Source organism: Equus asinus, chromosome 4 (genome assembly GCF_041296235.1).
Source record: "Equus asinus isolate D_3611 breed Donkey chromosome 4, EquAss-T2T_v2, whole genome shotgun sequence".
NCBI classification, from domain to species: domain Eukaryota; kingdom Metazoa; phylum Chordata; class Mammalia; order Perissodactyla; family Equidae; genus Equus; species Equus asinus.
The window spans coordinates 124,246,504-124,390,682 of record NC_091793.1 but is presented as its reverse complement, the minus strand read 5'-3'; the positions used below and the strand labels follow the sequence as shown (position 1 = coordinate 124,390,682).

At 35.3% G+C, this 144,179-nt stretch overlaps 1 protein-coding gene and 1 long non-coding RNA gene across 7 annotated transcripts; one reads left to right on the top strand and one right to left on the bottom strand.

Annotated features, from left to right (window-relative positions):
• Positions 1-45,637: 45,637 nt before the first annotated feature.
• LOC123285189 (uncharacterized) lies at positions 45,638-67,472 on the bottom strand. The gene is made up of 3 exons (XR_011502915.1): positions 67,344-67,472; positions 62,252-62,326; positions 45,638-47,460 (listed from the first exon to the last, which is right to left on the bottom strand). It is a non-coding gene; the product is annotated as an uncharacterized lncRNA (long non-coding RNA).
• On the top strand, positions 67,179-143,451 carry TFPI (tissue factor pathway inhibitor). Of its 6 annotated transcripts, XR_011502910.1 has the most exons (11): positions 67,302-67,535; positions 86,167-86,342; positions 98,757-98,879; positions 106,352-106,549; positions 116,457-116,501; positions 126,126-126,302; positions 126,970-127,065; positions 132,592-132,696; positions 139,121-139,145; positions 142,403-142,582; positions 143,297-143,451. XR_011502910.1 is itself a non-coding variant. In XM_044768591.2 (9 exons), the coding sequence occupies exons 3-9, from the start codon at positions 98,759-98,761 to the stop codon at positions 143,401-143,403; spliced, it is 924 nt and encodes a 307-aa protein (XP_044624526.1). In that variant the 5' UTR covers positions 67,259-67,535; positions 86,167-86,342; positions 98,757-98,758; the 3' UTR covers positions 143,404-143,451. The 6 variants fall into 6 exon arrangements, 4 of the variants coding, with proteins under 4 accessions (XP_014708396.1, XP_014708395.1, XP_044624526.1 ...); XR_001399923.3 differs by lacking the exon at positions 86,167-86,342 and having other exon boundaries at positions 67,282-67,535; XM_044768591.2 differs by lacking the exons at positions 132,592-132,696; positions 139,121-139,145 and having other exon boundaries at positions 67,259-67,535.
• Positions 143,452-144,179: the final 728 nt, after the last annotated feature.

The following is a 144,179-nucleotide window of genomic DNA, read 5'->3' as shown; positions in this document are numbered from 1 at the left end:
TGGAAAACAGAAAGTGTTTTGAAAAAAATGGATTAAATGGAACACATTAGAACAAAAGGGTCAGCGCTAATGTAGGATGAAAGAGAATTATATAACCTTTACTACTACATGAGAATGAAGAGAACTGGAAATAGGGTTTAATTATCTATGTCAAAAACTGAGAACAACAAAAATTAAATGCTATGAAATAGAAAGGAGGCAATAATAGAGATAAAAGCTGAAATTAAAGAAATGCCAAATAAACGTGCAACAGAGAAAATTAACAATACCAAAAGTTTGTTCTTTTGGTTGTGCTATGGCAAAACTGACACAAGATAAAATAGAAAATCTGAAACACATTTTTTTAAACACTTTTGCCCTGCCTCTCCTCCACTTGGTTGACCTTTTATCGGTTCCCAAGTATGTACAACTCAGAAGTGCAAGTTTGAGGAACTTAACATCTTTTGGGGCAACCCTTGACCAGTGTTGTATAAGAGCTAATGAAGGAATGTTTCTCATTTCCAGGACCAAGGCGGACAATTGTGAGGTGCATTCTTCACACCTACTTATTGGCTTCCAGGGCATCAAACCCCAGGTACTCACAGTAGTTAACAGTCTGTTTATGCAGATCTGCACTGACTTTCCTGCTTTGCTCTCTCAACTTCCTCAGTCCTATTTTACAGGATACCTTAGTAATTAAACTAGCTTCATCTAAGTCTTTGTCTCAGGATCTACCTTTTTATTTTCCTTTTTCAACACAAGGGAAGACAGTCCAATATGGCTTCAAATAATTTGGATCTGTAATTTAAAACCTCTCACAAAAAAACTCCAGGCCATATCGTTTCATAAGTGAATGCTACTAATCATATACAAATTCTCCCAGAGAATAGGAAAGGAAGGAAAACTTCCAAGATCATTATATAAAGCGAGCATAACCTTGACATCAAAACCTGACAAGGAGATTAAAAGAAAAATCAGGCCAATCTCTCTTACAAATATATATAAGAAAATTCTAAAGAAAAAATTAGCCAACTGAAGCCGGTAATACATAAAAGAGGACAATGGATCACAATTCTTTGAGATTATAGTTAGGCATTGGAAAACTCCATCAATATTATTCACCATACCAACAGAATGAAGGAGAAAAACCATATGGTGAACTCAATACATGCAAAAATAAGTATTTGAAAAGTCCAATATCTTTTTATGATAAAAATGCTTAGCATGCTATAAATTGAATGAAAATTCCATAATCTCATAAAGGTATCAAATTATGTAAGTCCAAAGATCCTAGAGCAAATACCATATGTTTGATGAAATGTTGAAAATTTCCTGGTAAATTTGGGAATAAGGCAAGAGTGCCTGCTCTCATCAAAACAGAATCATTAATAATAGGAAAAAATAAAATTATGTGCCAATGGATAGGATGCAAGGAGAACACAGCATCACTTTTGTAATAGTCATGCCAAGATGAATAACCTAATCTAATATGGGGATATATCAGACAAACATGAACAGAGGCATCTTCTACAAAGGAAGTGCCTTGTAATCTTCAAATGTTTAAAGGCCAAAGAAATCAAGGAAAGACTGAAGAATCAAGAGACCAAGAGAGATTAAAGAGACATGACAACCAAAATCAATTTGTGAGTCTGAACTGGAGTTTTTGCTGTCAGAGGAATTGCTGTGGCATTTGGTGAAACCCAAATTGGATGATTATCAGGTGATGGTAATGCAGCAATATTAATTTCTTCCTTCTGGTGGTTGTAATATGGTTATTTATGAGAATGTTCTTGTTTTGAGAAGAAAATATTCCAGATCAATAGGGTTTCAGCTCTGGAATTTAGTCTCAAAGGTTTTAGGAGGGAAAAAAGTCTTTGTATTGCATATGCAATGTTTCTGTAAGTTTGAGATCATTTTGTTAAAATCCTGGAATTCACAGGGGTAATCTACACTTTTAAGGTGATTTTACCTTTTTAATCATTTAAATAACTTATTGATTTAAATTTGGCTTCTTTAAAAGGAATCAGAGTTTATGTAGATGATCCTTTCCAGAGTTATAACTGTGTCAAATCAGTTTCAGAATCAGCTCTTTTTCAGGCATAAATGGGAGAATGAGCGTTTACTTTTTAATTGTACTTCTTACTCATTACTAACCATGAATATGTTTTTAAAAAATCTTTTTGGTCTTTTGCTTTATGTTCTAAAAATTCATCACACTTATTAAATATGCTTATAAATCTGTATTGGTGTAATAATATAACTTGATAGGATGCAAGAGAAAAACATAAGCAGTTCCTGAAAGACTATGCTATTTGTATCTAATAGACTCTGTCTCTGAAGATGTATGCTTAATTGTAGTGTCTGAGAGTTTTCAGGAGCTTCATTTGATATGATTTGACTTATAGTTTCATCAAGGGTGGATTTTATCTTACTTTTTTATTGCTAAAATTGAGGGATAGTGAGTGGACTGCACTGTCTATTACTAAAATACTTCGGTTTTTCTAAGACAAAGAGAGTGATATTTATCAGACTTTACAGTGTAGGGGAGGAAGACATTTCCTCTACCCTCTCTGGGTTCTTCTGGCCGCAGGATGAGTTAAATTCGCATGAGACAGAATAACAGGAGAAAATTAAACACAGCTTTATAACACGTATACATGGGAGAGGCTCAGGCAACCTGAGCAACTCACCAAAATGGCCGAAGCCACCACCTTAAATATAATCTTCAGCTAAAGACAAAGGAGGATGTTGGGGGTGGGAGGAGTCAGTTAGGGAGATTACCAGACAAGTACAGTAAACAAGATGCAGATTTAAGTCCTTGCCTTTGGCATTGATAAGAGTTTCTAGAGTTAAGGTCATCCCCTCTTCTTCCTGGTACAGAGAGGGACACACCTTTGCAGATGGAGATTTCCTTTACAATGTAAATGTCTCTTAACAAAGGGTAAGTAAATTCTACTTTTCAGAGTTGCTCTCCTGTCTGTAGTTTTTTTAAGTAACCAGCCCAAAATAATCCTCATGCCAAAGAGACATATCTTGGGATGGCCAATTCCAGTCCCCCATGGCAGACAGACCATTAATTCTTCACAAAACAGTCTACCATGAAATTTCCCCAAACAGTATTCTAGCTAAGTATTTATTTTATTATAAATAAGAATTTTGCCTGAGCAATAAAATTATGCATGTATTGTGTGAAATAGAAGCTAATTTTTCACTAGAGTTAAAATGCCATTAAAATTAAGAAACTTAGACAACTGAACTTTGAATGATCAGTAGAATCAGTATTGTCATGGTTATAATCACTTCCACAAAATATCATTTCTCCTTTTAATATGCACTTTGTGTGAGTGGCAAGACTTATGATTATCATGAAATTGTTTTGGTCATCTTAACAACCATTGAATAAATTTCTCATTTAAACGAGGAATGAATTACCATTAATCCATTAAGAGTGTGTTTATCAAATGCTTACTATTCTTCACACATGGTGCATGGAAGGTATTTAGGTTCAGATAAAGATGCTGGTAAGATATGAATGTCTTCTTATGATTCTAAAAAATTCTATCTTTCTCTCTCCCAAAAACCTGAAAATAAAAGTAATTTTAATTATTTTAACTTAAAATAATTTTAAATATCTACTGGGTCTGTTATCTACAGTTCTTCACCACTGTATAAGATATAAAAATAGGTGATATGTAGCGCTAGAGTCATAGAATATAATAAAATAGGGCAACCAACATAACATTAATACAATTTGCATGTGGTAATTTTCATAAGAGTGAAGCCCAAACCAGTTGGCATAACATTAGATAAGGGACTGATCATGAAGGAGATATAAGGCCTTGAAGAAATTTATGATCCAAAGGACTAGGGCAACTTACTTGCATTTTGCTTCTAAGTCTATGGGTGGATTGTTGATGCTACTCTCTTCTCAGTGCATTCCATGGACTTTCCTATCGTGTTTTATGTCCAAGAAATATTTTGAAAATATCTATCATGGAAAGTAAATTTTGTTTTGTCTAAAATTGAACAAACAGCTCCTTTTGAAATTTCATTTAAGGGGGGATTTTAAGTGCAAAGTAATACAGGTGTCCAACAGATATAACAAAACAAATCATGAAAGTGTTATAAGTGGTACATGGTGATGTCAAATGCTATGATGATAGCACAACAAGAATGAATGAAATGTGAGTATCAGAGGGATTAAGCTGATTAAGATTAAGATTTGATGGAAAAGTAACCAGGCAAAGAAGGAAGAGCATTTCACTGTGAGGGTGCATCACGGGCAAAGACCGCATGTCAGGCATAGATATGGAGTACATGATAAGAAAGAAGGCCATTGTGGCTGAAGTGAAGGTATGTGGCTGGAAGAAATATGAGATTGGACATTAAAGCAGGGATTGGATTTTGTGGGACCATGTAGGCCATATAAAGAATTTTGGTATTTGTCATAAGAGCAATGGGAATCATAAGCATTTTCAATGGAGAGGTGACATGTAGATTTGTAATTTGAGAAGATTGCCTCCTTTAAATCAAAGAATTAGTAGAAAGAAATTAGAATGAATGTAGTAAAAGGCATAATCATTGAAGTCACACAATTTTACCACTTTATGTTTTAGACACATAAAACAGTTTAAAATAGTTAAAAACAGTTTCTTCTGGTTAAATGCTTTCTCCCTGGTTTTCTTTCCCCTTCCTCTACTTCTCTCCAAAGCGTTTCTGGGTTCAAGCATTCACACTGCCCTTTGAGTCTCCACTGGTGTCTGTAGCAGAATGGTTTCTGACCTAGTATCTAGTGTCTGCTGAGGTGTAAAGGGTTCTCTTGTACTGTAAACCACTCATCCACCTCTGGCTAGACTGCTCTAAACGTTGTGGTTTATTATTCCAATTCCTGCATCCTTTAGTTCTACAGATGTTCTTAGCATCTCTGTGTCCATCCCTCAACAAACCTCCCATTCCACCATTGCTACCTAGGAAATGAGAATGCATCCAGATCTTCTAGAGAACATGTGTAACCCATAGGAGTCCATTTATGTCACCTCAAATTCTTCTCTGTAGCCACTGCCTCCACTCATTTGTACTATTATAGAATATGACACAAAGCCACATGGAGCCTTTTATGGATTTCATCCATGGAATTGGATCACTAATTCCAGTGTGCTCATGTTTGCTCTTACCCTTCTGGAAATTTCTACTGCATCTCTTAGAAATACCATTATATCCATCCACTGAAACTACAAATATGCACACATACCCTTGAGTTTTTTTCACATGGGGTCCATAGTAAGGACTTGGTGCTTGATCCTTTGCCCTTCACCTTCTGAGGATAGGAGTTCCCCCAAATCCCCTATCCCTGACCCCCACATCACGTGATATTCTGACTTCTCTTTATCTCTTGCTTATAGTGAAACAGATATTGAAGGGCACTAGTCCTGGCTCATAATTTGTTAATAAGAAGTTAATAAGTTTAGAGAAACCTTCTAACTTGACACTATAATATTGCTAGGGAGTCAAAAAACAAACTTTTTTTCATTGGTCATAAAAGCTGAGCGTTGACTGCTTTGGGTTTTGTGGGGAGGGTTGGGGGGTTTTTTGCTTTCTGCATTTTTACCACAAGAGTTTTAATCCTCCCTTCTCATTCTGTTTCCACCCAATACCATACTTATTTTGAAGCTAATTCAAGACATATATCCTTTTGTTTGGAAGTATTTCAACTTATATGTCTAAACTATAAGTACTATTTTGTAGTATAATCACAATACATTTATCACACCCAAAAAATGACAGTAATTCTTTAATAGCAGGTTGTTTTATAACTGTATGGTATGTTCCAATCTCCATCCTATAAAATCTATGTACTGCAATTGGTTGATGTGATTCTTATGTTTTGAGATTTGTAGATTTCTCCTTCTTTTTGTTTTTTCCATGTAATTCATTTAGTGGATTAACCAGGTCATTTGTACCATAGAGTTCCCCACATTCTCGATTTTGCTGATTGAAACCTTGTAATGTCACTTAACATGTTTCTCTAACTCCAGTACTTCCTATAAATTCACAGCTAGATCTAGAATCAGGTTGATATTCTGGCAAGAATATTCTGTTGGGCTGGCTCCTTGGCCAAGTGATTAAGTTCCTGCACTCCACTTCGGCCGCCCAGGGTTCACTGGTTCAGATCCTTGTCATGGACTTAGCACTACCCCTCATCAAGCCATGCTGAGGCAGTCTCCCACATAGAACAACTAGAAGAACCTACACCTCAGGTATACAACTATGTGCTGGGAGGCATTAGGGAGAGAAAAAAGAGGAAAATTGGCAACAGACGTTAGCTCAGGGCCAATCTCCTTAAAAAAATAAAAGAATACTTTTTATGTGATGTTCTGGAGGTACGTGATGACTTGTTGCTTCCCTTTTTTATTGGTATCTGTTGATGATTATTGCCTAGATCCATTACTTCACTAAGTTTGCAAAGTTGTGTTATTTTAATTTTATAATCACTTCTTTTATTAGCTGAAATATTTCTATAAAAAGATATTCTCTAATCAATTATTTATTTATCATAAAGTACAGTTCATGTAGGAAAAGTAATATAACAGTCAATTCTTTCAAAATAATGTGGCGGTTTCCTAGCATTTTTCTATAGGTGACCACTGAGGAGGTTTTTATTATTACAAAGTCCTGGATTAAAGTACATTATATGTGTCTCAGTCCGTTTCACTTGTTTTTCTTAAGATGCTCAAATTGTCCCAAATTTAGCCATAGGGAGCCTCTTCAAGTTAGCTCCTGGAGTCCTTTTAAAGAGTCAGTAATCTTTTATAATTTCCTCATTATTCCATCTGATATGAATAGCTCAGTTTGTACATTTCCTCTTGCAGACCTGGAATCAGCTATTTCTCCAGGGAGCTCTGTATCCTTTTAATGAGGAATGCGAGGTTGTTAGCACAATCTTGATACCAGGAATGCTCATTGTTATTGGGCTCGTCATTATTTTTAGTATTTTTTAGAAGACAGAACTAGAGAGTACACTGTAGTTTTAAGATAAGCATATTGATGCTTCCAATTCAATATCAGGATTATTCTTACTTAATTTCATTGATCTTACCTCTGTATCTCCTCATTTCAATATTAAAATCCTATTCTCAATGAGACCAACATATTCGTTTGCTTTATCCTGTGTAAAAAATACACTACACTCTCAGAATAATAAAACTAACAGTACCACCAACAATTTGCTACTAAAAACAGTATTTTTTTAGTATACCTATAACTTTCCTATAAGTCAACTTCTTTTCTAACAGTTACTCAATATAGTTTAGTAATTACCTGAATAAATTATTTGTTGGCTTATTTTAGTGGATTTCTACTAAAATTTTCCACAGTTCTAGGAATGTCTGTGAGATTTGAAATTGAACTAAGTACAATAAACACATCACCACTTAAAATAATGGAAAGTGCCAGAATTCTTTATTACTGGTGCTCGGCTTTAGAAAAGTTTTACTCCACCCCTAAAAGAATTTCAAATCTCTCTCCTTTCTACCCCCTTTATCTCTTCTCCTACCCAGCAGTTAGAGCATTTCTTTAGATCATAATCACCCTAGGAAACTAGGATGAAGAGGAAAATAAATATTATACCCATTTATTTAACCACCGTTCTTTCAAAAGAAAAGCCATTGCAATTTTTTTCTCAAACTGTACTTGAAATATATTATTGAATGCTACTTTTAGGAAAACAAGAATCTATACACATATAATATAGTTTATGAAGATATATACATTAAATAAGACCTATTTTCATCTCATTTATAATGAGGATTATAGTGTTTAAATCACATTAAAATGCACTTTGCTTCTTTTAAAATCCCTCAATCATTCCTTTTTCAGTAATATTCTTTTTGTGGTTAGACATATTGAAGGATACAATGTGTAATATTTATATGATAAAAGCTTCATTCTTTTTCTTAAATATGGATTTGGAAACATGGTCAAAGTTTAATGTTTATTTAAATATGGATTTGAATACATCACAATTAAAACTGTGATGTATCATGAGTATTTCCTCTTGAGGGCTTTGGAAATGCGTCCTTACCGAATGTGTTGTAAAATCCATAGTCAGCTGCAAGCTCCTCAGGACTGTATGGCTGAGAAAGAGGCGATTTGACTATGAGTCAGCTGCTCATGAATACAGAAAAATGCCTTGTCTCACAATTGTATTTCAAGAGCAATTCAATTATAGCCTTTTTCAAAGTAAAGAAAAGATGTTCTGAGCATGCCAGGTTATTTTCAATAGCTGCCTCTCAGCTTCATATTAATATAACTGATGGACACAGTTCCTCACACAAAACTGAATTTTTATAAATTGTACATTGTAAGGTTGTCTTTATTTATTACCATTTATATAAGCTGTTTTACCTAAAGTGACTTGTACTCATAAACACTGATTTAATATACTTCTGATTTTAGTGAATGCTCAAACCATTGCTATAAATGATACTAAAATTTTTATTTAAATTGTGAGGAATCTTTCATACAAGAAAATTAAGTAGCAAGATCAAGATGATAGATAGAAATTTGTGGCAGAGAGAATACCAGTGTCCATCTAATGATAGCTATATAGTTCATTTTATTTATACTAAGTTTATTTATACTAAATACAAATTTATACTACATTACAAAAAGTAGTTTTTACTGAGGAAAAATAATTGAATTTAGTAGTTAAAATGTGCATGGCTAAATGACAACCAAAGCGTTTATAAATTTTATTTTTCCTCTTTCAATGTTATTATCTCAGATCTTCCGATTTGATCTTCCACAACTCTTGACCTTATATTTACCTAGTATTGGTGTGTAATTCCATTTGAAACATGAGGCTTTTTGTTTTGTTTTGTTTATTTTTAATGCAGAAGTGTAATTTTCCAAGAATGATTTAGGATTAAGTTTATTTAAAATAATTAACATTTATAAACTGCGGCATGCCAGACAGAACTTAAAGCCAATCTACAATGTGTCCAATTCCCTCTGTCCTTGTTCAGGACCTCTCATCTCACATCAAGGTGTTTATTTAGGTGACAGAAGCTTATCAAGAAACTTAAGGAAGGTTCTGAGGGAGGAATCGCAAAACAAGTTATTACAGAACCTAGAGAATATCCACCAAAGTGGATGAAAAATTCTAGTCCTTGTCATATAGATTGTGACGGACTATAAGTGCTCATTGTTTACTTATAATCCTCAAGTCTTTTTCAGCAGCTGATGAGCAAGTCATGGAAGTTGAATCCTTTAACGATGGTTTGGTAGCTCCAGAATTTGCTAACAGGTAAAGTAAGGCGAGGACAAATTCTTTATTTTGTGAATCAACATGGATTTATTGGTCAGAACTTATTGAATACAGTCATAACCAATAAATATAATGTTGAATTATAGTTCATTGTATCTAATAACAATAAGAAGGAGGAGGAGGAGGAAAAGCAAGGGCAGGTGTTCCTCACCCAAACACTTTAGCGGAGGATATTGGAAAAAGAGGAATGCATTTATTGCCATTCAGGATGCTGCTTGTTTGTGAAGGGAGAGTGGCTCTGCCTGCAGCTTGCATGTGTTATCAGGAAGGGGCGAGTCTGGGCCACTCTCTCCCTGGAGGAATCAGATAGAAGGCCAATCCACAGTGCTCAGTTTATGACTTGAAAAGGAAAAAAATGCCTTCTCTTTTAGAAGATTCTTGGTGTTATTTGTGCAATAGCAATTCAAACTAATTAGTTTTTGCAATAGATATTAATATACATCGAATTTTTAGGAGAAATAAATTTGGCATTCAATTATAGCAGGATTCTACTATTTTAAAATGGAATTTCCTTCATTGCCATCTCTCATTTCAATCATTTTCATCTCTTATAATTTTAGTCTTACACTCACTCGTTTTCTCTCTTTCCATTTCTTCTTCTATTTCTTTAAATAATACTTCATGGGCTTTAGCTATGCAATAGTTTGAAATTCCAATCGGGAAGCCACAATTTATCTTTATATTCTTTGAAGTAATTTTTCAAGAAGAGTTAACAAAACTATAAAGATATTTGTCCTTAAAAGTGTTGTTTTACTAAGAATTTAGAATTTACTAAGAATTTAGAAACTAAAATAGGCTGAGGAATGTAGGAAAATAGGGAAATTTCAAAAAGATAATTTGGTTCTTAAGAATGACATGACATGAAGTTAAACCATTTTATAATCCTCATTCTCTGAATCAAGTCCCTTTGAAAACCTCAATAAGAGGCTTTAACATTTGATCTGAATCTCTAGATTTGACCAAAGAAAATATATTTTAAATTATGCAATTTTAAGAAGAATTTGATTGATTGCTTTGCTTTTTTAATCAAACTCCTAAAAGTTTTAACTAATAAATAGAGGGAAAATGATTTCAAAGGAAATCAACGATTTATGGATGAATTTTAAATCTGTTTTTAATTAATTGCTCAATACTCAATTTATTTCTGCTATTTTATTCTGTTTAAGAACGTTTGCAGTAATTTAAACATCTCTCCTTTGTACTGAATAAATTTACATTAATTTACTCTTAAAATTATTTTTAGATTTTCTTACTCTCTTATATGTTCATTGTGATCAATTTAAATTTAATAAATTTTGAGGATATGAAAACAATTTTAGGACCCCTTCACATGAAGTGATGATGCATATAAATTTGCATAGACATTTAAATTAAACATAAATCAGATGTTAGAATAAAGTTAAATTTAGCAGATTTGAACCAATTTTATGGCACTAAATATGTTCCCTATTGAATTCAGCAATAGGCCAAACAACTATTAGAGCTTTTTAATAAAGTTTTGTGAAATCTCTCTTTTTGTGGTGGCAATCTAAAGACAGAAACTTTTAGACCAACTTTTTAAATATATTCAGAATGAATTCACGAATAGGTGTTATCTTAGGAATCGTCAATACAGCTGGCTTTTCCAGTTTTAAGGTTATATGATCCAAAATTCCAAAGTGACATAGTTCTTGCATCAGAAATCTAGAGGTTCTGGTTTCTGATATTAATATAGATGCCTTAGCATAGGAAAGGTGATTAGTTCTAGGCATCTTTAAGAAGTTACGGGTTGCACAGTAGTGGACTTAAAAGAACGAAGTTTTTTGTTTAGATTTGTTTTTTCTATTCTAATTAATTTCATGAGGAAGATGATTTTTTTCTCCATAGGATGAACTCTAGTAAATTTCATCTAGTAAAAGTTAAGATCTCAAAATTAGATGAATCCATAGGTTTAGAAAAGGTAACATAATGGGGTCCAAGTGGGTAGGAATTGGCCTGAAGAGAGTACTATAACAGATACTAGATTTAGGCTCCATATAGATAGAGCATAACAGCAAAAGGAAACCATCATCAGACAACAGAGAGAAGATAGGCATAGCATCCCTCAAAATCGGGAAGCCTGATATATGCTCAGCCAGTCCTGGTCCTGTAGGGATGTTCATGCTAAGGAACCAGACTCAAAAGTAGAGCCCTAAAGGGATCTCACTGAGTCCGAGTTCAAATCATCAATCTCACTGCAATCAATAAACAATGCTCGCAAGCTAGTACAAACTCCCACAAATCTCCTCAGACCCATGGTCACAAAGCAATGCTATTAATCAGTATGTTTCGTACATTGACCAGAGTGTTATAGATGTGTATTTCTTATTTCAGTAGGAGAGCTAAGGCAAATTCCAGACCTGCTGAAATTAGTCCTCACAGCACAGCCAGTATGCCCATTGACGGTCAAGGCCTTCTTATGACAAGTGCTCGTTCTTAGTTTGTCAAAAGTCACTTGCGTCACAACATCATATAATCGGGTAGATAATCAAAAGCTACACACAGATGCCAAACATTTGTAATACCAAAAGGTTTGGGTCTGGTGTGGAATTAGCCAGCTAAACCACCCAATAATACCAGGATTGACTTTTTCATATTTTTGTACTAACTATAATTTTTCATCTCTCTGATGTACAATTTTCTGTACTTTATGGTATACATCTGCTGAGTGACTCAGAAAACAATCAATCTACCACTAATCAAGTCTAAGTCTTCTTCAGGCCAAATATCTTGCGTAAGGATAATATCCTGCGGGGGCTTTAATTCAACCTCCCAGTACACATTGCAAAGATTGCCCAAGTTCAGGTATTTGAAAAGACTCACCATACTCCACACAGCTTACTCATGTCAGCTTTTATTTAAAAGCAAAGGAAAGAGAAAAAGCATACAGGTAAGCATTAGGGTTCCAAGAAACATCCCATGAGCAAGCTCCCCAGGGGTCTTTATTCACACATGCTGACCTTGTCTGTCTCCAGCTTAAACACTAATATCTGTGCAAAGAACCCTAACTTAGGGAGACTTCAAAGCAGAAGTCCTAAGCTGGGCTTTTATGCCTCTCTGGCTACATAATCAGCCAGGCTGACATAACTGGTTAGGCTGGTTGCAAACCATCAGTAAAGAAACTGAGTTTGGGGGATTTCTAAGGAGAATTTAGAAATTTAAATAAATATCGTAAATCCTACTGCCCTTATTTTAGCCAAGAGTCAAAAACCAGATATTCAGGAGTCACCAGAATATAGTGTCTCCAGTCCACCTGTAACTGAAATTTATCTCACATATATATGATAATAAATACCCATTCTAACATATCACATTTACAATGCATATATGTATATAATACCAGCATTATAATAGGACAAACCAATAGGTAGAAGATAGGATATCAGAAATAGAGAATGCTTCTGATGGGTGTCAAGAACCCAGCTTACAGAGACAAAGATGCTAAACAGTGAAAAAAAAAATATTGCAAGAACTAAGTATAGTGGGAATAAAACCATACAAAAGCTTTGAATTATTAACCAGAAAATGATTAGAAATAATCAACAACTTCAGCAAAGTTTCAGGGCACAAAATCAACTTGCTAAAATCAGTTGGATTTCTATACCCTAACAATGAACTAGGAGAAAGAGAAGTCAAGAATACAATCCCTTTTAGAAGTGCAACAAAAAGAATAAAATATCTAGGAATAAGTTTAACCAAGGAGGTGAAGGACCTATGCATGGAAAACTATAAGACATTATTGAAAGAAATCGAAGACATAAAGAAATAGAAAGATATTCCATGCTCACGGATTGGAAGAGTAAATATAGTTAAGATGCCCATACTACCCAAAGCAATCTACAGATTCAATGCAATCCCAATCAGAATCCCAATGACATTCTTCACAGAAATAGAACAAAGAATCCTAAAATTCATCTGGGGCAACAAAAGACCCTGAATAGCCAACGCAATCCTGGGAAAAAAGAACAAAGCTGGAGGTATCACAATCCCTGACTTCAAAATATAGTACAAAGCTATAGTAATCAAAACAGCATGGTACTGGCACAAAAACAGACACACAGATCAATGGAACAGAACTGAAAGCTAAGAAATAAAACCACACATCTGTGGACAGCTAATCTTCGACAAAGGAGCTAAAAACATACGATGGAGAAAGGAAAGACTCTTGAATAAATGGCGTTGGGAAAACAGGACAGCCACACACACAAGAATGAAAGTAGACCATCACCTTACACCACGCACAAAAATTAACTCAAAATGGATCAAAGATTTGAATGGAAGACCTGAAACCATGAAACTCCTAGAAGAAAATATAGGCAGTACACTCTTTGACATTGGTCTTAGCAGCATCTTTTTGAATACCATGTCTACTCAGGCAAGAGAAACAAAAGAAAAAATTAACAAATGGGAATACGTCAGACTGAAAAGCTTCTGCCAAGCAAGGGAAACCATGAACAAAGTGAAAAGACAATCCGCCAACTGGGAGAAAATATTTGCAAATCATATATCTGACAAGGGGTTAATTTCTAAAATACATAAGGAACTCATACAATATAACAATCAAAAATCAAACAATCCAATCAAAAAAATGAGCAGACTATGAACAGACTTCTTTCCAAAGAAGATAAACAAATGGCCAATAGGCACAAGAAAAGATGTTCAACATCACTACTCATCAGGGAAATGCAAATCAAAACTACAATGAGGTATCACTTCATACCTGTCAGAATGGCTATAATCACCAAAAAAAAAAAAAAAACAACTGTTGGAGAGGATGTGGAGAAAAGGGAACCCTCATACACTGCTCGTGGGAATGCAAACTGGTGCAGCCACTATGGAAACAGTATGGAGATTTCTCAAAAAATTAAAATAGAAATACTATACGATGGATCCCACTACTGGGTATTTATCCAAAGAACTTGAAGTCAAAAATTCAAAGAGACTTATGCACCCCTATTTTCATTGCAGCATTATTCACAACAGCCAAGACGTGCAAGCAACCCAAATGCACATCACCTGATGAAAGGATGAAGAAGACGTGGTGTATATATATACAATGGAATACTACTCAGCCATAAAAAAGACAAAATCGTGCCATTTGCAGCAACATGGATGGACCTTGAAAGTATGATGTTAAGCAAAATAAGCCAGACAGAGCAAGACAAACACTGCATGATTTCACTCATACTTGGAAGGTAAACTAACACATGGCCAGAGAGAACAGGTTAGTGGTTACCAGAGGGGATGAGAGTTGGGGGATGGGCAAAAGGGGTGAACGGGCACACACATATGGTGACAGATAAAAATTAGACTATCGGTGATGAGCACAATGAAGTCTATACAGAAACTGATAATAATGCACACCTGAAATGTTACAAAGCATTATGACCTCAATAAAATAATTGAAAAAAAAAAAAACAGAAAAAACCCTTGCGGTATTAAATATGTGCTTTGAAGCAGAGAATAAGGACAAATTACTCAAATAGGAGCCAGGGAGGAGAAGAACCAAGTGCACAGTCTTGACATTGTTACTTATCTAAAGTTCCTTGAATTATTCCCACTCGCCTGTTTTTCCTAAGATCCAGGAGTGTGAACAATTTTATAGGTGGATGTTAACTGAACACAAGAGATTTCATGATAGCACAACAAGGTATAAAATAGTCAAGTATATTTGTGGTAGCCAATGATAATTCAACAGTTTGGAACCATCTGAAGTGTGGAAGTAGGAGGTCAGATGATCAGAGACAAAAATGCAGAGAGTTGATTGGTGACAGGAGCTTTATTCTCAGGCCAAGTGGGCTTGCTGATACGCCTCTTCCCAAATTAAACCCTGAAACTGTGGTCTCCCCTTGCAGGCCTAGAGCTTGTCCAGGATCATTTTTCACATACATGAGCAAAGAGTGTGTGCTTCTGAAAAACAGGGATTTCCTTTAAAAAAAGTCAGAAGGGTTTTGAAATTCCCAATCTCAAGCCAAGATCACTACTTATGAGGATTATTTATGGGGATGTGAAGAAATAGGATGAAAATTGTCATCATAGTCTTCAACATTTTCCACTTGGTGGCAGCAAGTTCCCTTTCTTATCTGAAAAATGAGGTTTACAGGATAAGCATTGCCTCCAACAGAGTCAATGGGACAGAACATAAAGGTGGTATTGCTGAATATATCTTTGCAGAGAAACACTTTTTTGAGAAATGTTTCAACATTAGATTTTTAAGTTAGATTAGATTTCTTGTGATTTCTTCATTATTGAAATATTTCCAAAGTTATGAAATATATTTTCTCATCTAGAAAGTACAATTTTATGTGATTTTCTGCATCATATTAAGTATTCCATATTAAAGTAAATTAACATAGTATATATAATATAAAATAAATTAAAATATTCTACATTTTAAATAATTGGATTTTAGTATGGTATTCTTCATATTCTGCTCCTTTAGTAAAAATCGATCCTAAAATTCGTCCCAACTGCATTGGTTTCATCTGATCGAGTCATAGCTTGCATATATGATGAATTAGTTTTCCTTTCCCATTCTTTCAACTCATAGATTATTAAAAATAGAATATACCTTAGAGATGGCTTATCCAGACTAGACCCATAATATTATATATGTGGGACCTCAAAATTGGGATGATTAAATGAATTACTTCCATTTTTTGTTGTTGTTTTTGTTCCTGTTGTTATTGTTTACAATAGTGAATTAGTTCCAAAATTAGCAATAAAACCTAAGTCTTCTGAATCACAGTCCATTGCACCCTGATGCTCCACAAATCAAAGTTAAGCAGCATTTAAAATTAACATATATTTCAATAAGTATGCTGTTGACTCATTTTAATTATTTTAGCTCTATGTATGTTTTCTATATTCTTTTTCATTTTGCACTATATGTTGCTACTTTATATATAATCTTTATTGCAATGACAGAACACTTTTTTTTTTTTCAGGAAGTTTAGCCCTGAGCTAACATCTGCCACCAATCCTCTTCTTTTTTGCTGCAGAAGACTGGCCCTGAGCTAACATCTGTGCTCATCTTCCTCTACTTTATATGTGGGACTCCTGCCACAGCATGGCTTGATGTGCGATGCATAGGTCCACACTCAGGATCTGAACTGGTGAACCCTGGGCTGCCGAAGTGGAACATGCAAACTCAACCATTGCACCACTGGGCGAGCCCCCAGAACACATTTTTTTTTTTTTTCAAAATCTGGACAAACTCTTTTTTAAAAATGTTGTATCTTTAGGGGCCAGCCCTGTGGCCAAGTAGTCAAGTTTGCACTTCGGTGAGCCAAGATTTCACTGGTTCAGATCCTCGGCATGGACCTAGCACTGCTCATCAAGCCATGCTGAGGCAGCGTCCCACATAGAGGGACCAGAAGGTCTTAAAACTAGAGTATGCAACTATGTACTGGAGAACTTTGGGGAGAAGAAGGAAAAAAAAAGAATAAAATTGGCAACAGATGTTATCTCAGGTGTCATTCTTTAAAAAAAAATTCATATCTTTTATGTTATAAAGATTTAGCTCATTATATCCCTTTAAGTAAACTAGCATTTGCTTCAGTGAAGTCATCTGTGCTTCCTTTGTATCTTATATTTATTAAAGGAAACCTTCGGTCTTTGAAACCCTGAAAGCTTTGTTTGACTTTCTATATTAAAATGTAACTGCAAATCTTCTTTATTCTTGAATATGAATTTCCTCAGGGTTAGAGTTTCCTCTGTCTTCTATAAAAAAGGAGATAAAAAATATAAGAACATGATTTATATTTAAAGGACAATATTGGTTTTTTCATGTAAATTTTTCGGATGATAATACCAGTGACACCCTATAAGAAAAAACAAACTACTGAATTTGTAGGTCTGTAAAACTCCAGTAAGAATATATCTTAATGAGTGATACTTAATAATGTTTTATACTAATGCATTTATTTGATACATTTTCATTTACTTTCATCTAGACAAGGTGCTGAAATTTCTTTTCTGCTTTCAATAAAGCCTCTTTTTGGAAAATATTGATTAAATATAAATATATTACACATTTAATACAAATTTATATTATAAATATAATATAAATGATAGATTTAAGCCAAAATTTTGTCTATGAATCATGCCACATTATCCATATACAGTATCCATCTATGAATTAGGGAGATCAAAATTTCCCCATCAAGAAGCAATTTGTAATAATCATTTGTGTGAACTGAATTCAGACATCAGATGTGAAAGTGAGATCAATGATCAACAAGCATCTTAATCTAGAATGATATGGTTATTAAGATTCTGAAGGACAACTGTGTAATTCACAATGTGTTAGTAAAGAACTATCTTCAGGAAAAGTAGAAATGAGAAACAAAGCCAGACTGTGATACAGTTAATGCAAATAATTACATCATTATATTTTATAAGAAGCATTTATCCAAATTATTTAAGGTATTGTAGTAACAAGAATAGGTAGCCTAGTTTAAAAATAGCATGTTTGAAAATAAAATGCACTGGCAAGAAGGAAAAAAATTAAGAAACAAATCTTGAAATGTCAATCTCTAAATATTTAAAACTTTGATATCACACGAACAATGGAATCATTATTTGAGATTTTCATTGTGAATTTTAGATAGATTGCTAGAATATTGAATTGATTTAGGTTTTTCTAGTAATAGTAGGGTAAGAAAGAGGCCATAAACATATACCCTGAGGCGAGGCAAAGCCTAACCTCGTCAAGTTAGTTATACACCTTTGGCCCATAATGCTGCTGCACTCAAGCTCCAGCTCCTTCCTGCAGCCACTCCTGCTGGATCTCTGGAAAAAGTGCAGAACCCTAAGTTTAAGACCTAAGGTCATTCCAAAGTGTTTGACTAACTGGTTTACTGGGCCCAGCACACCTCTACCAGCATCAGATAGAGTGCTCCTGATCCAAGAATGAATTAGGAGGGGCTGGCCCCGTAAAGTTAACATGTTCTGCTTTGGCCACCCGGGTTTGCTGGTTCAGATCCTGGGTGTGGACCTACCAACAGCTTGTCAAGCCATGCTGTGGCAGGCATCCCACATACATAGTAGAGGAAGATGGGTATGAATGTTAGCTCAGGGCCAGTCTTCCTCAGCAAAAAGAGGAGGATTGGTAGCAAATGCTAGCTCAGGGCTAATCTTCCTCAAAACAAAACAAAAAATAGAATGAATTAGGAGGAAAACATTGAACTAAGGATCTAGTCAGAGACTGTACAACAAGGATATGAGCAAAGGTTAAAAAAGAAATCTAAACAGCAAATACAAGAAGTAAAATGTATATATATGAATTTAGGAAAAGTATTACTTCAGAAATCAAAGTAAATTTCTCTTCCAGAATACTTGTGTCAGTGTTACAGTATTTTTAAAAATATAAGCTACTAAGATGACCCAAAATTTGGAAATAGTAAATGAACTGAGATGTCCATACAATAAAGTACAATATATAACCTTTAAAATTGATGATGGCAGAAGTGACCATAAGTGATGTTTAAAATCAGTTTAAAAATATAGTGTGTATAAAAAATTTATATAGTATATGCAAACATATCTATTGAAAGGTCAAACAAAGTGATAATAGGGATTCTCCCCCTTTGTACGGTGCATTTATGGGTTATTTTTTACATACTCTTCATAGACTGTCTACATTTTTTAACTTTATAATTAGTAATACATTATTCAGTAATCAAAAATAAAGATTTTAAAAGAAACTTTCCTGGAAATAGTGAAGCAAAAAAGTGTGAAAAGGTAGCCCGTGAAGGGAACGATAGTTTACTATTAAAGGATAACAAGGAGGAAAGCTCCTTGACTCACTTCTCCAAATAGGAAAGAAGAAAAGGGACATTGCATTACCAGCACGTTGAGAGAGCAGGAGTCAGAGAGAACAATCGTAAAACAATATAAAACAACTTTAGGTGTTTTTCTTAAGACTGCCCCTGAAAGCTCACTGCGTGAGACCATTTCCTCTGTCTCCAGGACAAAATGTGGGCAGGCCCCACAGCCGCGCACTTTTAGTTAACAAAACTCCCCGGCTCACTTTAGTCCTGGAAAAGTCTCACTCCATAATGTACCCAAACAGGTGTAATAATCGAAACTGTCAAATAAATCCCAAGTTCAAATTCAAATTCTTCCATATTCTGGCTCTCCTCCTCCCCTATCCAACAGCTCCAGGGTTGGAGAGATGTGGGAGAGAAGCTACAGATGAGGATGAGGTCTTCCTTGAGAGAAGTCCTCTCGTCTGCAGGTCTGATGTAAAGGAGATACGAGACCTGACTGAACACTTGTGACCCTCCTTTCAGCTTCTACTCCAAATAGACTCACCTAACTGGGGCATTCTCCTTCTCATTCTCTCTCCTTCTCTAATAGTCCTTGATAAAACCAGCCCTTTGACCAGGCTTTAGTGGGAGTCCTTTTCCAAACCAGCCCAGACTACTACTTTGCTGCCACAAAATGTCTTTGATTTTTCCTAAGCAAGGAAATACAAGTTCACTTGGCCCCAAACTTCCAAACTTCAGCAACACCTATCAAATTCTCCAAGTAGTCTTATTTAAGTTTTTATCATTATATTTGATTTAAGGGGGAAGCATGATTCCCTCACAGCAAATTTACAACTCTATCTTGAAATTCATTTCCACTCAGCTTTTATATCCTCAAGTAGTTAAGAAGCCAAGGGCTGCAAATACAGTTTTTGAAACCTCTTTTGCCAATCTGGAAAAGTGGAGAAGTGCATCACTTATTTTCCTTTTTTTGGCTGAATGAGGATTAGGGGATGGGATGATCTGGTCCCTTTGGCCTCAGTTGAAGTTCTCTCTTCCCAAAAACACACATCCTATGTATAGATCTGGTTTATGCTTCTACAGAACAGCTCGGCACCACCTACTTTAGGGCTTGTCATTGATCTGTTTCCCAGCCAGTGGCCTCATACAATAGTTCTCATAGTCCCCACAGTTAGAAAGCCTCAGTCTTATAACATATACCATTGTCTCAGCCTGTGCTAGCGAGGAGGAACAGGCTCCCATGGCCTCCATTAAAGCTGAGGGAGCCATGGAAACTCCAGTGCCAAGGAGACCAAACCAATGGAGGCTTTGTCTTTCCCCGGATGCTGTCAAGAGGAGATAGTCAACACATTCAGAAGTATGGAAAACTTAACATCATATAGGATGGACTTTATCTAATGAGAGAATGGAAATAGGACTGTTCAATGAGCAGTGGTTTTAAACTGCCTCTCTCAAGGTATTCTTCATGACTGAGCCAACATCAGGGTTTTCTTGGGAGTTAGAAATGCTTGTATATATTTTCTTTTCTTCCTTTTCTGCTTCGTTTCCTTTCTCCCTATATTTTCTTCATTGAATGACATTCACCAATAAAACATTAGCCCGAAAGTTGGCCTCAGGCTCTGTTTTCTAGGGAGCCTAAGCGAATGTACCCTGAGAGAAAGGTAATTTACTGAAAAGAATTTAGGAAATTGTTGGGAAAGTAACATGGATTACAGATGGTCAATAAATTACAAATGTCAGTGACATCATGTAACAGCTATTAACATGCCGAGGAACACACCTCACTTCTCTTTGGACCAGTTGTCTATTTCAAATCTAAACTTTTATGATTCCTCACTTTATAAGTAGACCTATTACATTCAAGATGCTGTAAATCCACTCATTCAACCTATGAAAATTCCAAGAGGTCACGCTTCTGACTTTGAGAAAGGAAGATATTAAGCAGCAATAAAATTAATAGCTTTTTGCACAAAGATAGGTTTGCAGCAAGAATCATCCACAATGACTTCCATTTATTTTGACCCCATATCACCAGAGCACTGAGCCAATAACAGCTCAATGTCAAAACGATGAGCTGACCCGGAGGAAGCAAAGCACTAACACTGGCATCCAAATTGTTATGTATTGAAACATCATCTCAGCTTGCACCTGGCACATTGGCTCTACTTGCTGACACTGAGACTGGAAACTGCCACATGGCATTATCTATCAAAGTCTAGAAGGATAAAGGTTCAGTATAGAATGTAATGCAATCAGGATCCGCCTGTAATTATACGGACAGTTCTCTGAATTAGCATTGACACTGAAATGACAGACCCTGTATTCATTCAATAACCACATTCTAAGAACTTTACTGTAAATACTAAAATGATTTCTCTGCATTAAAAACATCAATTCAGTGAACTTAAAATTTTGAAGCAACTTCTAACTACTAATTATACCTCAATGTAAGAATTAAAAAATCTTAATTACAAGTATGTCATAAACACAATAATAATACTCCAAATGTAAGTAGTATTATTTTCACCAAATATCAAAATAATTGGTATAGTATTAATAGGAACAGGTAACATTCGTATAGTGCTCCGCTGTCTCAGGAACTATTCTGAGGGCTTTATGCATTAAATTTTCTTTATTCCCATGTGATAACCAGCCTCCAAGATGGTTGTCAGTGATACCCACATCCCTGGTATTCACACGTTTGTGAAATGCCCTCCCACCTTGTACTAGGTTTGTTCTGTGTGACCAATAGCATGCAGAGGAAGTGATGGTATATTGTTTACACAATTAGATTATTAAAATCTAAGGCTTCCATTCTGGGCTCTCTCTCTCTTTCTCTCCTTCCCTCTCCGCCCCCTCCCCTCCATTACTCACTCTGGGGTAAGCAAGTTGCAGTGTTGTGAGCATCCCTATGGAAAGCTTGTCTATAAGGAAAAGAATTAAAGCCTCCAGTAAATAGCCAGAGAGTCTGGGACCCACTAACAATTGTGTGACTTCTATTGGAAATGGGTCCTCTATCCCTGGTTGAGCCATGAGATGACTGTAGCCACAGGTGACAACTGACTATAACTTTGTGAGTGACCCAGAGCCAGAGGAAGAAGCTAAGCTACTCCTGGATCTCTAATCCTCAGTATTGTGTGAAATAATATATGTTTTTGTATTTAAGCTGCTTAATTTTAGAGTAATTTGTTAGACAACAGTAGTAACTAGTAGATCCACAACAACTCTGAAAGGTAAACACTATTATATCTTCAACATTGCTTGTTGAAAGGAGTTTTCTTTTCCCATTAAATTTTCTTAGCACCTTCATTGTATATCCATTGATAATATATGTATGTGTCTATATCTAGAGTCTCTCTTGTCCCATTGACCTACTGTTGCCAGCACCTAGCACTCTTAATTACTGTGGCTTTTAGTAAGTCTTAAATGTAGTAGAGCAAATTCTCCAATTTTGTTCTTTTTCAAAGCTGTTTTGATTATTCCAGGTCCTTAGCTTTTCCATAAAATTTTATAGTTAGCTTATAAATTTCTACACACAAGCCTGCTGGAATTTTGATTGGAATTGCATTGAATCTACACATCAGTCTGGGGGAGAACTGACATCTTCACAATACTGAACATGAACTTGGTGTATCTCTCCATTTACTTAGGCCTTTTTTATTTCTCTAGGCATTATTTTGTTGTTTTCAGTATAGAAGCCTTGCACATCTTTTGTTAGACTTATTCTTGGTAACTTTTGGTTTTAGAACATATCCCTCACTATGGTACTCGCTCTCACTCTTCATTACTGCTATTATGTACTATGTCTTCCCCGTCTCCCTCTATTTCATTTTATTCACTATCATTTAGAAGTAACATTTTTTAGAGAAATTTATAGTGTTTGTAGTCATCAATTATCCTAATGAAACATAAAGCTCTTCATATTCTAATAAGTACAACTAGAGAGCCATAGAACTAAACGGTACCACATAGTCTCTTAAAACTCACCTCTCAATTTCATTTATCCTTAGGCTGTTATAAGCATATTTTTACTGTTTGTAATACATCTAAGATATACTATATACTCAGTAATTCTATTTAAAAAGTATTTAATCTAATATTTAATAATTATTTACTTATCACTTACAAAATTTAAAAATTGAAATTCTTTGTAGATCTGCATATTGGTGTTGACATTAATTTGGAGTTACATAACTCATTAATTTGTAGTAAGATATTAAAGAATCCATTCTTTTACTAGGTGAATGCTAAAGGACACAAAAGAAATTAGAGTCAAAGCTAGAATGAGGAAGTGGCAAAATGGCCAATAGTTACAAACCAATAGCCAGCACATGGATCAGTGGTGGTTAATCGAGAGTAGCGCAGAGCATGCTACAAAGTCAGAAGGATTCCTGCACCAGCAACCAGCATACAAGCAAATGAGACAGCTTCAAATAAAAAGGCTCAGTGATCAAAATCAATGTTTCTCTTTGGTATGTGGCAACCCTAATAATGTACCTTCTAAAGAACATGTGAAAAGAGTTTACATTTGTGACCTACTCCCCTTTATGCTTTTCGTCATCATGTTTATACTCAAAATCTCCCAAGAACCTCTTTCAAAATACATATGAATATGCTCAACCCACAGTGAAAATAGATCTTGTAAATCTCAGGCGTATTTAACAAAGACCCCAAAATGCCAGACACTAGCTAAAGAATATTACATTTGTTATCTCATTTTATTTAACTCTGAGAAATAGCTGTTATTCACCTCACTTTCCAAAAGAGAGAAAATGATACTCAGAAAAGTAATTAATAAGGGAACCCATCTAGTTATTGTACTTATAACACTATGCTCTACTATGCTCTTTAGTCGCTAGTGGATTATGTAAAGTCAACTAATGATCTCCATCGCTGTCATTTCCCAATTGTAAAAACAGTGCCATTGGAAGAGCTTGCAACGAGAATGGCAAAATTCCTACAGGAAGCAGACTGTCAGACCTGAATGGCAGAAGTGTCACCGGAAATAGGCCGCCATACCTGTTCCAACGTATTTGCATTTTGTTCAACTCTGCCCTCCTGGCACCATGGGTTTGTGACTCCAGCATACCTAAGCACAGAGGTGTGAGTGTCCACTCTCGCCCCTCCCTTCCTTCATGATTTTGTGGCAACTTTGTGAAAGTCTATTTTCTCTTAAAACAGGGGGAACTATGATTTACTTATATTCTAAACGCTCAAGTTTGCTCCAGGAAGAGATGCAAAAATATCACAGGTGTACCCTCAGGTTTCAGTGTCTGAAATAGATCGCCAGCAATATGCAAAAAGTGTTTATTGTTAACAAAGAGATGATCTTAATTACTTTTACTCTGATTTAAAAAGAAGTCCATTTCTGCCCATCTTAGCTACTCAGCTTAACTTTTAATTTCACACTTTATTGCCTTTATTTTTGCTGTTCTCCTTACTGGGACTGTTCAGTCATCTTTGCTATGCTTGGTTAACAGCTGTTTACTTTGGCAAGGCAGTCTTTGCTTCAAGCAGCTATCTTTCCTGATTTAGCCAAAATAGTCTACTTCACTTAATATTCCAGCAAAGAGCAAGAAGAGGAACTAGAAAGAAAAGAATCCATAATCAAAAATTAATATAATTAGTGACTATGATCTTGAACACATGAGAACAATTTAAGCCTCTTCAAACACTTTTAATGGCAAAGAACATTCTTCATTAGATGATGGAATATATCAATATCTGAGAGAATGCTAGTCATTGATTAAGCAATAATCAAAAAATATCTACACTAAAAACAGAAAAAAGAAAAACTGTGGGTAGCTGATTATTTCTTCAACTTGTTAAAGTCTTGCTTTTGATTAATTTTCCATGTGTTTTGTTACCACTACCAAATCATAAATCTCTTGTAGGGGTTCCCAAATTACAAATGTTACAGTATAGAAATTTCAATTTGTCTCAGCAATTTTAGAAAAATGTGGCATTCCCAGAGGTTGTCACCATAGAAATACACTACTCAATATTGTGTGCTTTCAACTGAACTGCAAAACCAAGAAATTCACTGTTTAGAGAAGAAAGACTTGCTCCTTCAAATGATGCATTTTTCTTCTTATTCTAATTCAGACGCTCCAAGTTGTGAGGCCATATTTCCTAGCACCCGAGAACCTGCCCCTACAATACAAAATCAGGGCTTGCTTTGGTCATTTTGGAGATTTTCTGCAGAGAATAATTTCACTCACTGTCTCTCTTGAATTTGCCCAGAAGTTCAGGGAAAAAGTGAATTAAAGGGAAACAAAATAACTTATCTTCTTCAAATGGTGTTTCTAAGAAAATTAGAAAGTTCTAGAGGTTGGAGAAGTAATAAGAAAATATTGCTATGGAAAAGTATCTCTAAAGTTATGGAAATTTTCTGTCTTTTTCATTTGTGAAGAGTGACAATAACAATGACAATAACAACAACAAACATTTCTTAAGAGCTCAGTGTGTGCCACAGTATGTACTAGGTACTATGTAAGATGCTGAGAGAAAAGTAGAGTTTCTGGACTCAATGACATCACAGCCATGTAAATCCCTAAAATACTCTCATCAAGTGATCTCAGATAGAAACATTCACAGAGCACTAAATAGTTTCTCAATTTACCTACTTAGTTTTAAGAGCTCACTTACTCCCCAGAGGAAATTTGTGGTTGGCTATTCCCAAAATATCTGCTAAAACTTTGAAAACTAAGAATTGTTTCCATTGCAATTTAAAAATAACTACTGAATACACATACAAACAATTTTTTAAATTCTACTTTTATGTGTTTAGTAAAGAAGAATAAATGGCCTAAATTAGGAGTACTTGACAAGGAAGAAGAAAAATGGAAGTAATAATCATTCAATATTAACACGAAGGCTACTCTTGACTCTCATTCTTACAAATATTCCATTGGCTTATCTTATTACTCCCCTAGCAGTCATTATTCTTAACGATGTGACACTGCATTTGTGTTTACAATTCAAAACCAGGAGATAATTCACCAACTCTGATAAATTGCATGAGGAAGCTACTGGGATCTTCCTGGTAAAAGAGTTATTACCCTTAAATTAAGTATTACGGATGTTATGTGTGAATAAATGCTGCTGAAACCTTTCAGCTTCTGACTGCTGTCCCTCATAATATTTAGAAATTACAGTTCTCACTTTGGTATAACAATAACTCATAAAATATAGCGAGTTCTTTTTTTTTAACCCTATTTTTGAGATATTGATAGCTTGCTAGCTAGCAAGATATAAACATACCAAGTTTTCTTTTAAACAGCTTGCCATTAGAGAAATAAGTTGGTTTTCTATATAATTGTGTGAATAGCCTGTGCTTTATTTAATCTCTTTTGCAACCCTGGAGGTGTCTATACTATTAAAGAATTAAAATCTGAATCATATAACATTGTAGGGACCATTTGGCCAGAATTTACTGACTAACAAAAAGTAAATCTCTAACACAATCTTATATCTTCATCCTCTCAGCTCATATCAGTGATTTCCAGAAAACAACTTAATCTCTTCTCTTTCATAATGATCCATTCAGGCTATATTTATCCTCTCAGAGGAGTTACAAGACTTTCTGTTTTTCTTTTTAGACCATTTATTTACTGAAAAGGCTCAACACTGGCACAATACCCATAAAAGAAGAATTCCTTAAGGAGCTGTGACAAATAGAGCTGTGACGTTCATCCACATACCTAAGTGCTGTCTTATATGTGGGACACCAGAGCAACTGGAGATACTAGGAACATAAATAATATGTATGAAAAGATGTCAAATAATTTCAGTGTAGTATTTATTAATGCTCACAGAATAGAACCTTATCCAAGGAATTGCTAAAAAATAAAACAATATTTTCAAATTGTAAACACCTGTTCTTTTTTGTTGTAATATATTTGAAGAAATGTCGATACAATATTGATATTAATATAGATATTGATATTAATATGCATATTCATACAGAGAGATATAGGATTTCCTTAGAAAATTCACATTTTCATATCATTTATTATCATGTTTAAAAACATACTTACAAGGATAATCTGTAAATTTGATGCATTAATTTATTATACAAACCAAAATTAATTCTATGCCCAACAGATATGTGGTTCACATATTCATACATTATAGAGGTAAGGCAAAAATAAGGTGAACAAATATAAGTTACAGCTTATTTTTAGATAAATTTAAAAATAAAACTATTAATGCTCTGTGGTTTTGCACTCGATTTTCATCCTGTCTGTTGTGTCTCATAGCTCCACTATCATTTCTAAAATGCCATTTACTCAGAGCAGAAAGTAATCTCTAGAGTCCCAGGACATGTTTGAGGTCACACATGAAAGAGATTTTCTTCTTCCCCTCAAAAGCCATCGTTAGGAGATTACCACTTGCACTTGCCTGTTAGGTCCGTTCCATCAGGCATATTGGCCATTGGTGCGGCAACAAAAAGAAGTTTGTCCATCAGTCACTTCAGAGCATTCTCCAGGTCATTAAAAGCCAGTGAGCATGGGGTAGAGGAACAATCTAGTTGCTGAACATGAAAATTAAAAAAAAAAAAAGATTTGCTCTAATCTACATACTTTGCTGACAATTATTGCATAAATTCATATTTCTGGAAGGTAGATAAAGGGAGTGGGATGAAAGGTGCTAATATCGCCCCAGAAGTCAACACTGTATGCTACAAAGTATAATTCCTTTATTAACAGAAATTCTATCTAAATCTTTTACACAAGCTGCTGCAAGATAACCCAGGAGTGGTTGTGGAAGGCCACACAGCTGGATGCTGCTTGCCCATGTGCTGAAGCAAACCGCCTTTAATCAAGGGCATTTGGATCTTTCTTTAGAAGCCTTGCAGTGATTTAAAGAATTGGACCACAGCAATTACCAAGCTCAAACACATCACACGGTTTCCTTAAAGATCCTTTCACTGCTCATTAACGTCAGCCAGGCAGGACATAGGAATTTTCTATGATTACTTGGAGGAATTTTCTCTTTTATTCTACATCCTTCCAGTGGATTATGCTATTTGTCTGAGATTATTGTACAGTTTTGATGCTGTATACTATATTAAAACAATATGGGGATCTAATGGAACTCAGATATCCATAAACATGGCACTATTTAAATGAACTATGTGACATCATAGAAGATAGCCTTCACTTCAGTATAAGATGGCTTTTACTTTCTGATTGGAACTTATTCTAGGGTCTTAGTTTTATAATTTTTGACTAAGGGAAAACCAAGACATTTTTCATTCATCCAAGACAGATCATTATTTTTTTTAAACTTTTGCACTTTTTTTTGGGGGGGGGGGGTGAGGAAGATTGGCCCGGAACTAAGATTTGTTGCCGATCACCCTGGTTTTTTCCTCCCCAAAGCCTCAGTACATAGTTGTACATCCTAGTTGTAAGTCATTCTAGTTCTTCTATGTGGGATGCCACAGCATGGCTTGGAGTGTGGTGCATAGGTCCGTGCCCAAGATCCAGACTGGTGAACCCCAGTCCACTAAAGTGGAGTGTGAGAACTTAACCACTCAACCATGGGGCCGACCCCTTATTAATTTTTTTAAGCAACAATATTTTAACAGAAATACTTGTCATATGAGTCTCACTTTCCACTACCTTTCATACTACAGATAATTTATGATTACAGAGTATCTTTTATAGTTACTATTACTCAAGCAGATTGAAAGCTTTATAAAGGCTTGCTTTCTGATGGTCAAATGTCCCATCAGTGCTGAATTTGCAAATCTGATCTCTATGGCAAAGCTGTTCACTAGAAGCTAAAGGCTATAGTTTAGACTCAACTGGACAGAGTCCTTGCCACGAGCAAGTTTTCACTGCCTTACTAGATTTTAACGTGGACTCTAGAGGAGGGCAGGACACCTTGACTGGCGGTTCCTCTAAGACTATCGAAAGTGAGAATGATGTAACACTTGGAAAGGAAATCAGGGTTGCCAAAGAAGGGAGAAATGAATGCTGATCAGGCAAAATAGCGAAAGATGGTGGACATTTCATAACTAAAGTAAATCAGTGCTTCTGTCTGAGATGGTTATACTTTTAAGTTCTCCATAAACAAGAAGAGCCATTGCCGGAGTCCAGCTCCAGCCGTTAGGGTTTCCTGAGGGATGAACGGCGTCGGAGAAGAAAGAAGTTACAGTGAGACTGGAAGTGAGGTTTCCAAGTCTGATTTATTCGAAGCATTCAAGCCCTTATATAGGGTCCAGGTCACGCGTCTATGATTTCATGGAATTGTCTCAGTACATAATTTTGGCAAACAAAATGGGTATATAAGCATATCTTGTTACAATATTAGCACAGTATGTCTGTGAGAAGCAAGCAACCTTTATTAAACATAGATGTTGACCTTTTTTATGTCTACTAGTCATCTAGATGTTTAAGAATGATTGCAAAACGGGGTGTAACATCTAGATTTAGTTTCCCATGGGTCGAATGGCCCTAAGCCTTTATCTTTATTCCTGTAATAACGAAAGCAGAAGTATTGTAAAGTATAAGGGGATTGAAAGCCACACAGGCACAGTGCTTGGGGTTTCTCTTTTACCATTAACTATTTTATAGGGTTCCCAATCCTCATCATAATCCCAATTCCTCTGTGTCAATATATTATGATATTTTTCTGCAACTTTATCAGGGTTATGGGTTGTTTTAGGAGAGCGTACCTTTTGCATATCTTTGCTTCTGGGTGGGTGCCACTATTCACCTCCTGTCCTAACAGGCCCAGGATAATATCTACCTCCTACAAGGACCTGAGGGGGGAATGTTCTCTTTTGAGGCTGATTATTAGAAGGCTTCCTCCTTAAGGGCTGTCAAAATTTCCTTACCGCCTTTCCAGGAGGGGATAAGAACGTTTTTTCCCTTCAGGCTGTTGTTCCCTGAACCCTCCCTAGAAGGCCAGGTTACATCAGCTTCTTTCCCCTGCTTGGAGAGATTTTCCCCAAGATATCCCCATGTACAGAAGAAGAACAGCAAGAGCAATATTGCTAAGATTAGTAGCATGAGTAGGATCAGGAGCGGCCGACCGCCATCTTCTGAGGGTCCGCCGTGCGTTCCCTCATCTCTCTCTCGGACCGTTGTCCTTGGGTAGAGGCTTAGCTGACTGGTGGGCGGCTCCCGGCAAGCCATTATGGATTAGTGTTTTAATGATATAGACTCTAGAGTCAGACAGACCTGCATTCACATCCTAGCTTTACTTCTTCAAGCTGTAGAACTTTGAGCCTATTTCGTAATTTATCTCTGCTTTCTTGCAGTCCATCATTAATTTCATAGGGGTTATCATGAAGATTAAAACATATAGAATTCCAGGAGGCCAGCCTGGTGGCATAGTGGTTAAGTTAGCACACATCACTTCAGCGTCCTGGGGTTCGCAGGTTCAGATCCCAGGCACAGACATAACACCACTGGTCCAGCTACACTGTGGAGGCATCTCACATAAAATAGAGGAAGATTGGTGTAAATGTTAGCTCAGAGGCAATCTTCCTCAAGCAAAAAAAAAAAAGGAAGATTGGCAACAGATGTTAGCTTAGGGCCAATATTCCTCAAAAAAAAATTTATATATATAGAATTCCAAAAGTAGTCAGCATAGACTAGTTACTATGTAGCACTTATAGAGTGCTTGGCATCAAGTAAGCACTCAGTAAATGCTAGCTATAATGACAGTGAAAGTAACCATTACTATTTTTATTAACGAACAGAATATATACTGCTACATCAGAAGGAGATTTTGCAAATGAGAATTAACTAGAGTAGAAATTTTCTTTGGTTAAATAACTTAAGTATCATAAATTGCACATGCAAAAATTGTACAATGAGGGTGGATGATGACTTTGTCTTTATAGAATAACAATAATAATAACTGCCAATATTATTATTAAAGCTACCTTTAATTGAACACCTTCTTTGATCCAGACACAATACATAATGCCATCTAATCCTGAAAGATAATAGTAACCATGGAAAACAATAATAACATAACACTGACCAAGGAAGTGGGCAGGACTCAGATTTTCTAGGGCCTAAAGGTTTTAATTTGAGAGACCAAAAATAGTATAAAATTATGAATAGAAAATAAGTACAAGATCTTGGAAGGATTCTTTATTAGCCTGGTTAGCCTGCCTCTGGAAGGAGGTACTTTTATTATCACCATTTTACAGATAAGAAGGCTGAGCCACAGAGTGTTGAAGTAATGGGACCAAAATCACACAGCGGGTGAGTGTTAGAGCCAGGCATCAGACCTGATATTGTGTTTTCATCTTGCAGGTGAGGAATCTCAGTCTCAATGAATTTAAGTAACTTGCCAGAGGTCCCAGAATTATTGAGTGGTAGAGGCAAGATTAAAACCCAGATCTGTCAAACTCTAAAGTCCATACTGTCTGTGCTAAGCTTTTGATGCCAACTTGTGAAGAATTCTAGCACAGGATATTGAATATTTTTTTCAGATTTTCATTGCTTTTGATCAGAGAATCAAAAGAATGAGAGTTAGCCTGGACCCTGAAGGAAGTAAGGCTAATTTCAAAGATGAGATTGCTGTCTCATCTGAGGGCACGTAAGCAGAGGTTATTTTGATGTGTTTTAAATCACGTATCTTTATATCTCTTATTTGCAACACAGTTTTATATCCCCCAGTCATCTATTGTGTCGTAGAGCATTTGAGATTTCTAAACTCAAAGTTTCATATTAATTTTCATCCCAAGACTTTCTGAGTTTTAAATTAAAAACCCACCATAATATAAATAAATTATTAGAGATATAGACAAGCTTTGTTCTAACTTTAGCATTCAAGAAATTGCTCATTTTATTTGATGTTTCATTATTATAATCCTCCATAGAACATCCTTTCCGCTTTCATATTATTGCATATGTAAATTAAGTAGAATTGATAGCTCTCCCCTTAAGAATATAAATGAAAAAGTAAATTCATGCTGAATACATCTTAATATACTATACTAAGATCAGAATAAAGGGGGTAGGAAATGTGAATATTTCCACTAAACTTATTTCCGACGGTGCGTATAGGCATTTGAAAATTTTATATAACTTGACAGGCGAGAGGAAGCTGTGATAGGAGTGTGGTGTTCATTTATATTCTTGTACCATTGGTGTGTACATCAGATAAACAGGAGATTTTAGAATCTGTCGATTATCCAACAATTCAATTGATATGAAACAGCCATAAAACTTGAGATTCTTTAAAGGTCTAGTAACCTTTAAATCATTCTGTCTCTCTCTTTCTCTCATATCACTCAACACAGGTATACACTATATTTACAAGTACAATGTTAATCAGCAACATCCTTGAATTATTTTTCCCAGGAAGGCACTTTTTCGACAGAGGAAATGTAGCACTGAGCTCATGCCTATGGAATTCACTGGTCTGACCTTATGCCATGTTGGAGATGTGATTAGATGATGGGACAATATAAAGATCTTAAATCAGGGGCCGGCCCGGTGGCGCAGAGGTTAAGTTCGCATGTTCCGCTTCTCGGTGGCCCGGGGTTCGCCATTTCGGATCCCCGGTTCGGATCCCCGGTTCGGATCCCGGGTGCTGACATGGCACTGTTTGGCACGCCATGCTGTGGTAGGCGTCCCACATATAAAGTAGAGGAAGATCGGCACGATGTTAGCTCAGGGCCAGGCTTCCTCAGCAAAAAGAGGAGGACTGGCAGTAGTTAGCTCAGGGCTAATCTTCCTCAAAAAAAAAAAAAAGATCTGAAATCATTATATGTTACAGATCAGTAGTTCTAATATTTGAGTCAGGTGTTGGTCTGTGATTTTTTTTAAACATTTCACAGCAAAATAAGAAAACGAATGACACTATAAAGAATTTTTCATTAAGCTAGCTTTATCCCTCTTAAAAAATCACCTTTTATTCTGAGATTATGTTTTTCCTTTACAGATGTTAAAACATTCTTTCTTTCATGTGGCTAAAGTGAATGGAAGGGTTATTTTTTTAGTTGTCTTTACTTGAAAAATTGAAAGTTAGTATTCTCTTTAAAGCACCTAATTTTTAAATAAAATATTAATTGACCATAATATTCTAAAAACACAAAAACCAATATCATATAGAAATTAATATGACATATTTTTTGATTAAAGGAGTACATATTTATCTTAAAATCCTTGTGAAATAACTCTTCTCCAAAAAACTAACTGCTTTCTCTTTCCTGTCTCTTCATATGGATAGACACCTATGTGGATATAGATTTGCCTTGCTGAACTACACTGCCTCTGCAAGCACCACCATTTGTGAACGTACAGAATGCCTTGTTCACTATTATGATAGGCTGTACAAAATCACTTCAGGCCAGGGGCACGTTTTGCAACAAAGGAAGTGTAGCAATGAGCTCATGCCCATAAAATTTACTGGGCTTGCTGTATGTCACATCTCCTAGAAGTAACGTGTTTTTTAGGGAGTGGCAAGCTGAAGACTCAATTAAAGTGATTCTTGAGAGTTTAAACCCTGTCCTGCCAGCATATATCCTGAAGGTTGCTAAATATACCATAAACAAGGGGCCAATATATGTTGACAAATTATCCATTGGTAGTATGCACAGATCTCTGATTCCAAGGCAATGGCCCTCTCACTCTTCAGTAAGCTACTGGAATTTATATCTTCTTTCAATAGGAGCTTTGCTTCCATAGATTTAAAGGTACTGTTGCCCAGTGGATGGCTATTTCCCTGGACCTGCTTATGGTTACAAAGACCTGGAAGCTGAGACCATCCCTGGCCATTTCAATATCCCAGGCCGCTGAACCAACAAGGAGAGAAAAGCATCACTGTACAGTGTGGGGTGATTGATGCTCATTATTGGGGGGAAATGTGGTTGCTTTTACTCAATGGGGCCAAGGAGAACTATGTTCAGCATCAAGGAGATGTCCTTTGGTACCTTTTAGTGTTCCTACGTTAAATAGTATTCATCCACAGAAAACTGTATAAGAACACAGTAAACGTAAGAGCAGTTAGGACTCAGATTCAGCAGAAATGAAGGTTTGGATCATCTACATATGTAGAGTCTTATTTTATTTGGCTGAAGCAGAGGGTAAGAGAAATATGGAATGGTGGTGGGAAGCAGCTGTAGTTGTTAACTTAGGCCTCATGAATGAAGACAGAGAAGGGACCATAGTAGCTATATTATATATTATTTAATAAGTTCTTCCCTACAATGTCCCTTTTTTCCCTACTATTTTATATGGAGAATATAAGAGTATTTAAAATTTTAAGATTCAGGTAGGAATAAGAACAAATTAATGGCATCCTTTTATAATAAGGTAACTGATTGGACTTCATGCTTTCTAATGTTGGAGAGACAAATGTGACACTTAGAAGGAAGACAAGAGTGGATGCTGAAAGGCAAAAAGAGTAGACCATGCTAGGTAGGTTTGCCCCTCCAGATTCCCGTCACCCTATTTCTCCATTCTGCTCTGTTTCTTATTTCTTCAGGAGGCTGATCTCTATGGTCCACATCAACAAGATCACCACTCACACTGGTTTGGGGTTGGATTCAGTCTTTGGGGAGTCCTGCAGGAGGTTAGAGAGAGAGACAAAGACAGAGAAAGATTAAGGAGAGAGAGGTAGTGAGAGAGATATCAAGGTATATATCTCCATGGCTCTTCCTTTGTGGGGTTGCCTTCAACTATGTCCTTTACATAAAGGTCACATCATCAAGGTGGCTCCTCTCAAGGTGGTCTGCTCTACCATGACTCTCTTTCTTCTGGATTCCAGTTCCCTCTCTCCCTTTGACACTTTAGGCCTAGGGGAACTGACAGCTAAGCTGCTCTTAGGCCTAGATCCAAGGACTATTCTTGTGTTCCATCCAAATCATTGGGTAATTAGTACTTTTGGAAATAATCTCTTTTTGAATCACTAAATGTGTGTGAACCATCTGTTTCCTGTAGGAACTCTGACCATCTATTTTCATTTCACCCTAAGAGAGGAAAATACTAAAGATAGAGGAGATTCAGGTCACAAAAAATCAGAAATGAGTACAGAATGTATATACGGGAATGAGGAAACCAGGGCAGAGAGGTAAAGCTGCAAGGGGCAGTACTTCACAAATAGAAAGGAAGCTATTAGTTGCATAACATATAATTCATAGCAGACACTTTGTACAATATTTTGGAAGAACAGATTAACAAACATTCTTTTGAAAGTAAAGTGAGATATCGCATAACCAGATGATAGGAATTTCTGCTGAAAAGAACAATTCATATAAAAAAAAGAGACATTGCAAGTCAAACCAGCATGTACAAAAGACAACACAGAGCAAACAAAAAGGAATCAGCAACATTTGATCAGTATCAGAAGCAAAGGACATGCCATTGGGACTGTGCAGACTACTCTCACAGTCCTGCCTGATTAAGGGCATTTCAGTTTTTTAATGTGGACAAAACTTTCAATGAATATATATTATTATGTTCTCTGGTATGAATTTTCAATTAAACGTTATTGACTGTATTGTGATTAACACACTTTTTTGTTTTTAAGTTTATTTTTATAAAGTTCTAAATTCCTTTTTTAAAAACTTAGATACTGTGATAGTCAGGGTAAGTAGATATAAATATAAGTAAGTAAATAGTGTACAGATTAATAGATTCATCATCTGAACTGGGTGGTCCCGACCATATTGTGTTTTACTCTTAAGAGACTGTGTTCGAGAATGGAGTTGGAGAGGGAACTGATAGCACCACTATGAAGAATATATTTTCTTAAAAAAAGACTTTTTACAAATATCTAAGTATGCTGCAAGTTACTCATAAATGGCAAAAGATTATTTATGGAAAAACAAACAAGCTACCTTTACTTTATTAAATAAGAGTTTGCCTCTAATACTGAAGCCTCACATTGTTCTAAGAGTCCCTGACATTATTAATTTCCTATTGGACTTCATTTTTGGCCTTTCTGGATACATAAAACACTAAGATACAACAAGTTATATAATACAATTCTATTTATCAGTGGGATGTTTTGTAGTTTTTAAGCCAAAGTATCTTGATTTGCCCTTTACATTGGTGTTTGCCCTCTGGAAATTAGTGCTTGTAAATTTTTTATCTTGAACTAAAATGTTTTCCTCTATCATATCTTTGAAATAGTTACAGACTGACTTCTCTTAGAGCAAGAAGTTTCCCAATCAATTCTATTAGACAACAGATTTATTTTTAAAAAATTGAACAACTCCCTAAAAGATAATTAAACCTTATAATAGTCTTCTATTATACTATATTCTGTGTAGATCTCATAATTAATTAGAAGGGATAAAAATAATCATTACAGCGTTGAAAAAGCAAGGTGTGGTGTGAACTGGACATATTGGTGAAAATGGTGATAAAGAAAAATATCTAAGAATAGGGACATAGATATGGATATAGATATAGAAATAGAGTATTCAATTTCAGCTGCTACTTGATGTAATAGATTGAGCCCCCCATTAAAATAAAAGTACAATTTTATGCCATTTTTATAGTCTAAAATTTCTAAAACTAAATAAATAACATTGACTTTTTCCAAAGTCTAACTGAAATATATATCAATTGGATGATAAATAAATATCTTACTTTTTAGTCAATAATTCTTACAGATGCATTGATAAAGTATTGTTATTAAGTAAAATACACAGAGTTGCCAAATCAAAATTATATTGCAGTTTGATATTCTAATTGAAATTACTTAGACCACTAGAGAAACTGAGCAGAGAAGACAACTGAGTTAGAGACATGAAACTTCAGAGGGCCCTCTGAGGAAGTCAGAGGAAAGAGGGAAGCGAGGCAGTTATTTTGATGATTTTTCACTACTAGGAAATAATGATCTAGCCAATACTCAAAATTATTTTCAAAAATCTCACCTTGTAGATATTTGTAAATCTAAGCAATCGCATATTTTTATACATAAGGGCTGTTATTTTTGCTATTTATTGCAGCATTTTACAAACCTGCGATGTTCCAGATGCTGTCTAGTTTAGGAACTAGGAGATTATATTAATTATCAACTTCCTAATAGTTAATCATCTACACGTGAAGAACAGAAGAAAAATTGTTTGTCAATTTTTATACTTTTTGTTACCTTGTAACTTCTCCCTTCTCCTTGAAAACTGTTGGTTTGCATTCGTTGTCTCCAATTGAAAATATTCTTTGTCAAAATTACTATTAGTAGGAATGTGTTTAAATTGTAAGCCATTAATTGAATATGTAGCTTTGACAACTGGCAGTATTCAAAGGAAAGGAAAATAGAATATTTAAAATCTAAAATTTGTGCATCAAAATCATATATATATTGATCTTTAAGTAAATATAAACAATGTCTTATCATTGTCTTCTCAATGTTGATACATATATGTTCCAAAATAGAAATGGTGTGGAAAAGGTGTGAGCTCTGAAAGTTTTGCAGTATGTAGTCATTGGTGTTTTGATCCAGCAAATAGTTAAGTAAAATATTTATTATAATTTATTTTAGATTAAGAGTTTTATCCCTATCTCCTCAAATGAATTTTTAGTAATATTCTTTATGATTACACATAACTTTTACAGTAATATTTTACAGTGTTAAAAGTAGTTATTGCCTAACCGGTGTTTCACAATTTAACACATTTTGTGAATAATCTTCAACGTGCTCCTGGACATTAGCAATCAATAAAGCAGATATTGTGCTGCCTTCAGGAAACTTACAGCCCCTCAGGACAGACAGGCATTCAGCAAGTACCAACCTGGATGGTGAATGTTAAAAAAAAAAGAGAGAGGGGCCTGCCCAGCGGCATATTGGTTAAGTTTGTGCACTTCACTTTGACAGGCTGGGATCCAGGGTGCAGACCTACGCACCGCCCAAAAAGCCATGCTGTGGCAGGGGTCTTACATACAGGGTAGAGGAAGATGGGCACAGATGTTAGCTCAAGGCCAATCTTCCTCAGCAAAGAGAAGCCGATTGGCAACAGATGTTAGCTCAGCTAATCTCCTCCCTCTCCCCCCCCACCCCCGCAAAAAAGAGAGAGAGAGTGAAGTAATGTTCTAAGGTACTGTATAACAAAAGGCTCCAACCCAGTATAGGAGTCCCTGAAGAAAGGATGCTTAAGGTAAATAGTTTAGCCAGACAACAGGGTGGTGGGTGGCATATGTTCAAAGCATGGAAGGACATGCGTAGAAACTGTTTTAGCATAAGGCACTTTGTAAGAGGAGCTGATCGGGGTAGGCAGTTTTAGTCAGTGCTTATGGTATCTGGTGGTTATACGAAGGCTGTGATAAACTGCTTTCTTTCAAACATTTTTTTCCTAAGGAAAAAAAATTCAAACATAAAATTTTCAGTATATATATCAGATTGCAATGGAAAAATATATAGGATGAACTTTTCAAATTTTATATTAAGCATGTAAGTTTTTAGTACTTGAGTGTATATAAATATTCTTATATGCATATATAATTTTAAATGCTTTGTAAGAAAATACTTTGAAAATTTTTTATGTGCTATGTATTAGCCATGTACCATATGCAGCCTAAATCTTAATCCTCTATCTTGAAAAAAGTTATTGTTCAAATAACTTATTTTGGTTCTGTAGTCTTCCTAATGAATTCTTAGTGCTATTTGAAGCATGTCTATAAGTTTAGGAAGAAACTTATATCTTGTAAATTAAAAAGCAAATTGTTTTCCTAATTCTTGGTATTTCATGTAGCTTGCACCTAAACCTAATTGACAGGTGCTTAAGATGTGGATTTGCTTCTTTTAATAAAGTGATTATTTAGAAAATATTCTAAATCACTGTCTTTAGGAAGAAAACAGTCTTATTTGGTAAAGCAACAGTGACATCCAGTGACAACTCAGTTTTATTTGAGGAATCTTGTTTAGATTTGCCATTGAAGCAAAAGAAAAAGGGTTATTAAATATTAAACTACACACTTTTTCCTGTTTGAAATGTTCTAAGAATGTATCCATATAACAACATCGTTGGATTAAAATTAATAAACAGTCAATCATTTAGAGAGTGAACCGCCACAGTCAGAGAAAATACTTGCAAAACATTGTCTGTTAAAGGACTTGTAGCTAACATGTACAAAGAACTCCTAAAACTCTGTATTGTAGGGCCTGGCCCCATGGCGCAGTGGTTAAGTCGCACGTTCCACTTTGGTGGCCCAGGTTCACCAGTTCGGATCCTCGCTGGGGACGTATGCACCCCTTGACAAGCGATGCTGTGGCAGGCATCCCACGTAAAACAGAGAAAGATGGCATGCATGTTAGCTCAGGGCCAGTCTTCCTTAGCAAAAAGAGGAGGATTGGCAGTGGATGCTAGCTCAGGGCTAATCTTCCTCAAAAAAACCCCAAAACCAAACAAAACTCAGTATTATATATCATAAGGGAATTACAAATTAAAACAATAGTGATACATCCAGTCATGCATCACTTAACGACAGGGATACGGTCTGAGAAATGCAGTTTTGGCATTATCGCAATTGAACATCATAGAGTTTACTTACACAAACCTAGATGGTATAGCCTACTACACACCCAGGCTATATGGTACTGATCTTATGGGACCACGTAGTATATGTGGCCTGTCATTGACTGAAACGTGGTCATGTGGCGTATGACTGTACCACTACATACATGTTAGAATGACTAAAATCCAAAAAACTGATTATACTAAATACTGACAAGGATACAGAGCAACAAGAATTCTCATTCCTTGCTGGTGGAATACAAAATATTACAGTCACTTTGCTGCCAAAATTTTGCAGTTTCTTACAAAGCTAAATACAGTCTTACAAAGCTAAATACAAAGCTAAGTAAATTACATATATCGAGCAACCATGCTCCGTGGTATTTACCCATATAAGTTGAGAAGTACATCCACACAAAAACGCGCATGAAAATATTTATAGCAACTTTATTCTCATAATCACCCAAAACTGGAAGCAACCAAAATGTCTTTCAATAGATGAGTGGATAAACAAATTGGGGTGCATCCACAGAACAGAATGTTATCTAGCTATAAAAAGAAATGAGCTATCAAGCCACAAAAAGGCACGGAGGAAAGTTAAATGCATGTTTCCAAGAAAAGGAAGCCAGTCTAAAAAGACTGTACTGTATGATTCTAATAATATGACATTCCGGAAAAGACAAAACTGTAGAGAAATTAAAAAGTTCAGGGGTTAACAGAAGGTAGCGGGGGAGGGGATTTTTAGGGAAGTGAAACTATTTTGTATGATATTGTAATAGTGGATACATGACATTATACATTTGTCAAAACCCATAGAACTGTACAACTGTGAAGTTTAATGTAAACTATTTAGTCAATAATGTATCAATATTAACCTGTCAATTGTAACAAATGTACCATACTAATGCATGATGTTAATAATAATGGAAACTATTTGTGTGGGGCAATATGAAAACTTTCTTACTATCTTCTCATTTACTCTGTAAATCTAAACTCTTCTAAAAAGTCTATTAATTTGAAAAAAGTCAATCAAATAACATTATCATTTACAAGATTAATCTCTTACATGGAATTAACGTGTTTCACTGAATGGTGGATCATCACCAAGATATTTCATGGCGTTATTCATGCTTCTCATTGAATACATGGAGTAGTGAATATTGAGTGAAATGGTGAATGTGTAGCTGTATGACTTTTAATTGCAAAAATTAAATTGGGTATTGTATGTGTTTGGGATGAAGACTTCACAGTCTTGCTACTTTGTTCTGTCCTTGTCATAGCATTATTCACTGTTTTCGTTAATACTAATGGGATATTGAAAACTTGTCCTTGTAATTCACCACTTCTAAAAGCATAGTGGGAAGAGTTAATATAAAGGATACACACAAAAAAATCACAATTTAATGCAATCATGACAGACTGAAAAAAATGGACTACCCCACTACGAAATTAACAGGGGTACATACAAAGGTCACATCAATCACAAAAATATACAAGGGAGACATAATTTGATAATAGTTCACACTGAAAAGTAAATGTGAGAGAGATTCGTAGTTCACCACAGATTCAATATAATTTATTCATGACAAAGGTATTTGTTTAGTCTGCCTTAATTTCTATTTTTATTCTATTTTGTTCAAAAACAAAGGGAGGAAATAAGCCAACTGCGAACTCCAGCTGGTTAGACTGAATCTGGAGTATTGTGTTCAGTTCTTGTTGCCGTATTGTAAGAGGGCCATTGACAAGTTAAAGCATCGTGAGAAGAGCTAAAGTGTTGAAATAATACAAGGGCTGAAGAAACGAGAATGTTTAAACGAAGAAAGAAAAGCATAGACAATCACTAATAGTTACCTTTAGATACTTGAAGGCTCTCTGTGGGAGACAACATTTCCTTTAGTCTTATAGGAAGACTGTAATAGGTGAAAATTACAGGGAAACAAATTTTATTTCAATGATTTTCACTTATAACATGAATTGTTCATGCGGAACTTGATTATATTAACATCATATTAAGACACGTTACTGTTGATGTATTTTATTTTAAACATAAAAAGAACCCATCTCTATTTTTTATGTAACATATGAAAAATCGAACGATGGACATCTTGAGAGAGACATACAGTTTTTTGCAGCTAATTCTCATTTATGAAATTATAAACAAATTACGTCAATGTCTCTCCATATGAAAGACTCAGAAGTACATAAAATTCTTGATGCAGAGATGTGTAAAGAAAACTTTAATCATCACTCATACGTCTCCTTTCCAACAACCCTGAATTCATCAATTTCAAAAGTCTTTTGGATATTCTTCGATCCTTTCTCTATATTCATATGAATACATTAAATACATGTATATATAGGGGTTATTCTTTTCTTTTACAAAAATATGGATCACAAATAGTACACTGCAACTTTAAAAAATATCTCTAGACAAGCATATTGACCATTCCCTCAGATCGGAAGGCTTACTCAACATTTTTTCTATTGTTTGATATTTACATTGTTTCAACTTTTTAGTTTTATATTGCAATCCTGCTGCCTGAAACAAACATCTTTGTGTGTATGTATTTAATTACTACTGGTTTTATATTTATATGACACTATGTAGGAACATTTTGAAAAGTGGGAAGGCTGGGTTAAAGATAATGTGTGTTTCTTGTGTTTGTTTAATAGATGTTACAAATTACAAAATGTTACGAAATGTTACAAAAAATTGTAGCAAGTCATGCAAGAAAATGAAAGAGAATTTCATTTTACACGTTGAGTCATAGTGCTGGACATTATCAAATTTTAAAAGTTTGGTAAATCTGAAGACAAAATATTGTTTAATTGTTGCTTTAATTTGCATTTTCTTGAGTAAGGTTGAAAGCATTACGTATGATGTTTTTGTCGTTGTTTTATTTCTTCTTCTGTAAATTGCCTGCTATATTAGGATAATCTAGGATATGCTGTGGTAATATATTAACTCAGAAACTTTGATGTATTAACACAGGAGAGTTTTATTTCTCAATCATGTTACATGCCCAAAGTGGATTAGCAGCAAGCCCAGATCCACAGTCTCTCAGAGACTCAGACTGAAAACGGCTCTTCAATGTTGTATCTGAAAACACCAGCAATATATGTTCCCAGGGAGCTTCCACAGAAGCCAAGAATCTTGGAGGAGGCCTATCAGCTCAGAGCAGCCTTCGCTTCCAAACCCTCTCTCACTTCTTACACTCACGAGTCCCGTGGCACCAATCCAACTGTTAGCGAGGCTGGAAACACAAGCGAGCTGTATTTGGTGAATGCTTGATGGCTACGAACTTTGTCTGCAACAACTGCCATTTTTCTAGCTCCATATTTGTCTTTTCTCAAATCAATTTATCAAAAATATTTGTAGGAGATATTAACTTTTTATAGTTTATGTTAAGAAATACTTGTTTAGCCTTTATTATTATTTATTTGTCTTTAGCTATTGCATGGTGTCCTTTGCCATATAATAAAAAATGTACATAAATATATCCACCTTTTACTTTATGGATTCTGAATACCTTTTATGTTTAGTAAGACCTATAGAACTTCATTTTTGTACTATCATCCTTGTGGAATATTTATTCATTTTCTTTACATTTAAATATGTACTTCATTGACATTGTTTTTGAAATGGTGAAGAACCTGGCTTTCCCTCTGCCAGATGATTAACTAGTCCCATCAACACCATTTATTAAATAAACAATCCATATCCCATTGAATTAAAACATTTCCCTTACAACACTATATTAGATTCCTTTATAGGCTTTCTGTCTCTTACAAATTGCTTTTTATATATTCTACAAGGTTACTGTGTCCCTTAATTAGACGGTATATTTTCTTTTGCATGCAGTGTTTTCATACTCAATTTTAATATCCAGTAAAGCAACAAGAGAACCTCTTTCGATTCTTCTTGATAATATTACTAGGTATAGTTCTTCTGAGCTATAAAATCCTATTCAAAATCTAAGGTAAAATCAAATTACTATGGAATTGCTTGAAATTGTTTGTCAATTTTGTAATCACTTTTATTCAGCTATGTGGTTTCTCCACTTTGTGCGGGTCTTGTTTAATGTCCATCAGTAATACTTTGAAATAAATTAGATGTTTTCCATTTTTGCCGTTAAATTTATTGATAGGTATTTTTGTCATTTACTATTTATTGTTTACTACCATAACAGGGTATTTTTATTTTCATTTCTCAGTGGTAATTGTTAGTAGAGATAAAAAGCTACACTGACTTTTATGTATTAACCTAAACAATCAATAAACTTCTTTACTGATATACTCAGTTTCTTCACTTTTCTAGATACACCCGAAGTTATCAACATCTAAGAGTAAGTTTCTCTCTCTTTTGTAATGCATGTACAAATTTTTTTTATTGTCTTGTTGCATTGTGTAGGACAGCACTGTCCAACAGAACTTTCCATGATAATGGAAATGTTTTAAATCTTCACTACCAATAGGATAGCTGTCAGGCACACAGGGCTAGTGCAGCTGTGGAACTGACTTTTAAATTTCTTTTAATTTTAATTAATTTAAATTTAAATTGTCATATGTGAACAGCAGCTACTGTACTGGACAGTGCACACCAAAAACAGCAAAAATAATATTGAAAAATATGATAATGGACATCACTGTCTTCTTATTTTTTAATTATTGCAGCATTTCACTGTCTTATATGTTTGCTGGTTTATCTGTGTGAGTGTGTGTGTGTGTGTGTGTGTGTGTAGGAATATTCTTCAATGTTTTTAAGTAGTTCCTTCCTTTCCTATTACTTAATAAAGTTTAGAAATTTAATTCAGATGGGATACAGAATTTTAGCAAATATTTTTTGGCATACAGTTTTCTTTTTTAATATACATGTAATTGCTTAAGATCAGTGCCCTAATTTTAAACAAAACATATTTCTGTCTAAACTCTTTCTGCTTCTGGTGTTCTTTTCACACTATGGAAATTTATTTTTCTAAACAATGTATTTAGAAAATTAATAGTGCTAAGTGGATTATTCTAAAGTTCCCTAACATGTTATAATATTAAGGTTATAATAAATGCATAAAGTGACATGAGAAACTTCCCATTTTTCTATGATCTAGAATACTTATTATTACATAGAGCTTTAATGTTTAGATAGAGCTCAGTTATAAAAAAAATAAGGGCCTTGTGGCTCTCTTAATATGAGATTTCCAAATATCTTTCTAATTGTTTTCTGTAATTTATTATTATTATTTAGTAATTGCTTTCCATGTTTTTGTAGTTTAACTTTTGATAGTTTGTATTTTAATAGGAAAATATCTATTTCTTCCAGACTTCCTAATTTATTGCCACGGTATTGCTCATAATGTTTTATAATTCCCTCATTCCTTTATCCGCTTCCCAAAGTTATATCTATTTTATCAATCTAAATATTGTAGAATTTTGCTATCTCGTAATTCATTCATCAGTTTGTTAAGAGTTTATCGATTTGGCATTTTTAAAGAAACTTTTGGCCTGTTGGTTTTGACCATATTGTACTTTTTCTATTGAATTATTTCAGCAGTCATGGATTTACCTTCCCTGTTTCTTTTCTTTGGCTTCATTTTTGTTCTTTTTCTAATGTTTTAATTTGGATACTTCATCGGTCTCTTATTGTTTTCTTAAATGTGCATTTGGTATATTACATCAGTCTTGTAATGAACTGTTTTAAATTTTTTTATTTTTCTGAAGTCCCATTTATGGTTTGATTTTTCTCTTTGATCTAGACACTTTTAGAGTAATTTTTCTAATGTTTGTTATTAAATCTGTTATGAACCATTTTTTCTTATTTCCAATTTTATAAAAATTTCAATCAGAGAATGTGGCCAGTAGAGCTTCTACTTTTGAGAAAATATTAAAGTTTCCTCTTTGTACCAATATTTAATCTACTTTATAAATATTCCATTTACTTAAGAATTGATATTGGTCTGTAGGTCTTGGCAGATGTGGAGTTACCTTACACACGTGTCTCTACAATATAAGAGAGTAAAACTGATCGAAACCCTCCAGCTGCTGTAACTTTTTTTTTTTTAAAGACTGGCACCTGAGCTAACAACTGTTGCCAATCTTCTTTTTGTTTTTAATTGCTTCTTCTCCCGAAAGCCCCCCAGTACATAGTTGTATACTAGTTGTAGGTCCTTCTAGTTCTGCTATGTGGGACGCTGCCTCAACATGGCGTGATGAGCAGTGCCATGTCTGTGCCCAGGATCCGAACCTACGAAACCCTGGGCCTCTGAAGCAGAGCGCAAACTTAAACACTCAGCCGTGGGGCCGGCCCCTTTCTTTCTTTTTTTGGTAACTTTTGATTCATCGGGCATTCCAGGATGCTCTGAGTGAGCATGGTGTTGGTCTGGAACCCTACAACTGGGACATTTCGGCCCAATGCAGGATTCTTCAAACAGAGAGACTTTGCTCAAACATTACCCCATCAGCCTAGTGGATAATTTTTTTATAACGATGCTGCAGTCTGAAGCTCTGCCCACCCAGTCCTTCCTCATTTCTGTCTTTCCACCTGGGTTACAACTGCCTCTTAGTTTGAATGCTCTCCTTGCCTCCACCTGCTCCCTTCCGCGTATCCTTCACTGAGTTTACCCACAGTGAATCTTTTGTATATCTATTCTTGGAATTTTGTTTCTTTGAAGACTCAAACTGATTTTTGAGTACCCAGATAAATATGGAGATTTCGATTTATGACTTTAACTTATATGTTGTTTGGTGTGTAAAGATTTATATATGTTATACGTTCTTTATGTATTTATTGTTACTATTACGTGATATCTGTCAAATGTCTTTATCAGTAACATAATATATTATGAAGAGCATATGGATTGAGATTGCTGGGAGAGAGTTCTCTACTTTGGAACATAGGTCACACTGATTCACTGATTCAGAAACAAGAAACAAATAAAAAAATTTTGTAGTAACTTAAAAAACTGTGCCCGTCACAGATGGTAAGTTCCTCGATATATGCAAGGACAGGAAAAAACAATCCTGGCAAGAGCAAATGAAATGCAAAGCTCATTCAGTGATGCCTCACAGGAATTTCACAAGTAAGCAAGTTACTTAAGTGTATAACCAGGACCATTGCTTAGAGGGACCATGAAACAACCATTCTCTTATACGAAGTACACGTTCTATGTGCATTTATGGTCTGTAAAAAAGACAAAAGAGAAGATAATCAATCGAAATTCTATGAAGTACATTGATTAAACAGCATCTAAAATACTGGAAAATTAGACCAGCGATGGAAGATTAAGTGATATGGATTTATTCTCTCTGTTAAACACCCTGAATGAGATTGGATAGTGGTTTGAAGTACGTGAAAGCTTTTTCCAGATGGAACGGTGACTGTTGAAGAGGAGAGAGAACAGAGTCTAAAGGATTTATGTCCCATTTAAGGAGTACTTTCCTGGCAAAATTGATAAACATAAGAACATACTGACGTTGGAAACTGCAGATTTCCTCTTGTCCACAGTCATCCTGAAAAGGACAGGCGACTCCCGAGTAGGTTAATACGTTGGCCTGGTGTGAGACAAAGTGGTGGGAGTTACACAGCTTCAGGCTCCATTTGACGCTATGGAGCAAATATCCAAGGTAGCTAATGTACAAGTGAAGAATTCTTGGTCCTAACGTGGATCTTAGAAGGCTTGAATCTAATTCCAAATTGTTATTGTGGACTAGCCTGAGGCCTAGAAAAGTGGCAAGCCTGCATAGTGCATAGGAGCTTCGGCTGAAGTATTGGACAGAGAGAAATAACTCAACCCCCTAACAGGGGGGAGACATCGATATGTGAGACTGGATGGTCCACGGTCTCAGATGGTGGTCTAAGAAGGCTTCTGGAAGAGTAAAACCTGAGTCGATAGGTAGAGCTGAGGCAGTTTTCATTTTAGGCAAAAGGCAAGTATCTGCAAAAAAGGGGCATAAAAGTCAGTCATTTCTTTTCCCCAAGCACCGTAAGATACTCAGCATGCCTAGACTATAAGGCACAACTGGGGATTATGAGAAAACACCTCTAAAGGAAAGGCAATTCTTAATTTATGGAGTACTTTATAAGGCAATATTGGGAATTTGTATTTTATTATGAAGGAATTTGGGCTAATATCTTAACAAGGTCAGGACAGTGCAAGGGGACTGCATGGCAGTAATTGACTGCATTTTCTCTAGAAAATCTAAAAACAATAATAAAATCAACTTAGTCCTTTGTTTTTTATTATGCACCAGCAATTCTAAAACGTCAGTGATGAAATACTTCTCCCAGAAAAAGATATTTTGTTGGTCTAATTCTAAACAATTTCAGCAGTTATTGCTGAATTTTAATAATATGAATTTTATTACTGGAAGATTATATTTTTCAAAAACAGCTGCAACGGTGTTTCTAGTTGTACACGCTTCTAGAATTTTGTCAGTCTCCCATCAATAGGTGGTAACTTTTTCCCCTTCGCTTGCCTTCATGTGGACTTTTGTGAATGCTTTCTTGAGTAGAATGCAGCAGACGTGATGCTGTTTGTGACTTGTGAGGTTAGGTCATGAGTAGGTCTTTCTTGTAATGCCTGCTTTTGGAACCCAGCGCCCTCACTGTGAGGAAGCCGGAAGTCACTTGCAGAGGTTACATGTAGATGTTCCTGCTCACGCTTGACCCAGGCGACCTTAATGTTGTCCCTCTCAGCTGACCAAACTGTAGACTTTCTTCCTCACTATAGTCCCCTGACATTCCTCTCTTTAGAGCATTTATTTTAGAAAACTTGCAGTTGACAATTCTACCTCTGCCCTTTTGAGATGTAAATCTTTTCCCAGCCTCTTGCCCATTTTATAACCCACGAAAGTCTTTCTCAAGGACCCTTTGAAATGGAACCTTAAGAAAGATAGCACCCCTATTTCCCAGTGTGTGTGGGAGTGTAGGAGCCTAACTTTGATAAATACGAATTAGCCAACACAGATGACCTAATCCCGTTGACCGAACCCTCCCCTGTGTCCTCTAATACTTTTCCATTGGCTCACCCCAGCGCTTAAAAACTCTCTTGCCTTTTGTTTCAAGGGAGTTGAGTTCGATCCTTCTCCCTGTGGCAACAGTCTTCACCTCTACTGCAATATTCCTGAGTAAAGTCTCCCTTGCCTGTTTAACTCCATCCAATGCAATTTTTCTTGGATTCACTCTGATGTGAGGTCCCCAGTGACAGCAAGCAACTGTTGGACAGGTGAGTAAGGGAATCTTCCATTTCCAGCACTCAGCTGTCCTCATGGCTGCACTGGCTGGTGCCACTTGGAACAAATGCAAACCGTCTTCACTGAGACCGCCCATGTTACAGATGTGCAAATTAAATAAATGACTGTCATGCTGTAAGTTGCTAAGATTTAGGGTGGTCTGTTAGGTATCAATAGATAACCAGGATAGTAAGCTTCAAATTCACACAATTTTGCTAATAGCCCTTTTATGAACATTGTTTTTTACATGAAAGTTAATTCTGTAACTCCCAGTAACACAGAACACCCAGTTTACAACTGTCAAGAATCATCCCAACACACTTTCTATACCATTTGGTTCTCTGACTCCTAGAAAATCTCATATTCCTGCACTTAAGGAATAGATTCAAAATAAACAGTGATAACACGGTGATTATAAAAAAGAAGAAACAGAACTAACATTTCTGTCATTCTATGTGACCACTTGGAGTTTGTATGTGTGTGTGATTAAACTTTAAAACATTGAAACAAAGCACAAATTGGGAAGAATAATATTTTTTGATAAGTGCAAATTTTATCCCATGCATGAAAATTTTTACTAGATTTAAATAATATCTGTAAAACTAAAATGCATTCCTTCTTTTCGACTGTTAATTGATTATTTATTCAGGAACTAAAGAACAGATCAAGAAATAAAACATTACGTCAGATTTATGATGTAGCGGTTACTTAAATTGTTTTATAGATGTTTCAGTTGTATTAAAATTCATTTATTAATTATTAGACACTTATTTGCATAAAAATTTTTATAAAGTTGTAAAAAAGATGACAGTCCAAACTCTTAAGTAAATATAAAATCCATTGTATAAAATATTGTGGTTTTTTTCTCCTATAGAAATCTGAAGGAATTTGTAATCATTTGCAGTAATTTTGAATAACCAGCAACTGGTTCATAATTACTTTAAATTTCAGAAAGAAAATGGAATGGGACAAGGGTACCAACATGAAATAATTAAAATGAGCTTTTCCCTGAAAATTTTATTCTAACCACTATGCCACACCAGAGATAAGTGGGAAAACCCTTTCAGTAGCCAAAATAAACATTAAAAGTCAGCAAGTTGAGGATTTCTTTTTTATTCTCTACAGATTAAGTCTTAGGTGACTAAGTCCTCCTTTTCAGTCCTACCATCCATGGAGGAGGTTGTGAGGCCCGGTCTAGCCTGCCCTCTTTTCAGCACTTTGCTATCCTCCTCACAGTTGATATTGCCACTCCCCACAAAACTTGTCTTTTCTTATCAATCCACGGAGTTCAACAAGGAAAAAAACCCACAATAGGAAGCAATTGCAGCAATTTCTGAATCTAGTTTGGAATATCCAAAGTCTTCAATATTATGTATAACTGAACTTCATGGTCATATTTAAAATGGTTTTGCCTTATAGCGAGGGAGATATTAAAGAATAATTCCCTCTGGTGTCATATGCTATGTGGACCACTGGAATGCTTACTTTAGATCATAAAGACGGTGGAACTATACCTATCTTGTGCTTAGAACATAGTAAGTGCTTCACAGATATTTGTAAAGTTGATTCATCAAATGGTTACATACGGAGTGACATGATCAAAGTCTTACTTATAAAGGATCACATTGATATTCAGCTTGGAAACTAAATTAGAGAAAGCTAAGACCGCAGTTGGGGAGACCAGTATGGTAATTGTTGGTTAAGAAATGAAGAACCAAGGTGGTAGCTGTGGGGATGAAGGAGATGGAAAAGATCAAAAAAACTGTTTAGGAGCTATAATTCACAGGACATAAGGGAGAAGAAGGAGGTAGAAACTTCTAGAGTATCAAGAAAAAGGCTAGATTTAGGGAATTAATGATATCATTCAGCTTTATACATTGATGGTCTAGAAATGTCTCTGAAATATCCAAGTGGATATAACCAACAGGTGATTGTATATATAGCATTTGTATTTAGAAGACAAGTATTAAAAAGAGCAAAATATTTGGAAACTAATACATATATGGTATATTTGATACCAAGGAAGTGAGAGTGATAACTCAGGTGCAGTCTTTAGGTGGAAGAAACAAGTGTATAAAAACTTGGGGAAAATCAGCAATTACTGAATGAGCAGAGAAAGAGAAGCTGCAGAACAAGACTGAAGCAGAGACTTAGAAAACCACTTGGAAATTTCTAGAAAGAAACAGTGACTCCTCTCAAGTTGTGCAAAGAGGTAAAGGGCTGGAGTTCAGGATGGTCATTGCAAAGTGTCCATGTGACTTAGCAAACAAGAAGTCATTGCAAACCTTGGAAAGAGGGCCTTCACTAGAGCACTGTGGGTAGAAAGAAGGTTGCTATGACTGGACTAGATACTGGCAGATGCAGAACTGCAGATAATTATTGACTGTTTCAAGAGTCTTGACTGTAAATGTCTGGAGAGGGTATAAAATACCAAACAGGATGCAGGTCTAAGGAAGAGTTTGCTTTCTTTTTTAAGATGGGTGAGAATGATTATATTACTGATAAACAGACAGCCCTAATGTGGAGAGATAGTGATAGGAATACTTAATAGAAGATACTCGAGGATATGAAAGGAAATAAAATTAAATCCACATTGAAATCTACTGGGAGGATACTGAGGATTTGCTCATTCAATATTTATTCCAGCTTCATTTTAGTATTGCTTTCTATACTGCAGAGACAGGAAAGCTTAAAACAAATCCCAGATTATCTCTTAGCTAGAATTCCAAATGTGTTTTAGACTCCATAATCAAATACACCCCCATAGGACTTGCATCAGAACTGAGATTACTGATGAGGGAGGAAGGCGGCATGATTCTCTAATGGGTGGCGCATACCGTGGACGAGGCAGCGTGGTCTGAAACCAGCAGGTGTAATGGCATCACGTTTGTGTGTGAGTGTGTGTGCCCATACACGTGTGTGTTGGTGTTTGGAAATAGCAACTACAGAGACAACAAAGTATTTCATTACAGAAAGAGTTGCTGGCGTGTTGGCAGCAGTTCTGCTACTGAAAGTTTGCATTAGAGTCTCTTTTTTTCAGCTCTCTCAATGATTTATAACCCATTGAGAACACTGTAATAAATATATTTATCCTTTCCAACTCTCTTCATTGTGATATGATTGACATACAAAAATCCATGCAGATTTAATGTATACAACTTGATGAGTTTGGAGATAAGTATATCTCTCTGAAACTATCACCACAGTCTATGCCATAAACATATCCATCACCTCCAAGTTTCCTCTCTCCTTCTTTATTGTTATTATTATTTCTTTTTTGTGATAAGAACACTTAACATAAGATCTACCCTTTTAGTAAATTTTAAGTATATAATACAGCATTGTTAACTATAAGCACATCCTATACAGCAGATCTTAGATTCTGTTCTCTTCAACTCAGCCATGACATAAGTTCTCAGTACAACTTAGAAAAGAGCTTTGGATAGTGAAAAGACTGCTGGTGGGGAACAGGAAATTCCTGTTGGTGACACACAATCTGGCAATCTCCTTTTTATCTCAGAACAAAATAAGACCTTCAATTGAAAGTAAAGAGGAAAGTGTTGAGTACAGACTTGAGGAATATTATAAATATTTTAACTTTGAGTTGGTATTCAAAAACTCCTGGGGGCTGGCACCATGGCTAAGAGCTAAGTTTGCTCACTTAACTTTGGTGGCCCAGGGTTTGCTGGGTCAAATTCTGGGCACAGACCTACACACAACTCATCAAGCCATGCTGTGGCGGCATCCCACATAGAAGAACTAGAATGACCTACAACTAGGATATACAACTATGTTCTGGGGCTTTGAGGAGAGAAAAAAAAGAGGAGGATTGGCAACAGATGTTAGTTCAGGGCCAATCTTCCTCACCAAAAAGCACACTTAAAAAAAAAATAGCATCACCTCCTTGGAGAATTCTGTCCTGGTTTCCCATCTAGGAAACAGAAAAACCAAACAAACTTACCTTTGTCCTTTTAATTGTAGTCTCTTGTTTTAAAGGGAAAATGTAAATTCCTGAATTAATGGAATGCAATAAAAAAGATTCTGATTGAGGCAAAACAGTAGAAAAAGTTAACACAAAACTTTTTTGCAAGAAATGCATCAAAATACTGAATAAAAATATAACTTTTCTGATACAGTGCATTGCTGTGTTTACAGGAAAGAATGGGAATACCTTAGGGGCAGAGGGAAAAAAGCAAAGAAGGAAGTGGAAAGAGTGAGCTGATTTTGTGGCTGTGGCTGAACCTCGCGCCTGGTTTTACATACCCATGGGGACAAGGAGCAAGTTTTGAGTCTGTGGGAGACAGGAAGTTAGAACTGAGGCACCTGCAAAGAACTGAGACTCTCCAAAGAGTTACCCAATTACTGAAAAGGAAGACTAGGGAAATATCTATTCACTGGCACAAGTCAATCGTAAAACTATTTTGTTGGGATTAAAGCAGGAAAACAAGTTTCCCTCGATAACTTAAAGCAATGAACGTGCTCCTCAAGTGGGTTTGATGTCAAATTTGCAAAACTCTATGGTGTTGAAAGGCCAGTAGAGGTGAAAATTAAAGCTTAAAAATAGATTCCATTAAAAAGCTTAAAAATAGGTGAAGTTAGTGCCATCATGGGTTTTTTTTTTTTTTTTTTGGCAGGTTTTGCACTACACGTTGGTGCCACTTTCAAGAGAGTGAGTCATATCCTTGACATCATAGATTGTATATTTCTTCTAAGAATTTTCCAGTAATGGCAGGAAATTGTGTTGTTCAAATAAGTCAATGCATTATGACAATTTTATGAAATAAAATTCTTGAAAGAAGAGTGCAAAAGGTTCCCAGGTGGGATAATAGCAGTCATTTTGAATACGTGGCATATGCAGATGCACAATCTCTGAAAAGATATATAAAATGAGACAGCGTTCTCACAAATAATCCCACTGTGGAGGTGAGGACATTTCCAAAATTTTTTAGCATCATAAGTGATCACTAGCAGACATAGCCAACAGGATGACTAGAGTCCTAAAAACTTCAAAAAATAGAAAAACATAGAAAAGAAAAAAAGGACCAGAAAATAAGTATGTATAAAGTCATTAAAGACAAAACAACAAACTAAAAGCATAAATCAAAAAACACAAAATTATGAGAAAAGGCAGAGTTGACAGAAAATCAAGTAGAACTTCTAAAATTAAAATACAGTCACTTCAATTAAAATCAGCCAAACAACAGATTAGGCACTGAAAGAATTAGTGAATTGAGTATGAGACCTTGAGAAGTGACCCAGAATGCAGCACAGGGAAATAAATGACATTTACTTCCTATTTCATTGAGAAAATAAAAGCCAACAGAAGAGAACTTCCATATACACCCGCCCCCCCATCTGTTTTGCAACTGTACCTGTATGCGTACTCTCCAAGACCAGCTACATAATTTGGGGTGGGGGAGGGGGCAGTGCAAAATGCAAATACCCACCACTTGACCAAATTTCAAGGTGCTGACAGGAGAGTGTTAAACAAGCACAGGACTCTTCTCTGCATAGCGTCCTGTATGACTGCACCAGTCTCACGCCCATGAAGCCAGCCTTTAACTCAGCCTTTACTTCTGTTTTTATGGATGAGCTGCCTGCTTTCTAGCTAAGGTCAGTACATCCACCAGATTATTAAACTCCAGCTCCTCTTATCTATTCAAGCTTATTCTTCCCAAACTAATTTATTAATCCAGTGCAATACCAGTCAACATTAATTTTTTTCCAAAGAAATAGGCACATCAATATTAAACTTTACATGCAAGATGTAAAGGGCAAAAAATAGCCCAAAGAACTTTGTTTGAAACAGAAAACAAAGAGGAAAATGAAAATATTCATTGTATTATGGAGGTAGAATTTTTTAAATAAGATTTTAAAAGCATAAGCCATTAAGGAAAAGGTTGATATATTTACCTACCTCAATATTAATCCTTTGTGACAAAAAAAAAAACAATCTAAACAAACTAAAAAGATAAGATACATTTAGAGAAGGTATCTCCTATCCATAAAACCAATAGAGGATTTTTTCCAGAATATGTAAGAAACATCTATTATTTAAACAAGAACAAGACAGAACAGAAAACCAAACATTTCAAATGATTAAAGGATATAAACAGCCATTTCTCAAAAGAGTAAACCAATAAACCTGAATACTTCCTCACAAGAAATCTAAGAAATAAAAGCAAACGAACAATAAGATATCACTTCTTAAATATCAGATTGGCAGAAATCAAAAATTCTGACAACACTGTTTGGCAAGCATGTGGAAAACACGTACTCTTCTATAGTGCTTTGCTGAGACAACTTTGTAGAGAAATTTAGCAATACCTTGTACAATTAAAAACTGTTTATTCTACGCCCCCGCAATTCCATTCTTACATCTCTATCCTGAAGATTTGTACACGGTGTTATGTGTAAGAACGTTCCCTGAAGCAAAAACAAATGCAGGCAAGCTAATCAAACAAATGCTCGGTAGAGGACTGGAAAAAATTAGTTGTATTTTTTAATAAATGGAATAGTATACCATAGTTAAAGTGAAAGAAGATCCACACATATAAACATATATGTCAGAAGTATAATGATGTGTGATAAGGGAAAGTTGCCAAAGAATAAGTCGAGTATAAATTTAGGGACATTTTTCTAAAAAGAAGCAGTTGTATAAATTATTTGTTTAAATATCATATGAAACAATGAACAACATCATAAATGGGAAAAATTCATCCCAACTTCTGGATATCGACTACTTCTAAAGAGGAAGAAAGACTATGGAATGGACTGGAGTTAAGGTGGTTTCAGACAAAGTAAAATAAATTTGGGTCCTGATTGGTTATGAGTGGTGAATGCTGTCCACAAAGCATGAATACAACAAATATCAGGAGAAATGGTCCAAGATGGAAAACAGCTCCCTAACCCATGTGCCATAAAGGATTGTTAATGCTCACTGAAGATTATTTCCGTGCTTAGTGACATATACGCAATGGAGCCTGAAATATCTTCCTAAAGTGCATGCATTACTCAGTTGTCATCCATTTTTGTGAAAGGAAAAGTTGACTTTAAGATAAACGTGAAAAAAATCTAGACTGATCTTGTCATTTATGCATTTCATTACTTAAATTTTTGTGAGACAATGAAAGCCGAGTATCGTCTTTATGCTTTCATTGTTTAGTCTGACTTCGGTTATAATGAATGTCACCTGGGTTCTGAAAGACTTCTACATCGAAAGAGAGAAAAATGACTGTTGCCAAAGAAGAAGAAATAAATATTCTCCTCAGTTCAGGTGGGGGTTTGGCAGGGATCCCACCTTCTGAGCCGTCATAGTCAGTCACTAATATATGGATCTGACACGATCCTAATAGAACTTGGAAAAAAATCATGCCATGAAAATACTCTTTCCTGAACTGGTTTTGCTGTTAATGGAACTGAATTTGCAAGGACAGTACTTCTAATTAACCTTGCTTTTCTGTGTGTGCAAAATGGACAGCAGCTGTTTATCACTATGTTTCCAGGGGGAAAGAGAGGATGTGGTTTTGTGATTGTTTCTTACATGTTACGGTACCAATTAATCAAGCTTATCCCACTCACTTTCCAGAATACCTCCATAACTTGAAGCAAAATTCTATTTAAATTTATATTTTCCTTCTTTCTTTCTTTTTTCAATTCTACTCATTAAATTTTGAGGATCCTATTGGCTGCATTGAAATTTTCCTATTATTCTTCTGCTTTCTTTTGCCCCCTAAACATTTTCCACAAGGTCAGACCTTTTCTTCAAGGCTTCTGGCAAGTCTGTCTGCAGTTATGACTTCATCCTACCAAAGCCACATGTCAATTCAGCCAAAATTTGTCATGTCAATGAAGAAAATTGAGTAAGTTTATATGTGCCATTACATGGTCAAAAGCTATATCAAATGCCCAAATATGTCCCCTGACCCCCTTCGTAAATAATGTACTAAAATGTAAGTTCCAAGAAAACAGGAATGTTTATCTGGATTGTCTGTTGCTATAGTTCCAGTGCTGGCATGTAGTAGGTGGTCAAGAAATTGTTAGTAAATGGATGATTCAGAAAATGCTCTGTTTGTATTACAGTGAAGTGGGAGGCAGCAAGGCATTATGATGACCATATGTTCAATATTAAAAGTCGTTAATCAATTTAGCAAACTAGAAGATTTTTTATCCTACTTAAACATACTTCATAAAGATGAAATTGTAAGATACGTTGTAAAGCCATAATTTTTATATAGCTGAAAGTTGACAAACTACCAAGACATCTCAATTGAATTTTTATTGTGCATATTTGGATATTCAGTTAATTGGCCAGTGATGCTTGGATGAATAATAAACTAAGTACATAAGTAAATCGGAAGTATTTACATGTTTATTCCATACCACTGATCTTTTTGCCTTTATTTCAGCAAAATTAATACTTACGTTATAATTAAAATTGTCACAATTTAGCTCTACTTTATTTAAGTGTATGCAACTTGAAATTTTTGTCCAAAATGTAAATTAAATTAAATCTAAACATTTAAAAATTTCATGTTTTCAAACAGTTTTCTTGTAAAGCATTCAAAATTATTTATGAAAACACAAATGCAGGATCACATGGTAGATCTAGTCTTAATTTTCTGAGAATACTCCATACTGCTTTCCATAGTGGCTGCACCAGTTTGCACTCCCACCAGCAGTGTATGAGGGTTCCCTTCTCTCCACATCCTCTCCAACACTTGTTTCCTGTCTTGTTAATTATAGCCATTCTGACCGGAGTGAGGTGATACCTCATTGTAGTTTTGATTTGCATTTCCCTGATAGCTAATGATGTTGAGCATCTTTTCATATGCCTGTTGGCCATCTGTATATCTTCTTTGGAGAAATCTCTGTTCAGATCTTTTGCCCAGTTTTTAATTGGATTGTTGGTTTTATTTTTGTTGAGCTGTATGAATTCTTTGTATATTTTGGACATTAACCCCTTATCTGATATATAGCTATCCCACTGCTGGGTATTTATCCAAAGAACTTGACAACGCAAAAGCATAAAGATACATGCACCCCTATGTTCATTGCAGCATTGTACACAATAGCCAAGACTTGGAAGCAACCTAGGTGCCCATGAAGGGACGAATGGATAAAGAAGATGTGGTATACATACACAATGGAATACTACTCAGCCATAAGAAATGATGAAATCCGGCCATTTGTGACAACATGGATGGACCTTGAGGGCATTATGCTGAGTGAAATTAGTCAGAGGGAGAAAGCCAAATACCATATGATCTCACTCATAAGTAGAAGATAAAAACAAAGACAAACAAACACATAGCATTGAAGATTGGATTGGTGGTTACCACAGGGGAAGGGGGGAGGGGAGAGGACAAAAGCAGTAATTAGGTTCACATGCCTGGTGATGGACTATTATTAGTTTTTGGGTGGTGAACATGACATAATTTACACAGAATTCCAAATATATTACGATGTACATCTGAAAGCTATATAACGTTACAATCCAATGTTACTGCAATTAAAAAAATAAAAAACAAAAACACAAATGCAAAGTGAAAATTTTAATCAATATCAAAATTTAGTATAAAAATTCACGACTGAAATTTTAATATAATTTTTGAAAATCTCTCAATAAATGTTTTAAGAAAAATAAAACTGCCAGTAGTTCTGGTGTGCACTGTTCATCTAGTTGCCAATGAAAAGAATTATTACACTTTATATGTTACATATAGACCTACATATTAACAAATCTCGGAGTTATATGAATTGTCTAATATGACAAACATTCCTCACGCTCCAGGTGCAACTGTTGCAAATACTTCACTAATTTGTGTGTTCCTCCAGGAAGAGGATTGGAATCAAATGAGAGGCCAGGAAACAGACACTCTGCACTACTGGGAAAATAATCCTTAGCATTGTAAGATCTTTTCCATTCCTGCTACCTGAGAGAAAGGATTTTACAAATTATTTTGATTTTGTATCTTAGCGAGCATTTCTACCACTCACATCCTCTCCGTGCACAGAAGTAGAAACATAGGGTAGCTGACAATGGAGAAGCCTGTAGACGACACCTTGATTAAGTGACCGAAGTGAACAATCATCATCAGTAATGAGACAAACCACAGTCAAGCACCCTGGATGGAATGAAATGCAAACAAAGCAGCCTTACTTCTGGAACAGTTCAAGAAGAAACATACAATCTAAATGAATAATGAGGAACTGTCAGGCAAACCTAAATTAAGGACATTCTAAACTTACTTGTAGTCCTTAGAAGTGTCAATAAAAGGCAGTCGTGTATATATACATATATTTTGGTGAGGAAGATTGGCCCCAAGCCAACAGCTGTTGCCTCTCTTCCTCTTTTTGCTTAAGGAATGTTGTGGCTGAGCTAACAGCTTGTGCCAATCTTCCTCTGTCTTATGTGGGATGCTGCCACAGCTTGTAGCTTGATGAGTAGTGCTAAGTCTGTGCCTTGGATCCGAACCTGCAAATCCTGGCTACTGAAGTAGAGCACACAAACTTAACCACTATGCCACTGGGCTGGCCTCAAGGCAGCCATATTTTTTTAAATGTTATATATCCGTGTGGTAATATGGAATAAACTCTAAGATGTATGTTTTAAAGTTTTTAAAAAGTTGCAGAACGGTATTTCAATTTTGAAAAAATACATATGTATATATATAAATAATTCCCAAAATGACAAAGAAATAGTTAATAGTGGCCACATCTAGGAGTAGAATCAGGTGGAGAGTGAGAGAAAGATGTTTATTTTCTACTTCCCACTTTTCTGTACTGTATGATTTATTTTGAACCTGAACAGACATTTTACCTAAATTTTTTAAAAAGTAAAATAAGTTATTTAATTCCTTTGACTATTGTAAATTTTGTTTTTGAGTCTCAGAAAATGGAAAATATTGTCAGGCAAAAATATTACTGTTTTTAATTTAGTCAACACAAGGGTGATCATAGATCATGATTCCTGAGGTCTCACGCTATCCTTGTCATTAACTACTTATGACTGTTGGGCAAGGCACGTCGATTCTTTGGGATTTAATTACTCATCTTTATAGATGAAATTTCTTGTAATTCTACCGTTAAATACTCTTAAAACATAAATTGTCTTATACAACATGTTGTCAACAGAGGGCAGTAATTAACCACAAATAGTTCCATGTTTTCTATGAGCAAGAAATGAATCATTTTCATAGAATTTGAGGGAAAATAGTATTCAAAATACCACCATTCTTTTCACTATTCCTGAAAATTTTGATCACATTCCTGTTTTCTCCCATTCAAACAAACTCTTCTACCAACCACCTGTCTAAAACAACTTCAGTCCTTTGCGTTAGGAAGATAAGACATGACAAAAAAGGGGAGAATGTAAAGTGAGTTTCGTGATGACAGAAGGGGCCTTGTCAATGGGAATGAAGACGTCATTTACCCTCTGCCTTCTGATCACTTGCACGGTGGATATTAATGCAGTTGTGTTCACTAGAAAGATCACAGACAGGGATTACTACAGACTTGGGTTTGAAACTGCTTGACTGTTTACTGTCTGTAAATGCTAAACCCTGGCCAATTGGATTAAGCTTTCCAATGTTCAGATTCCTTCAAATTAAAATAGTAACAATAGTTAATTTAGAGGATTGTTTAAGGATTAAAATTATTATTTGTAAAAGGTATAATAACGCTAGGTATATAAATGGGTGCTCAATAATGCTTATTATTATTCTCATTATTATTAATACTGTTAACTGTTATCATACAGATTTCCTTGTTTTAGTACAACTGAGTCTAATAGTAGAAGAAATATTGCATTTTATCCTTAAACATATATATGTAGGTATATATAAACATATATACATAATATGTATATATTCCTTTAGTAAATAATGACTAAAATTTTGTTTTCTTGAACCAAACTTTGGAAATTTGGTACAAGTTTTAATTAAGAATAAACATCGGTTTAGCTTTCATCTCAATTTTAAGCTTTTTAAAAGAGAAAATTTGGGGGCTGACCCCGTGGCCAAGTGGTTAAGTTCGTGCACTCCACTGCAGGCAGCCCAGTGTTTCGTTGGTTCGAATCCTGGGCGCGGACATGGCACTGCTCATCTAAACCACGCTGAGGCAGCGTCCCACATGCCACAACTGGAAGGACCCACAACGAAGAATATACAACTATGTACGGGGCGGCGGGGGGGGGGGGGGGGGGGTTTGGGGAGAAAAAGGAAAAAAAATGAAATCTTAAAAGAGAAAAATTTGAAAATACTTCAGTACAGTGGGCATATTACTTTCCTTATGCTAAATGATGTAGCTCAATTATTGTGACCTAAGATTGTACAATACTTTTGTAACAGGTCACTTGCATAGGAAGTTTTCACAGAGGTAGATGTATGTGAAACCCCTGTTATTCATCAGTGAAAAGTAAAAGAGGTTACCTCTTTATTCATGTTTTAAAGATACAGATATACTTTCCAGATTCTCACATAAGGAGTTAGACAAGTGAACTAAGTAAGATTAGGAAAAAAAGCCACATTAGTGAAAGTGAAGGTTCTGAGTACTCTCCCATGCTATGCAATAGAATATCTGATTCTAGAAATCCAGAAAGAAATAGCTAAGAACCAACTTGTTTTATTTTTCCTCTGAGACATTACACTAAATATGTATATACCACTAAGTAGCAGTAATTTATTGTGAAATGCAATGCCTAAGCACAGATGATACAAAGATTAGCTTTCACTATTTTCTTAGTTAATTTGTTTTATCTGATGAAGGAAAATCACTTGCCCAAGATGTCTGCCTGTTAATAATGCTGGTGATGACTGAGAGTCCTGTGGAGAACCTCCTGAGAGAGCTGAGCGGCACTAGAGCTTCATTACCTCTACTCCTAAATAACCACTCTCATTTTAAAATTAGCAAGAAATAACTGGTTAATCAGAAATATGAACTAGATAACACATAAGTAACATAATGATTCCAGTACTCAAGTTTGCGTGTCTGTATTTATTTTGAGCTCCATGTGAAAATTCAGCCTAATTTGAGAAGAATTTGTTTTCCTACAGATGGAGTCAGCTTGCTTGTGACCATAAAATTTCTGAAAATGCTTTTGTTATTACTCTATTGCATAACAAGGGAGAAAGGAAATCTGCAACATATTTCAAATTGATTGTTGTTTAGTTTTGTTTATCCTGCTGCTTACCATCAGTAAATTTCCAGAGAGCATCCTCTCCAAATTACTTTATATTTTGCAATGAAATCTAAAGGAAGCAAAAGAAGATAGGGTGCCAGGAAGACAGAGGGCATGGGGTCCAAGAGTCCAATTTAGTTTAGTGTCCAAGGTTACGTAATGTAGTAATATGGATGCGGTCAAAATAACGTCTTTGAGGGAAGAGAGTATGCAGCTAGGGAGTATATTATTCATTTCTCCTTAAGTTATGCTTGATAGCAAACTACCCCAAAATCTACAGAGTTTTTACCAAGAAAGCGTTTATTTTCAATCACCTTTGTGAGTCATCTGTGTGACCATTTCTCCTTTATTGTGATCCAGTTTGAAAGAATAATCCAAATGCAGGATATCTGGCAGAGAAAATGGAAAAAAATCATTGAATCATAAAACTCATAAATGTTCCATAAAGCTCATAAAAATCTACTTGGCTGTTGCTTATTTTTCGTCTGCTCATTCTATTAGCCAAAACTGGTAACGCAGCAACACCTCATGTCAATGTGGAGGGAAATGTCCTCTTCTTACTGGTTACTAAGGAGGGACCCAGAGGGAGGAGCACCAAATATGTTTGAAGAAATAAGATAATCTACCACAGAGAGGGGTAGGAAAAGAAGCAAAGTAGACCCGTTCTCCCTGACATATATCCAGTTGTCCCTGCTTCCCTATGAGATGGATTGCTTTTGGAAATCTCCATTTAGATATTAAGAAAATTGAGATACTTAATGGTTTAAGAAAAAACTATCCAAATGTTAATTAATCATGCAGATACTCTGACTTTAAACCCATACTTGATACCGTGTATGTAGGCATCTCAACTATTGTTAAAACGAGCATGATACTAAATTTGGCTAAAAATGAGGCAGCTGGATTGTAGCTGGTAGCATTTTGATTTACCACTACATGATATATTTTTCCATTTATTTTTGTCCTTACTCTTTACCCTCCTGGGCAGATAAAGCTGAGAGCAAAGAGCAGAGGCTTCACATGACTTGTTGAATAGATGTTTCAACCCACAGGAGAGAATATCTTCTTGAAAGCTACAGCTTTAAATTGCAAGAACTAGTGTCTAAAGCAAGAACAGAGTTTTAATCCAAAATCTTGGCCAAACTGTAATAGACACGACCAGGCTGAATGAGTTGTCTCTCAGCAGAAGCCAGTGAGGACAGAGGACAGCAAGTGGGCCAGATGCCCTTCCCAAACACATCCAAGGGTTCAGGTGCCCTAAAAAGAAGGGAAGGAGCAAGGATAGGGGACATCTGGTTTGCCTGGGTTTACCTGAAAGTGACAAAATTTTGATTGGTAATTTAGTCAGTAGTAAACTACTTAGAATAGGCAAGGTTGCATTTGTCACATCAGCAAAAATAGGGATTTGAGAGATAGATTAATTTTGTTAATGATGAAGTATAGAGGCAATTTTGCCCCTGTGTTTGTATATGTCAAATCTATTACACAGAGTTTCAATTAATACAATTTGGTAAAGCCTAGATGCCATTCCTTTTTACATCTGAAGTCTGAAAATGTACATTGTTTCCAGTTGTTGATCAGTTTTCAGAAATTCACTTTGAGAAAAAGTGAACCACAAGCAGTACATGGTTTAGATTCTGGATAATAGGATGACGACTGAGACAAGAGTGAAGCTCAAGGACTCATCCTTAACCTAACCCAATGAAAGACCTTTGCAGTCACACTTCATGTGAAAAGTAACTGGTTGAAATATGCAATAACGGAATATCTAATCTTTCACATACTTTAGAGTAGAGAGAAACGCGTGGAATGAGTGTTAGATGTCATAAAATTTAACTTTGTTTTGGATAGTTATCAAAACTTCTGTATAATTTAGTTTTTAACATCCTTTCTAATTCTGATGTTCTCTATTGTGCAACAATGTTTACTCTTCTCACAACGCTTTTAAGGAACCAACTTCCTTCCAGATTTGTCTCACTCATATAGTCACCTGAACTTGTTGAAACATTTGATATGTTTGAATGAACAAAATTCTTAATGGATAAAATTAGGAAATGTTTCCTGATACTTAGGACAAGTAAAGAAAAAAAGGACAATTTTTCTATCTTGGACAAGAAATAAACAAGCTCAAAGAAAGAGCCTGGAGTGTTATTCTAATTGTGTGAGACTTGAAAAGAAAAAATTAACAGAGAATAGTTAGGAATGAAAAGGACAGTATCTAGTATTAGGTGGGTACTTGGATCATCCAGATGGTGATTATAGACAGAAGTCTAAGATGCGCATAGTGAAATTGTTGTTGAGACATTTTTTTTATCCAAATAATTTAGACTTAGAGCTGTACGCAATGGAATGGCAAACTGGTAAGAAAACCACAAAGAGTCACGTAAGCCTCAGGAATAGGAAAGCTGAGTCCACAGAGCCCGTAAGTGACAGCATCAAGCTGTCTTATCTTAAGATAGTTTACCATCAAGTTCCCACATTCTCATCATTGCAAGAATATTCAAGTTTGTGTAAGTTATGTGGAAACAAAATGATGAAAAGTTTTCATTGATGCCAAGTGCAACTTGAATATGAAATCGATTATCTCTGGGAAGTTAATTTCAGCTCAGCTGTGACGTTTTCAGGTAGGATTCTTTACATACTAAAAGAGATTACTTAAATGACTTTAGGAAAAAGAGGAGTTGATTACAAGAATGTATGTTCTTGAGTACTTAGGAAAACTTGAACTGAGCCTGGGAAAGGGCTTCCCCATAGAGCTCAGGCATCGCTCTCTCCTCTCTCCTGCTGCTTTCATTCCTTCCATGTTCTCTCTAAGAGGTTACACACTCTCTTCCATTTATTCTTTTCATCATTCTCTCTCAAATAGCTTTCTCCACATAATCATCCTGTGCACCCCATAATGGCCGCCAGTCCTTTCTCTATGTCTGCTTTTTAGTTAAGAGCTTGGCATCTACTGTATACTTTTTCTATAGCTCTTAGTTCAAGTTTGGAAAGAGGAAAGCTGAGTTTATCTCTATCTGAGCAGAGCCTGTAGATTGGCCAAAAAATTAATCAATGTCCACTCCAATCCCAAAACAGGCAACTTCTCTCAACAATCTGAGCAAGAAGGGAATATTGAATATGCTTGAGTTACAGGGTATAAGGTGTCAAAAAAGAAACAGGTCCAAAATGGAGTCACTTGTGCTAAGCCCCACATCAGAAAACCAAGACATAATACCTAACCTAATTGTAGTGTCAACCTCTCCAGGAATGTGACCTTAAATGTCAATCTGGAATTACCTGGTCAGCACTAGTGAGGTAATCTGCCTCATAGACACCTACCTTCTCCCAAAGGAAGGTGACCTTGCCTGAGACAATCCATTTATTGCTAGAAACACTCTTCTGCCTATAAAACCCTTTCATTTTGTACAGCTCTTCAGAACTCCTTTCTATCAGCTAAGATGGGATACTGTCTGAGTCATGAATCATTAAATAAAGTCAATTAGATCTTCAAATTTACTCGATTGAGGTTTGTTTTTTAATGGAGGTAATAAGGGATAGTAACTACGCAGCAAAGTTTCATGGTTAAAAACAAAATTTTAACACACAGAGTTTTGTTGTGGTATAAAATCCAGAACATGGGTGAGAAAGAAGCATAGAAGAGTATTTAAGCATCTGTGCTCTGAAATCAGCCTACATGATTTGAATCAGAGCTCCACAAACCTATACTCAACCTTCTTAAACCTGTGAAATGGCCACTGAAAGGGCATAGAATGTATCACCCCAAAATATGCCTCTTTGGCATATGGATTAACTTTAGGCTAATTATTTTTAAGAAACAGCAGACACAAGAGAAGCTCTGAAAACTAAGTAAAACTTATCCTTTTGTGAGGGACATTTACATGTGTAGGGGAAATCTTCACTTGCAAATGTATCTCCCCCTCTTTAATAGGAAGAGGAGAATGACTGAATCTGTAAAAGCTTGTCGATGGAGAAGGCTAGGACCTAAATATGCATAACAATTTTACTCCTGTTTACCGTGCTTTTCCAGATAGCATCCCATAACTGGCTCCCTCATGCTCTGACATCTTCCTTTGTTTTTAGCTGGAGATGTTATTTAAGGTGGTGGCTTGAGCTATTTCGGAGAGTTACCCAGTTTTCCTGGGTATCTCCCATGTGTACACAAGGTATACGTGTTATTAAACTTCTGTTTGTTTTTCTCCTGTTAATCTGTCTTTTATTACAGGGTGGTCTCAGCCAAGAATCTAGAAGGATAGAGAGAAAATTATTTTTCCTCCTCCTCTACACCATACAGAGAGGACTTTCTTTATAACCTAGTTTTGAGAATTAAATGAGATAATGTATGTGTCAGACACTTAATAATTATTCAGTGAATATTAAAAACACACAAGAGGAAAAGTTACTCCTTACACAGAGGTCAAAGTAAAGAAGCAAGAACAGTTGAAGGCACAAAGACAATCTGAGATGGAAAAATCAAGAAACTGAAAGATTTTCTGATCAAATGACTTCAGCCTTCACAGCAAAGTAGATTCTGCCATCTTATGAAATGCCTAGTGGTCTTAGTCTGATATGACCATAATTCCATTACGGAAATACAAAAGGTTAACCTCAGTGATAGCAACCTACAGCAGAGCAAGCTGAGTGACATTAAGTATTCACAAATTGTGTAAAATAACAATAATATAAACAACAGCAATAAACACAATAGTCAACATTCATTGAAGGTTTGCTATGTATGGAGGCCTGTCTTAAGTGCTTTATATATATTTATATGTATTAACCATTTACTACTTATATCAAACCTAGGAACTTATATTATCATCATTTTAGGGAAAAAGAAACTAAGGCACAGAGAATTTAAATAACTGACCAAAGTTGCAAAGCTAGCAAGTAGCTGAGGCAGGGTTCACAGCCTGACAGTCTGCAACAGACAGAACAGTATATTGCCTTTAATCAGAGGAAACTTCCATAGTCCTCAGATTTTTTTTGTAAATATACTGACAATGTGGATGAAATCATTTAAAGAAAGACAAGAAACAAACTGAAAAAAAAGTTCGTTTGGTTAAGTAACAATGTAATGATAAATATATAATGATTTAAAAATATATAACTGGAAAAAATGTTTTCTTTTAAAAAAAACTGATTACGAAAAGAATCCTGGAAAGTAAAAGAAATATTCAAAAATAGTAATTGTGAAATCTTAGTGTAAGCTGTTTCCTTTGTCTGTTTTCTCCTTACTAGAAAAGGCTTTTGAAGAGTTTGGCGAAATTAGCCTAAATACAGTTAGAGTGACCTAAACAGGAAGCCTGGCAATTCCCACCGCAGTGATCGCAGAGCCGGCTCGGAGGCGCCCTCTGCTCCAACAGACAGGGGCGACTTCGGGCTGGATATCCGTCAAATTCTTACCTCGCCCTTACTCTGCTGGCAGGATCAGATTGCATTTCTTTCATTACTCTTCACTTCCCAGTTTGCTGATCTCTTTAAAAGAAGCAGCAGAAAAGATAAATCCTCTCTTCAATGCCTGGAAGGGAAAACAAAATAACCTCAACGGCGCTTTGAAAAAAATCTTTCCAAGAACTTTCTTCAGAGATTTTACTCGTGAGTACTTGGCAATATACTTTCTAGCCCATGAGAAATAACTTTTTTTTCTTTTTCTTGGGGGAAAGCAGGGCACTGAGAAGTAAAGAGGGGTGAAGGAGGAGCATTGTCTGTAACCCTAAAATGAAAATCGGCTCTTCTCTGTAAACAAAGTAAACTCATATTGCAATGCAAGTTGTCAGCACTTTGCATTCAGTTCTTAAACAAGTATATATGCAATTTAGGTTTATGCTTTTAAGATCATAGACATTTTTGCAAGAATTTGGTCAGATGTAGCCTTTTTTATAATTTCACCTTGTAGTGGCAATTCTGTAGTAATTGTCTCTGTTTAATTGGAATTTTCTGAAGATTTGTTTACCTTTAAATATTATTTAGTAATGTATAAAAACTATAACAGAGACGGTCTGGAAGCCTTATGTTTAAAGAAACTTCTTTTATTTTCATTAATTGGTGATATTTAAAACGAGATGTAAACATTAGCATTCTTATAATCTAAATGTTTTACGCCTGCATTAACTAATATCTCTAAGGAAATATTTACAAGACTCCAAAGACCAGAGCTCCTATTCTAAGATACTTAAATAAGAATATATGACATCACGTCTATGTATAGTGCGATTATGTAAAGTAAAGCAATAGGTTACATACCTACACGATGTACTGTCATGTTCTTGTTGGCTATGAAACCATATTAAACTTTGCTTCTGGTAGTAAAGGAAAGCATATAATATAGAAGTACACAACCACAAAAACTCTAACAAGACAAACAATTATTATGGAAGAAGCTTATTTGTATAAGAGTATTAGCAAAAAATAAGGGACAAGAGCAGTACCATGGAGAAAAAAAGAAAAGATAAGCCACAGCCACACTGTGACTCAGTGCTCTGGAAATTAGTCACAAAATGACTTTGTGTGATATGTGATAAACACAAAGGGCAGAACCCAAGCAGGAAGCATACAGCTCAGAGGGCCATATTTTGTGTGTAAAAGCATAATATTCACGTCAAAGGGGAACAGTTGTGTCAATTTTGAGATATTGCAAAGTTTTTAAACCTAACAAAATCCTTTCATAAAACATTTTTAGGATTCTTTTAAATTCATCCTTCTAGTGCATGATTGTTTCAAGACATACTGTCTATATCTCATCTACTCCTTAAAGTAAGGGGTGAATTAACTCTTTGAAAATTTATTGGAGTATGAAAAATTAATTTGGGGCCTATAGGTTAATAAAATGATATACAATATTCATGGGGATCAACAGAGATTTAAAAATATTAATGTAAATATAGATAATATTATAGACATAAAACTTTAAAATACTTAATTTTAACAACTTTGAATAGTTATATTGGGAAATCAGATTTGTCTTCTTCAGGTAACCACAGAATCTTGCTGGAGAACTTTATTGACATCTATACTGCTATTTGGTTCCGTTCTCTATTGGGTATGCTGAATTGGACAAGTTTTTATTTTTAAAGGTACAGTTTGATATCTTTAAGTGTTTGTTTTACCTCCAGTGACGAGGTCAAACCCCTTTTGGGAAATGTAGCTCCTGTTCAAGTGGATTATGCCATTAGTTGGTACTTCCTGGTCTGATTGATTGTCCCTAATTCTAGGCTTTATTTGCTTGTAGGTTGTACAACTATTTTGACTAGAATCTTCTATTATAAATGTTATTTCTAAATTTAGATATAATAATAATCTATGAAATGGAGAATTATTTTTGTATGAAACTACAATTTTCACAACACTAATTTACTCTTTCCTTAAGAATTGATTTCCTGATGTCAGTTATGTACATTATTCAAATTCAAAAGATAATTGGACAGGATGACCAACTACTGGAAGGCAAGCTCAAAAGGCTTTACATATTCCCAGAATGCCTAGCAATCTAACCAGATAGTAAATGTGCCATAGATTCTTTTGGGATGGTTAGTGTATTAAATTCAGTGTCACAAACTTTAAGACAGATTTCAACTGATATCTACCTAATAGAAGGAAAAAATGCAAAGTAAACATCTTTGCCAAAAAAAAAGGCAAGAGAGACAATATAAAAAGGGAAGGGAAGTACTCAGAATAGAGTTTTCAAAAAAATCTTATTTATTAGTATTAATTAAATACATTGAATGATAAAATTGATTAAAATGGGGTAATTATATCACCAATTTATTTTTGCTATGTATACATGATCTAAAAAACTGTACAACAATCCGACTCATCTCTTCTCAACAAAGGCCATCTCTAGCCACCCTTTTTTTGCTTACCATCTAAAACATTTAACTAGGGGAATTTAATTTGCAGAGTTACCTTTTTAAAAACAAAAATATGTTCAAATGCATTATACCTGTTGTAGAAATATGCCAATACTATAATTCTTTCTGATTGTTACCATGTGCATTAGGAGAAATCTGAATCCAAGACATAAAGTGACTATCAAAGTCCTTGTTTCTGGATATTAAATTTTGCCAAAATGAAGAAAGGGTGCAAGTTATTCCAGACAGTTCTTTTCATGCTAGACCATCTTTCTTGGGTCTCTGAGATCCTCAACAACTGCTTTCTTGGTGTGATATGTCATCTCCAGGAGCCCAGTCTTCTCACTACCCTTCTCTCTCTGTCTTCACTTCTCCAAGTGGCGGGTGTTAGGTAGAATCAGGGCCGAAGATTCAACTACCAAAGGCTGAGGGCAACCTAATCATTTCCACTCTTCTTTCCAGAACCAATAACAAAAAGCACTGGACCCATGTCAAATCTGCTATGTTCGTCTCTCTTCAGGCCTTCCTTTGGGGTTCTCTCTTAGTTGGAACAACCACACTTTAAAATTACTTTAAAAACAAAAGAGTAAAAGGACACCATCATCCGTAGTAGAAGTCCCAATGCTGTGATATTTCTATCCCAGTTGTTCGGTCTGGACCACAGTTCCCTGGGGAGACATGGACTTACTGCAGGGAATTCCCCAATCAAAATGTGATGATAACATTCTCTCTAGATTGAATAAATATTATATATTGTCATTTAGGCTATTTTAACGTCCAGAATGTGAACGTATCAATCAGTATGGCACTGATAAAATTTAGTGTTTCTATTACCAAGCATAATGTGCCATTGACACTCTTCAGCTGTACCACACTTTCAGTGCCACCATCACTCTGCTGTCAATCTCATTCTCTCTCCTGTTTATGATTCTTATCAGCATCTATCCCATTCTGGAATCTCATAATAACTCATCTTTAAGCATCAGCTCATTACTCATATCACAAGGCTTAGAAATGGAGTAAATCTCAGTGATAGGATGAGTCTCCAGAATAATAGTGTTTGTTGCAAAATTTTGATAACATTTTTAAAGTTCATTTAGGAAACTTCCAAGTAGCCTATATAGTGAATCAAAATGATTATATGAAAATAACATATGCCTACTCTTGCTCATTTTTGTGCAACTGAATTCAAATAAACATGAACAGGAAATGAATGAATTTCTGATTCTTGCTACATGAATGAACCTTGAATACATGCTATGTGAAATAAGCCAGACACAAAAGAACAAATAGTATATAATTCCACTTATATGGAATATCTAGTATAGGCAAATTCGTAGAGACAGAAAGTAGATTAGAGGTTTTACCAGAATCTGGAGGAAGGAATGAATGGTGAGGCATGCTTAATGGATACAGTGTTTACGTTTGGAGTGACGAAAAATTTCCTAAATAGTGGTAATAATTGCCCAACATTATGAGTATAACTAATGTCAATGGGTCATACACTTAGTGGCTAAAATAGCAAATTTCATGGTATATCTATTTAACCACAATAAAAAAATAGTAAAAGAAAATAAGAATTCAGTTGAATAATTCTAGATTCACAATGATATTCTCTTTATATCTTCTCAATTAATAGAATAAAAAGTACAAATATTATAATGTAAAGATGCTTGAATTTTTAAAAAGGAAAGCAAGAACTTCCTGTTTCGTTTCCTGATGAAAATTGGAACATATTTTTACCTGATACTGCAGTACTGGATGCTAAGGTTTTTTATTCATAATGTCCTTTTTTGGCTTTGGTATCAGGGTAATTCGGGCCTCACAGAATGAATTGGCAAGTATTCTCTCCTTTCTGTTAAATTTTCTGGAAAAGTTACTGTGGAATTGGTATTATTTCTTCCTTAAATGTTTGGTAGAATTCACTGGTGAAACCATCTGGGGCTGAAATTTTCTTTTTGAGAAAGTTTGTAATTACAAAATTCAATTAAAAAATAATTATAGGGCTACTCAGATTATTTATTTCTTCTTGAGTGAGCTTTGGTAGTTTGAGTCTTTCAAGAAATTGGTTCATTTCATCTAAGTTGTCAAATGTATTAGCATAAAGTTGTTCATAACGGTTCATTATACTAGAATCTGTAATGGTGTGAAACCTATAGTTTTTGAGTTTAATAATTTGTGCCTTCTCTCTTTTTTTCCATATCAGTCTACATCGAGGTTTATCAGTTGCAAACCTTTTATAAAACACTCAGCCTTTGGTTTCATTTAGTTTCCCTATTGCTTTTCTATTTTTACCTCATTGAAATCTTCTCTGATTTTCTTATTTTCTTGCTATATATTTTTCTCTAAATACTGCTTTGGCTGTGTTTTGAAATGCTGTGTTTTCTATTCAGTTCATAATATTCCCTAATTTCCCTATGATTTCAACATTGACTCATGAATTTTTTGGAAGAGTTTATTTAGTTTTTGAATACTTGGGGATTTCCCAAATATCTTTCCTTTACTTATTTCCAATTTAATTTCATTAAAGTCAGAGTACATATTTTATACGGATGAGGTAATTTCTAATTTATTGGGACATTTTATGGCCCTGAATATGCACTAAGTTGGTAAATGTTCTGTATGCCCTTGAAAAGTTTGCATGGAATGGAATGTTTTATAAGTGTCAATTGGATCAAGTTGGTTCGTAGTGTTTATCAAATCTTCTATAGCCTTACTAAATATTTTTGTCTACTTTTTCTATTGAATATTGGGACACAGTTGTTGAAATCTCTGATTATAATTCTGGATTTGTCTACTTTCCTTTCCATTTCTGTCAGTTTTTGTTTCATGTAATTTGATGCTCTGGTATTAGGTGCATAAACCTTTGGGATTACTTTGTCCTCTTGATGAATCTCTCCCTTTATCATTATGAAATGACCCTCTTTATGACTAGTAATACCCTTTGCTATAAAATGTAATTCAATATTAATATAGCCACCTTAGGTTTCTTTTGATTGGTGTTAAAATTGTACAATGTTTTCCATCTTTGTACTTTTAACTTGTGTGTTGATATATAAAATGGGTTTTGTAGGCAACATATAGTTGGGTCTTGCTGTTTTTTTCAATCAGACAATATTTGCCTTTAAACGGGGGTGCTTAGAATATTTACATTTGATGTGATAATTGATATGTTTAGGTCTACTATTCTTGTTATTGTTGTTTTATTGGTCCTGTTTTTGTTTCCTTTTTTACTTCTTGAGGTCTCCTTTTGGATTTAGTATTGTGTGATAACATTTTATCTCCTTTGTTGGTTTATTTGCTATCATTCTTTATTTTATTTTAGTGGCTGCTTCGGGACTTAGAATATACACATTTGATTTATCCTAGTCTATCCTCAAGTGATGTTAAGCCGTTTCTCTTGTAGTATAGGAAATTTCAAATAGTATACTTCCACTTTTTTCCTTCTTGATCTTTGTGCTGTTGTTGTCATATGTTTTGTTTCTACATATGTTATAAATAACACACTACAAATGTCATTATTTTCGTTTCAAACAGTTATCTTTTTTAAGAAAATTTTCCTTAGAATACATTTAGATTTACAGAAAATTTGTGAAGCTAGAAAGCGTCATCATATACCCGACACATTTTATTAACGTCTTACATTAGTATGGAACATTTGTCAAAACTGATGAACTAATTATCTTTCACAGAGATTTAAATGTTAAAAAAAGTCTTTTCTATTTGCCCATGTGGCATCTTCCTTCCTTTGTATGGATCCACATGTCCACCTGGTGCTATTTTCCTTCTTCAGGAACTCTCCTTTTTCCAGGACTCCGATTACAAGTGTCTTAAGTAGAATGCTTAAAGTTACCTCACAGTTCACTAATGCACCGTTCATGGTTTTTAGTCTTTTTTTCCCCCCGATGGTTCAATTTACATAGATTGTATCGTTATGTCTTTTCTTTTCTTTTCTTCTGCTATGTTTAATCTGTTTATAATCCTATATAGTGTATTTTTCATTTCAGATATTGTTGTTTTCATCTCTAGAAATTCAGTTTGGGTCTCTGGCTTCTCTCTCTAGTTAATACGCTCGCTATTTTCTCTAGCTTCTTGAACAAATGGAATGCAGTTAAGATTACAGTTTTAATATCTTCATCTACGCGTTCTGTTTTCTGTGCCATTTCTGTGTCGTTTTGACTCTTCTCGTTATGAGTTATATTTTACTATTCTTTGCATGCCTTGTAATTTTGGTTCGAATGCCTGATATTGTGTATTTTACCTTCTTGGGTGCTGGCTGTGTTGTATGCCTGTAAATATTCTTGAGTTCTGTTCTGGGATGCAGTTTAATTACTTGGAAACAATTTGGTATATTGTTATCTTGCTGTTAAGCTTTGTTAGGCAGGATCAGAGAAATGTTTATTCTATGGTTAATTTTTCCCCAGTACTGAGGAAAACAGCCTTCTGACTACTCTCCTTGATGCTCCATGATTTGAGATTTTTGCAACTTACAGACAAGAAATACTCCCAGCTTTACACGTGTTCTAAGTGTTATCGCCTCTTGCCCTTTCAGGTGTTTCTTTACCCAAACTTGGGTACCCTTCTCTCATGCATGCACTGACGAGTATTAAGCTGAAGACTTGAGGGCCATCTGAAGATCTCTGGATCTCTCTTGCTAAATAGCTCTTTACTCTCTGGTACTTTGCCCTGCATCCTCTAGCCGCCTCAGTCTCCCCAGATTCCCTGCTTTGTCTCCTCCACTCAGGAAGGCCACCGGGCAATTCCACAGCTCTCGCTTCCTGGACTTTAGTGTGGAAACTCTCTTCGGTCAGCACACTGGAGCAAATGACGGAATGTAGGGCTGAACTCTTGTTCCCCGTCCTTATGGGATTGCTGTCCCTCACTGACCAATATTTAATTAGTTGAAAACCATCATTTCATATATTTCGACTGTTTTATTTTTTAAGTTGTTTCAGGTGAGAGGGTAAATGCAGTCTCTGTTAATCCATCATAGCTGGAAGCAAAAGGGCTGTTTTTTAAGTTGTATTTTAATGTTATCCTAAAAAGCGAAAAATGACCATAAATAGAAAGAGAAATTTTAAGGACATATAAACTATAAATCGTTAATTTGCCTAAATAAGATAAACACATTTTTGCCTACTGTATCCCAGTAGCTATGTTAGATGAATAAATACATGTTTCTACAATGAAAAACGTAAATTTACTATTTCTATAAAATAATTATTTTATATCAGCTAAGCAGTTCACCTGTTTCATTATGTTTTTCTTATAAGAGTAGCTGTTTGGGCAGCTAAAATCTTACTCTCTTCTATTTTAGGTGACAAAGAACTCTTACAAGCTTAAAACCAATCAAGTTGTCACTTGTTCAACAGGCATTTCCAAAACTGTGAGGGCTTAGTGTTATTTACCTAGAACCTCCAGAGTTTATAACCAGTTAAAGATCGCCCTTCCTGATATAGTTTCCTATCACAATCTTTCATGATTATCTTTCCTCCCCTGCTTCCTAGTTGCTTCCACATATTGAAAGATGGTGAAAGTTAATTAACAGCACAGATTAAAAGTTTCTCTTTTTGTGAAAGGGAGCTTAGTCTCAGGTGCTTCCTGCTCAATTATTTATACCAGTTGAGGCAAACAGATAATCCCAAATGGTAAATATTATAGACAAAATGTATATTTAGCATTAGAATTTTGTTTTATAATTATGCGAGAGTGCGTACATTATTCAAGTTTCCACGCATCTTGTTTGAGTTCTGTGGTTTTAGTCTCATTTAGCAGAGTTGTTCAGTCTGTGAGGAAAAGAAACAGGGACATGATAAAGAAATCATTATGGTATTCATGTCCTAGTGCTAATGCGGGTTATCAAAAACTTGTGAGACAAGCAATTTATCTTGGAAACACCCAGTCTCTCCTTTTAGGGCCAAAAATTTTGTTCTGGTTCCGGACCTCCCAGGATTAACCTCTGTTTGTATGTTTTTCTCTTAAGGAATTGCTGACGAATGAGCTAACTGAGGAAAGATGTTTAATCAAGGAGAATTTAGATTAGCCTCAATTCACATGGCAACAGAGACGTTTTTTCTTTTTGTCTGTGTGTGGTCAGCTCTGGATGAAACTGCTTTAAAGTCATCTTAAGTTTGTATTAATTAATTATAGCCCTTAAAGAAGTAAAAGTTTCCTGAGGTACCAGTGTTTGCCATGTCACTATTATGTCAACGTTCCTCTCCCCACCACACTTACCTGCTTTCCATATTATCATCTCCTTCTTCAGAGGCCAGAGAGGTACGGGTGACCCTCTATCATTCCTAATAGGCACTGGAAGCCTCACCAGGAAAGAGAAGAGCAAGTGGGGATCCATGCATGGTCTTCAAAAACGTGTGTGAAAAAAATATCTGTGCATGTGTGCGTTTGCACTTTAGAAGGAATTCTACAGTTTTCCTCAGATCTCTAAGGAGCTTACATATCACCATGAAAATGTATCTGAGTAAATATCTAAGGAAAACATATAGAGTTAGGATCAAAAGAGTGTTAAGTAATAATATGTCCTGAAGAAGGAAAGATAAAGATCTCAAAGGCAGATAAATGACATGGCGGGTGGAGGGCATAGATAAGAGAAGATCTTTTTGAGAAGCCAAAGAAGAGATTAGATCATTTTAAGATCTCTGTCAGTTCTTTCATTACACTTGAATAAGCAGATTCAATTTTCAATATCTTCAAAGCTAGCATTAACTATATGCTTTTTATATATTAGATCCTTTGCAGGTTACAAAACGTGTACAAAGTGATAAATTTTAATCATTTCTAAATTAACCTAATTATTAGGATTTGAAGTAGCTTACAAAAAAATCAAAAGTCTGGTCTCCATTCTCAGAAAATTACAATCAAGGGAATTAAGTAGGGCTTTTAACAAGAAAATATTATCTAATTCCTGATTATATGATCATGTTTAGGTAGAATTTGGGTAGGAGAAAAAGGAATGGCAATTTGGACAAGTAACCGGGGTCTTTATAAAAATGTAAAATAAGGTGCATTCAAAGTGAATAACCAAGAGAAAAAGAGACTTATTTATTGGATACTATGAATAAAAAAGGAAGTGGCACCAATTGTTTTTTCTTTCTCTGGGCCCAGAGTTCTCATTCTTTCATGGGCCTGACATTTTACAGTCTGAATGGATGTGGCTCAAGATCAACAAGTTAACGGTTCCCGGAGGACCTGACTCAGCTTCCTGGGGCTCCCTGTTCCTTTACAGTGATGATTCAGAGAAGTTGAACTCAGGATGTCATCTAAACTTATGAGTATAGTCACCAACAGCTGTGGTTCCCATCTTGAACTAAGCTCAGCCCTCTCCCCAGCCTCTTTTCATTAGAGTACAATCAGAAATTCCAGAGGTTTTCACATTAGGACTTATTTCACCAGCAGAATTATTCTCACTGAGGAGTGAGAAAATCGATCATTATTAGTTCATCATAATTATTGCATACTCAAGGGTAAAAACTTTAGCTAATATTTGGAACCATAACACTTTTCCAGTCAGAAGCTTACCTGCTTCATCATATAACTGAAACCAAAATGTTCTAAATATCTAGTCTCATATCTAGTCCATATACAATATGGAGTACATATTTTGCTTCTCTTCTCTAAAGGAAATAATATTGTAATAATTTGTGGGAAATTCTGCTACATGGGCTCACATTTTCCTCTCCTTTTCTCATACAAAATTAGATAATCATAAGCAGAGAGTTGAAAAGTCTCCAATGTATTTGTCTAAAAAGAGACAAAATCTGGGATAGCAACAGACTTTGAGGGGAAATGAGGAAACCAACTTGACTTTAACTATTGATCCTTAAAATAAAAAAAGGTAATATCAACCAGAATTATATTAGCTATGAATAAGTTCTAATTTGAAATATGTTAGGCAGGCCTCAACTGTCTTTCTGTGTCTTTCCAGAGGACATATCCCCTGCCTATAGATGTCACACTCATCTGAATTAATAGATTAATTAGAATTAATAAACTAATTGTATAACCAAGAGATAGATAGATAGAAATATAATTAGAGAAGCAATGGTGCTGAAATATCTTTTTCCTATCTTACTCAATAATGGGTACACAAAAAGCAGGAAAAATAGATAGAAGCAGCCATAGGTCTTTCTATATCATTCTTTTTCTTAATAATAATAATAGACAAAGACAGTTAATGTGTTCAGTTCCTTTCTTTCTCCTCTCACACCAAAATTTACTGTATTCATTTGTATTTTTTCCATTTCCTTCCATTTGGAGCTATTGGCATTAGTAATTCAGCAGAATCGTATTCTCAGAAACCTCCATTTTTGTTTAGCTATATAATACCAGCTTTTATTTGTTTTTTTCCCCCTTTAAAGAACATAAATGAACACAACATTCTTTGAAGAACTTTGCCTTTAAACAAACTGGGGTAGTATGGAATCAGAGTTACTGGGATGAGGAAAGGTGAACTCATTCAGAGAAATGATTGCCACTCTCCTTTGAAAAAATGGCTTACAAATTTAACTATAAAATCCAGACAAATAGTCCACATTTTTTTTCTGAAAGAGTTTTAGTAACTATAGGCAACTATATAAGGAAGAATCTTTGGCGTTATTTCCTTTATGTGTTTTTATTTGATTCCCTTTGTTTAATGTATTTTTAGTAGCAGAAGATCTACTCTGTCATGTTCTCTTCAGACTTTACTTACAAATTTCTAGAAATATGTTTACATATTTACGTTTTCCCTATTTTTAAACTTCTAAATATTTCTTTACACCACCCTCCCTATTGCTTCTTAACTTTCCTTTTCCACATGCTAGGTCTCTCACTCTTCTCTCTTAACTAGCAATAAGAATCAATATTCCTTATTATTATTTAGAGGGAGATTATTTTTCCTTTTCAAAAATAGAAACACAAAAATTTTTTAAAGATTGGCACCTGAGCTAACAACTTGCCACTCTTTTTTTGCTTTTTCTCCCAACATCCTCCCTAGTAGGTAGTCGTATATTTTTAGTTGTGGGTCCTTCTAACATGGCTTGATGAGTGGTGCCATGTCCGCGCCCAGGATCCGAACCGGCGAAACCCTGGGCCTCGGAGCACAGGAACTTAACCACTTGGCCACGGGACTGGTCCCTAAAAAGATTGTTTTAATTGATGAGTTTCTTGACTTATTTTACTTATAGGGCTTTGGCCCAAAACAGAGAATAAAAATTCCCTTGTTATGATTTGATGAAAATGCTAATTTCTAAATATTGTGAATAATCTGAAATCCACGTTTGGGGGAAAAAAAGAGTAATATTTGTGAGAACAGTGTGGGTCTTTCTGGGACTTGCAGTTGCGCTTTCCTTGAATGGTCACAATTTCTGTGTTTGAGTTGAAGCTCTGCCAATATGCAAATAGAAGACTTTGGGGGGAAAAAATCAGTTTCTGAGCTTCAGTTTCCTCATTTAAAAAAACCCAGGATATTCCAGATACTAGTCTCTATGGTTTCTTTTATCTGTAGCAGTATATAGTTATATGACCTTGCCCTCCATTTCAGTTTTTTTAATTTTTAAAATAAACGTAGTTTACTTGTGTTGTGTGTTATTTGGTTACAGCATGAAGATATCCACGCTTTTTCCCTGGTATCTCCTTTGCCTTTCTGTGGGATATTTTTTTATCTTTAAATATTATTATTTTATTTCTCACATTATGAATGACAGAAAGTTAGGCTTACACAGTGAACAGGTTTTAACGTATTATTCCTGGAGGAACCTCCCCTGCTCTTTAAAATCACACCTGACAACTGCTTCTATAGCTAGAAGAAAGAGAGCAGCAGACATTTTTACCAGTGATATTGTCACAATCTGAAATACAGATAAATGATGATTTGACCTATTAGCTAACATTAGGGAATTTCACATTGCACAATTCTCCAGAAGTATGACTTCCTGTAACAAGAGCCAAATCTAATAGCCATTCCCTAGTGGATTGGCCAGTCTTAGTAAACATGATTAGAGTCAATAGTCTGCAATTATTTGGAGAGGTTTGTTTTTTGTTGTTGTTTTGCTTTTGTTTTATTTTTAAATCACTCTGTTTCTTTTTTTTTTTTTCTTTTTGAGGAAGATTAGCCCTGAGCTAACTACTGCCAGTCCTCCTCTATTTTGCTGAGGAAGCCTGGCCCTAAGCTAACAGCCGTGCCCATCTTCCTCTACTTTATATGTGGGACGCCTACCACAGCATGGCGTGCCAAGCAGTGCCATGTCCGCACCCAGGATCCGAACCGGCACACCCTGGGCTGCCGAAGCAGAATGTGCGCACTTAACCGCTGCGCCACGGGCCGGCCCTCACTCTGCGTTTCTAATATTAATTTACTTATCAGGTACAGAATGTTTTGTTTCATTTTTCCTTGCATTTATCTTTACTCTCAATATACTTTTAAAATATAATCTGAAAAGTTGACTCTTTCATAGCAAAACATTAGAGATTGTTTTACTGTCAAAATAGTTTTAACGATAAGAAAAAGGGATTCAGACTTGGGCTTTGTGGTGCTGATATTATTTTCCCACCCCCTCAAGCATCCTCCAATCAAAAACATTGGAAAAAGTCGCTTAATAATCAGTTTGTTAAGGCAAAAACAGCAAATAACTGTCAGTTCGGTTACTCTTGGCTGCTGGTAGGAAAAAACCATAGCACACGTAGCTTAACTAATGAAGCTATTTATCTTACATTAGACAAAGTGCGGAGGTAAGAGGCTTCAAACTGGTTAATTCAACACGAATCCAGATTCTTAGCATCATTTTATTGCTATTCTTCAGAGCAGGTCATTTGTTTTCATCTCAGGGTAGTTCCCCTCAACATTACAAGATGGTTGTTTCAGCCACAGGCACCACATACAGACACAGTAAGTGGAAAGAGCCATCATGTGGCCCTTCCCATGTGGCCCCATTTAGATCAAGGATTTTTTTCAAAAGTACCCATCCCCAGCCCTGGAAGACAGCATACTTCCTCTCTCATCTCAATGGCCAGAGATTTATCATATGGAAATATCTAAACCAGTCACTGTAAGGGAAATGGAATCACCATGATTAACGTGAATTAGTGAAGAGTCCACCATTTATAAATTCGTTCCTCAGGTGGGCATAGGCTATCCTTCTCTGAGGGCTGGATTTATAAACATGGTCAGCTCGTCTGCTCTCAGTGAAAAGTGGCAGAGAATGGTTATTGCATAAGCAAACAAACAAGACAACTGAAACAATATTTTAAAAAGTTGAAAAATGTGACAAGTAATATCTATAATCTCCCTGACCTAATGTATTTTCCTCTATCAAGACATATTTTTCTGCATGAACACCAATTTTTGCTCAGTTGATCTTAAAAATACATATATTTTTGTGTACATCTTTTAGAATTCATATTACCATGATTATCCCCCACTTTATCTTCTAGTCATTATCATTACCAATTTAACTTTCTGTAATATTACATGTGGTAGATGGATGTGCTGCCATATCTAATAATTGTCATGATGTCACATACTACGTTTTTAAAAATGTAATATTATTTTCTATGCTAAAATAAACATGAATGTGCATTTAGCCATTTTCATACTTTTAAATTCCCGAGTGTGGTATCACTAGCTTAAAGTATCATCTACATATTTGAACAAAGAAAGTAGGAAAAATTATTAGCTGGCGATTAAATAATAAACCACATGCATTTCCTCTTGCCAACACTCCTCAAAGTCCTGCCTTTTTTCTTCTTTATCCCTGTCCAATTGAGAAACTCCAACTCTGAATCCTTTCCATTTTAATTCCTGCGTCTGGAGGGAAGGGGCACTGAAATTTTGAAGGCACAAATTACTATAAATTTATAATTCGGGATTCCAGCAGCCCAGAAATCCTTTAATAAGAAATCTTCTGTACCTTGCTTTATTTTGCCTAGAGAAGATGTCAAACCCTCACATTTTGTGTGTGTGCGTGTGAGGAAGACTGGCCCTGAGTTAACATCTGTTGCCAATCCTCCTCTTTTTGCTTGAGGAAGACTGTCACTGAGCTAACGTCTGTGGCAGTTTTCCTCTGTTTTGTATGTGAGATGCTGCCACAGCACGGTGTGATGAGCAGGGCCAGGTCTGTGCCTGGGATCCGTACCTGCGAACCCCAGGCCACGAAAGTGGAGCACGTGAACGCAACCACTATGCCACCTGGCCAGCCCCCTCATGTTTTTAAAAGTCCACTTTTGAACAGACAAGCTCTTCTTCACACAAAAATCGAAAGCTGAATCACAGCAAGAAAATCTGCAACTTTCTATCTACTCTTCAACAACTCACTCACAAAACACACACACAAACGTGCCCACACCTGAAAATAACTCATGTGGCCCTACTGTCCCAAAGAAAACCTCTTGTTTCTATGGAAGATGCTCTTTTCTTTAGGCCAAAGTTAGACCTCTTTCGTCTGCGCCCACGATCTCATCCTTTATTCTTTTTATTTTTGTTTTAGATTTGTCTCTCCCTCTCTGATGGCAGAAACGTATAAAACTATACCCTCCACGAAAGTTTCCCTTCAAGTGCTCTCTCCTCCTTTTCAGCAGAGAGTCATAAAATGGCACCATAAATTGCTGTTTGCACAGCCACTCTTCCAGTTCCTTCCTCAGCTCACCTGCTGCTGCCCCCACCAAGGTACCAAATCTTTTTTGGCAATTTTGGCAGGATACTGATGATGCCATTATCATTAAACCAGACCCATGTTTTTAGCTCTTATATCATTTGGACTCTCTGTGCTTTAGACATTGACACTTGTGACAATTTCATGAAGTACCGACTTCCCTCAGCATCTGTGTCACCACAGCCTCCCAGATTTCCTTCTCTTTCCCTGACCATTTCTTAGTCTTCTTCTCAGATCTGTTTTCCTCATCCTTGGTCTTTGGAGTCCACTTCTAGGGTATTCCTTCCCAATCTTCACACTGATCTCATAGAGTCACTGTGAGGACTACATGAACTAATATTTCTAAAACACTTAGAAGAAGCCTGCTTCCCATCAAATGCTACATAAATCTTTGTTAAACAAATCGATCTCATCCCCACCACAGAGGTAATTATTATCTCTATATGGATGCTCACATTTCTGTCTCCAGCAGAGGTGTCTACCCTGAGCTCCATGTCTACGTATTGGGCTTCTTATTTCATGGCTCCAATGAATGACTCACAAGTACTTCAAAGTCAAACTGCCTCATCCTGAATTCACTACCTTCCTAAGGCAACGTGTTCTTTCTCTTAGGCTCCTCAACCCATTGTCTGGAACCATCCATTGATCCTTTAGCTTAAGTCAGAAACTGTAGCTTGATTCCTCCCTCACATAGGCTTGTATAAATATGATCACACACTTATACACAAACATTCACATACATGTGAAATCATATGCAGCAGTGATTTTTTCTGAATGAGTGAGTTGATGGCTATTCTATAATTTCTTTATTCTGCTTCTTTATGACTTATAATTCCTTAGGAATAAAAATAGATTTCCCAATTTTAGAAGACTTTTCATTTTTAAACTGTCAGAAGAATAGCACAGTATATACATGGGTAAGAAATACGTGAAATATAGCATCTGTGAAATTTAATTAAAAAAATAAGAGCAGTTGATCAGAAAATCATCAAACTATCCATACTTCTCTCCACTTTGGGATAAAAGTATGTATTTAAATCTATTATAATTAGTGACACTAGTCATAGCAAAATTTTGCCTAACTATGTTTCACACTATTTCAATAATACCAAGTAGGATGTTTACTTTATTTTTTAAAAATTTGTATTGAGATGTAATTGACATTGACGTATAACATTATGTAAGTTTAAGGTGTACACGAGTTGATCTGATATATTTATATATTACAGTATGCTTACCACCACAGTGTTAGCCAACACTTCTATCATGTCACATAACTGTCATTTCTGTTTTGTGATGGGAACAATTAAGAGCTAGTTTCTTAGCAACTTTGAAATTTATAATACGGCATTGTTGTCTATAATCACTACGCTGTACATTCGACCTCCAGGACTTATTTAGCTACTGGTTTTAAGCTTGTACCTTTAAATAACATCTCTCCTATTCTCCTACCCTCCAGCCCCTGGTAACCACCGGAGAATGCTTACTTTAGATTTAACAGATACATCACGTAGATAAAAACTGAACTACATTTTTTTCCCTACATGGCGTCAAACACAAATGAAAGAGACAATTTCCAGATGGTTTTATTGATAAAAAATTTTGTATTTTTTCTCATTGCAGAGATGAGAAAAAATAAAATTTCTGGTTGACCTAGAACTTATAAGCTTCTTATAGTCATAGAAGTTATATTGAAAGAAGAATATGCCAGAGATATTTTTGAATGGAAAATTAAATTGCTATTATGAAAATGATTTATAATCAAATGGTTGCAAAATACACATAGAAAAAAATGCTGTGAATACACTTGCTTTTCTATTATTGACATTTTTTGCAATAACTTTAAAAAGAATCTGACCATTATGTTAATTAAGGTGATGATAAAATATGTCATTTTAATTATGGGTCATAGGACAGGATTAATTTAGATGCAATAAACTATACATCTAATAGGCCCTCCAGGGCACAATCTGGAATTCCTGGATAGACTATGGAGTATTTTAGAGAACATACAGTCGTGAACTAAGGCAGAGACTGAAATGGAAACAGCTAAGATCGCCATTACAGCCTCTCTAGAGAACTCTCATTATCTGACCCTCTCTGTAAGTCTGCCCCACACTGCTCTCTATAGATCAGCAATTGACCTTACTCAGTACAGGTGTCTACCCCTTGGCAAGTCAGCAGTGGCCACTTTCTAGCGTGAATCCATTATTGTCCATTCAGTAGGAGTTTTGGGAGTAGATTTTATAAGTAGAGAATATGGGCAGGTTTCGGAGAAGTGAGGATGGAGGAAAGGAAGAAATAATTAGTTAGATAATTATTGTCTTCTCTAATAGAGGATTAATTTATAATTGAGGTTGATATGTTCACTTTCATTCATACAGTTTCAAATAATTTTAGTTTATACATATTTTAAAATTTCTCCAGTGACTTTTTACTTTCAGTAAAAATTCAGGTTTTTTTACAGATCCCTAATTCATTGCTTTGTTCCGCAAACATTTATTGAGCTCCTATTAGGTACCAGACAAAACAGACGTAATTCCTATATATAAGGGCAGAGAAGACAGATAATAAGCAAATAAATATATAATGTGTTACATAGGGATAGGTGCAGTGATTTAAAAAAATGAGAGGTAACAGATCATAATCATGGAGCTATTTGGTCTTGGGAACTCAAGGAGGCACTCTGGGAAGCCATCATTGAGGAGAGATTTGATATAGAAGCAGTGTTTCCACAGCATTTATGAGATTGTGTCAGAGTGTGATTCCAGGAGTGGAGAGGCAAGGAGGCCCCTGAGAAGAGGGATTTGCCACAGAATGCCCTCTCTGCTGCCGTGAAGAGTGTCTCCACATCTTTTCCATAACAGTGATAAGGACTGCTCATTTTCCTAAAATCTTGTGGCAAATGTTACATACTCAGCTTTCAGGCCCTCAGAATCTTTTTTTACAACCTTTATTATGCCAAATTATGAAAAAAAATCTATTTTCAAAATAAAACTTCTGAGTAATTTCATAGTTAGCCCACACAACTAAGAGGAAGTTATCCCCCAATTTGATGTGACAAGAATTGATGTACAGGGCGGGGCCTTCTGCTCTCTCACACGATTTGTGACGGCAATTGAGGAATGAGGGTAGAGAATAGATCAGGCAGTGAGGGTCTGTTTTACCTGCCAAGTCTTTCCTTCTTGTTGTGAACTAAAAAAGGTACTTTCTTCTTAGGAAAGACTTATAGCGAACAGTTATTTTCTCAGAACAGATGTCCACTAGGAAACAACAACAAAACAAAACAACAGAAACACATAATTTTGGAGAACTGGATCGTAAGCATCCTTCTTATAGAGGTGATTTCTACATTTCCTATAGGAACGTGGTAGGCCATGGCCAGTCCTGCCTCAAGCTGAATAATGCATCAAGAAATGGAACATGGACGTCTGTAGCTGTGCAGAAGGGAAATAATTGGCTTACACATTAAAAAAGAGATTCGAGGGCTGATGCGTCTCCTCCCACAGCCTGTTGACAAGAGAAGTGACCCTCACTTCTGAAACAAATTTACCAGCCAAGTTTAGAGACACTGCCTTAAGAAACTAGGAGGGCTGCTGCTGTGGACTGAGTCGTGACCCCTCGAAATTCACATGCTGAAACCATAACCACCAATGTGATTGTATTTGGACAGAGGGCTTTTAGGAGGTAGTTTAGGTTAAATGAGGTCATAAGAGTGGTGTCTTGATCTGATAGGATCGGTGGCCTTATAAGGAGAGGAAGAGAGATCCCTCTCTCTCTGTACGTGCTCATACAGAGGAAAGGCTCTGTGAGGACACAGAGAAGGTGGCGTCTGCAAGCCAGGAAGAGAGCTCTCACCCAGAAGCTGAATCTGCCAGCATCTTGGACTTGACTTCCCAGCCCCCAGAATGGTGAGAAATAAATTTCTGTTGTTTAAGACACCCACTTGGTGGTATTTTGTTACGGCAGCCCTAGTAGACGAAGACAGCTCCTGTAAGTTTTAGCCACAAAACTGCTTGTGTCGTTACCGATAAAGATTTGTTTCAAGCCTTATTGGCTGGTTTGAAGGGATAGTAAAGAAAAGTCACCTTGAACTGAGTCTAATTCTGCATTCTTGCCAGACTTTGAACCTAGTTCATTGAAGTTTGCCTACCTTAGGCATTGAGCCTCTTTTATTCATTTTTTTAATCAGTTGGCCTATAAACACAAATATCATTTAGAACATCGTATATTCAGAGCTCCGAAAACTCCTGCTAACGTGGTTTGGGACATTGTAAGATGGTGACTGCCTTAATCAAATCTGTAGTGCCTTTTTCAAATCTTTACTTACCATTTTTATTACAGCAAATCACATTAATCAATCCATAGATTAATGTGTAGATATAATTTTTACTAATATTTAAATTTTCTTTAACCAAGACTGTTTTTGAAATCTGACAGTATAAAGCCATGATTAAAGACATTTGCGTCAGAGTCGGGTACACACACTTGCACTGCCACTTACAAGCTGTTTTCTTGGATAGTTATTTTATCGTTTTGAACCATCATTTATTTTCTCTATCATTTGAGGACACCTTCCTCTTAGGGCAAGTGTGAGATATAAATGAGAAAAATATAATAATAAACTTTCATTAATGGAAACTGCTATTTGCATTACTCTTTATTGTTGTTCTTTGACAAAGTGTAATTTAACCACCCCATGGTAGGAAAATGCCTTAAAAGCAGACATCTAGGGAGAAAATTAAAACAAAGACTTAATCTACAATAAAAAAATTTATCCAAGATAGTTCAAGAGCTGACTTAAAACATCTTTGAAATGGCACTCAAATAAAACAGGAATTTGCTCTTTTCAACTCTGGTCTTTAGCCAAGATTTTTTCTTTTATGTGTGTATATGTGGTTTCTATTTCCACTAAAGTTTGGGAAGAAAGAGAAGATATGATACTTGACAGATTTTCAACTATCCCTTTTAGATGTTCCCTTGTGTAGGCTTGTTCTAATCTACTCGTTCTGGCTTTGACTGATGGGAAACTTCTGTGTCCTCTTCCCACGTGTAAGGGGCAAACCCCCAGGTTTTCCAAGGCTTATGACCTGTGTCCTTCTCTAATGTAGTCAGCTAAGGTTTGGGCCCAAAACCAGCTTCTCATATATATATGAATAGAATGATGTGGAGATATTCACACAGCAATAAATATAATCACTAATGAAGTATAGAGTTTAAGCCAGGAATAGAAAACTTTTAGGCAAGTCACTGAATCCACAATTATAATAATGATCGCAGTTAAAGCCTAAATTGGTTAATGAATTATAATTGTAGGATTAGCAAACCAGAGAAACCAATTTCTATTCTGTAACTCCTTTGGTGATCTTGCCGAATCATCTTCTTCAAGTCACAATAAAGATAATATTTCAAAGAGAAATAAATATAGGAAGACGTAAGTAATTAATATATTTAGTTGCATTTTCCTGAATTGCATTTGGTCTCTATTCCATAAATCTTATTTCTTTTAAAGATTCTTTGGGATAGTCCAGGATCTAGTCCTGCCTCTGTCACTTACTAGCCATCTAGGCAAATGATGTTGGAAAGTAAATCACATCTCTCTAACATAAATTCAGTATACCTGCCCCATTGCCTGCACAGCGTTATTGTCAAGAAACGATAACCTAATAGATAAGAAACTACTTCAAAAAATAAAAGATGATTAAAAAAGTGATGTTTTATAATGATATCTCTTTGCATTTCTAGTATCATTCTTAAAATAAATGTGGTATATATGTCATATAGCCAGAACCTCATGATATTCGGTCTTAATTTTAATATTATGAATCCTGATGCCAAAATAATGCTTATAGTGATGACTCAGTGTCCTAGGAATGCGGGCCCCTGGGGGGAAGTTAATAAAGAGAGAGAGAAGGCTCTGTACCAACCTGTTAGAATCTGGTATGTGGCAAATGTGCAGCGGCACAGCCTTAGACCTCTCTTGGGAAACTGCCCAAACATTTGCATTCCCACAATGTATTTATTCAGAAAATACTCTTTCCTGAGAAAAATCTGGGCTCTCAAACCTCTCGCCAAGATTATTCAAGTTCAGTGAATCTCCATTTGGGAATAAGAGAAGTCTAGTAAGAAATTTTAACAAAAATACGTTTGCAGTCCTAGTTTTCAAGAATATTTGGGAACTTTCAGTTGAAAATACTACTTGTGAAAAATGAACTTCAAAACATAAAAAGAAAATAGAAAACTATTAGAATCCCTATAGACCTTTTTGTCTCCCTCTCCCCACCGTAGTTCTATTCTATTTCATCTCTTCATTTATTATCCTTTCCATTAGTGTGCTGCAGACTCACCCAAAATGAGAAATAGCCAAGGAAGCACATAAGTTAAAGATAAAAACAGCCTCCAGGTTTTAGTGGACAGAGGGTAGCCCCCCCGGGGATCAGCCAAATTGAGTGGATGGAAGTAATAAACACCAAGAAGATAACAACATTAGCCACTGCTGAGCAGAAAATTGGAATTATTCTTCAAGCTATGTTTTTTTCTCTTTTTCTAGTTGCCAGGTTTCGTCTCTCCTGTCTCTCATTGGTACATCGCAAATAAAGAAGCAGCCCAAACGAAATTTCTTTCTTTTAGACGTGGCAAAGTACTCATTGAGCTTAGAGCTTAACAATAAAACTCTAAAAAAGAAAAAGTTCAACAAAATGTGATAAAGAAAACCTAAGTGCTATTTCAAAAACAAAGCAAGATATTACTGGTAAGAATGTAAAGTGGTGCAGCTGCTTTGGAAACAGCCTGGCAGTTCCTCAAATGATTAAACAGAATTACCATATGATCCACCAGTTCCACTCCTAGGTACACTCATACCTCCGAGATATTGTGGGTTCCGTTCCAGACCACTGCAATCAAGTGAATATTGCAATAAAGCCAGTCACATGAATTTTTTGGCTTCCCAGTGCATATAAAAGTTATGTTATACACTATACTGTAGTCTATCGTGTGCAATAGCATTATGTCTAAAAAAAATGTAGATACCTTAACTAAAAAATACCTTATTGCTGAAAAATACTAACCATCATCTGAGCCTTCAGCGAGTTGTGATCTTTCTGCTGTTAGAGGGTCTTGCCTCAGGGTTGATGACTGCTAAGTGATCAGAGTGTTGGCTGCTGAAGGCTGGGGTGGCTGTGTTAATTTCTTAAAATCAGACAACAATGACGTTTGCTGCATCGATTGACTCTTCCTTTCGTGAATAATCTCTCTGTAGCACGTGATGCTGTTTGACAGCATTTTACCCACAGTAGAACTTCTTTCAAAGTTGGAGTCAATCCTCCAAACTGCTTTATCACCTAAGTTTATGGAATATTCCAAATCCGTTTTTGTAATTTCAACAATCCTCACAGAATCTTTACCAGAAGTAGATTTTATCTTAAAAAAACACTTTCTTGGCTCATCCATAAGAAACAACTCTTCTGGGGCCTGCCCGGTGTCACAGTGGTTAAGTGCACACGTTCCGCTTCTCAGTGGCCTGGGATTCACCGGTTCCGATCCCTGGTGCGGACATGGCACTGCTTGGCACGCCATGCTGTGGTAGCCATCCCACATATAAAGTAGAGGAAGATGGGCACGGATGTTAGCTCAGGGCCAGTCTTCCTCAAAAAAAAAAAAAAAAGCAAAGAAACAACTCCTCATTGCTAAAGTTTTATCATGACATTGCAGCAATTCAGTCACCTCTTCAGGCTCCAATTCTAATTTTAGTACTCTTACTTTCTGTCACATGTGCAGTTACATCCTCAGCTGAAGTCTTGAACCCTTTAGTCATCCATGAGGATTGGAATCAACTTCTTCCACACTCCTGTTAATGTTGTTATTTTGACCCCTTCCCATGAATCACAAATGTTTTCAATGGCGTTTAGAATAGTGAATCCTTTCTAGAAGGATTTCTATTTACTTTGCCTAGATCTATCAGAAGAATCACTATCTATGGCAGCTATAACCTTACAAAATGTATTTCTTAAAGAATAAGAGTTGCAAGTTGAAATTGCTCCTTGATCCATGGGCTGAAAAATAGATGTTGTGTAGCAGGCATAAAAACTTTAGTCTTCTTGTACAACTCCATCAGAACTCTTGGATGACCATTGTCGATGAGCAGTAATATTTTGAAAGTGATCTTTTCTTCTGAACAGTAGGTCTCAACAGTGGGCTTAAAATATTCAGTAAACCATGCAGTAAAAACAAGTGCTGTCATCCAGGCTTTGTTGTTCCATTTATAGAGCACAGGCAGAGAGATGTAGCATAATTCTTAAGAGCCCTAGGATTTTCAGAAGGGTCAATGAGCAGTGGCTTTAACTTACAAAGTCACCAGCTGCATTAGCCCCTAACAAGAGAGTCAGCCTATCCTTTGAAGCTTTGAAATCAGGCATTGACTTCTCCTCTCTAGCTATGAAAGTCCTGGATGGCATCTTCTTGCAATAGAAGGCTGTTTTGTCTACATTGCAAATCTCTTTTTTAGTGTAGCCCCCTTCATGAATGATCTTAGCTAGATCGGCTGGGTAAATTGCTGCAGCTTCTATATCAGCACTTGGTGCTTCACGTTGCACTTTTATGTTATGGAGATGGCTTCTTTTGATATGGAACCTGAAGTGAGTTCGCTCACCCATTGCTCAGCAAGCCAATCTCTGACACCGGGTGTGGTGGAAGAAAGTAGGAATTTTATTTTTGCACAGCACTGAGCAAGGAGAGAGGACAGTTAACGCTGAAATCCCAAACTCCCCGAAAAGCTAAAAGGAAGGGTTTTTATTTGGGGTTTTAGATAGGGGAGGGGGAGCATATGGGCTTGCTGATCAGAGCTTTCCCACCAGCCTGTGTTTGTCCTTGAGATACTTGCAGAGAGGAGGGACCCCGTGACCTTGCTGGTCAGCAGCTTTCCCACCAGCCTGTATCTCTTTGTGGAGAGATGATCCAGGTGCTTGTCCTTGATGGTGTCTGTCTCCATGGAGGATAGTGGATTCTGGAGCTAGGAAGCCAGGGAGTAAGCAGGGAATGAGTGTTTTGGTTTTAACCCCATATATGCTAGGTTTCATGTGGGGAAACTGATATCAGGGTCGATATCACTTTCCTTAAACCTCATGAGCCAGCGTCTACTACATTCATACTTTTCTTCTGAAGCTTCCTCACCTCTCTCAGGCTTCATAGGCTTGAAGAGAGTTAGAGCTTTCCTCTGGATTAGGCTTTGGCTTAAGAGAATTTTGTGGCTGGTTTCATCTTCTATCCAGACCGCTAAAACTTTCTCCATATCAGCAGTATAGCTATTTTGCTTTCTTATCATACATGTGTTCACTAGAGTAGTACATTTAATTTCCTTCAAGAACTTTTCCTTTGCAGTCACAACTTGGCTAATTGTTTGATGCAAGAGGCCCAGCTTTCAGCTTATCTCAGCTTTCAACATGACTTCCTCACTAAGCTTAGTCACTTCTAGCTTTTGATTTAAAGTGAGAGATGTGCAACTCCTTCTTTCACTCGAACACTTAGAGGCCATCGGAGGGTTACCAGTTGATCTGATTTCAATATTGTTGTGTCTCAGGGCATAGGGAGGTCTGAGGAGAGGGAGAGAGACAGGGTAACAACCAGTCGGTGGAGCGATCAGAACACACACAACATTTTTCAATTAAGTTCGCCATCTTATTATGGGTGCGGTTCATGTTGCCCTGAAACAAATACAGCAGCAACATCAAAGATCACTAATCACAGATCACCATAACAAATACAGTAAAAATGAAAAAGTTTGAAATATGGCAAAAAGCACTGAAATGTGACACAGAGACATGAAGTGAGCAAATGCTGCTGGAAAAATGGTGCTAATAGACTTGCTCATTGCAGGGTTGCCACAAACCTTCAATTCATAAAAAAAACAATATGTGCAAAGCACAATAAAGCAAAGCATAATAAAACAAGGTATGCCTGTGTATGCCCGAGAGAAATGAAAACGTCTACACAAAAACTTGTGCACAAATGTTCATAGCAGCATTATTCATAATATCCAAAAAAGTGGAAATAGCAAAAATGTTTGTTAAGTGATGAATGGATGAATAAATTGTGACATATCTATACAATAGAATATTTTTGGCAATAAAAAGAAGTACTGATTTTTGCTACAGCATGGATGAAACTTGAAAATATTGTGCTAAATGAAAGAAGCCAGCCACAAAAGGCCTTGTATTGTATTATCCCATTTAAAAGAAATGCCTAGAACTAGTCTATATATAGAGACAGAAATTAGATTAATGGTTTCCTAGGGATGTGGGAATGGGGAAATTGGGGGGTGGGGGGAGATGGCTAAAGGGTGTGGAGTTACAGGGTAATGAAAAATGCTCTAAAATTGATTGTGGCTCTCAAATTGAATGTTTGTAAACTCTGTGGCTATACTAACAGCTATTGAATTATTTTAAAAAGACAATTTATCCAAATTAAAAATTTGTTCTCATCAAAAGACACTTGTATCGAAATGAAAAGATAAGTCTTAGACTAAGATAAAATATTTATAATATATATTATTTGGCAAAGAACTTGTATCCATAATATATAAAGAAGTCCTACAATTCAATAATGAAAAGACAAAGAACCTTGAAAAACAAACCAGGTTATTGGGATAGAGTGACAGAGGAAGTGGTGGTGGTTACTTTCTAAATATGGCACTCAAAGAAGATCTTTTGGAGGAGAGGCTATCTGACAACCATTCTTACTAAAAGAAGGGAGTCTGCTATTGCAGTATCTTGTTGAAGAGTGTTCCCATGACAGGAAATAGCAATTTCAAAGTGTTAAACCTAGAAGGAGTATGGTTTGTTCAAGAATTAGCAGTTTCAGTGGAGGTAAGGGATTAGAAGGCAATGTCCATACAGCTGAGCAATTACGGGAATGACTGACAGAAAATAAAGTTGGAGGGGGAGCTGGGAATGCTTTATTGGACACCCGTTCCCTTGGAAAATCTTACCTCATGATGATGATGGCAATAGAGCAAAACATCTCCTAGCTCCTGCCTATGTCTGTAATTGCCCTTATACAGGTCCACTTAGAAAACATAACCTCACACGCAGACTGAATTCATGCCTAATATGCACACAAATCCATACTTATATTAATTTACCTAGTTGTATGACTAGCACAATTCCCTCGGGATATCCTTGAGTCCTCTGTCCTTCATATCCTCACTCAATTTTGCCAATACTCAACTCAAAAAGTCTCTCACACCTGGCCTTTTTCCTATAGTTCCACCAATAGCTCCTGTTCGTGATTACATTCTGATCCTCTGCAATATTCTAGCTGTTAATTCCACTTATAATTTTGCCCTCTCAACATCTTTCCACACATGCTGGATTTTATTAAAGCACAAATCACATCATACTTTTTTGTATTTTCCTGATTCAGGAAACCTGCTGACTTTTCCTTACCTGTATCTTATTTCTCAAGGTATTTTCCAAAAATATTTTATGGAAAAACAGTCCTTTGTCATGTAACTTTGGAAATGCATTTACTATGTTCTCCCGTAGAAGATACAATTGCACATTACCATAATAAGGATTCTGAAAAAGTCCTACAGTTGAGAAACCTATATAAATTTTTTAACTCAGATAGAAACATATATTAACCTATGAACACTTTTTTTATGTAACAACTAATAACATCTTGCTGAACTAGTATTCTAAGAACACACCTTGACCTAAGAGAGTAAAATCGATGCTGAAAATTAGCATTAAAGTGAATAGAAAATGTAAGCTATGCAGTGTGTAAAATATGTTAGTTCAAATGCATAAATTCTTAGCACTGGAATGGAATTTAAGGACAATCTAGCCCAAGTCATGCATTTTATGAATCAGCTTCAGTAATATAAATTTATTTCCAAAAGTTACTTAATAAGTTGCTGGCAGAGCTGAGCTTAGAATTTCTAGTTTATTGCCCCAGTATATAAATACTATTTTTATTCAAGTTAAATAATTTAACATATATTTATTCTCCACTGCTACATGCCTGGTATATGCAAAGATATCCTGACAATCCATCTTGGCACTTATTGCATTTTTATTTAACTCAATTGGTTGAGTGCAAATTCCTTGAAGGTCAAGGATTTCTCTAGATTTTTTTAATTTCCCTTAGTGTCTAAAATATTATGATGCACAACCAGTCACTAACACAACACATTCATATAATATATTCTTGCCTAAATAACTTCTGATGCCAAGTTAGAAATTAAAAGGGACATAACTAGAGTGAGGACCTAGTTCATAGCTGGTGCCTTCTCACTCTATCTTCATATGGTGGAAAAAAGGAAGAATCTCTGTGGAAGGATCTCACTCATGTATATATATACACAATATATATATATATTATAACCACACTAATCCCATCCCTCATGACATAATCTGCTCTGAAAGACCTCACCTCCTAATACCAGCACTTTATGTAGAATTTTAGGCTTCTACATAAAAATTTGGGGGAAGCAAACGAGACCATAGCATAATCCCACCAACAATGATGGTGGGGTCCATATTCTCACCAACACTTTGTATTGTCCGTTTTTATGAATTTAAGTTATAGTATCTCACAATAGTGCTAATTTGTATTTTTCTGATTACTGATTATGTTGAGCATCTTTTAATACGCTCATTGGCCATATGCATGTCACCTTTTGAAGTGTGTGTTCACTCTTTACCCCATTTTTAATTAGATATTTATTTGTAGTTCTTGATACAGTTTCAATATATGATCTTTGGAGATATGAACTTCAAAAACCTTCTCACAGCTCACCTTTTCAGTCTTAGCAGTGCTTACCTTGATGAACAGAAGTTCTTAATTTTAATGAAGTCCATTTATTGGTATTTTATTTTATAATTGGTGCTATCTGTATCCTGATTCAGAAATCTTGGGCCAGCCTTAGTGGCCTAGTGGTTAAGTTCAATGCGCTCCACTTTGGTAGGCAGGTTTCAGTCCTAGTAGTGGACGTACACCTCTCTGTTAGTGGCCATGCTGTGCTGTGCTGGAAGCCCACATACTAAAAAATAGAGAAAGATTGGCATGAATGTTAGTTCAGAGTGAATCTTCCTCAGCAAAAAAGAAAAGAAAAGAAAAGAAATCTTCGCTATGCTCATCGTGAACATATTCTCCTACGCTTCTTCTACAAGATTTAATGTTTTGTCTTTCACATTTAGATCTTTAAGTTCCCTTGACTCAATTTTTGCATATGACACAGGGTGGGGTAATGCATATTTTTAATGGAGCCAGCTATTCAAGAAAGTCAAGTACAGAAAGGTACAGGAATGTGGGAGAAGTGAGTTAACCAATGCACAGCTCCGGTTTGGGCTTATCATCTTGTTTGCCATTTTGCAAGGTGACTTGATGCATTTTGAAATTTTAAAAAGGAAGTTAATTACAATAATATATAATTAGGTCAGTTCACTCTGATTGATCTCCACAAATTACAGTTTTATAGATGTTATAAAATGTTGTATTTTTTTTCAATGGTATGCCGAAATCAGTCTCCCACTGCTCTGTGAACATGAATCATTTAATGCTTTTGGTCACTTTTCTGAGGCAACGTTATGGAGAAGAGAGAGCGCTGAACTAGCAATCTGCTGACTGAATTCAAGTTCAGATCAGCCATTAATTAGCTGTGGCCTGTTGTAGTGCATACTCATAGTTTATCTGTCCAATATCTTTCCTTTCTTCTGGAAGCAACAATCCCCTCCTCCTGGGGGCTACCTCTGTCCACTCCACCCCCAAAACCAAATACTTAAATCAGATTTCCAATGTTATTCCATTTTCCTGTTTCTGACCCCTGGCTTGTTTAGGGCCCCCCAAATCCATACTGATCTCCTACAGCTTTCCAACTCAAATATATTGGTCCAAAGTGGGGACACTTTTTCCAACTTGAAACTATCAGTGCCATTCTCAAGCTGTTTGAACCTAGTCCATAAAGAGATGTAGGAACGCTATTTTGATGGAAGAACCTTCAGGGTTTAGAACCCAGGAAATATCACTGCTATGCATCGTACTGTGTAGGGAAAGTTGGGCTGCACTGGGCGAGAATAAAGCTCGTGTAAGGGGTGCAGCAGGAATGAAAGACTCCTGGTGGTGGTCAGCTCCCTGACTAGTCGTTTCTGAGATCCAGCCGCAAACCTGCATCTCTAGTCCTCATTGTTCTACCTTCTCTGGAATGAATGAGCTGATGACTTTCTGACCCAAACTATCTGAGCTGGCTTCTGATTCTCACAATCAAGGAAAGTCTAAAACTACTAAAACTGAGCAACACTCTAGGCCACCATTTGTAAAGAAAGTCACGATGGATTTAGAGTCCCAGTTTTCATCAAGTTCTTCAGCAAGCACCCAACTTCAACCTGCTTCCTAAGCCATGGGATAGAAAAACATGATGTATTTTACACTCAAAGTAAAACAGGTTGTATATCTCAAAGAATCAAACGAAAATAGAAGAGTCGCTGAAAAATACATTTTCAAAAATTAGATAAAGCCTACAAATTTGGTTGATAGACTCTTCAAAATAATATATATGTGTATATAGGCATACATATACATACATATATTTGTGGATTCCTATAGCTTATGATATGTTTTAGAAGGTATATAACATTGCTACTGACTCAAAATCAAATATGTGCTAATGTGTCTAAAGTGTTATGAGAAAATAGGTTATACATTTCACTGGTGCTTTTAAAGAAGCTTAAAGCAAAATGGCATTTCTTACTTTATTAATTTATTATAAGGCTACTCACATCTTAATGGTGTATATTGTGGCAGTGATTTGCTACAGACATAAACAGAGAATTCTCAAAGTTGTTTTTGATGGAATATCTGTTCCTGCATTTGTGAATGTTTACTGATTAGATTTCTCTTTCCTTCGGGACTCTGATGGCATTAGTATCTGAACATGTGTGTATGTTCCCTTCTTTTTCTGTTCGCATCCTGTATGAACATTACACATTTCCTTCCACCTCTGAATCCAAGGGAGAAATAGCCTTTAAAAAAAAAATTTAGATATACTTTTCCATTATTTTTTTGCTGTAAATCTTTAAATCATTTTGAAACAGGAAGTGTCACTCTCCTGCTGAAATCTGTTTCCCTCAGAGTGTTAATGTGTTGGTTTATCACTTTCAGTCACTTTTCTGTGAAACATTTTTGAATCAGATAACTCCCTAAGCTGAGGGGGGAAGAACTGGAGGACAGGACTGGCTGGAATGTTAGATATTTCTTTTTTCCTCAGTTCTGTTTGCTATCTCATAGAAAACCTGGTTAGGAAAGTGGTTATAAAAACAGAAAAATATTTTAAAGGAAACAAAGATGAAAATTTGGAAAATGTGTTTCTTTTTTCAAAGAAAGACTGGAGCAAAAAGAAAAAGAAATCAGGAATTGAAAGTTTCATTAATGAGTTAGTAGAAAAATGCAAGAAAAGTTAACATATAATTAGTTCTGACTGAGAAAGAAGAATAGCTGTAGAAAGATGTGGCAAACAGAATTGCATGTGAAAATGGATCTTTAAAAAAATTTTTTGTAATTTATTTTGTTGCAGTAACATTGGATTATAACGTTATATAGTTTTCAGATGTACATCGTAATATATTTCAGATTCTCTGTAGATTACACCATGTTCACCACCCAAAAGCTAATTAGAGTCCATCCCCTCACATGTGAGCCTAATTGATCCTTTCGCCCTCCTCCCTCACCACTTCCCCTATGGTGACCACCAATCCAATCTCTGTCGCTATGTGTTTGTTTGTCATTGTTTTTATCTTCCATTTATGAGTGAGATCATGTGGTATTTGACTTTCTCCCTCTGACTTATTTCACTCAGCATAATACCCTCAAGATCCATCCATGTTGTCACAAATGGCCAGATTTCCTCATTTCTTATGGCTGAGTAGTATTCCATTGTGTATATACCACATCTTCTTTATCCATTCGTCCCTTGATGGGCACCTAGGTTGCTTCCAAGTCATCTTAATACATACTTAGCCATGTTTATCAGCATTTACCCATGTCTCTCAATTATTGCTATTTTAATTTGTATTTTCAAGGAAATATGAAATATGACCTGTGTATTTGAATTTTATTAGATATATGTGCTGAAAGTATGTGAGTCCACAATATTGAATGCTACATACACATGTTTGAAATATGAGTCATGGAATGTGTGGACAGAGATGTATAAGAATACACATTAAATGTCATAGAAATTTACATTTGGAGGTATGCATTAGATTCCTACTAGCCTATGGATAATTATGCATTAACATTTTATTTATTAGCTCTATCCATGTCTTGTATTTCAGAGATGATCTATACAATGAAGAAAGAACAGATTTGTTGGGCTTCTATATGTCTGCTGCTTGGTTGTGCGTCTGCTCCTCTTAATGCTGCTCCTCAGGAAAGTGAAGAACATACAAATATTACAGGTAAAGTGGCGGAAGCATTCATCTTTTTAAGCTAGTCAAAGCTCTCAATTTTAATCCAAAAACAAATTTATTTTCCCCATCACGTAGGAAAATTAGTTTTTATCGAAGGGACATTTTTCTTGGGAAACATCTTATATGTAATGTATCAGAAAACAAACAAACAAACTTAGTCCAAAAAAAGTCATTTTAGCAGGGAAGACTTCTCTTTTTTCAGGCTATAATATTAAACACTGAAGGATCTCTGGAAAATTGCAAGGAACCAAATGCTGTAAGAACAACTCGCTGCGGACTTTGATGCCCCCGTTAGCTGGGAGAAGTGTGAGAAGGAAACAGAAGCTACAGACATCTGAAGTCGAGCCATTCTCTCCTTCCGGCCCTTATTCCCCAAATCAGAACTTGCCAGATGAGTCCAGTGTGAGAATCTAGTCAAGCAGGACACCAAGAGATCTGTAATAGAATTTAGTTCTAATCCCATAAAGCTCTGTGTCTAAAAATAAAATATAACAATCAAACAATAGAGCAAGGAGAAGACTGTACAGTGATTGTTATTATAGATTTCTGTCTTTCTTAAAAGTAATATTTTGTAGCAAGTTAGTAAATCACTGATAGAACTCTCAAGTCATTGGTAATAGTGAGAGAATATGAACAAAATGACAACTTCTATTTGTATTTATGTGCGTTATGTACAAAAGACTTCCATAAATACATCCTTATTACGTATCTTGAACAGCTCTTTAAAGTGATTTTGTTCAGTGTACTTCCCTTTGATAAAGATTGAACAGATAAATTTGAAGTGCCTGAGACTGTGATAGGTGCTAGGCAAGCAGTGGTGACTGAGACCAGGTTCTCAAGAATCTCAGTTTCACAGGGGAGACTGAAGTGTAGACAGGTGGTTTCAGTGTAACGTGTAAGTGAAGTGATGGAGGCAGCCCTAAGGAGCTGCTGTTGGTGAGAAGAGGAAGGGGACTCAGCCACGCTTGGTGACCTGAGAGCTTGGCATGGGGAGGTGGCCAAGTGGTACGTGTGGCATTACTTCATCCTTCACCCAAGAATGAGACACTTGGAGCAGAGCTGAAGATCTGCCCCAGCTGGACCCACAGCTTGAAGCCCAGCTGCCCAGGCGGACCCAGCTGAGACCACCTCCAGCTGACCACGGGAGGGGAAGCAAGGCAGCTGAGATCAACAGGGCCATTCACATCCAACCCATGAGTGAAAAATAAAGGCTTACGGTTATATGCCACTGAGAAAAACATATATTGTTAGAAAAAATTCCTAAAGATGGAATGTTATTTAATGAAGTCAAAACTGTAATGTGCCTTATGAAAATAGGAATTTGGGCATTATGGGATGAACTCTAATCCTTCATTTGGCTCATTTCTCAAAAAGGATGTCTAAAGTTCTAAAATTCTGGAGGTTCAGTCAAGAGGGGATGTGGAGGATAAAATAGGTTCCAACAGGGAAAAAGCAGGCAACCCCATCTCGGGAAGTGGGAGGAGAAAGGCTCTGCATGTTCCGATATTCACCTAGTCCAGTCTCCCTCAGGTAGGCTGAGAAAATGCAAGCCAGTTAACAAGGAGGTTCCCGAAATTGTTACTGCAGCCGCAGTCAACCAAGAAATCAGATTCACCCATCAATATGTAGGCCAGAGTCTAAAATCGCATAAATCCAGACAAAACCCAGCTGGATAAGAAAACATTTTGATCTTAAAGCTAGACTTGAAGACCACTTAGCTGACTGATTGATTGCACAGTCTTACTCAGTTTTTGTTTTGTTTTGTTTTTAATGAATCTTGGAATAGCATGATCCTGCATCTGAATCAATTCAATTTTGGAGATACTGTTTATCACATTATGCCAAGGTCGTACCACCATTTTATAGAAGTACACTATTTCAGTGAAATAGCGTACTATCCTTTTATAGAAAAACATGCAAGATTTTATGGCTTCTCTCACAATAGTAAACTTTCTTTCATCAGTCCAACCAGCAGGTAGGATAAAGTAGAATAAACTTTTTATTCTTTTTTTGGTAAGACAAAAAGGATGATAAACCACAGTGGTGATAAACTTTTTTTTTTAATTCCTCTGGACTGGGAGAGAGAAGATAGCAGGGAGCATTTAGAGAAAGGCAAGTATTTTTCATAAGATTTAGAATCAGACAGACTTAAGTTTGCGTGTGTGGTTTGCCAGAGGGTAGCTTTGCAAAATTAGATGGGTTAATGTAAACTTTCTGACTCGCAGTGTCCTAATCTATAAGCAAGCAATGTAAAGAACCACATTTGGATGGTTGTTATACAAACGGCATGAAAACATGTGGCACATTTTCTGGCACAGAGAAGGCGAAGAGTACATGTCTGAGTTCTTCCCTTCCAGAGAAGTCAAACCTTCTAGTGAGAGAGCCAAGCAGCAGGTCGACTCTTAGATAGCAAGTTGCCTTAAAGCTCTAGGTTCCCCAACAAATTCCGGGAGAATTAGGATGCTAACAGTCGAGGACGCGACAGGCTCCAAGCACTATGAGGAGCCTTCCATCCAACATCCCGGACAAGGGGACGGAGGAGTGAGACTGTAATTGTCGGACGGTGAGATATAAAATACAAGAAATCAATTACAAAAGTGCTTAAACATAGGGCCAGCCAGGTGGCACAGCAGTCAAGTTTGCATGTTCCTCTTCAGCAGCCCAGGGTTCGCAGGTTCGGATCCCAGGTGCAGACATGGCACTGCTTGGCAAGCCATGCTGTGGTAGGCGTCCGACGTATAAAGTAGAGGAAGATGGGCATGGATGTTAGCTCAGGGCCAGTCTTCCTCAGCAAAAAGAGGAGTATTGGCAGCAGATGTTAGCTCAGGGCTAATCTTCCTCAAAAAAAGAAAAAAAAAATGCTTAAACATAAACCATAATTCTGTTTATCTCACTGCATCAGGTTGAATTCATGTTACATTGCCCTCCGTGTGTTTTCCAATTTCACAGCCTTGGGCAGACCCATGTCACTGTCAACACTGTCTTCACATCTCAGTTTTGTCTCAGGAAAGTTATCCCTGAACCCCTCAGACAAGCTTAAGAGTCTGATTATAGGCTCGTGCAGCTTCCTGAGCTCCGTGAATATTTATACATGTAATCTTTAGTGTCTGGATGCCCCATGAAAAAGAGGGTACTGCTGCCATATATTTACTCTCATATCCGCCATGGCAGCACAGTGCCTGCCACAGGCTCGACCCACGATCGTTAACTCTCAAAAATTAAGAAATGAAAACAAGGGCAATTTCCATCCTTTTGAGTGGAGTGGGCTGATGCTGTGTCCAAGAGGGCAGGCCTGATCACTCCTCTACCTCAGGGATGCTGCGCCCAGGTGTAGGTCCCAAGCTCACTGCACAAAAGGATATTCTAACACAAGATTCAGGTAAGAAATACATTAAAATTCGAATAGTAAAGAAAAATAATTGCTAATAAGATACAGTTAATAAAAGTTAATTCTTAGCATTTTCCTTAGGAAATTGGTATAAAATCATCACCTACTTTCATCATTGAAAGCTTTTTTAGTTTTTATAAACTGAATTTTAGAAAAAAGTTTATTAATTGACTGGAAATTATATAACTAAGTCTATGTGCTTCACTTAAATGCCAATTTAGGATTCTCAATTATAGAGATCTGTGACATTATTACTCAGTTACTAAGAAGGTGTGACATATCTGATGTAAAACTATGTGGGAGTCAATTCCAAAGCCATCACTTATGGTGTGAACTGAGCAATTAAATTTCTGCAGTGCTTTTTTTTTGGTGAGGAAGATTGGCCCTGAGCTAACATCTGTTGCTAATCTTCCTCTTTTTGCTTGAGGAAGATTGTCACTGAACTAGCATTGTTACTGAGTTAACATCTGTGGTAATCTTCCTCTATTTTGTATGTGCTTGATGAGCAATGCATAGGTCTGCGCCTGGGATCCAAACCCGTGAACCCCAGGCCGCCAAAGTGGTGCGCACAAGCTTAACCACTACAGCCCCTGCAGTGCTTTCTATATAATTTACAAATTGGAGATAATACCTAAGTCAGAAGGTTGTTGTGATCATTAAATAATATAATTACAAAATGTCTGGATCATAGTAATCACTCAGTAAACGACATTAGCTGTGGTTAGTACTGGGAGGAGTGCTGCAATTACTGGGCATTATCTTTCGTGTTTGTGGTGCACTGCCGCCACCTCGTGGCACAACTACTAAATAGCAGGTTGAACTTCGGGTTGCATATCCTTAACAGGCAAAATGTGAAAGAAAAGATTTGGCATGATGATAAGGAATATCAACTATATTAAGAGTCAAAAGCAGAGGAATCATCAATGAGAAAGAACTGATATACATTACTGATTTATAAGAAATAGTTTTCCTGCACATATATGGCAACCCAGGTGAAGCTCCCTGTGCTCTCCAGGGGGAGATCTGTGTTAAAGGTGCCTGTCTGAAGCCCTTCTTCAGTCGTCGGGTGTCTGCAAAGTTCTAAAGTAACATTAACGTGGGAATCAGGACCATCAGGTGATATGAGAAGTGCTATAGGAATTTCTGAGATAATGGTATGTAGCCGTAAGATTCAAAATGTCAGAATACTTTTATTCCTAGCTCATTTCTCAAAATTATTTATGTGACTTCTGAGGTCTAATTCTAAGATCAGATATTTATAGAACTGATAGGTCAGATTTTGTCCATCCTATAAAAATGCATGTGGAGCAAATACACAGCGCTAATTCGATACTGCCATCGTGGGCCTGCTGTCAGTCAGAGGCACCACGCAGGGTCTCTGATGCAAAGTTTTCTAGCTTCTCACAACTTTTTAACAACTCAGGCTGCCACTTATAGAATTCTCAACCTTTGAGCAACAAAAGAGAATATAAAAAGCATTTACATTCATAAACGTACTACTAGAAAATGCTTTCAATTATTTTTTAATTCAAACTGACATAACTTCAATGATGAAGAGGGAAACATTGTTTCATAAGTCATTTTTTGTTTATACAGAGAGATTTATCTGTGAAAAATGCTTTCATCAACACTCAAATGCTATTTTATATATTACGAATTTCTATAGAAAAAGTACTTGTGTATATAATTTAAGAAAAATAAGGAATGTCAAGGAAGTCTACAAACATTTAAGGAAAATTCTAAATCTGAAGTATCCATTTTTCTAAGTGCTAAAAACTTTTGATATGCCTTCAGGGATCTTTTACAGCTAATTAATTTCAAGTAAGTTCATCAGCATAAAATGTTAGGTAAATAATTAGGAAGAAAAAGAAATGAGATTTAAATATTTATATGATAATCAATAGTTATTAACTTACTTTGATAAAGTTATTTATGTATATTTTATAGAGATTGACTGGCTTTAGGGACACTATATAATTGGTGTAAAAATTATAAAAAACATCATATTGGTAAGCACCTAAATGATATTTTGCCAATTGAACATAACCCACAGGAAGCTGAAAACACACAAATGCATAGGTGCAAAAAATTCAATGTTAAAGATTTGACCAGTATTACAGCTTGCTAATTAGCCAGTTCATGAAAACTGTGTTTGGTTCTAAAAGTTCCCCTGTCTTTTGTTGACAAAGGTATGTGTATCATAACAAATCTCTGTTACTCGTTACTCGACCTTATCAAGTTTGGGGTCTGAAAATTTCTGTTCTGTCATTCCATCTGCTTAATTTATTTCAGTTGAAAAAATAGTCAATTCTGTTATCAGAAAAATCAAAATGGTAATATGAAATATGGTATTTTATAAATTAACCTCGGAGTTTTTAAATTAAAAGTTGCATTAGTGGTTGACATAAAATTCACTTATTCATAAATAGTGTCAAATGAATCAAGCAGCATAATAATACCAGCTATATTTGAATGCAAGGCCTACTTATCTTTTTATAACTCAGAAAATAAAAAATAACATTCCAATTACTTTTTTTACAGAAACTCTTAACATTATTTGAAATATGGCTAATACTTGACATTAATTCAGTGTAGATCATTAGGATAAAATATTAAGGGTGAAAGAGACAATAAAATTATCTAATTCAACTTTTATGATATATGTTTTTCTCTTTCAAAAAATTCAGTTTTGAAATTATAGGAAAATTAAAATTGATTTCGTTCTAGATGTCACACACCCACAAACCTATCCTTTACCTCATGTTTTTAAAATATTTTATGTGAAAGTATTAAGGTGACATCCATTCATGTTTCCTTTTTCAAAGTAAATTATTTTATAGTGCATTAAAGCACTTTTTTCAAAGATACTTAAACTTGGTTTTCATTCAATAGGATACTGCTGCCCTCTAAAGGGCTGCTTCGGTTTAGATCATTTTCCGGTTTTGTATCCTCCACAAGGAATCATGGTGAATAGTGAAAGACAAAGAACAGAGACTCAACACATAGGCAATCCCCGAGGACTATTATACGGCATCCTTTGGTCGTTATTATGTTGGTTGTACCATCCAGAATTTTCAGTGTCTATCTTACTGGCCGATTCTGTAGACAAATGCAACTTAATTAAAGTCAGGCCTCCCTCTATTAATATTATTAGACATGATAAAAATCAATTTTAAACATCTTAGTTGAGTTTCCTGTATGTACAAGCCCCTTCCCAAGATAGGAAACTCTTCTGTGATGCAAATAAGTGACTAAATATTTAGGGAGAAATTATAACTCAAGGTCAACAGAATTGCCTCATTCTATTTTAAAACATAGAAAGCATTGTTTAAGTTTTCTCACTGTTGTTAAAAACCAATCGTGGTAAGTAAAAGCATATATATATATATATATTCGTAATATCAAACACCTAAATTTTCATAATTAGGGAATATTTTAATATAGTATGATATATATATGTGTATATATATATATATACACGAGTATAAATATACTGTTGCTTATTTTGGTTTGTTTTCATGTGGATTGGTGTCTTGTAGGAACCCTGATACTGTTGCTTTTAAAGAGTTGTTTTTTGTGTAAAAATGACACAACAGTGAATTAGGGAGAGGAACTCAAAAAGATTGTCCATTAACGTCTGCCCTTAAAAACTGCTGAATTAAAACAGAGGTCTCTACTTACTGGTGATGCCAACACATCAGCTATCTTACAACTACTGCTCAATTCCATATGGGTCAACTGGTACAGGTGTAAACCATATTTATAAAAAAAGTCTAGAGAAATTATTCTACATTTTCCTTTAATAGTTGATTAATAATAGTTAATCATAATTAATCATTAGTTAGTAATAACAGTTGATTAATAAAGTTTAATAAGACCTGTCTCATTTGATGAGTTTATAAACTTTATCTACCTTTTTGATAATTTTGAATAACTTTTCATAGTTTCTTATATCGGCCTGTGTTTTGTTGTACTTTTCCTTAAAATTAAGATGTATTAAAAAGGAAATAAAGAATATTCCTACAGGGTTGATGAAGGATTTTATGTTACATCTTTTGTTTTTACCTTGTAGATGCTGAGTTACCACCACTGAAACCTCTGCATTCGTTTTGTGCGTTGAAAGCGGATGATGGCCCATGCAGGGCAATGATCAAGAGATTTTTTTTCAATATTCATACTCAGCAGTGTGAAGAATTTGTATACGGGGGATGTGAAGGCAATCAGAATCGATTTGAAAGCCTGGAAGAGTGCAAAGAAAAGTGTATAAGAGGTAGGTGTCTGGAGGCAGTTATCAGCCAGGAGCCTTTAGACTTATTAGATATAACCATAGATTTGATAATTCTAGAAAAAAAAAATTAAAACTACTTTGACATTCCAAGGAATTTTCTTTTTTACTTTTTCAGCTTTCCTTTTCAACTATTGCTTTTCATTTTTGTCATATCAGTCATTTAACATACCTTAAGCCTACTGTCCTATACTCTTCTCCACAATAAAGAGGGAAGACAAGCCCTTAAGTTTACAGGAAGGGTTTTATATCTGCAATGATATGAGTGTAATTCAGCCTCTCTAAGTGGCTAAGAAATTGTTTGTCACATTGACTTAGACTTTCTTTTATCAATACAATGATCTCATAGCTGTCTCCTTCCAAGATAATGAACCTGAGAATCCACTTTGAGGCTCTCAGTAGCTACTAATTAGAAAATTCTAAGCTGCATCAGGAAGTAGAAGTATATATATGAAAGTTAAGTCGTTCTCTTTGGAAACTTGGAAGACTGTAGAAAAGAAAATATCATCCTTGCTGACCCACGAAGACTTTACTGAACCCAACTTTTCATATTTTTATTAAGTTATAAGGTTTAAAAGCACATCACGTTATATTGTTAATAACCCTTATTGGACAATTTTATTCTGCTTTAATCCTATTAAAACAACATTTTTTTTTGCAAATTTTACAAATTATGGTGTTTTGCCTAGTTTTACCGCTTCCCACTGAGATCAATTCCAAAGAATTACTGGTTCAAATTTTGAATGTTTTTATCTCAGTTTTATTCTTCTGAATTGTGAGCTACTTGAAGGATAGAAGAATCTGTGTTCTCTTTATATCCCAAGTTTCTAGCTCCAAATTCCCCCCTCGCATGTTCTTAGAGCTCGTTGAATTGAATTGTACAGCTATAGCAGTGGTATCCTTTTAGTAACACTAGGTGTCTTGTTTTTTGCAAAGCAGGCGGCTCTGCATTCTCCCTCTGGTAATGCTTTCCAAACAGCTTTTACAAAACAGCCTTGGCATCACGATGCTCTTGGCCTGTGGGAAAACCTCAATGTGGTGAAAAGAGAGCACTTCTCTCCTCTGTGACTCTGAGTTGCTTTGTTGTATGCTCCAGAGCTGACAGAAAGGAATTGATGTGAATATATTTCTTTGACTTCAGCGCACTTATTTCCTTCTTTCCTCTCCATAGATGTGCTGGAAATGTTACTGACACAGATTAGGCAGGTCAGTGGTCCCTTGTGGTGCCTTTAGTTTTTGTGATTGTCCGGTCATTTGCCACTCATCACAGATTTCTATACCCATTCTCTTCCATACTGGGCCAAATCATCTTTTGTGTTGATTTGAATATCACTCAGGTTCAGCACCGTGGCTAGAGGCTTGGATGCCTCATTCTTTGTAATCCCCGCTTTTTCGTTTGGCAGCTACTTATTTCCATCAACTAGCCTCTTCCTTGAAATACATACTTGTTTCTTTTTTATAAATTCATGAATCAAGGGTGTCAAAAGTTACCCTTTTCTTTAGATATTAATCAAATATACTGGGACTGGCCTGGTGGTGTAGTGGTTAAGTTAGCATTCTCCTCTTTGGCAGCCTGGGGTTTGCTGGTTCCAATCTCGTGCACAGACCTATGTGCCACTTATCAAGCCATGCTGTGGCAGGCATCCCACGTATAAATTAAAGGAAGATAGGCATGGACGTTAGCTCAGAGCCAATCTTCCTCAGCAAAAAGAGGTGGATTGCCAGAGGATGTTAGCTCAGGGCTAATCTTCCTCCCAAAAAAAAAAAAAAAAGAAAAAGAAATTAATCAAATATAATCATTTTGTTCTTCAGTGACTGCCCTGCTTATAATGTTTTCTCAAGCATCATTACCGCCTAGCATATAAATATGTCTCTTGCCCCATCTATCCATTATCTCTTCAAAAACCACTTGATATTATTGTTTGAATATCTGAGTGTTTTATGTGGCAAACTACTGTTAAGGATAAAGCTAGCATATAGAAAAAATATTTCCAGGCTTTTAAAATATCACCCAAGGAGAAAATTCCATCTTCAGCAATGATGAAGTAACTGGAACTAAACTTCCTCTCCTAATATAAATAACTAGAAAATTGGGCAAAATATATGAAGCAACTGTTTGCAGACATTGATCAAAAGTCAGTGCAGGACTGTGATCTCTGAGAGAAGGGCAACACGTGAGGGGATCCTCCAATCCTCCCAGCTTTCCACTTGAAGGCACTTCTGGACCACAGTAAAAGGAGAGGAGCCCAAGTACAGCCGTGGGGGTCTCCCTGGTGGAGGTTATGGAATTGGAGATTAGGAGACTGAGGTGACTGAGTTTGGGGGGAAAATATGTGGGAGAGAATGTACATATGTCAAGAAAAAGTACAAAAATCTGGATAAGGGTCCCTTTGAGTTTGTCTCTGAATAATAAAGCTGAATGCAATTGGTGAAATTTTGTGTTTGAGAAAATAATTATAGGGATTTGTAAGTGGAAAAATTCCCAGAGCTCCCACCTGACTGAGAGAAATTTAGCATTTAATTTAGTACTAAGACTAAATTAGACCTAGTATAAGGGCCAGTTTAGACTTACCATAATGAAGCTTAAAACAAACCTTAAAAGATCTGGCTGATCCACAGGTGACTTAATTACTTACCAAAAGGCACTTCAACATTTTTTAAAGGAAGACAATAAAATCCAGCAGCCAACAGCATGATATTAAAAAATATCCGTACCCAACCCCCAAAATACTAAACATTCAAAGAAGAAGCAAACTGTGATCCATGATTAGAAGAAAAATTACTCAGTTGAAACAAAGAAGTGACAGAGGCAATGGAATTAGCAGACAAGGACTTTAAAATAGTTATTATACATATGCTAAAAGATTTAAAGAAAACATGAACATAATAAGGAGAAAAATGGAATATATAAAAGAGGACTAAATCAAACTTCTAACCTGAAAAGTACAATATATAAAAATACAATATATAAAATAGGAAATTCACCAGATGCACTTGAGAGCACATTAGACGTTATAGAAGAAAAGGTCAATAAACTTAAAGACAGAGCAATAGAAACGGTTGACAATTAAGCACAGTGGGAAAAAACTAAATATACAAGCAAAAAAGAATATAGTCCAATAACCCATAAGACAATATCAAGAATTCTATCAGAATGTGTTATAGGTATCCTTGGGGTGGAGCGGAAGAAATACGTGAACAAATAATTGCTGAAAATTGTAACTTGTAGAACCAAGAGCCTTGATGAATCCAAAAAAGAATAAACACCAACAAAGAGAAGACCACACAAATAAATAGAATAATCAAATTGCTGAAAATCAGGGATAAAAAGTAAATCTTAAAAGGAGTTATAAAAATGATACATTAGGTATAAGAGAATAAAGATCAAGAGAATCACAAATTTCTCATCAAGAGAAGATTCACAAGAGAGGAAAATGAAACAACTTATTTAAAGAGCTGAAGGAAAAAGATTAACTGCCAATTAGTAATCTAGATCTATGAAAATACCCTTAAAATGGAGGTAAACACTTTTTCAGATCAACAATATCTGAGAAAATTTATTGCTAGCAGTGCATGTCTAGCAATAAAACTGCAGTGCAGTTGTACCTGCACTGCAAGCAATATTAAAGGATTTAAAACTACAGCACATAAGAAAGAGGGGGAAATTCGCAATTACTGCTGTAAAGTTCTGACATTGTTGGTGAAAGTGGTGGAAATTACCGGAAGCCAAATTGTCATAAGTTAAAGATATGTATTAAAGGCCTTAGAAAAACCATTAAAAATAAAATAAGGAGATATAGCAAATAGGCCTATATCACTAATGAAGATACAATTGTCATTAAAATACTCAATTCTAAAGAAGATAGGGAAAGAGGGAAACAGGCACAAAAAACAGATAAACAGTAGGAAAAAAATAGCTAGGGATTTATACTCAACCATAATAATAATTACATTAACATTTAATGGTGTAATTGCTCCAATTAAAAGGCAGATATTAGTCAATATACAAAGCAAATCAAGAAATACATGCTGTTTATGGGAAAGATATCGTTGTTTTTTTTTGAGGAAGATTAGCCCTGAGCTAACATCCACTGCCAATCCTCCTCTTTTTGCTGAGGAAGACTGGCCCTGAGCTAACATCCATGCCCATCTTCCTCTACTTTATGCATAGGATGCCTACCACAGCATGGCATGCCAAGAGGTGCCATGTCCGCACCCGGGATCCTAACCAGTGAACCCCGGGCCACCGAAGCAGAACGTGTGAACTTAACTGCTGTGCCACTGGGCCAGCCCCTATGGGAAAGACATCTTAAAAATAAAGACACAGCTAAAAGAGAAACAATAGAAAAAGATATACCCTGCAAACACTAATCATAAGAATGGTCAAGAAAAGTATACTACAGAAGAAGAGATAACAGCAGAAGAAAGGGAAGATACAAGGATGAGAGCCAATTAATAACAATCCTCAGTGTCTATGTGTATGCCTCAATTACAGAACTTCAAATTTTTCAAAGAAAAAATTGACAGAAGTTAAACGAGAAATCGTTTCTCAGTTCAGTTTAGATTTTTCAATACACACTTTTCAGTACTTAATAGAACAAGTAAGCAAAAAATCAGTCTAGATATATAAGACTTGAACAACACTATCTTCCAACTTCACATAATTGACATTTATATAACACTCTCCTCAACAACAGCAGGATACATACCTTTATTTTGAGTGCACGTGAAACATTCACCAAGACAGACCATATGTAGGACCAAATTTCTTAATTAAATTTAAAAGTATTACAATCATACATAGTATTTCTGTAACAGAAAGGGAATTAAATTAAAAATCAATAATAGAAAAATAACTTATAAACCCCAAATATTTGGAATATGAAAAATATTGTGAGCCAAATGATGAAAAAAACACAAGCTACAAAATCTGAGGGATGCAACTAAAGCAGTGCTTAGAGAAAAATTTCTAGCTATAAATATTTTACTACAAAAACAAAAAGTTGAAGATACATTTTTAAGTGTCATCCTCAAGGAACTAGAAAAAGAAGAGTAAATTAAACCCATAATAAGTAAAAGAAGAAAATGATAAAAATAAGCAGAAATCAGTGACATAGAAAATGGACAAACAGTAGAGAAAATCAATGAAACTAAAAGGTAGTTCTTAGAAGATATCAATAAAAGTAATACTGTTCTAGCAGAGAGAGAACAGAAAGGACCAATATCAGGATGAAAGCATAGATACAGTTCGTGTGAACATTAAAAAGATAATAATGGAATATTATAAACAAATTGGTGCCAATACATTTAACAACTTGGATAAAACAGACAATTCCTTGAAAGATAAACATTATTCAAACTATCACAAGAAAAAGAATAGAAAATCTGAATAGCTCTCTCTATATTAAGTGAATTAGATTTGCAAATAAAAAACTTCCAACAAAGAAAACTCCAGGCCTAGATGACTTCATTGGTGAATTCTATAAAACATTTAAGATAGAAATGACGGGGGGCCAGCCCCATGGCCGAGTGGTTAAGTTGGCGTGCTCCACTTCAGCGGCCTGGGGTTTGCTGGTTGGTTCGGATCCTGGGCGTGGACCTGCACACCGCTCATCAAGCCGTGCTGTGGTGCCATCCCACATAGAAGAACTGGAATGACTTACATCTAGGATATACAACTATGTACTGGGGCTTTGGGGAGAAAAAAAAGATAGAAATAATGTAAATTCAATACAAATTCTTTCAGAAATTGAAAAGGAAGAAACACTTCCCAATTTATGATATGAAGTCAGCATTACCTTCATATTATACCAGATAAAGACAATTCATGAAAGAAAACTACAGACCCAATTTCTATCATGAATATAGTCACAAAAAATCTTAACAAAATAATAGCAAATCAAATTTAGGACAATATGAACAGACAATATATTATGACCAAGTGTGGTTTATGCAAGCTTGCAAGATTGGTTAAATATTCAAAATTTAATCTCCATATTAATCAATTAAAGGAGAAAAAACATATGAACATCTCAAAAGATGTAGAAAAGCAACTAACAAAATTAAACAGCAATTCATAATAAGAATATCCTCAAATTGATAAAGGACACCTATGAAACATCATCAGCCAACATCATACATAATGGTGAAAGAATGAATGCATTTCTCCTAAGATTGGGAACAAGATAAACGATGTTCACACACCACTTATTTTAGACCCTCTAATGGAGGTCCTAGCCAGTGCATTAAAAGAAAAAAGTACAAACAGTTTGGAAAGCAAGCATAACTTTATTGAGAGAAAACCCAATCACATAAAAAACACACATATAAAATATATTAATAGATTGAAAGACGTTATTGTTAAGATGTAACTTCTCCCGAAATAGATCTGGAAATTCTACTCTCTACCAATCAAATTCCAGCAAATTCCATTCTGGTTTTATATTCATTAATTAATCAACTCTAAAATTGATATCCAATATAAAGGACCTGGAATGGGTAAAACAATTCTGAACGAAAGAGCAGCTTTAAAGGACAGTACACTGTCTGATTTTAGGAGTTAGGTTACAGCTGCCAAAATTGGACAGGATGATATGGGGATAAGGATGGATAGAAATCAATGGAACAATAAACAGTCTAGAAATAGACCACACGACCATAGTTAACTGATTTTCTATGAAGATAGACATACTATTTTTATAATAGGAAAAACAATTTAATGAAAAAAAAATAAACTTGGTAAAGCTTTGTTTGTTTCAGTCCTGACTGTCACTTAACTCTCTGAAGCTCACTTTCTTCATGTGCACATTGAAGACGTGCTGATGACATAGACCACAACCGTTAGTGTTGTTTAAACTAGTATTTACATCACTCGTTCAAGGGAAAGATCCCTTCAGGTAGATAATGTGGCTGTAGGTTTGAAAGGGACCGGAAACATTAGAATATCATGACATCAGCATGTTGGTATTTTATCCTGTCACACCTGCTAATGTCTCTATTGCGAAATTATATATATATATTTTATTATGCTAGTAGTTGTTTAGATTTTTATTCATTTGTAAAAACTGCTGTTTAGTTGCTATGATAAGATAGGAATATAATAGAAGTCTCTCAAAAGTGGTCCTCTCTCTGCTGAGAACCTAATTATTTTACAGTAACAAGGAGAATGGCATTATTTCAAGGCATTTCTGGTTGGTTTTTGTTTAATATATGTTATTTAAGCATAAATTATTGACAGAATGATGTAAATTAAGTGTTTCATTATAGATATTCATATTACTTTCCAAGGGATAAAGGGAAGATAGTGTGAGCATAGGGAATAAAAAATCAAAATATGAGGTACATCTTATATATTAAGGCCTGGAAGCTGAAGTTTTGTTTTATTTGGGAAGACCAATGAGAACTATAGTTTGTAAACTACCATGCCTAAGAATAAAGGCAAGCCAAATATTTCAGAGAATAGAAACTATGCGTGTGTTTACTTTGATATGTATGCTAGCTGTCCTTTTGGATGTAAAGTTGCTTTATTGTTTCCAACTATGTATAATTTTGTTTGGTGTATTTACCTATATAATAGAGGCATGTTAACAAAGTTAAATTTAAAAAGTAAAGATACAGTTTGTAAAATAGCTTCTAGATACCTCACTTTCAAAATATTTGTCCTTTGGTTTAGTTGCTTTTTTTCTGTAGCCTAAGCAACAACGTTGTCTTTGATTATTATTTTTTGAAGAATAGGTGTAATGTAGTGTGGGAAATTAACAAATTAGATGAAAGAGATCAAATGTCCACTTAGCTTTATAGACTCTCAGCCTCTACAGCGAGGTTGAATGTGTTACATTTAAATTCATGGAGCGTCAATTCCTGAAACGTCTTTCAAGGTTCTAGAAAGTGTGCTGTTAATATTAATTACTATTTTATTGATGGGGCTACTGTGACTTGTGGCTTTTCATGGGGATTTAGGTGGAACTTTTCTCCACAGGGTATTAAACAGCTGTGTAAATGCTTTTTCCATTCTTATTTTTTACTTTGTCGTTTCATGTTTTATTTGTTTGGAATTATGAATACTTATTTGGTAACAAGAATCTTCTTCCCATAGAGTCATTTTCCCACCTGCTTGGATTTTCTAGGCTGACTTCAACAAATAAGAAACATTAAAAGTTAGCATTCAGATTTTACCCTACCCTTCTCCAACAAGAGACAAAAAGATGAAGAAAGAATGGGAGAGATAAACAACCCATTACAATTACTGAAATGTATCAGATAATTATGACTTAATTTGTTGGATATTACATTTTAATATTCATAATAAAATATTTAAAATGTGAATTCATGTAAGTTAGAGTTCAAAGAATTAGTACAATGGGAATTGGTAAAGCACACTCTCATTTCTCCTTAAGATGTCATTAACAAATGTTATGTTATACATAAATCTAGGAAAATATGATAACTTGGGTAATTTGCTGTAAATCTTATCTTTCTATTTTTTCAGACTGTAATTGGCATAAAAATCCATTAAATAGGGTTTCCATGGTTGTTATTTTCAGAATCCTCAAAGATAATCATTAGTAACATAAATACAGTTAAAATTCCAATGGGCTAAAACACTTTATTTGAGTGAGTTTGTGTGTATACCAGCTGAATTAATCTGACTTGAGATGAAACCAGAGACAAACAAACAAAATAGTTCTCTCTTTTAATATTGCATGAACATTGAAACCAAGCATTTCTATGTTCCCATCACATGGCTGTTATCAGTGGATAAAACAGAATAAAAATTATCATTCAGCGCTCTAGTCTTACATGCTATTTATATGTATATATTCTTTCCTTGCCCTCAGAAATTAAAACTGTAACATTAGTACATTAAAACATTTTAATGTAAGCTTATTATGATGATCCACTATTTAATTAAAAAACAGCAATTGGGGGTTGGTTATTTACAATTCAAAAAAAATCACAATATTTAAAATGGAATTAGAATTATATATACCTTTTTAATATATATTATATGTATTTCTTTTGTAAATATATATATATTTCTTTTTTAAAAGACTACTGAATAAAACACAGTAAAACTCAAAAAGGAGATAGGCCCCATTACCTTGTCTTTCATGGGTGTTTTACTCTCCAAAACACTCTTTCCCTCTCTCTCTCTCCTCTCCCTTACCATACAACTAATTAACTAATTATAAGCTGCCTCAAACAAAGCTTTTCTCTGTAATACAAGTGATTATAAAACAAAATAAATATCACTCAGCTTTCTTAATGTTTACATGAACAAATTAAAACTTCACGTATATCAATTTGAAATTCATTATCATTAAAATTAGAATTTAGAATCCTTTCTCGAAATACAATGAGTCAAAGACAAGAAGCATTCTAGTTCTTGAGTGGAGTAATGGCATTAATTCTATGAGGCTAAACCTAAAAATATGTCCCAGATAACTTTTGCTTCATTTCTCCTCTGTATTTGGAAATAATAATAAAGTTATATTTGAGTTAAGAATGAGGCAGGGAAGGAATTAGAAAAGGAGATAGTTCTGACTTCTTCCACCCCTACTCCCAATACTCTATAGAAATTATTTGTTTTGTGCGCAAAGCAGGCTATTTGAATTACTTTCATATTTTACATTATTTTGATCATAGATATTTTGAATAACAGAGTTCACTGTGAATTCTTATTTTTGTAAATGTGTTAGAAACTTTTAACATAGTTAATTATGTTAAAATAATTTAATCTTTATAAAAAATGAAAAGAAATATATTTATTGACATTATGTATAGGAATAATTCTAATGGTAATGGATACAGTATCCTAATTTTTTAAATTGAAATTCATAATATTATATTATCAATCATGGTAATTGATACACCTATATTGTTTTTCTTGCAGTTTATCCAAAGAAATCTAGAAGGACAGAAGGAACATTGCAAAAAGGTGAACATTCATTTGTTTGTTAATTAGTAGAATTTACATAAGGAAATTCAATTCTCGCATTTCTCTGATGCTGGGTTCATCATAAATTCCTGTGATCTTTGAAATGCTATGTTGTTTCAATGGACATAATGAAAAAATTAGAAATAACATATATGATATTTGGTGGGGAAGGCTTCAAACATCGTATTGACTCCCAGTCTAATGCAGCATGATGTTTAGTGTTAGATCAATCATAATCCAGAGCCCCACACACGTTATTCTAACATCTCCCAAATGGCAATTTGGAGGTTGCTAGTCTTACATTTTAGTTCTCAGATCTCTAATCCCTTGGTAATCTCAGCACTGTGTGGCTTTAGCAAATTTCATCCAATATTCCCCCAAATGGATATATGTCTTTAAGGTGTCAACAGTCTATATGCAAGAGTAGGTGGAGATATATAACAATAATTGTTTTTTCCAACATTATTTAATTTGCATATTTTTTATTTTGTTATTTAAATTATTTTACTTATTGTTTATAATGAAAAATAATTATTTTTTTGTGAATATATTATATCAGCCCAAGAAAAATTGTTATCAACAGATCAAGAAAGCCACATTCCTGTTAATAAAGGTCTAGAAACTGATTTGGCCCAATTAACATTTATAGCATTTATCTTTGAATCAGAAAATATTGAATAAAGAGATCAAATTATTCAACTCAGGACATGAAAGAGCTACAAAATTCAAAGTGTATTTTTATTTTACTGACTTTGATTTAATTGTTTGGGAAAGAGTGGAAAATTTCTGTGACTCACCGATAAACTTGATACAATTTATTGTTTGGAATTTGAATCAAAATTTATAAAATAAATTCAGCAGCAAAGATTGTACAAACAGCATAAGTGAATGTTTTTATTTACAAGTTTTAAAATATCTCCCTATAAATATTTAGATAATCTTGACAAAAATGTTCAATACTGCAATTAAATGAAAGTCTCGTTATCTGTAATATCAAAGAATACAGCATATTTATAGCATGTTTTGTACCAAGTAAAAGATGACATGTCTGTGAAAGGAAGGACCATTATTTAAATGTTAAGACATTTTTTTTTTTTAAAGATTTTTTATTTTTTCCTTTTTCTCCCCAAAGCCCCCCAGTACATAGTTGTGCATTCTTCGTTGTGGGTTCCTCTAGTTGTGGCATGTGGGACGCTGCCTCAGCGTGGTCTGACGAGCAGTGCCATGTCCGCGCCCAGGATTCGAACCGACGAAACACTGGGCCACCTGCAGCGGAGCGCGCGAACTTAACCACTCGGCCATGGGGCCAGCCCCAATGTTAAGACATTTTTTAAAAAATGTAGAATCAGGAAAAAATTATATGCAGGTAGAGTTTACTATAAAATTATGCCGTATAATGTATATTTAGTGATTTAGGAATTAAATCATTCTTTTATTTTATTGCGGTCATAATAGTTTATAACATTGTGAAATTTCAGGTGTACATTATTATTTGTCAGTCACCATATATATGTGCCCTTTACCCCTTATTCCCCTCCCAACCCCCTTCCCCTATGGTAACTACTAATCTATTTGCTTTGTCCATGTGTTTATTTATCTTTCACATATGAGTGAAATCATGCAGTGTTTCTCTTTCTCTTTGTGGCTTATTTCACTTAAAATAATACCCTCAAGGTCCATCGATGTTGTAGCAATTGGTACAATTTTGTCTCTTTTTATGGCTGAGTAGTATTCCATTGTACATATACCACATCTTCTTTATCCATTCATCAGTTGATGGGCACTTGGATTGCTTCCATGTCTTGGCTATTGTGAATAGTGCTGCAGTGAATATAGAGGTGCATAAGTCTCTTTGAATAGTTGATTTCAAGTTCTTTGGATAAATACCAGTAGTGGGATTACTGGGTTGCATGATATTTCTATTTTTAATTTTTTGATGAATCTCCGTAATGTTTTCCATAGTGGCTGCACCAGTTTGCATTCCCACCAGCAAGGCACGAGCATTCCTTTCTCTCCACATCCTCTCCAACATTTGTTATTTTTTGTCCTGGTAATTATAGCCATTCTAATGGGTGTAAAGTGATATCTCAGTGTAGTTTTGATTTGCATTTCCCTAATGATGAGTGATGTTGATCATCTTTTCATGTGCCTGTTGGTCATCTGTATATCTTCTTTGAAAAATGTCTGTTCATATCCTCTGCCCATTTTTTGATCGTGTTGTTTGTTATTTTGTTGTTGAGTTATGTGACTTCTTTATATATTTTGGAGATTAACCCCTTGTCAGATATATGATTTGCAAATATTTTCTCCCAGTAGGTGGGTTGTCTTTTCATTTTATTCATGGTTTCCTTTGCCTTGCAGAAGCTCTTTAGTCTGTTGATTTCCCATTTGTTTATTTTTTCTTTTGTTTCCCTTGCCTGAGTAGACATGCTATTCGAAAAGATGTTGCTAGGGCTGATGCCAAAGAGTGTACTGCTTGTATTTCTTCTAGGAGTTTTGTGGTTTCACCTCTTACCTTTAAGTCTTTAATTAATTTTGAGTAAATTTTTGTGTATGGCTAAAGATAATGGTATACTTTCATTCTTTTACATGCGGCTGTCCAGTTTTCCCAACACCATTTATAGAACTTTCTCCATCCTATGTTTATAGCTCCTTTGTCAAAGATTAGCTGTCTGTAGATGTGTGGTTAAATTTCTGGGCTTTCAATTCTGTTCCATGGATCTGTTTGTCTGTTTCTGTGCCAGTACCATGCTGTTTTGATTACTATAGCTTTGTATTGTATTGTGGTGCCTCCACCTTTGTTCTTTTTTCTCAGGATTGCTTTAGCTATTCAGAATCTTTTGTTGCCCCAAATGAATTTTGGGATTCTTTGTTCTCTTTCCATAAAGAACGTCATTGGGATTCTAACTGGGATTGAGTTGAATCTGTAGATTGCTTTAGGTAGTAGGGACATTTTAACTATTTTTATTCTTCCAATCCATGTGCATGGAATATCATTCCATTTGTTTGCATCATCATCGATTTCTTTCAATAATGTCTGATAGTTTTCCATGAGTAGGTCTTTTACCTCCTTGGTTAAATTTTATGCTAGATATTTTATTCTTTTTGTTTTGATTGTAAATGAGATTATATTCTTGACTTCTCTTTTTGTTAGTTTGTTATTAGAGTATAGAAATGCAAGAGATTTTTGTAGTTGATTTTGTACTCTGCAACTTTGCTGTAGTAGTTGATTATTTGTAATATTTTTTGATGGATTCTTTAGGGTTTTCTATATATAGAATCATGTTGTCTGCAAATAGCGAGAATTTCATTTCTTCATTGCCAATTTGGATACCTTTTATTTCTTTTTCTTGCCCAATTGCTCTGGCCAAAACTTCCAGTACTATGTTGAATAAGAGTGGTAAGAGTGGGCACCCTTGTCTTGCTCCTTTTCTCAGAGGGATGGCTTTCAGTTTTTCCCCATTGCATATGATGTTGACTATGAGTTTATTATTTTGAGGAATTTTCCTTCAATACCCATTTTATTCAGAGTTTTTATCATAAATGGATGTTGGATCTTGTCAAATGCTTCCTCTGCATCTATTGAGATGATCATGTGGTTTTATTCCTCATTTTGTTAATGTGGTGTATTGCATTGATTGATTTGCGGATGTTGAACCATCCCTGTATCCCTGATGTAAATCCCACTTCATCATGGTGTGTGATCCTTTTAATGTAGTTCTGTATTCAGTTTGCCAATATTTTTTTGAGGATTTTTGCATCTATGTTCATCAGTGATATTGGCCTGTAATTTTCTTTCTTTGCATTGTCCTTTTCTGGCTTTAAGATCAGAGTGATGTTGGCCTCATAGAATGAGTTAGGAAGTGTTCCATCTTCTATTTTTTGGAATAGTTTGGAAGAAAAAGGTATTAAATCCTCTTTAAATATTTGGTAGAATTCTCCAGAGATGCCATCTGGTCCTGGACTTTTATTTTGGGAGAGGATTTTGATTACTGATTCAATCTCTTTACTTGTTATTGGTCTATTCAGATTCTCTATTCTTGATTCAGTTTTGGGAAGTTATATGGGTCTAAGAATTTTCCAATTCCTTCTAGATTGTCCCATTTGTTGGCATATTGTTTTTCATAGTATTCTCTTATAATCCTTTGTATTTCTGTGGTATCTGTTGTAATGTCTCCTCTTTCATTTCTAATTTTATTTATTTGAGCCTTCTGTTTTTCTTGGTGCGTCTGGCTACAGGTTTGTCAATTTTCTTTATCTTCTCTAAGATAAAGTCTCAAAAACCAGCTCTTAGTTTCATTGAGCCTTTCTACTGTTTTTTTGGTTTCTATTTTATTTATTTCTGCTCTAATTTTTATTATTTCCTTCCTTTTGCTGACTTTGGGCTTTATATGTTCTTCTTCTAGTTCTGTCAAGTGTAGTTTAAGATTGCTTATTTGAGATTTTTCTTTTTTGTTAAGGTAGTCCTGTATTGCTATGAATTTCCCTCTTAGGACCACTTTTGCTGCAACCCATATGAGTTGTTGTAGTGTATCTTCATTTTCATTTTTCTCCAAATATTTTTTGATTTCTTCTTTAAATTCTTCTATGATCCCTCGGTTGTTCAGTACCATGTTGTTTAGTCTCCACATATCTGTCACTTTCCCAGCTTTTTTCTTGTGGTTGATTTCTAGTTTCATTGCATTATGGTCAGAAAAGATGCTTTGTAGGATTTCAGTCTTCTTAAATTTATTGGGGCTTGCTTTGTTTCTCAACATATAATCTATCTTTGAGAATGCTCGATGTGCCCTTAAGAAGAATTTATATTCTGCTGCTTTTGGATGGAGTGTTCTATATATATCTATTAAGTCCATTTGGTCTACTTTTTCATTTAATTTCACTATTTCCTTGTTGACTTTCTGTCTGGATGACCTATCTGTTGAAGTAAATGGGGTGTTGAGGTCCCCTACTATTATTGTGTTGCTGTTAATTTCTCCTTTTAGGTGTGTTAATAGTTGCTTTATGTGCTTTGGTGCTCCCATATTAGGTGAATATATATTTCTAAATGTTATATCCTCTCAGTGGAGTGTCCCTTTTATCATTATATACTGTTCATCTGTGTCTCTCATTGTGTTTTTTATTTGGAAGTCTACTCTGTCTGATATAATCATGGCAACATCTACATTCTTTTGTTTGCCCTTAACTTGGAGTATCATCTTCCATCCCTTCACTCTGAGACTGTTTTTGTCTTTAGAGCTGAGATGTGTTTCCTGGATGCAGCATATTATCAGGTCTTTTTTTTAATCTATCCAGCCACTCTGTGACTTTTGATTGAGGAATTCAATCTATTTACATTTAGAGTAATTATTGATATATGAGGATTTAATACTGCCATTTTATCACTTGTTTTCTGGTTGTTCCATATTTCCCTGCTTCTCATCCCATGTATTACCAACTTCCAGTTCAGTTTGATGAACTGAACTGTATGAACAGTATGATGGCTTTCTCAGTTTTCCTTTTTTTATCATTTGTATCTCTGTTCTGATTTTTTGTTTAGTATTTAATGTGAGGTTTATATAAAAGATCTCATAGACAAGATAGTCCATTTTCTGATAGCCTCTTATTTCCGTAGTCTAAGCAGGTTCCATCCCTTTTCTCTTCCCCATCTAAGTTATCGTTGTTACGACTTATTGCATTTTGCGTTATGAGTTTGTGATTAAAATCAAGTGATTATTGTTATTTTTGATGCTTTCCTTCCCTTTATCTTTAATGTTTTAGTTAGGTGTTTGCTAACCTGTTCTGACAGAGAACTGCAGTTTTCTGATTTTATCTGTCTATTTATCTCTTTGCTCAAGGCTTTTTAAAGTCTTTCTCTTTTTTTTCAGTTATGAGGGCCTTCTTGATCCTTTCTTGTAGTCGGGGTCTTGTGGCAATTAACTCTGTCAGCTTTTTTTTATCTGGGAAAGTTTTTATTTCTCTATTGTATTTGAAGGATAGTTTTGCTGGATAGAGTATTCTTGGCTGAAAGTGTTGTCTTTCAGAATTTTGAATAGGTCATTCCACTATCTCCTAGCCTGTAAGATTTATGCTGAAAAATCTGCTGAAAGCCTGATATAGGCCTTCCTCTATAAGTTATTTTCATTTGCCTTGTTGCCCTTAATATTTTTTCTTTGTCATTGACTTTTGCCAGTTTTACTACTATATGCCTTGGAAAAAGTCTTTTTATGTTGATATAACTAGCAGTTCTATTAACTTCATTTACACATACTTCCAGCTTCTTCCCAAGATTTGGAAAGTTCTCAGCAGTTATTTCTTTGAACAAACTCTCTACTCCTTTCTCCCTCTCTTCTTCCTCTGGAATACCTATAATCCTTATGTTGCATTTCCTAATTGAGTTAGATGTTTCTTGGAGAGTTTCTTCATTTCTTTTTGTTCTTAGCTCTCTCTCTCCTCCATCTGCAGCATTTCTATATTTATGTCCTCTAAATTACTCATTCTGTCCTCCATTATATCAGCCCTATTTTTTAAGGGCTCTAGATTTTCCTTTATCTCATTCATTGTGTTTTTCATCTCCAACATTTCTGATTTTTTTTTATTGTTTCAATCTCATTTGTGAAGAATTCCTTCTGTACGTTAATTTTATTCCCAAGATCATTAAACTGTCTTTCTGAGTTTTCTTGTAACTTTTTAAGCTTCTTTCTGAGAGCTATTTTGAATTCTCTGTCATTTAGATTGTAAATTTCTGTGATTTCAGGATTGATTTCTGGGTACTTGTCATTTTCCTTCTGATCTGGAGTTTTAATATACCTCTTCATGCTATTCCATGGGGTGAACTTTTGCCATTGCATAGTGGTAGTATCTGGTAGCAGATTCCACCTGCCACCACTGGGGTGGGGGGTCAGGAGCTGTGTCTTCTGAGCTCTCTGCAACCCCTGGGAGATGTGACTGTCTTTTGGAAGCTTTGCTGACTGGACCTATCTGTGTTTGCCTGCTGGCCACTGCTGCTTTACACCCATATGTGAAGCCATTTTGGAGTGATCCCCTCTTCTGACTGACTGGCTGAGCTGGTGGACCAGGCAGGAGGGGAGGATGGGTGCTTTCTTTCACATGCACAATACCACATGTCCCTGCTCTGCACTCACTGTCTGCCAGCTTGGACTACTTGACTTGGTGTAGGCACCCCCACGATTGCTTAGCTGCCTCAGTGTGGATCAGTCCCACAGGCTGGGAGGCAACTCCAAGAGCTCATGTGTTCCCATGAAGAGCTACCTTTTCTCCCTTCTCCTCTCAGTATCATGCACCAGCCACTGGCAAGGTCCCACACCTTAGATTGCCACCACTCAGGGAGGGAGGGGAGGTCTCCTTACCTCTTTCCACTGCCTCCTGGGGGGTTCCTGCACTACCACCTTCATACATATGACTGTGTGGATCTCTCAGACATCTATGATGTTGTGAGAATGTCCTCTGTTTGTTTATGAATGTCCTTTTCATTATGTCTTAGCAGGGAGAGACTACGGGAAGAGCTCACTCTGCAGTGATATTGATGTCACAATTTCAATCATTCTTAATTGAGATTATACATGAAAGTTAGAGAATAAAGTTATAATACCATTCACATGAGTGTTAAAAATGTTCAGACGTTAAAACAAATTCATAATAAAGACCTCTAAGCACATCAATTTGAAATTAACATTGTGATATGCTTCCTAGAATCAGCATTGGAACAGTTATAAAGACAATGGAATTCTTTACCACTCCTTCAAAAGAAAGTTTGGTTTAAGACAATTGCCAAGTATGCAGCCTCAAGCAAAAGATAATAGTGAAAATCATGTGGCTTGTGGAAATTGGTGTATAGCTTGAAGTCTGCATTCTGTGTTAGTTTTAACTGAGCATCAATTTAGAGCAAAGATTGTGTATGCAGATTCAATATGAATGTTACTTTATTTACGTGAGGAATATGGGTCGTGAATTTCTTGATTTGTAACCATAGTATTTTAAACAGTAGGCCTAAGCAGAATTATTTTACAAGTATGATATTTCGACTTTGTCCTAAAATAAATTTATGTCCTAGAATGGGCCTCATAAATAGTATCAACTTCCAGTTGTAAAATTCCTTAATTATACTTTTCAGCATAACTTGCTACTGTTTTCTGTTCCTTATATGCAATATTTTTTACCTACTTCCTTTTGTTAAACTTAGAATTATTATATTCTCTATTAAGATAATTTAAAATTTCATAAGAAGTACATACTAAGACCAAAACAAATCAAAATGAAAGTAATTGAATATATTTTTTCTTTTTCTTATAAAAAACTATTATAAAAATTTAAAGAGTTGTTTTCTTTCCTTGTCCCATATATTAAACTTAACTACAAATTGTTACTATGGGAATAATAGGAACATTCACTTTGAGAAATGAATCAATAAATGATAAGCAAAATAATTTTCAAATTGGTACTCTGAGAACTTATAGAAAATGGATATTTTAAACTATTAAAATAGTATGTTTTATTTAATAAAACAATTTTTATGGGAGATTGGTTTTTCTGAAGATCTGCAACTATTGTAGAAATTACTAAAACATTCTTTTTATAATAAAAACCTCATGAGTATTGCTTCCCTGAGCTAGAAGAGCAAGTTGCTTTAAGATGCAAAAAGATACCACAGTTCATTTTGGCCGCTATGGTAATATAGTTTTTACAGTATAGTAATTTTGCAGCAAAGAAAGGGGGAAATCGGAAGTTTGCCCTAAAATATTCAAGCCCAATATGTCTTGCAATCATAATAATTTTGAAAGCAAATTCAATTCTCTCTTTACAGAGTATGCAGGCAGACAAAGCTTGTAATATAGATCACAGTGGCACAACATTTGTGACAGCTGTGTTTAGCCAGGTTTGGAGCACTATCAAAGAATGGGTCTTGGACTTTTTCAAAAGCCTCTCCGATCCCTGAACATGTATTTCCTTTCTGCCTCTGTACTGTTGGAGTCATTCCAATGACTGGAAGAAGAAAAGTAAGAGGCACAGTGGTAGAGGATATCATGCGTAATACAGATATTAATCCCAGCATAAAAATTCAGGAACTTCTAAGAATAGCCATGAAAGCTTCCATACCCCTTAAAGTTTCTTCTCCAGTTTCTTTTTTGGAAACCATTCTTAACAAAGCAACATATTAGATGTGTTTCCCTAATGAGATCACACACCTAAAAAATACAAAATATTCATAGATCTTTCCTTATTGTCAATGCCCATAAGCTTAATAAAAATAATTAAACCAAATTTTTGCCATAAAACTTTGTATTTCCAAACCAAGCATAAAATTACCCAATATCTTTTATTCTCTCAAATCATGGAATAGTTGATAGTTAATGCCCTATTAATTTACTAAGAGAAATTTAAAAATTGAAATTCCATTAGCAAGAACATGTAACAATAGTTACATCTTCTATTTGTCACAGTAGGTATAGTAGATAATCTTAATATTGTACAGTTGTGGATAAAGTTATATTTTTACCTCTTACCTTTAAATTTTCGTATTTACTCCATAAATATCTTCAACATAACAAGTTATTTATATATTTAATTAAAATAATTAAATTATTCACAAATAAGATTATTGCTTTCTGACATTTTTATAATTTCTAGAAAAGCCAGATTTCTGCTTTTTGGAAGAAGATGCTGGAATCTGTCGAGGTTATATTACTAGGTATTTCTATAACAATCAGTCAAAGCAGTGTGAACGTTTCAAGTATGGTGGGTGCCTCGGCAATCTGAACAACTTTGATTCTTTGGAAGAATGCAAGAACGCTTGCGAGGATGCATGTAAGTTTGTTTCTCATCTCATCTTACTTCATTTATAACCATTCTTTTAAAAATAAGACATCTGAGAGGATGTTGAAGTTTACCCAGATTTTGTTTCAGCCATACAAATGAAGATACATTTGTATTCACTAAATCTGATAGAAATTGGTCATGATGTTAAATTTTTTAAATAAAAGCACAGATAATTAAGAAATCTAACTATAGTGGAAATTGTTTTCATAGATCTGACATTTTTTTTCAGGTTGTATTATTTAATTTTCCTTCCTGAGAATACTATAGCATAATTTAGGCACAAGAGTAGGACTGCTGAAATCCCTTAGGTTTATAACAATTTGAGAGCGAATAGTTCTTTGGAACCTACCACTAAAATCAGTCGGTTTTATCTGACCATAAAATTTATTAAAGAAATAACTTAAACATTAACTGTTATATCTTTTTTGACCAAGAGCCGCAAAGTTACTGGGGGAAATATTATCTTATCATATACATAATATTATCTTATATATATCATATGTTTTTAAAGATTCACTGTTTACTAATTTAGCATAGCAAAGTGAGTAAAATTTCTAGAAGTCTACCTTTCTTCACACAACTGCTGTGCTTTGCTTTATGTGTACAATTACAAGCTTGCGACAATGTCTATTTTAACTGGCTATATTTTTTCCAGTGAATGATTTCCAGGTGGATGATCATAGAACCCAGATTAATGCTGTGAATAATGACTCCTTGACTCCCCAGCCTACCAAGGTTCCCAACTTTTGGGGTAAGAATCTCATTTTTTTAAATTGCTGCCAGAGAAATATTACCACGGTAACAATAGAAGTGGAATGTGTATTAGAACTGTGCTTTAAAAAAAATTATACCTGTTTGTATTTAATAATAAATGTGTTGAAATACTGAGATTCAAAATGTTTAAGGCATTTGATCTCATAAAAGTGACAATTTTCCTAATCTATTTACAGTATGCTTTGAAGTAGGCTTTTAATTACCTATCACATGAAAACTTTCATATGATATTTATCTCTATGCCAAATTCATTGTATAAAATAATGCTAGGAACGTCAGCCTCAGTGTCTGAGGGTAAATCACTATAATAGCAGCAGTGTGCCATGGGCAGTCTAAGGCACTCTTAAACTGAGCACTTCATTGGGCGTGGTCTCTGGTGTCAGTCACAAGGCAGATTAGGAATTTGTTGAGTAACTATCCCCAAAGGTTATGTCACTCTAAAGGGAATTTTCTTTTGGGCTTCTGCAGAACCCTTTTCTGGGTTCTACTCTGTCAACATACTTATCAAATTTAAATAAACATACAAGAAATATGCTCACAAAAATGGAGAGCTGGGAAAATACTGAAAAATTTGGAAAACATAACCAGAAACCACAAATATCTAGGCAGTTAGAAACAACCTGAAAATCTGAAAGTTAACAGGATAAATGTAAGGTCCTACCTAAATTTTAAAAACCACATGTGTTCATAGAGGAGTTGAAGATTCTGATTAGAGGCAGTCCATGTGAAAGTGTTAAATGTGAACTTGGCATGAATTGAAAGAGTTCTGTGGCTATTAAAATTGCAACCTGAGGGTAAAAGGAGATCTTAGTGTCTGGACCAGAGATTCTCCACCGTGGCCATGTGTCAGCATCAGATGGGGTTCAGAATCAGAATGTCTTTGAGTTTCTCCCTTTACAACAAGTAAATAAGCACATGTGCCCAGCTGGATTATAAAGTACTGCAAATGTTGGCTATGATTTATTTAGAATGAAGGATGTAGGTGTCTGGCTTAGTCACACACTGACCTGATCATGCCTGTGGGACTTGCTTCAGCCCTGAATGCCATACCTTAGAAGTCACAAAGAGAACTGGAAACATGTTTATAGAAGCACTGGAAAGTGTAAGGAGGCATGAGATCTTAGAGGGAACATTATATATGCTCTCAGGACTTGAAACACTATCATGGAAGGAAGAATTGAGTATTGTACGTGCCTCAGTCCTCTCCATTTTAATCCCCACTGCCACTACCACATCCCCATCCTTCCTTCTTATCTCCATCAGCCCAACCTAAGAATCACGCTGCGCATATGAAATCTAAAGTACAAATTTCTTTCTGTAAAGTGTTTACTTTTAATATGAGAACTTCAAAAAGGAATGGGTGCCTCAGGGATTAAATTCCCTAAATTTTAGGCATTCAAGCTGTGTTCTAATAGCAGCTGAGATGTCACAGAGGGCATGCAAAGTTTCAGTGGGACTTGGACAATATGGTGTCTTCAAAGTGCCTTGAGATCCTTAGATTCTATAATTAGAGCAGTGAATTCAAACCAGATGAATTTGAGTCTCATTTTTAAACACTACTTTGTTTGTAATAATGATAGTATCTTTGTAGTTCTGATTTTTTTATCTGTAAAATTAAGTAATTTCATTGCATTGTTTCTTCGTGTCCTTCCAGCCCTGTGTCTTTCAGTGACATTTTGTTTATCTAGTTAAATATCATATGTTGAAAAGCATGCTCAATCTTATTGCTGTGGAAGAGGGGAAAGTTTAGAATGGCAAATTTATTAATGAGTTTAAAGGCAGATGAGATATAACAATATATCTACAAATAAAAGAAATGCATGAAATCAGTTTTCAATATGTTTCAACATTTTTTGTTTGGGTTACTTTACTAATCCCAATAGAGATCTTCAGTCATTTATCAGTAAAATGAGTATAGTAGGTTAGGGGGTGGTTTTGCCTTGAACTTTTATGAAGTACAAAACTCATGATTTTTACAGGCATAATACCAAAATAGCAAGGGGGGAAATAAAGAGCATACATGTGAGAAAGTAAGTGTTTTAAATACTGATATATGTCCTAAGTTTTTATGCAAATACACACTAAAAAGTGTAATAAATAAATTAACGGCCATAAGAGTAAATTATTAACTAAGGAAGCAGTGAAAGTTCACAATATGAATTTAAAGGAAAACAGATTAAGAGGATTTTTATTTAAAGCAAGAGGCATTTAAGGAATAATTCATAGTGATCTGCATTTAAAATTAGGGCCACTGGTCTCCTTTGTCTAAAACTATTTTATTTTTTTATTGTATATATTTGCCTCAAAGTCTAAATTCCTTTAGCCAATTTGATCCCTTTCCCTCCTTTTTTTGGAGCATTCTTTTCTTATTCTTTTGTAACGTTCCTAATTGAAAACATGAAATAATGTTGCAATAACTACTATGAGAAGTTCGATACAAAGGCTGGCTTAAGCGTCAAGTGACAATGAAGCCCTGCCTCCACTCTTCAAAAGACCGACATGATCCCGTATTCACCCCATCCAAATTGTGAAAGGTGGGCATACAGCGTCTCTCTCTCTGCTATCTAAGACCTAGATTATCCCTCCTCCACCCCATATAGATGACAGTATAGAAAGGAAACCGTGCCCCACTCTTCCTATACCTAATCCATTCCCCACTCCATCAAAGGGCATTGCTCAGGTCTGTGAAGACACTCGATATTCCAGCTCAAAAATAATTATATCTGTCACTGCTTGCAATTATATTACTATGTTCTATTATAATTTAAGAAAATACAGCTTTATGTTTGTGTGAGACCTTGTTCAAGGTTTTAGCAAATATGTAAGGTTCTCTGTGGGTATTAGCATCTTTTGCAAAGATGTAAATTCTTTAAGGTTCCAATTCAGTTTGCAGGAATGACAGCATGCCCACCACACAAATAGAATAGCATTCTCTTAAAATTCTTTCCATTAAGTAACAATCCTTAGGTAGAGTATTTGAATATTTCAAAAATACAGCTAGATTGTATTACTGTTCTTAAGTGAAATATATATAAATATATTTTGTAAATATATATTTCTCTTCATGATGATACTAGAAAAGCATTTTAGAAGTTTTGTTCAATGTTACTAGAAAATGGTTTGGTAATTTTTAAAAATTATTATTCATTCTTAACTACCATAATGTTGCAAATGAGCTTGAGAATATATTTTTTCCAATGAGCCTTCTTGACTCAAGATATTTGAATGCTTATTGAATGCACAGTTGGGGTTTAATTTTCTCCCTTTCATCTCCATATTTCTATATTAGTAGACTACTTTGATGATCTCTAAGATTGAGCCTTACTCTTCCTTAAATAAATTTTTATAAAATGTTTTGTAAGCACGTCCCTGTGAACAAGAGCAAATTATTTGAGTTTGATTGGCTGAATTATGAGCATATCCATGTAGCTTCAATAAATGTTTGTTCTCACCACGTGTGACAGAAGTAATTCTGAAACAATCTCTCTAAATGTGTGCAGTTCTGTGCATAATCTTCAAAATGAAAGACTACCATAATTGGTTCTTCTTGATGTCCCCCCTGTGGTTGGCATTATAATATAGCAGCTGAGAGAAAAGACTCTGGGCCTGAAGACTTGGGCTCAAGTCCCAGTTCATCCACTTACCAGCTGTGCAATCTTATAATACTTCTTAACCTCTCTGAACCTCATTTTCCTATTGTAAAGTGAGGATGGTAATAACGTAGTACTTACCTCATCAGTTTTGTTGTGAGGTGAAATCAGTCTGTATGCATAGCTTGCTTAGGACAGTGCCTGATACCTATTCAGCGCTATAGAAGTGTTATTACTTGTTATTATGACCCACATGCTTCAGAGCAATACGCTTCACTTCCCAGCGCTTGGTTTCTCATCTGTCAAACAACTCTTTGTAAGTTCCCATTTGCAGGAGAAGTTGATGTTTCAGACACTTATAAAATCTCTAATTATTCAGATAAAGGCATCAGTACAAACATAGTCACAAAATTACAATAAGCCCTTAAAAGAGAATATACAATAGAACTAAGTTAATAGATATATGGAAATTTCAACAGTTCAAATGTGTTTACTAGAAACAGGCTGAGAATACTGACATGCAGAAGAATCATGGGGCTTCGAAGCCAAAAGAACTTTACTTATATAATTTTTCTCTTTTTCAATATTTCCAGCTTTCCAAACTTTCAGAGTGTTGCCACTATTTTTTCGATTATTCCAGCTTTAGCATTTTGTAACGTCCTTTGATCACTTCTCTTCTTCTAGTCAGTCATTAAATTCTATTGTTTTTTTCTGACAAAATATCCATTCCTGTCTTCTCCATTTTCAGTCTCACCTGTTTTGTTCAGACTATCAATCCTTCGTGTTTAGATTAACTCAACGATCATTTATCAGCCAAACTGGGGCACTAATGAAAATAAAAGGGGGATGCTAAAAAATTATCTATTCTAAATATATATGTATAGACAGAAAGTTGGGTTTTTAATTTGATGGATAGGTAAAATAGTTTTATTTAAAAACTATTTCAACTTTTTAAAAATCACATATATTTTGGGACATGGTATACCAAAAAAATAAGCATGAACTAATACTGGCTCAGGCAAACCATGTGGTATAGACAATAGATACATAGATGATTGATGATAGATATAGAGGAGGGGGGAGAAGAGGAGAGAGGGAGAGAGAGAGAAAAAAGATAGACGATAAATATCACAGAGATCAGATATAACTCAGATATACTATATACATATATTATTAATATATATAGTCAGATATCAAACATAAGTCAAAATATATGTATGTATATATGTGTGTAGAAAGAGAGACAGAGGATGAGAGAGTCATATATGACATGTATCAGATATGATCTTTTCGACGTCACTGTCCTACTCCCATACATCCATCGTGTTTGGGTCAGACTATCTTTAATCAAACAAGTTTATATCTCTCTCTTGCTTTAGAGAAAAATTTTTTAAAAACTTAATGGAAACATTCTTTCTCTGTGTTCATTTAGTCTCATCCACTTGACTTAAATTTGTCGGCAACATCTGTCAGCCCTCTACCTGTTCCAGATTTTGTCTCACCATCCTTTAAACAGGAATTTTCTTTGTCCATTCTGAATAGACATTGTCATTAAACACAAATTATCCACTGCTCATTATTACCAAATACAAATTATCCATTCTCATTCCACATGATGTTTTGTGTGGTTTCTCCCACCTAAAATCCCCTGGCCGTCCTCATCTTACCTAAGCTGCCTTTTCACCGCCACAGGGAAGTCTTCCTCTCTCTTTCTCCTGGCTTCCTGGTTTGATTCATTTGATACTTACATTATTTGATGTTGTGTTAGCTCTGTCTCACTGACTAGATTACAAGTTTTTCAGGAAAGAGACCAGGTATTATATATTTTGTAGAACTCCCCTCCCCCAGCGTCTCACACAGTCTTAGGCACAAGACAGATGACTTACGTTTTTTATTGATTTTGTGATCCACAGTTACAAAAGAAAGAACAAATGATGGTTGGAAGAATGCGGATCATACTTACCAAGTCTTTCTGAATGCCTTCTTCATTCATGCATCCATGTTCATTTTAGGATTAGGTAGCGTTTTACGCATATGTTAATGTTTGTGCTTTGACATTTCTTTAATATTTATATGGTATATGTGATGCCTTTGATAGCATACAATTAATAAAGTTTTAATATTTCCATGCATAGAGTTAATATTTTCCTCTCAATATATCTCATTGGTAAATGTCTAACTAGCAAACAAAAATTAATGTTCTCAAATGTTCATACTGGTTATGGGCCTTTTGAGTGGACCTGACCCATTCACGAAAAAGGTAAGTTATTTTCGTGATTGTTATAGTCCCCTTTGCTTCTATGTGTCAACTTTGATAGCTGTCTTGGGACTACATCAGCCTTATGATATTTTGGGAAAAAAAATCTTTGAATAGACTTCAAAACCCTACTGCCAACCCAATCTGATACTTGCTTTCTGACTGAGAAAAGGAAGACCAATCTACCTGACCTAGTTCCTCATTGCTTCCTGGCAGCCTCCAGGTCAAGGGAAACTGATTGGATGTCATTCTGAAGACCATCTGGGTGCTTGGAGCTCTCTCTCTTTCCTGACTGTATTCAATGTATGATCTAGTGGCTAGATGCCATATATACGTGAAAAAAATGGGAAGAAAGGAAAAACATATATATACACACACACACATGCATACATACACTTCTTTTTAAAATTTTTTTGTTATTATTGGCCCTCTAAAGGAGGTGTTATGCTGACAAATTGCCCGATTGTCAGCCAAACACCATCCCTGATATAGTCATTTACAGATTTGCAAGAGAATATTGTTACCTATTTGGCCTCTTGTTGAAGCTATGATTACATATAAAAGAATATCACAACCATGGAAATTTTCTGGAAAGAAAATATCCCCCATCAACTATAGAGTTACACACTTAGCAGCATACCATGGTTAATCACTAGCACCATCAACAATTCTGAAAAACCCTAATTCATCAACAACCCACTTCCATAGTCCCAAAGAAGTATCCTGTTTTTCATAATGTATTTTCAAACCAAGAAGCATAGAACCTTCTCTGATAGTCTAAATACGCCTGCATGGTGAATCTGGTTCTTCATATGTTGATTTTCTGACAAGCTGGCTTTCCAAAAATAGATAGCAATTTGTAGAGAGAATCCATCAGACCTCCTACTTCCTGGCAGGAGAGCTGGTGAGAAACAAAAATGTAGCACTTCATTTCTGCCAAGATTGCTGCCATTCAAACAAGTCACCCTGGTGACCACAGACTGCTTTTGCTAATCCCTTTCTTCCTGGACCATCTCTGGTTTTAACAAGGATGAATTTTTTACGTCAGTTGTAAGATTCCTCCAGGGAAGTGTTTCTAAAACTTGAATAATATACAGATACATTTAAAAGAGAAAAATCACAGACTTCCAATTTGTAAGCCAAATTATTTTGAATGACATTAATTTTACATGAACAAGTAAAATAGTAGGAATAAACTATGCATGTGACTACTTGAAAACTATATCAAAACTTATTCACAAATGAATACAATACAAAATACAAACTACTAAATTAATAATAGTAATTTGATGGCACGTGCTTTTTGCTAAAGGTAAAAATCTCTATTATAATATGAATTTGGTATTGACTGCTAAGGGCAAGTTAGGAATGTGGTTGGAATAGGATAGAAAAACTGTGCTGCTCTGTGTCCTGTGTAATTCTCTGACTGCCCTTTTGCTATTTGAATACTGGACAATCTTTGCAGGAATGAATTTGAAGAGCATTGGTGTAAAATGTCTTGGTTGGGAAAATCTCAACTCTATCTTTCTAGGGACAGAGCAGAATGAGGTTTCTAGTTGTCTATCACAACCTAATGCCATTAAATGGATCTGGCTGGCCAGTACAAACATGATCACAGAGTGCAGAAAAACCTGGAACTTTGGTCTGTGATTTGTAGAATCAGTCCATGTTGAACATGGTAACCCAGTAATTCTTGCCTTCAAATGTTGGAGTACTGAATACGGTTTGGCTCAGAACGGTTACTCCCAAGACTGTTTCCAGCTTCCTTGTTTGATGACCTATTTTGATTAGATCTTTGTCCTGTTCAGACTTGGTAAACTCTAACTCGATGCATGTAACTGAGGGAGGGAAGCGTCTAAGACATTCTGAACCTGAGTTGCAAAGAAGAGAGAATTTTGGGATCAGATATAAAGGAGAAGATGTGACAACTTTCTCTTTATCTGATAATTATTAAAATATCTTTGCTCAGTTATTTTTATTTTCCAGTTAATTTTCAAATGGCATAGCATAGTGGTTAAGAGCATTAGCTTTATGAGCAGAAAGATGTGGGTTTAAATTCCACTTCTGCTGTTTGTCAACTCTCTCTGTGGCCTTGAAAAAAATTACACAACTCTTAGCCTTGGGTTCCTCATTTGTTATATGCGGAGAGTAATATCTCAGAAAATTTTTGTGAAGATTGTGATGACATATATAAAATTCTTAACCCAGTGTTTAGTACTCAATAAGAGCTCAAAAGTATTAATATTTGAGGGTTTTTTATGATATTTATGACGATCACCCATGTCAACAGAAGTTTACAGCAGGAAAAAAATAAATAATCATGGAAATTATTTGTATACATTTTATTAGTGATAATTTTTTAGTGAAACTAAAGTCTGTAACCTTGATCTGAAATATCCTCATTTTATACTTAATACTATGGTTACCTGAAATAACATAAAGCACTTGTAAAATTCAAACATAATTATAAACTACTAATACATGTTTTCTGTCTTTGGATCTTATTTCTAAACAGAAGACTTGCAAACCTGTTTCCAACTTTATCTTATGACCTGAGGTACAGATGTGTTATTCTTCTTAATTTCAGTTCAGTTCAATAAATATTGGGTGCCGCCTACAGAACAAGAATTGTCATGGACACTGGGAGTCTGGGAAGAATAAAGAGGGTGTTGTTGTCCTTACAGGCATGTCTGAAATCAGGGAAGGAGATAGACACATAGATGATTTCAATGGCTATGTTACCTGCTCAGACACAGACCTGCACAAGTGTTATGGCAGGATGGAGTCATGATGTTGTACTTCCACTGAAGTACAGAATTAATCATGATATTGTTCTTCCATTGAAGTCAAAATTAAAATTTTCTGTCTTCTCAAAACCTGGGTTCTATCTTCGATCTAACATCTTGGACCTGTTTGCCTAGACGCTGGCTAATCCATGGGCATAGTTCACAATTTCATCTTCATTCAGGGATTTTTCTATGTAAAGCCACAATGAAAGAAAGCCATGCTAAAATTACAACTTATGAAACTATCATGACTATAGTTTCTATTATAATTATGTTTCATAATAAATTAAAAAAATATTGCATCTTGTAAGTCAACTAGTCTAGAAATATTTCAATTATCCTCCCTCTAAGTGTCTGTCTCCCTTGCCCACATTCAATCTGGTGCTTAATTTCAGCTATTCCCACTGTAACTGCTTTAGTTAGGGAGTTAGGGTCACCTTATATTCGCCTCTATTGCAAGTCTCCTAGTGGATTCAACCAACCCATGCCTGGTTGAGTTTGCTTCACGAATCAAGAAAGAACAGAACTTGTGTCCTTCATCCTTCAGTACTTTCAGTGGTGTATTAATGTCTACATCATAAATCCAAATATAGTAGCATTCAAAGACCTTCTTTATTTGGCCTAAATCTACTTTTCCAGCTTTGCATCCCACTGGACTCTCCATGCACTCTGTTCTTCAGATAGCCCAGAGTTTGCAGAGTACCCCCCCCCCAAAACCAGGAATGTTCTGACCTTTGTGCTTTCCTTCACCCATAGTTCCCTCTATCTCCTCAGTGTATCAAAATCTCATCCTTCCTTAAAAGCTGATCAAGGGACTAAATAAACTTTAATTTTCACTTTTTACTAAAATCGTATAGAGTTTTCAACTTTGCAGATATGACATGAAGAAAAGTTTTTCTAAAACATTATAAGACATAATTATCATAGAATAAATTATACTCATAAGTTTCATGATTTTCAATTTTACCATGGCTTTCTTTATTGGTGCCTTTATTTAGAAAAAATCTCTGGATGAAGATAACTTTGTGAACTCTGCCCATGGATTAGGCAGTATCTAGGCAAAGAAGTGCAACCCAATAAATATCTACCCAATTTCTCTTTTCCTTTTCAATATGTGGAGGCTTCCGTGCCTGGGCAAGGTTTCCTGCAGTCTGTTTCCACATGATCTTTTAGTTTCCAGTGCCCTGGCAGCCTACCTTCTACATTTCACACTCAGCAAAGTGGCCCAGTACACATAGAAAAAAAATGTTTCACAGCGCTCATTTTCCCATTCCCTGCTCTCTTTTCTCTTCTATGGAATGCCAGTTTCTGCTCACTTAACACCGCTTCTCCCTTGGTAGTGAATGGAGACACATGCTTTCCCAGTAGTACAGACTTATTATCTATATATAGAACACTTACAGCTGATAGTTTTACTTTCCATTCCCAGTCAGAAACAGCTTCCAATCTCTGGACTTTCTGCATGACCCCAGGACACTGGGATCACTCTAAAAATATTTTTACTATATAATATTATTTCTAATATTTATTATGTATTTTATTATATAATTTGAATATTATAATTGCAGACAAATTGAAAAACATAGAAAAGAAAGTCAGCCATATTTGCATTACATACAATCACTGTCAACATTCCTAGCGTATCCTTTTAATATTTCTTTGCTATTTTCGTTTTCCAACTCATCATGAAGTAAATAAAATAGAAGACTGGAAGTAGCTTCTAGAGGATCCCAGCAGGATACAGTAAGCTCAGCATAAAGGAATTATTTTGTAGAATTGTAACCTAGCAAACTGCTAAGCTTGCTACCTGCTAAAAATCTCTCTCTAGGAATCATCCTGCCATCTGATTGCATTCCCTCTCAGCTTTTTGCCCAACGGGTAGCATATATCATTTCCCTTCCTATTTGTGTGTGTTTGTATGTACGTACGTGTTTCAGTGTGTTGACACAAAAAAGATAAATTATCATATTTTATTGTTTCTAAGATGCATATTTTTCCACATTTTAACATTGTTTAAACCATGATGAAGCTTACAACTGATAGTGTATAATAGTGTAATTGTGTTTTTTTCTTTCTTTATAAGCAGTACATAAGATAATGTTGTGTCTTAAAATCAAAGGTATCTTAGATTCTATGTAAATTATATTTAGTAGAATATTTGGGGAGCTCTGAGCAGTTACTAGTCCTACAAAGTACCCTTCCACTTTTGTGGGTATTAGGAGAGGAAAAAGCAATGAATAGTAAATAAATGCATTGGATTAAGGTCCACGTTTTGTTAAATAATGTTTAGGCACTTTTAAACTTAAGGCGCGTGTAGAAATATAAATTTATATAAACTTTTAGTTGAGTATTCAGCAGCATCTACCAAATTATACATTGAATATAACTTTTGTACAGTTCTAATTTTAGAAATATCTCTTCTAGAAATATCTGAACCAATGTATAAGGATGTTCATGATCTATTGTCCGGAATTGAAAAAATAGAAGTAATCTATATATACACAAGACATGGATTGACTGAACATACTGTACTCAATTCAAAAAATAAAATTAAAAAGAAGGAGGCATATGTATGAGCAAATGTGGAAACATAGCCACAAAATGTTACCAAGTATAGTAATACGACACAGAGGAGTATACTAATACATGTCTGCATATGCAAACAGTTTGAGGGAAGATAAAGGCCAAACCATTGATAGTGATTAAAGGGCAAGGATTAAATTATGGAGAACTTTTGCATTATATTTGCTTTACTTTTGTATTATTTGAACATTTTACAATGATAATTTGTAATTAGAAAATAAAAATTTTTATTTTTCTTCACTACGAAATTATGGGGAAAAATGAAGTTTGTTATTCAAAGGAAATATTTGTTATTCAATTCCCTAAAATGGTCTCAGAAGAAAAAAAATAATTTACTCCATAAGTCATGAGGTGGTTCTGAAACCTTATTTGATTGGTAAAATAAAAGCCTAAATGGGCATGTAAAATGGGAAGAAGAAGAAAGACACCATAGTAAAGATTCAAAGTGAGTATAAAATTCAAAGTTTACTGTATAAGTTTCAAAGAAAAATTATATAAACCACTTTACACATAAAACTGACTCTGAAGTGCCACCTACAGTTTAGCAGGCCTACTAGATCATGGCAGCTCCTGGCAGAAAATAAGTGGATCCTGAATTCTGACACCTTATCATAGACCCTCTAAATGGAAGCTATCCAACTTGTTATTAATGGCGAGATCGAGACAGAATCCATTTGGTTATTAAATTCCCTTTGGAAAACAAACAGAAGTCAGGTTAGTGTCTTTTGTTCTATCTTAAATTTCTATCAATAATCTAAACCAAAAAAATCACATTGTGCAACCACTTCAAAATCTTTATATTTTCTTTCATTGTAGATTTCAAAGTCTGGATTTTGAATAGGTGAGTGCCTATGTTTATCTAGAATAAATATGTTAATTGAAAACAGTCAAGCTTATCTCATCTCGTCCTGGGGTATAAAAAATTTTAATTTCGTTACCTTTGGAGATTGACCCAGAAGATAATTAAAGACTCAAAAAATCTTAGAGCTAAAATGTCCTTGAGAAGACATCTGTTTCATCATTTAATTCTACTGTTGTTTATGCTAGAGACACCCAATGATAGTCTTCCTGTTTAGAGTTAAAATGATTTTAGGAGAAACGGATTAGTTTACAGGTATAATTCATTTCCTGAAGAGCAATGGCCTTATAAAGACCCCCCCCCAACTAGTAATAATTTATTTCTTTATTAAAAACTTTTAAATGTTAAGTACATATAATACAACATCCTTAGTGATTAATTTTAAATTTTAACCATCAAAATATTCTTATTTCTAGTGTTGAGAACCTCAATACTGATCTGGGTCAAAGATGAAGTTGTGTTTGATGATCTGTGTAGATAGTGATTAAAATCAGGGCAAACAAAGAGGGATAGACAAACAACTGTCATCAGGGCAGTCAGGAACACACACTGCCTGAGTAGGGGCAAGTATCTGGTAAGAGGGACAATTCACGTCCGCACACCAGATCCCAGGCTGTGGGAGCAGCATGCCAGAAGTCACAAAGAGTTTCCAGCAGAGGCAGTCTGATGCCTTGATCAATTTAACTGGTAGTGAAACTCTTTCTGATGTCATCTGTGCTGGTCAACCGTCTGCTCTCAAACCAATCCTATACCTTCCTCTTGCCCTGTCCCATATTATAGGAAACCTTTCCCTTGGCTTCTGAGTAGATTTGGTCAGTGGCAGACATTGTTGGAAGACTTGGTGGCTAAAGAAAGACAGAAGCTAAAGTATATCTCCCCCCAAACCTGTAGTGTATTGACCATGGTTTTGGATCCCATTGGAGAGGCCCATTTTGGTTCTAGCTTTTACCTCGTGTTCCAGGCTCCTGGCCCATGATAATAGAGGATCCTCTCTTGTTACCTCCAGTTTAGGAACTGTAGCCCAAGATGAAGCAGGCTAACTTGCCCTCACTTTGAAATAGCCTTGATTTTGTTATGGGGCCAGGTTTACTGTAAGTTGTATGTTAGGGGAAAAGAAGAATGAGTTTACCCCATGTCATCAGAAAACTCTCTCTGTCCTGGAATAAGGAACTTTAGGTAGGGCATTGCTATTAAGACATAGTAACTACCATTTGTAAAGAAGTGTCCAACTTATATGTACATCCACACATATTATCTGCAACTTACTGTGGGCTAATATATCTTGTGTACAAAATGCTAAAGTAAAATTGATATAAAGTCATATCATTTCATCATACACATCTACTATAAAGTATCTGTGGGTGTTTGTTGAGAATAAAAAAAATAACAATTTCCTCTGTTTCTCAAATCAGACTAATTGCTTGTGGGGTAGTTCTTTTATTTCTGAACATAAGTGATGACTTTGGAAGTTCATGGAGATGGAAGCGGTGGCAATTAATAACCATCTCATACTCTAGGCTGTGGGCTGATGAGAATCCATAGCACACACATTGGGAACGTTTGCACAATAGTTGGGCTGTTAAAGCGTATCTCTCCTAGATTGTCAGAAAATTCCTCTTACACAAACCACTGTTGGTAAGAGGAGATTTCAACCTTTTATGGAAAGTTAAGCACACATTCTCACCAAATATATTTTAATTTTGATTTCTGATGGCAATAATCATGCACTATAACCCCCAAATAGGATAAGGTAAAACGTAAACTACACTACATGATTTTGAATAATGTTTCAGTTTTACAGATCCTAGGAGTTGCTTTTAAAATCACAATATTTACAGACCTAGTCAAAAACCTAAATAAAATTTACTATTCTTTACGTGATTACAGTTCTTGAACTTTGACAGAATATCACCGTTATAAAATATCTTCTCATATATTGCTCCCATATTATTCCCACTCCTATTTTCCAGAGTTTCTTTATCACATGAGCTATTATATCAAGACACTCTAATCTTTTTTTAAATATCTAGAAAGCAAGAGGTGGTAAAATGTGTGTATCAATTTAATATTTTACTCATTTTTTCCAAAATTGTTTTATTTTATTTCTTTCCTTTTACAGTCTGTTCATCTGGGGCTCGCTTGCCATCAGATCATTTCTTGCTTTCAGCTCAACTTATTTACCCTCGTTGGCTATTGGATTCCTCAAAGTTCTATTTTGTGCCAATGTTGAATATTTAGCAAATTCTCTTTGTCTGCATTTGCTGTCCCACATCTCATGCTTTGGCAAAGCCACTAAAGTTTTCCTATACTGATTTCTCACCGTCCACCAACATATCTGCAATATGGGTTTACTAATATCAAGCAGTTTAGCTTTGCTACTAAAGGGGACCAGCTTCCCCTCACTGACAGGAATTCCCAAAGGAGCTAAAAACAACCACTGGGCTGAATCTATTTCTCTGCTTTGCCTTAAGGAAATGAGTGTTCCTTTTATTACTCTAGTTGCATCTTTTTCTTCTATTTTTGAAATCGCTTGGTCCCATTGACAGACCAGCTTGTCTCTCTGGTTTAAACCTGTAAGTGTTTTATTTTACTGGCTTTAGCAATATTCCTTCCTTTGCAAAAACGTCTAACTCATCTAAAACCAATGCTTCAATTTATGAGAAAACTTTATAACTAAGTCAAACCATTTCTTCTTGGCTCCTTCTCTGAAGCTTAAAGTTAGAATTTGCTACATCTAGATCCCTGAACTTTAAATTGTGATTTTGTTACATCATTCAGCACTTTTTTAGTCAACAGAAGACACACTTCCTCAGCTTCAGTATTTGTGCTGTACAAAGAATAAAGATTTTGTTCATCGGCGCTATTTTTTCCAAAGTTGAACATTCACGAACAAACAATATGTAAACATTGACAGTTTTTTTAATGCATATGGTTAACAAATTTTCAGAAGTCAAATTGTTGAATAGTGGTTTTATTATGTACAGCTAGTTTTTTCATAGAAAGAGTAATCATAGCACTTCTCTTTAGCAAATGTATCTACTTTTTAATTTATTGGACACTTGGAGATTGGTTGAGCCTTTTCATGGAATCAAAATGCATGAATTTTACTGAGTACTGCTTTTATTCATGCAGATTACTGTTTTACATAAACACTCCACAAGACTAATCTATAAACAATAATATTAAAGTCTTAGATTAATTATCCTAAGTGACTTACCGTGTTTTCTTGATGTTCTTAGAATTTTATGGCCCCTCCTGGTGTCTGACCCCAGCGGACAGAGGATTGTGTCAAGCCAATGAAAGCAGATTCTACTACAATTCAATTATTGGGAAATGCCGCCCATTTAAGTACAGTGGATGTGGAGGGAATGAAAACAATTTTACTTCTAAAAGAGCATGTCTTAAGGCTTGTAAGAAAGGTATAGAAGACATTCTTCAGATTATTAATTCACTAGTGTTTAAGATGATAATTGTATTAAAATCCTGAATGAATTTTAATCTAGAAAAATATCCTGAAATTGGTTCTATTTATTATAAGAAACAAAATATTATGATTTAGCTAATAAATGTCCACTTTTCAATTACATTTAGATAATATTGCTGGATATGTAAGCTGCAATTCCTCTTAATGTGTTTTCATAGAAAAATAATTAATTTCAAACAAATCAACATTTTATTGTTTTAATATTTACATACTATGTTTTCATTTTAAAGAATTATACCAAAATATCTTTACGCTTTTTTATAATACACAAAATTTTAATGCCTTTATTGATTTTCTGCTGAGTATAAAAATGATGCATGTTTATAGAAGAGTATTTATATGTAAATAAAAATTATCTATAATTCCACTAGCCACATAGAGCCACATGTCCACTTTTTAATAAAATGAGCTTGAATTTTTGACTGAAGATAAATAATAAAAATCAACAACATGCTTGTCCATTTTTGCTAACTCTTATGTATACAAAGTGACTTCCTTAGAAATAGGTTCTTCTAAACATAGACAAATTAAAGGCTTTTAATTATTCATTTTTTTTGTTTTTAACAAAAGATAATTTGAGGAAATTTTAGATAAAATGTTTTATTATGTTACTTTATCATGCATAAATTTGTTTCTATTCCTTTTGTAGGTTTCATCCAAAGAATATCAAAAGAAGGATTAATTAAAACAAAAAGAAAAAGAAAGAAGCAGCCAGTGAAAATAGTATACGAAAAAATTTTTGTTAAAAAGACATAAATTTGTTATGTTATTACAACATTAATCCTACTAAATATTTTGGATGAAGCTTTTCCATATGATTTCTATTTTTTCTTTCCTAAAGTCCTTTTAAAACTTCATGAATTTCCTATGCATATATTATCTGCTATTAATACATTTACATCAGTGATCGTTATCTAATCTAGTCAAATTGGTTCTTCCAGGGCTATAATTTATTAACTGACTACTATAAGTTTACTTATTCTCTTGATCCCTATTTGCCATTTAACTACAAATTATCTTACTGCTGGCCACCTCAAATCAGTCCATTTTTCCATTTAGTGGTCATCTATTTGAGATTATATTGTCACTTACTTGTTTTGATCATATATATGATGATCTTCTTTATAGCCTATGCCCAGATTAAGAAATGCAGCTATTAAAAACCAAGCACTTTTTGGGTTTTCCATCTAAAATGGTGACAAGCACCTTCTGACAAAGATCACTCAATTGTGTATTTGGAAAGAGCTGGTAACAATGGAATTCTATCATATACTTCCCTCTCTAGAAATACGTTTTCTCCTGTTGCACTAACCAGTAGTACCTCAACCAATCTTGAGCCAAACCATATTTCAACAAAGAAAAGTCAACCCTTTGTCATGTGCCTGCCTAATTTTGATTGATATGATTTTTTTTCTTTGCTTATGGCCTGTTATATCAGTAAAGATAGTCAGATAATTGTGTGTTAAATGCTGATCATGATACGAAGAAACTTGGTGGACAAGGGAAGTTTTAATGGCCATCAGAAAGAAACT

Coding starts and splice junctions, on each gene's coding strand:
- TFPI (XM_014852909.3), top strand. CDS start 98,759: ATGATCTATACAATGAAGAAAGAACAGATTTGTTGGGCTTCTATATGT. Junction 98,880..106,351: donor AGAACATACAAATATTACAG/GTAAAGTGGCGG, acceptor TTTACCTTGTAG/ATGCTGAGTTACCACCACTG. Junction 106,550..116,456: donor CAAAGAAAAGTGTATAAGAG/GTAGGTGTCTGG, acceptor TTTTTCTTGCAG/TTTATCCAAAGAAATCTAGA.